We start from the raw sequence: 129,704 nt of genomic DNA, 5'->3' as shown, positions 1-129,704 counted from the left end.
GAGGCGAGGGAGAAGCAGGCTCCATGCAGGGAGCCCAACATGGGACTCAATCCTGGGTCTCCAGGATCACACCCCGGGCTGCAGGCAGAGCCAAACCGCTGCACCACCAGGGCTGCCCCCCAAATCCACTCCTAATGGGATTCTGGGCACTACTTTTTAGTGCCCAGTACTTTTTTTAGAACTTGGATTGTAGGATTTGGACACCAGCCTGACAGAGAAAACAAATTTGGTTCCTTTAAACACCAAGCTCCGAAGCAAGTAGGCAGCTGTTACCAGGTTGTCTACAGTATTCGCACCTGGAAGATGTCCTTGATGCCCAAGGTAGGGTGACCAACTGTGACAGTTTTCCAGGGCTTAGTGTACTGTTAGCACTGAAAGCCCTTTTGCCCAAGAGAGCCCCCGTGCCTAGGCAAACCTGGACTCTCCTACCTCATCCTACCTAAAGCGAAGAATGTGAAATAGAAGCCAGCATGTATTGGCTCTGAGTTCCTCTCTGTTGAGAAATTCAGATATGAATAGTGATCAAGTCGCCCCCACACCTCAGGGGCCTTAGAGGGAGAGACTGAATTATTCTGTAATTAACACAATTCTGAAACTGGGGGCGAGCCCTCTGCTGCAGCTTTACAAAGGGGAATAGAGCATTTCTTTAAGCCTCGGGTTTTATAAGCTAAAATAAAATTTTTAAATGAGAAATTTCAGGAATTCAAGTTGCTGAACTATGCTGCCCACCTCTTTCTTCCTGTTTGATCTTTGGAGATTAGCATTCGGTATTTTTCATGACATTTATATTGAGGAAGGAATATAAGATTATTAAAAGCAGAGAAACTCAATATTGGGAACGCACATCAAAAGGTCTTCAAGACAAAGAAGGGATCATATGATTTGAAACCAGAGTTACTAGAAGCATGTGTGCTGCACTTCATTTTCTAGTTAACAGCGTAACATACGTCAAAATATGATTTAAAACACTTCTCACAGCTGAGCTGACATTTGGCGATCCTCAGCCTTTTTTTGTTCTTGAGGATGGGGGTTCAAATCCAAACGAGGTTAACACTTTGTACTGGTACATATTCCTGGTGGATGAGGAAAACAGTTTTTTAGCTTAAGTAAAATGAAAACATCTGTCCAAGTCCTGAGGGAAAGAATTGTTTTTAAAAAGAGGGGGAAGGGATGCTTGGCTGTTAAAGCCGGAGATGGCCTCAGTCACTTTGCAAATGTTAAATAATTATACTGCTGGTTGCTTGGCTCACCTAGGATGATGAAAGTTTGTATCTGAGCCTTAGTTCAGTCTTCATTTTTCAGATATCACACCCATTTTATCCTCTAAACCTGTCTAAAGCCATATGTTAATGTGTACCAACTGGTGGCAGGTTCTTTTCATACTGTTTCAGGGTAAACCCAGCTCAGTATGTGACTGACCTTTTGCCAAGTAACTTGTCTTGGTCAGTAGCTGTACACTCTGGGTAAGTTGTATTTTTTTTTTTTTTTGGTAAGTTGTATTTGTTAGCCACTAGCGCACAACCAAATACCACAACGTTAAGGTTTTATTTATTTATTTTTTTAAAGGTTTTATTTATTTATTCATGAGAAACAGAGAGAGAGAGAGAGAGAGAGAGAGAGAGAGGCAGAGACACAGGCAGAGGGAGAAGCAGGTTCCATGCAGGGAGCCCAATATGGGACTTGATCCTGGGTCTCCAGGATCATGCCCTGGGCCGAAGGCAGGCACTAAACCTCTGAGCCATCCGGGGATCTCCCTCTCACACTTTGAATTACTAACTTCTGGAAGAGCACAATCCTTTTTTATTTTTTTTATTTTTATTTTTTTTAAATTTTTATTTATTTATGATAGTCACACACAGAGAGAGAGAGAGAGAGAGAGAGAGGCAGAGACACAGGCAGAGGGAGAAGCAGGCTCCATGCACTGGGAGCCCGACGTGGGATTCGATCCTGGGTCTCCAGGATCATGCCCTGGGCCAAAGGCAGGCGCCAAACCACTGTGCCACCCAGGGATCCCCACAATCCTTTTTTAAAATTATTATTTTATTTGTGAGAGAGAGAGAGAGAACACATGTGCACAAGCAGGGGGGAGGGGCAGAGGGAAAAGCAGACTCCCTGTTGAACAGGGAGCTTGACACAGGAGCTCAATCTCAGGACCCTGAGATCATGACCTGAGCTCAAAGCAGATGCTTAACTAACTGAGCCAGTCAGGGGCCCAAGCCCAGTCCTTCTTAAGGGCTCACCTGATTAGGCCAGGCTCACCAGGGATGACCTCCCTTTCTTAAAGTCGACTATGCCATCTAACTTAATCGTAAGAATAAAATGCATCATATTCACGGTCCTGCGGATTATGCAGGGAGTGGAGATCTTGAAAGTCATCTTAGAATTCTGCCTACCATAAGAAATACAATGCAACATTTCTCTTTTCAATCCTCTAGGCCTACTTTTAGGGGGAAAGACTGAGAGAGAAAGCCCAAAAAAGCATATAGTAGAACTTAGTAAAATATACTCTCCACTTGAGGGTACAAAAGTAATAAAAATTAATGTAAAAATGATTATTTTGTAGTTGGTTTTCTTTGAGCAGCAGACAGGGTACTGCGTATTTTTCTACAAGTTACAGAAGTCAGACTGAGGTGTTGATGAATTTATAATCTAAAAGAGAAGACAGAAATCACATTCAATGAATAGATTCCCACTGGGGCTTTATCACATGCCAGGCACTGTATTATTGCAGAGCAGTGGCCTGGCTTTCTTGGGTTTACATTTTAGCAGAGGAAAACTCGGAAAGCAGACAAGTAGAAATACAGCTGGAAATGAATACACCAAAAATAGCAAAAACAAAAATAACAGATACACACACACACAAACTATTGAGAGTAGCAGTAGTTTTTTTTTTTTTTTTAAAGAAAACCAGAGAGCTCACTTGGTAGAACAGGAGACATTTGATTTTTTTTTAAGATTTTATTTATTTATTCATGAGAGACAGAGAGAGAGAGAGGCAGAAGGAGATGCAGGGTCCACGCAGGGAGCCTGACGTGGGACTCAGTCCCAGGTCTCCAGGATCAGGCCCTGGGTCGAAGGCAGGTGCTAAACCACTGAGCCACCCGGGCTGCCTGACCGTGAGACATTTGTGAGGCTGGCTAGCCAAATGGTTAAAAGCATGGAATCTGGAGTTGGAGACTGGTGGGGCCGCCTCCTGGCTCTGCTGCATTCCAGCTATGTGACTATGCACTTACCTCTTCTGCAAAAATTGGAATCATACTAGTACCTACCTCATAGAGCTGTTTCTGAGGATGAAATGAATTCCCCAAGAGCACTTAGAACCTTGTGGCTGGCACATGGTAAGCACGGGTGTTGCCTATCAATCTGCGCCAGCTGATGACTGGGGGCTTGGCAGCGATTGCTGCTTTCAGCTTCCTGGTCATTCTGAGAAGTAGGTATCATTACTGGCTGCACCCTCCACTACAAGTGAGAACGTGCTGGTACAGGGAGCCTAAGTAACTTCTTCAAGGCCATGCTGGCTATTATTAAAACATAGGTATCTTGGGAGACAATCCAGGTCTGTCCTGAGAGCACACATTAGTTACCCAGACTAACTACTAAACTAAGACAATGGAAGGACTACAGATGGGATTTATTTTCCTGTTTTCCCAATTATGTTGCTTTATCTAAAACACCCACAATCAACAAATCTGATGAACAAGGCAGAGAAGGACATAGCTTAGGAATAATAAGTGGCGAGGACACAACTTCAATGCTGTCATGTACATGGAAATATTATTAAAATATGTACTATAATTGGAAGGTGAGTCCATGTGGAGAAAATATTTTCAGATAGGCTTCTACTTAGAAGTTTGCAATTTCAAGTAACTCAGATGTCGGAACAGCAGATGCTACTGGTCTCCAGCTCTGTTGCTATTCATGCAAGAAGCGTACCTAGCCAGTTGCTACCCACATGCTCGATGGGTGCACACACATCTCACTCCCACCATTCACTGAGGCCCCAGTTCCACTTATCAGCACAGGAGCCTGTGACCAAAGCCCATCTCCCATCTTCGCAGGAGCTAAGCTAATTGTAAAAACACGGGATGTTGGCCAGCCATCGAATACAACTTTGATCCAATTTATTTAGTACCTCCAAATACAACAGAGCCAAGCCCCCAGAGGCAGATTGGCAGGAAGCTGTCTTTCCCAGCAATTTCATTCCCAAACCCGTTCCAGGAGCTCTAACCTGTTTGTCCCTTGAGACCCAATGGTTGCAGACCTTTCTAAGTGTCTGCACCTTCTTTTCGGTGCCCTGGGGTTGAACTTACAATCTCCACCCTGCCTGCACCTCTCCAGCCCCTCTGCTTGGTGGGCTCCTACTGACAGTGATTCTTCTGCTCCGTATCTACTTTGTCACTAGCCTCCCAACTTGAACATGCTATGTGCCCATTGGGCCGAACAAACTCCTCTAAATCACCCACCACCCCACATCTCTGCAAACCCCTTCCTCGGCTTATGTCTCGTTCTGTCATGGAAGGGTCACTCTCCTGGCCCCCCAATTTTTTATCTGCTCAGTTTAATTCAATCAGCATAGAGTGATGTCCCTTTGAGTCAGGTGCTTGGTGCTGGGAATGCAGTGATGAATAAACGGGTCTCCAAGCCCTTAGGAATTTACATTCTAGTGAGGAAGAAAACCACACAAAGAGATCATTTCACAATAATGTAGTAATGACCCACAAAGATGTGCCCAGGTTAAATGAGAACACAACCCACTGTGGTGCTGCAGGAAGATTCTGAGAAGGAATTTATGTCTTTTTACATGTGGAAGAGCTGGTTAGCCAGATAAAGAAGAAGAGGAAGAAAATTCAGGTAGAGAGCTTAGGCAAGATGGTAGCTACAGGGAAAAGACAAGCAGTTCAGTGATGCTGCTGCTTCAAATGTGAAGCAGAGTGGGCATCACTAAAGGAAGGATTGATAGGAATAATATCATGAGAGGTTTTGCAGAGCCATGTTAAGAAGCTTGGATTTAACTCTGTAGTTCATGGTTTCTTAAGCTTTTTGCATCACTAGTATTTTTTTTATTTTCTTGATTTTTTTTCTTTAAGATTTTATTTATTTATTCATGAGACACACACACACACACACACACACACACACACAGAGGCAGAGACACAGGCAGAGGGAGAAGCAGGCTCCATGCAGGGAGCCCGACTTGGGACTCCATCCCAGGTCCCCAGGATCAGGCCCTGGGCTGAAGGCGGTGCTAAACCACTGAGCCACCCAGGCTGACCCTTACATCACTAGTATTAAAATTAATGAATTCCATGACCCCATTCTACCAAAAAAAAAAAAAAAAGGCTATGTGCACACACGTACCCATAATAGATATACAGACAGACACATACAAGGTTGCCCACAATATAACCCCCGACCCACACCCCCAGAGGTCAATCCACATTTAAAACCCTGTAGATGGAGGTAAGGTAAGCTGGGGTGGTGAGGGGGATCTCTTGCACTATTTTCAGCAGAGAATTACATAATGACATGTTAATTTCTATACATTACTATAAGGTATCATCACACACAAGTCTGGAGGCAGAGTATAGTATGAAGATGTTCTGTGTTCTAGCAAGAAATAACAAGGCTGTGAGTTTGGGCACCGGGGAACAGGCTTGAGAAGAAGCTAGAAAAGCAGCAGGTCTTGAGGGTGAGTTATGAGGAAGAGGAGTCAGGGGGGCCTTCAGATTTCCAGCTTAAGAAACTGCATGAACAAAACGAAACAGAAGGCTAGTGGAGAGGAGGAAAGATAATGAGTTCATTTTGGACATTTTGAATTTGAATGGTCTTTGAAAGAGCTGGCTGAGAACCAGGCAATTGAGTATACTGGGCTGAAGTCCCGAGGAAAGGTCCAGGAGGAGTCAAATGAGAATTCACTATCTTGATTTTCATTGCATTAAATTCATTTCATTGCTAGAAATACCAATTACTTAAACTTCAGAACAAATAATGTTTTAATTTACCTTTTTTAAAAAAAAGATTTTATTTATTTATTCATGAGAGACAGAGAGAGAGAGAGGCAGAGACACAGGCAGAGGGAGAAGCAGGCTCCATGCAGGGAGCCCAACGTGGGACTCGATCCCAGGTCTTCAGGATCACACCCCAGGCCGAAGGCAGCACTAAACCTCAAAGCCACCAGGGCTACCCTTTAATTTACCTTTTTATTTTACCTTAACATAATTTCCCCTAGAACAAAAAAAAAAAAAAAAAAAAACTTCTTTTTTTTTTTTTTTTTTTTTTTTGAGAGAGGATCAGAGGAGGGAGAGGGATGGGAGAAGAGAGAGGACCTCAAGCAGACTCTCACCCCTGAGATCAGGACCTGAGCTGAAATCAAGAGCCCATGCTCAACTGACTGAGCCACCCAGGGGCTCCTAGAACAGAATTCTAAAGACATAACAAAGGATCCTGCATTTACTATCACAGTATTCCCCTACTGGAGTTGAAGGAGTCACAGGACCACCATGATAGCATCAAAAAATCTAGCTAAAACTCCCAAATTGGGTACATTCCCTACTCACTGAAGTGCTGTGTCTTCACTTTCAACCTTACATTCACAGTCCTGCATAAATCCAAGTTAAAATCCAATGGATTTAAAAGGCAGCCCCTAAAAAATCAATCTTAGATCCTAGTTGATGTTTTAAACGGAAAAGTTCCTTTATATTCAGTTTTACAAAATACAGAATAAAATCATTTTATTATGTCAAAATGTTAGTAAGATTAATATATTGTTGGGAATTTGTAAGCTATCATACCTGGACATGATGAAATTGAACAGGGAGTCTGCTAAAAGATCCATTCCCCACAAAGCAGCCAAAGTCATGTTGTAAATGTAAATCAGAGCATGATGCTCTCAGACTTAAAACCATCCAATGGGTTCCCGTGGCTATTCAAATAAAACCCAAACCTCCCATCCTATAGGGCCCCACCCTAATTACATCTCACTCATACCCTCACTCAAGCCTTTCCTGGTTCCTTTTTTAAGCCTAGTTTTTCCTGACTTGAACTATTGTGTTTTCATCTTCCTGGAAGTATCTGCCCTCAATTTCATAAAGCTGACTCCTTTTCAGACAGAGGCCTTCCCTGACCATCTTGTACAACCCTTGACTACTTGTTACACTCTTATTAGTTTTTTTTTTTAAGATTTATTTATGTATTCAAGAGAGACAGAGAGAGAGAGAGAGAGGCAGAGACACAGGTAGAGGGAGAAGCAGGCTCCGTGCAGGGAGCCCGACGCGGGACTCGATCCCAGGACTCCAGGACCACGCTCTGGGCCCAAGACCGCGCTAAACCACTGAGCCACCTGGACTGTCCGCAATGTGATAAATGTTAATGAGGAGATAAATACAGGGTCCTCTAGGATCACAAAAGAGAGGAATCTAGTCTTGTTTTAGGGGCTCCCATAAGGAATCGTGGGCAAATTTAAATCCGAAAGATGAGAAAAGGAAAAATGGTGGGAGAGAGGGTGGAAGGGTTGTGGTAAACGTCTAGATAGGAGGAACAGCAGGAGTGAAACCCCGTGGCAAAAGATGGGAGCCTGAGACATTTTAAGTACGTCCCTGTTCCTGGAACATCCCCCCAAGGTACGATGACATAACAATGTACGCGAACGTATTACGAATACGTTGCTATATAAGTTACGATTAATAAACTCAGACTTGTGCCTAGTGATCACTCATGACCTGATAGTTTCTAATGTTCAAAGAAAAAGGAAAACATTTCAGAGGACTTCGAGTGAAGGCTTCTGAAAGATCCCAGGGCTTTATCCCCACCGCCTTACACTAGCTGGGTACACTCCACGTTGTTGGACTGAGTTGGCGTGGTGAGGGGGCGGGCGCGTGTTGCCTTGACAACGGATCTCACGGCCTGTCAAAGGGAAACGGTTAGACGATTGGCTGCGAGGGTTTCCAGAGGCCCGCCCCCCGTCGCTGATTGGATGGGGCGGCCAAGCGCCACAACTTTCCCGCAGGGTCTTGTTGCTTAGCAACCGATTTGCGACCTCCCGGGAAGCGGGCGCCCGGCGACACCTGTGAGGCGTAGCCTAACCGCGCTCCCTAACATCAGCCGTGCGGCCCTGCGCTGCGCCTGCCGCCCCCGCGTCACGCACGAACCTCACGGGTTGGCCCAGGTGCTCCCCCACGTCTGCCTTGAGGCTGGGCTGTGGGCTGGCGCCGCGTGACACGCCGCCGTTGGGGAAGTTTGGTGGAGTCAGAGGAGAAAAGGAAAGTCACTGTTGTAAGTCCAGCTTAGAGCCGCTTCTCTCGGAAGGACAGCGTTCTGGGGCTCTAGAAAACAAGTCCTTGTGAGCTGGCCAGGTGTGCCGGAGCGACCCAAAGTCTCAGGCATCTGTCTCCGAGTGAAGCCTAGGAGTGTGGGGACGGGTGCCAGAGCCTTATCATGCACTGCAGAGCTTACTTCTTGCTGGAGAGAGACATCCAAGAGTTGAAGGAGAACAATTTTAAGGTGAGTGTGGGAACCTGGAGAGGTGTATTTTGTTGGGAGTACGAGGTTTTTTTTTTTTTTAAGATTTTATTTATTTGTTCACGAGAGACACAGAGGCAGAGACACAGGCAGAGGGAGAAGCAGGCTTCATGCAGGGAGCCCGACGCGGGACTCGATCCCAGACCCCAGGGTGACCACCTGAGGCAAAGGAAGAGCAGCTCAACCTCTGAGCCACCCAGGTGCCTCTGGGGTACAGGTTTTTAAAAGCATTTTTGATCCGTGTTTATTCTGTAAGGCATAATTTAGTTAGACCTAATTTGCCAGGCAGTATTAATGAATCGATTGCACTTTTTATAATAATAATAATTATTATTATTTCAAAGAATTTACTTATTTACTCATGAGAGACACAGAGAGAGAGAGGCAGGGACACAGGCAGAGGGAGAAGCAGGGTCCATGCAGGGAGCCCCATGTGGGACTCAATCCCAGGACTCCAGGATCACGCCCTGGGCTGAAGGCGGCGCTAAACCGCTGGGCCACTGGGGCTGCCCAGATCTACTTTTTAATAATAAGAATTATTACTTCATAATCATAATAGTTAAAAATATGGAGCACATTGTGATAATTTGTGTGTATTTAAACCTCGAATATCAGGTAGTGATCAGTAGAGACAGGGTGTGCTCATGAATTACATTATTAAATAAGTAGTGTTTGGTTTTATCTACCAGAAGCCTAAGTCCCAGAAAGAAAGGCTCAGTAAAAATTTGGCCCCAGGATCCCATCGCAGGGTTTTCTGATCCCAAAGCCCTTGCTCTTAAGTTCTGCTACTCGCTGTCTAAGGCACTTTTTTTCCACCCAAGGCTATCAGATATAATGCCTAGATGCATTTCCTTTATAATTACAACACAGAGGAAGGCTTTGCCGGGAATGCCACCACAGTGAGGTCCATAGGTGCAACAGGCTATGTGTGTTGCTTATGGTGTGGAGAATAAAAAAGGGAAGGCGGGGAGGGAGTGCTTAAGAGAACAGAAAGAAAGTCACCTTGGAGGGAGGGCTTCGAGGGCTACCAACACTTGCTTCAGGTGTAGGTAGTTCATGGGCACTGTTCTATTTCCATCCCTGCTATAGAAGTGTTGTCTTCACTGGAGATGTTAGGAACAACTCTTGAGTCCAACAACAAACATCCAAGATGTTCAAACCTAATACTTAATGTTGTTTCTGCTCTACCTGAACTCTGTGGTTCTCTGGTAAAAGAGAATTTGCTGAAGAGAGAACGTGATATGTAACTATAAAAAATGTAGATAATAGAGATAAAATGTTTATCCAGACTAGCATTTAATATACTTTTAAAATTATTATTTATTCATGAGAGACACAGAGAGGCAGAGACACAGGCAGAGAGAGAAGCAGGCTCCATGCAGGAAGCCCGACGTGGAACTCGATCCCAGGACCTCAGGTTCACACCCTGAGCCAAAGGCAGACACTCAACCACTGATGATCCACCCAGACGTCCCCAGCATATAACATACTTAATAACTATGTTGGTTGCTCAGAAATATTTGCTGACTGTATCTAACTGTATCCCTCAGCATAAATGATAAACTTTTCCATGAAATAGATTGTCATCCCTCCATTGGGACATTAACTCAAGTGAAGGAAAATTTTATTTTTATACACAAGAGTAATTTTGGAGTTGTATTTTTCTTAACGAAACTTTTCTTCATGCCCTCCATAGAGCATCCATATAGTTTTTTGAAGCTTTGAAGATGCATCTTTCCAACTATTTCCTTCTTTTCTGTTTAGAATCTTCAGTTGGCTATTGATTTATATAAGCCACATCTCAATCTTGGCTTTGTAGTCTCAGTTGTGATTTTCATGCTTATGATTTATTATGAATTTATTGTTGTATGCATTTCTTGGAATCTACCTTAACTTCTGCATAATCAGACAATATAAAATATATAACATCTTCCCAAATCAACAAATAAATTTATCAGGAAAAGAAAATGTGGAGTTTCTGGAATTCATTATAACTTGACATCTGATTTTCAAAGCTGCAAAATTTAACGTTTACTTCTACTTTGATTTTTTTTTTTTAACTAAAGGGTATTACTGCCTTTCCTGTAAGTGAAGATCTGATGGAATGGGGAGCCGATATTGAAGGTCTACAGAATACATTTTGGCATGGTCTGTATTTTCAAAACCAATTTACTTTTTAAAAGTCTTTTTTTTTTAAAGATTTTATTTATTTATGATAGATGGGGGCGGGGGGCAGAGACACAGGCAGAGAGAGAAGCAGGTTCCCTGCCGGGAGCTCGACATGGGACTCGATCCCGGGACTCCAGGATCACACCCTGGACTGAAGGCAGGCGCTAAACCGCTGAGCCACCCAGGGATCCCCTTAAAAGTCTTTATACCATTATTAGCCTATCTTCTTTACATGTATAATAAGATTACGGTATATAAATTCTCTAGATTTCCAGAGGAATTCACGTTATTTTTTCATCATGTGGCTTAATTTCTTGCCACTTGTCAATGTAGATGGGAATTTTAGGTTTGAATTTTCCCTTATGCCAAATTTTAATGTCATTACACTTTTTAAGAAGCAGATGCAATAAAGCATATCATTTGGGAATATAATGTAAGTCTTCCATGAAATCAAAGAATAGGTATAAAAATTTCTACTTGCATAAAAATCCCACCGTTATCTCTCATTTTTGTCCTTTATGATTTTTCCCAAAATTTTCATAAATCAAATTCTCAAGAAGACTGGGCCACTATAAACTTTAATGGCCATGCACTCTTTCTTTGTGGATTGACAAAATAGAGTTGTTGAGTGAAGTAGGGGAGAAAAATGTCAGTGGCTAATTACAGTACATCTAATATGTGCAATTAATGGGTCTTGAATGCTGAGAAGAAAGTGGATTAGTTAATTTTGCCTTGGAAAGTCAGGAACCGGCTGGCTTCTCAAGGCAGTAACATTTGAGTTGAGTCCTGAAGAACAGGTAAGAGTTTGTCAGATTTAGAAGGGAAAGGAAATTCAGTCTGAGTAAACAGCATGGCAAAAGCTTATAAACAAGAGACGGTTCTGGAAGAGTGAGTTCAGCAAATAAGAGCAATACAGTGAAAGGGGCGGGTGTTCAGGGATGGAGTTAGTGGATGAAAAGGCCTGGTGGGAAACAGGCTGAAAATACAGATTAGACTGTGAGGAGTCTATGAAATTATCTAGAGGACTCTATGTACCCTGTGATCCAATTTACTTATTAATAAAACTCTCGGGACCTCAGAGGCTAAACTATAGAGAATCTTCAGGTTTCAGTTAATCGGTACAACATGATGCTTTATGAAAATGTTTGTTTCTTTATTATAGGATTATTCTTCCAACTGACAATAAAATTTACATCACAGTACAATTTTGTCCCTCCAGTTGTGAAATTCATAACAATTCCTTTTCATCCAAATGGTAAGGACCAAATGAGATTTTTATCATTGGGGTTCTGTCCCTATTATCCTTGTTCCTTATAAGTGTTTAATAATGTTTCTTTTTGGGGCACCTGGATGGCTGAGTTGGTTAAGCATCTGCCTTGGGCTCAGGTCATGATCCCAGGGTTCTGGGATTGAGCCCTACTTGGGGCTCCCTGCTCAGTGGGAAGCCTGCTTCTCCCTCTCTCTCTCCCTCTGTTCCTCCCCACTCCATCTCTCAAATCAATAAATAAAATCTTTAAGAAATGTTTCTTTTTAACAACCTTGTTATGGTTATATTAGTAAGCATGGTTATTGGGGAAAATATAAAAAGACAGAAAAAAATTATCACCTTGAATCCAAATTCAGAGAGCTGTTCCTCTTAACTTTTAAACAATTTTTTTTTTTTACTATGTATGTATTTCTTTTGGATAGTTTAAGTACTACATGTGAAGTTTATAAAGTGACATGTTTATTTCTACATTACTAAACATTCTTCTATCAAAAGGTTATTTTTAATGACTAAATGATAAACTTAACTATTTTTGTATTCAGTATTCTCATTGGCTCTGATTTATCCAATGATAAAAAAAATGCACTGACAAATTAACATTAGAAAGAAATTAGTTAGGTTGCTATTGAAGTTATACACAAAATGAATTCCTGATGTATCAAAAAGTCTAAAAGTTTTAGATACTAAAAAAGAAAATTGAATAAAATTTTTAATCAACTTGGTGAGGAAGGCTTTTCTAAATATGATAAAACCTAGAAACTATGAAAAAAAGCATGACAACTACTAAACTTTTAAAAAGTTCTACAGCCAACAATATTATAAACAGACAAAATACATCGACTTTTTCAAACCAAGGGACAATACTTGCAACGTGTAAAATAGAATACTTACAACATGTAAGGAATGCTTAAGAATCAATAAGAAAAAAATAAAGCGATAAAAAAGCAGGCAAAGGTTATAAACAAACATTTGATAGAAGAAACATAACAAAAATAAACATAAAGATATTCAGCCTTGGGATCCCTGGGTGGCGCAGCGGTTTGGCGCCTGCCTTTGGCCCAGGGCGCGATCCTGGAGACCCAGGATCGAATCCCACGTCGAGCTCCCGGTGCATGGAGCCTGCTTCTCCCTCTGCCTGTGTCTCTGCCTCTCTCTCTCTCTCTCTCTTTCTCTGACTATCATAAATAAATAATAAGAAAAAAAATTAAAAAAAAAAAAAGATATTCAGCCTCACTAGTAAGAAAATGAATGCATATTAAAACAATTATGATTCATCGTTTATGTTTGCAAAATGTTAAAAACTCTGACATAATGATAACCTTAGTGTGACCTTTTTGGGAAGCAGTTTGGCAGCTTCTAATCAGCTGTAAAATGCAAATAGCCCTAAATCCCTGTAATCCTGTGTTTATAAATTATTCCATAGATAAACTAGCACAGTGTGGAAGAGTATGTTTCATATTTAAAGATGCTTGTTCCCAGTAAAAATTTTGAAAATAGGGAAAAGGGAAATAATCTCAGTGTCCATTAATATAGGAATTTTTAAGTAAAATATCTTAACAGCTATATACATAACAAGGTGGATATATAAAGCTAGACTTTTTGGTCACTGCTGTATTCCTAGTATATTCACTACCTGGCATAGAGCTGGTGCTCCAGTATTTTTTCATAAATATGTCTATAAAAATGCTGATGTTTATTGTTAGATGAAAAAAACTTCAGAGAATATGTAAGATATAATTCCATTTAATAAAAAATGAAAACAATACAGTTATACACGTCTATATGTATATTTGTATAGACCAACTGGTAAATTTATTTTTTTACAGATTTTATTTATTTATTTTGGAGAGAGAGAGTGCATGAATAGGGGGTAGGGGCAGAGGGGGAGTCTGATGCAAGGCTTGATCCCAAGGACCTGGGATCATGACCTGAGCTGAAACCAAGACTCAGATGCTTAACCGACGGAGCCACCTAGGCACCTCCAGGCCAACTGATAATAACTCACTCTAAAGAGTGGCATAATAGGCAAGGGAGGTTTCATATTTTACTTTATGTATATTTATATAATTTTTTTCCAAGTACATTATTAGTTTGTAACTAAAACTTATTTTGGGCGCACCTGGGTGGCTTAGTGGTTGAGCATCTGCCTTCTGCTCAGGGCATGATCCTGGGGTCCTGGGATCGAGTGCTGCATCAGGCTCCCCGCAGGGAGCCTACTTCTCCCTCTGCCTGTGTCTCTGCCTCTCTCTCTCTGTGTGTCTTTCATGAATAAGTAAATAAAAATCTTAAAAAAAAAACACTTATTTTTAAGGGATAAAATTAAATTAATGGTACACAATTTACTGTGTACATTTGCTATTACTTGCTTACCATAAACACCTGTGGAGTTACCAGTTAAATGTAGTGAGAGGTCAGTGCTCTCATCCCTGAGTCCTTATACCTTCCATTTCCACAGAGTACAGAGAACCTCTGTCTCTAGAAGGGAAAGTACAGAAAACCTGTGATTTTTCTTCTTTCCCTCCCTCAGTCCTTGAGTGACTTACTTGTTGGGGAAATAGGAGAAAAAAGTGAACATTTGTGGCTCAGCACTTTCTTTCCTACCAGTCTTCCCTTAGAATGGGTGCCCTCTCTCTTTCTCCAGGCAGGACACAGGTAGGCCATCAGGTTGGGTGTTTAGTTCAAAGCGGCGGGGGGGGGGGGGGGGGGGGGGGGGGAGCTTTTGTGGAGCTCAATGAAGGCCACAGATCACATGCATTTTCCAATTCAGTCTTACCTACAGTAAAGCTGATATTTTTTCACTTCCATCTTTCAACACTTAGGTCTGTCTCCTTATCCATAAGCTTGAGAGGAGGGGAGTATTATTTATTAGCCCCCAAACTGCAAAGGATGGCTCTATATAGTTCTCTTTAGAGGCCTAAAGCCAAGTTCCCTTTCGGGATGTTTTTTACACTTCTACCAGTCACTGTGTCTAAAGTCCTCATTTTAGCACTCCAAATTTGAGCATTGAAACTTCAAAGACATTTTTTTTGCCAATTTGATAAGAATCTCAGTGTTAATTTTAACAAGCTCATCTTTGAATACTTGTGAGTTAAACATTTTTTCATGTCGCAGGGAGCCCGACGTGGGACTCAGTCCCAGGCCTCCAGGATCAGGCCCTGGGCCGAAGGCGGTGCTAAACCCCTGAGCCACCCAGGCTGCCCTTGCAGTTACCTTTAAACTTAGATGATTGTTTCCCCCAAACACAATCAAATCATCATTTTAATATTCTTTTAGTTATTATATAGTCTTATTTTCCCATTTAACTCCATTTAAAAAAAAATACTGATTTAATTAATTGTGTTAGGGCATAGGCCAAGCTTCTATGTATCTTTCTGCTCTGTGTATAATAGAACAAAGCTGGCAGGGAGGTTTCACCATCCTCAATGTGCAGGTATCATTTTTGGATGTAATACTTTTACTCTGTGGCCATTTCCAGCCAGTGGGAAGAGGAAAAGACAAGGCAAAATAGCTTCCTTCAGGAAGTATGATCTAGAAATTGCACACTTTCCTTCCACTGAAATCCCACGATTACAACATAGTTACATAGCCACATCTTGCTGGAGGAAAGGCTGGGGAAAATGTGGGCAACCACGTATTTATCTAAAACCACAGGGATTGAGACTGGGGGTGAGGGTGGGGGCAGGCATAGTGCTCCTTATTCCAGAAGAGATGGAAGAAAGGAAGCCTAACCTGAGGACAATGAGTAGTTTGCACAACACTTGTTGTTTTTAAAGATTATATTTTTCCATTCATGAGAGACAGAGAGAGAGAGAGAGGCAGAGACATAGGCAGAGGGAGAAGCAGGCTCCCTGTGGGGAGCCCGATGAAGGACTTGATCCCAGGACCCTGGGGTCACACCCTGAGCCAAAGGCAGATGCTCTACCACTTACTTAACCACCCAGGTGCCCTCACAGCACTTGTTAATGCCATTTGTTGATACTCTTCTTTTGCTGCTGAGTCATCATTGCACTTTTAACATACAACAATTTTATTTTATTTTTTAACATACAACAATTTTAATACATGCCAGGATTTTTTTTTCTTTTTCTTTTTTTTTGGCCAGGATTTGTTTCTAAAGGCTCTTACCACATTGCTTAATCTCATGTCCCACGCTGCAGTTATCATTATTGTAGTTTTACAGTACAGTGTCAAATCCAACACCTCTCTTTTCACCTTCTCAAAATTTTCTTTTTAGTTCTTAACTTTTTATTGCAAGATTTTCCTATTAGAGTAGAAATGTGGGATGCCTGAGTGGCTCAGCGATTGAGCACCTACCTTTGGCTCAGGACGTGATCCTGGAGTTCCGGGATCAAGTCACACATCAGACTCCTGCATGGAGCCTGCTTCTCCTCCCTCTGCGTGTGTCTGTGCGCTCTCATGAATAAATAAAAAAAAACTTTAAAAATATAGCAGAAATGTTTCCCTTATTCATTTGTTGAAGTTTTTTTATATATCAATAAGACAGTTATTAAAATGATACCTATCACTTGGGGGGAAGTTGCTACACATCAGGTACTCTATTAAATATTTTTAAGTTCTTTTCAGTGACGGAAGGTACTTTCATCATATCCCCATCTCACATATAAGGAAAGTTAGACCTAGAGAAGTGAAGTTAAATTGCTCAACATTGCAGAGCTGACAAGTCAGGGAGTCAACATTCGGATCTCTGTGTATCTTATACTGAAACCCATGCCTTTAATAGCTACACTATATCAGCTATCCGTCATCTTCACTGAAAATACTTTTCTGCTTTGTCTTTTGCTTTCTGATTTTGCCTATGATATTTTGATGTTCATAAATCTTAAATAATTTTATGACACGTGTCAATATTCATGTGTTATTTTAATGCAGTAGATCAAAATACTGGTCGAGTCTGTATAGATTTTTTGGATGACCCTGAAAAGTGGAATACAAACTATACATTGAGCAGCATCTTACTTACTCTCCAGGTAAGAAGAGATTAATATAACACTCTTTAATTCTGTCAATTATCTCAGTTACTCAAAATATAAGGAATAAGATGTGCAATGAATATTTAAATGTTTGAAGGATTTGTTTTTTTGTTTGTTTGTTTGAAGGATTTGAATAAGCTTTTTTAAATCAATAGAATTTTTATACCAAGGCTATAGAGTGGAACTTAGAAAGATTATTATTTTAAAGTGAAATTGATAGTTAAGGCCCTTTACAATGAAAGAATACATATTTTATTTAAAAAAAAGAACTGGATAGGGGCAGCCCAGGTGGCTCAGTGGTTTAGTGCCACCTTCAGCTCAGGGCATGATCCTGGAGACAGACAGGAGACTCAGGATGGAGTCCCACGTCAGGCTCCCTGCATGGAGCCTGCTTCTCCCTCTGCCTGTGTCTCTGTCTCTGTCTCTCTCTCTCTATCTCTCTCTCATAAATAAATAAAATCTTTGGGGAAAAAAAAAGAACTGGATGGTTTCAATTTTAGAAATATAGTCTTAAGTTTTCTTTTGGCTTCTAACTTCATAATATTGGAAGTGGATCTTTCCTCATTCATGAGTGTTGCCTTCCTCAGAAAGGTGAATCAGATAGCTACAATTTAAAGTGTTCAGCTTTATCCTTTGCTACTTGCTCTTTTGTAAACTTTCATATCAAACCCAGTGAACAATTAAAGCAGGGATTGTGTCTTCCTCTCAGATTGATACTGTCTCTGGAATGCTCCTTTGCCCCCTGGATTCACACATTGTCCTTAGAAGCATGCCTCAGTGTTGTGTTATTTCTGACCCTCAATGAACCTCCTTTCTCATCTGGTCCTAAAATAAATTATTTTAATAGCACTTGCTTTGACCACCTATAATCCAGCTCAGTAATGTTTCCATGTACCTACTCATTAATATTATCTGAAGATAATCTATTAAATTTTGATTATCTAGAATACTTACATATTCTGGCTTAACTGAATTCTCTCAAACACATAAAATTATAATACAAATCCCACTTTTTTATTTCTGAAAAAAAATTTCTGTCTAGTCATCTTAGTGCACCGAGGAAAGCAGTCTTTTTTAAAGATTAAGTGTTCAAATGTATTCACTCATTCACTCTGCAAATATGTGCTGAGCACCTACATGTGCTAGGCCATGTTAGGAAAGAGACATTTGAGCAAAATCTAAAGTAAGTGAACATAATTTGCAAATATCTGGGGTTGATCTTTTGGATTCCTTCAACTTGAGTCCTATTTCTGTCTATTCCACCTAAATTAGAATCTGCCTTAAGAATAGTAAAACTGAAGGTTCCTGGTAGCTTAGTCAATTAAGTATCTGGCTCTATTCCAGCTCAGGCCATGATCTCAGGGTTGTGAGATCAAGCCTCAAGTCAGGCTCTGCACTGGGCATGGAGCCTGCTTGAGATTCTCTCTCTCCCTTTGCCCCTCCTTCCCTCTCTAAAATGCATAAATAAATCTCTTTTTTTTTTAACTTTTTTTTTTTTTAAGATTTTACCTGTTTATTCATGAAAGAGACAGAGACACAGGCAGAGGGAGAAGCAGGCCCCATGCAGGAAGCCCGACATGCGACCCAATCCCAGGACTCCAGGATCACGCCCTGAGCCAAAGGCAGACGCTTAACCGCTGAGCCACCCAGGCGTCCCACATAAATAAATCTTAAAAAAAAAAAATAATAGTAAAACGTTGTTTCACAGCTCTGTGCTCAGCAGGGAGCCTGCTTAGACTTTTCTCTCTTCTTCCTTCTCGCTTTCCCCTCCCCACCCTCGTGCACTGGTTCATTCTCTCTCTCTCTCTCTCTCTCTCTCTCTAATTAAAAAAAAAAATAGAAAGGAAAAGAAAATCACTGAAAGTTATAAAGAAAAACCCCATCCCTAATGTGATTAGCATTTCCCGCTAATATTTTCTCCCATATTTTTGTGTAATCTTTCAGTTGCCCATTCACTGCAAGGTTAATGTCAGTTCTATTTCCTGACACCTGGGCTTCAGACTCGCCCTAACAGCACAGTGCAGCCCCATTCCTATTATATCTTCATGCTTTTCTTTACTCACAGTGCTTGGTTCAATCCAGGTTAAAAACAGTATTTATAGAGTTCTCAATTCTAAAGTTACAAACCCAAGTGAGTCTTGCACCTTAAAAAGTGCTCAGTCCAGTTTCTGACTGGCAACTCATTTTCTCCTTCCCTTTTGCTCAATCTGTCCGGGAAGCAGCTGACTACATTGGAAGAGTCAGGGCCAATGAGTCCTCCACTGGGATGCCTTTCCGGACTTTCTTCAGAGGTAGAATTGATGGCTTTGGTATTTGAGGGATTTCTTTTGTCTCCCACCCATTGCGTGGTACTCGAAGGAAATTTCTATCAGAGGGATATAATACTGTAGCGCACATACTGTTTTCTTACCTGTCTTCCCCTATTGGATTACAAGCTTCCCTTACTGGACTACAAACTCCTTGAGGTCAGGAAGCAGGTCCAGTTCATCTCCAATACCCAGGACAATGCTGACAGTAAATGCTAAATAACATTAATGAAAAAATGAACCTGAATTTTTTTTACTTTGTTCCAATTATGGTTTATATGTATAAGTTATTTAACCTATTTTTCACTGACCATTTTATGCCAAGTAATTTTCCTATTGTTGAATCTAATATTTTAATGGCTATCTAATAGCCCTCTCAAGGCCAGTGCTTCCCAGTAGAACTTTCTGTGCTGACAGAAATATCCAATATCTATGCTGTCCAATACAGTAGGCACTAGTCACTTGATTATTGCGCCCTTGAAATGTTGCTAGTGTAACTGAGGAGAACTGTTTTTTTCATTTATTTTGTTTAATTTCAATTTTAATAGCCACATATGGCTGGTGCCCACTGTAATGGACAGTACACGAATAAACCATAATTTCTGAGTACTTTGCTTTGAATAATAGATGAGACATAGGGATGCCTGGGTGGCTCAGCGGTTGAGCATCTGCCTTTGGCTCAGGGCATGATCCTGGTCTCAGGATCAACTCCGACATCGGGCTCCCTGCGAGGAGCCTGCTTCTCCCTCTACCTGTGTCTCTGCCTCTCTCTGTATCTCTTTCATGAATAAACAAACAAAATCTTAAAAAAGAAAATAGATGAGATTATGTATAATGATCACATTTTTTTTCAGGGGAGTGGCTTTTTGAAATGGTGTGTAAAAAATTTAAAGTCTAAATATACTAATCATCTCCTAAAACTTTTATAATCTTACAGAAGATTATAAGAACACTTGTACTTAATGCAAAGATAAATAGCAACACCATCCATAAAAGGAATTCCAAATTCACAGGCCTTAACTAATTGGAAATTATAAATAGTACCTATTGTTGCCATTGTTTACTAATGCTCCAGTTTTTTTGTACTTTTCCTCTGGAAAGCTGCTTTGTTGTTCCACACTATCACATGACATGGCTCATTTAAAAGTTGGACCTGGGACACCTGAGTGGCTCAGTGGTTTAGCGCCACCTGCAGCCCAGGGCGTGATCCTGGAGTCCCTGGATTGAGTCTTGCATTGGGCTCTCTGCATGGAGCCTGCTTCTCCCTCAGCCTGTGTCTCTGCCTCTCTCTCTCTCTGTGTCTCTCATGAATAAATAAGTAAAATATTAAAAAAATAAAAGTTAGACCTTTTCTTTTTACTATTTTAGCAGGGTTTCTGACTCATACATTTTAATATATTCCAGTTATTAAAAATCATTAAGTATACTTAGTAGCTTGTGTACACATAATATCAAAAGGTCTTAGGCACAGTGTCAATGTGAAGACTATTGAATAAACTTTACCAGATGTGCCTCTCTGAGTAGGATTATCACTCCAGCTAAAGACCAAAAACTTGTTCTTGAAGATAGATTTCATCTGCTTCCTACCCACTTTGAAAAGTTTGGTGTAATCCACACTGAATCCTTATTTAAGCAACTTAGAATACTCTTGGAGATATAGCTCAAATGTGTTTTCCAAACAGAAAGCTCAAATAACAGCAGTAAATTCTTACTGCCTTTGAAATATCAGACAACAGATTATTGCTTTCATTAGTGATGAGTGTCATCATTTCCATGACACTTAAGTCACAGTTATCCATTTTGACCTTCATCTATGCTTAGGTGTTCTTGTAGTTATTATCTTGGCTGCATCTTATCTAATTTGCATGTTATATTCAGAATACTGAAATTATTGAATACATATTTGCAATTTGGGCAAATAATAATTTTGAGGTGTTAGATAAACAAGATCATGGTCTGGCCGAAAAGTTTTGGTTACTCCAGGACCCCTATTTAGTCTAGATGCACATGTACTATAGCAGGCAGAATTTTAAAGATATTGCTCCAAGACTTCCATCCTCTGGTTATTCAATCTAATCTACTTACTGCTGTTAAAGGGTTTTGCAGATGGAATTGCAGTTACTAATCAGCTGACCTTAAAATAGGAAGGTTATCCTGAATTATAGAGGCGGACCCAAAGTAATTATGTGACCCCCTTAACAATAGGAGAGGAAAGCAGAAGAGTCAGTCAGAGAAATAGAGTGGGAGGAGAATGTATGTGGCAGGAGGAAACATCAGAGAGATTCCAAGCATAAGAAGGATTTTTCATACCTTAATTGCTGTGAGATGTTGGGGTCCAAATGTAACCTGCGAGAGACCTCTTGGAGCTAAGAATGGCCCCAAGCTAATAGCCAGCAAGGAAACAGTGATCTCAGTCCTACAAAGATAAGGGACTGAATTCAGCTAAAAACAACTTGAGCTTGGAAACGTTCTTTCAGAACCTCTGATGAGAGTGTAACCAGCTGACACTTTGATTTTAGTCTTGTTAAATCTGGAAAAGAGAAACCAGACTAACCACCTTAGACTTCCTGCCTACCAAAATGTGAAATAATAAATTTGTATTGTGTTAAGCTGCTAAATTTGCACTAATTAGTTACAGCAGCAATAGAAAACTATAGATGCCAAATTAATCATTCAATAATCTGGAGGGATGTTGAAGTATACATAGCCTTACTACATATATTTGTTTATCCATGACCTAAATAATATGTTAAAAATTACACTTATTTTTTTAACGGAAATGTTTCAGTGTTGCCTAATGTCTAGTTTCCTTTATATGTAAATCAAATTTAAATTCATGTGATAAAAAAGAATAGGCTAGAGGAAGGAACTTGTAGCTTGCTTTGATCCTAATGTTTGGCTCTTGAATATACAACAGTATAAAGCCAAGATAGAAAACAAATTAAAAAATAAAAAATAAATAAAAAATAAAACCAAGATAGACCAAGAGTTCCCTGAGAGTAAGGGCCATGTCTCATTTGTCTTTGTATCTGTCTCCAGATGGATACAGAGTAGGCATGTAATAAACGCTTGTTACTGTTGGATGTGTTGGCTTGTCTTTTTGCTCTAGCAAAAGAGTTTAAGAATGTTTATATTTTTTCTTATAGGTTATGCTTTCTAATCCAGTTCTAGAAAATCCAGTGAATTTGGAAGCAGCCCGAATGCTGATTAAAGATGAATCTCTGTACAAACAAATAGTTCTAAGACTTTTCAGCCAACCAATACAATGTAAGAACTGCCTACTTATTGTTTTTGCCATTATTAATTATGCATTTATAGCAAATAAATGATCTAGCAAATAACTGTTATATAAAGTATTTTCTGTATCCATTTTCAGTAATGAAATCATCCTAAGATTTCTCCTACTGTACCTGTTTGTCAAGCCAATCAGTTATCAAAAAAAAAAACAAAACAAAACAATTAAAAAGTGGTTCTTTAGAGATTATCAGCAATCATAAGCTTAGTAGTTTTAAATGTTCTAGTCATATGGATAGATGGTACTGACTAAAACTTATTTACCCATCATAAAGATATGACATCTGATTTTAACTCTTTGTTCTATGATGGATATTTCCCAGATTTCACCTGCAGTACCCCAGATCTTACTGAACTGGGACTCCTTTCCTCTTGATTAGCAAAGTGTTCAGCTTTTTGTTTGGAAGAGATCATCCCTGAAGGTATTCCTTCTAAGAGTCCATGTGGAAATGATACCTGAGGCTCTTCAATCTTTCTGCTTTCTTGACTGGTGGTGGTGGAGTAGTTTTTTGATACCCTAGTTTTACCTCTTCATGATTTAACCCAGCATTTCTACTGCTTCTGTGTTCTCTTTGTAGTTAGCAGAATAATACTGTTGGCTCCTTATGCCAGAGGAGTTCATCACAAATGAGGATTGGGCCCCCAGTGACATAGTTCTTTCCTCTATATCCTGCCCAGCTGTGCACAGCAGCCAGGCATAGCGGCTGCTGTCATTATCTCCCTAATAGCAAGCCTTGCTGTTCAGACTCATTCTGCCAAAGGGATCTCTCACATGCTTTTTCTTTCAGATGTCCCGTTTCTTTTTCCAGTCCCCTTCCAGGGTCTGCCAGTCCATTAGCTGGGTCTGTACAATTGTGAGGAAGTTCAAGTGCTCCTCCACAGCACTTTGAGTCTGGTGCAAATCAAGCAATGTCGATTAGGCATCCATTTTGGTGCCTTCAAACATTTCATGATTGTTGTGGAGTCCCTCAAACATTCCTTGAGTTTTGAAGCTGGTTAGTACACGGAGGAATCCTATTGCATCACTCTGACCACATTTCTGACCTACCAGAATACTGTAGCATCTACTACTGTATCTTTTCTGCTCAGTTACTATTTGTGCAATGAATGAATGAACAATTTATATTACTTAACCTTCCATTGAGCTCTGTGGTACTACCATTTTAAAGAAATATTCTGTAATAAAAGTATATCCAAAAAAAAACTATATCCATAGCCTGGTAAATGGAAATTTAAAAACTGGTTTTAAAGGCTTTTCTATGGCAAATGATTCTGTGCAACAAATTTTGGGTTTGCCTTGCCAAAAAGAATGATGAGAAAGAAACTGGAGAGAAGTCAGCCCTTCCTTTTGTCCACCTGCCCACTAGATGCCATCCTTCACTCTTTTGCTTCTCCAGCTGTACCATCAATCCAGGCAGAAAAGCTGCCCCAGTTGCCAAATCACCCTGCTGATGAGCAACAGCAAATAGTACTTTGGCAGGTTTTCACTATATTCTTTAGTTATGTTGGTGAAATATGTGGAAATCCAAGACAGTAAATAGTTATAAGTTTGCTTGTCATCTCAGCCAGACTAGGAGTGGTAGCCTTGGGTACCATGAAGAGAGTGACTTCCTGCAGCTTCCAAGGGAAAGAGTGTCCATGATATAGCAGAGACATCTGCTAAGGGGCAAGGAGTGGGAAAGAAGTTGCATAAAACTCATTCACCCTAAATTATATGGTAGTCTAGAACTATGTGGATGTCTGTGAAAAACTGCATCCAGTGAGAATTACTTGTAACTACTTGAAAAGTGTCACTAGAATGCTGCAAGAATCATCTTTCATCGATTTCAAATGTTAATAAAGAGGTCTAGAAAAAGCATAAAGGGAATTGCCACATTTCTAAGTAACACAAAACTGGAACAGATAGTTTATTGTATAAGTGAGAAACTCAAGGGCCAGCGAATGGTGTCATCTCTGTAGGTGTTGATTATAGGCCAGAACTATATCCTCAGTATCCAGTGTAGGCTCTGGTTGTAGGTATTGAATAAAAATTTGTAGAATGAACAAATGAAAAAATATGTGTAAACTTAGATCTTGATTTTACTTCATAGTTTACAGAATGCTTTTACATATGTTTATTCATCTGATCCTCAGACTCTTCCTCAGTAGGAGCTGAGGATCATTGATGAAGTGGTTGGCTAAGGCCGCAGAGAGCAAGCTGCAGAGCCAGAGCTTCAAACTAGGCATTCCCCTTCCCTTGTGCCTACAAATTTAATGGAATGAGCATAAAGTCATTCACTTGGATCAAAGGATTAAAATTTCCAAGTAAAGAATGGGAGAGGCCTGACTTGATAGCAGAACTCTATAAAAAAATTCTTGGGGAGCTATTTGATCATAAACTTAATGTGAACCACTAATAGAAAGTGCCCTTCCACTAGGCATGTGTTGTATGATAACTCCACTCCACTCTGATGTGGTGGGCCCTTGTCTGGAATACCAGCATGCTCAATTTGGAGCAGCACATTTACTGAGCTGAAGAAACTGTATATATTTAGCTGATGGAAGAAATGACAAAAGGCAGTTGTAAAAGCTGTTTTCAAATATTTGAAAGACTTTCATATAGAAAACGGCAGTTTCTTCTTTGTTGTTTCAAAAAACTAAAGTAGCTACACTCAGCTCTACCTTCCCCAGGCCTACTAGATTGTAGCTGCTATAGTTCAGAATCTGCCGGGTTGGCCCTGCCTTGTACCAGAACATACCTTGACTATATTGGGGACTTTCCCCTCATAATCAGTGGTCTGGAATTAATTTTTTATCCTAAGCCTAAGCCTGGTATTTGGCATGCAGACATGCAAATGCCTCTCATTCCCCAAACCTTACATAACGTGTTGCTTGCCTAGCCTGAGCAGCTAGGTCTTGAACTTGGTGTAATTGACAAGAACATGTTAAGCTCTGAGCCCAGCCCCAGCTCAAGGTAGGGGTCTCAAAGACATTCCCCAATCCTGCCCTCCTCTTTTGGACCTGGGCCCTCTCTCCCTTACTGATAGTGAGTCCCAGACTGCCCAGGACAGTCCTGGTATAATTATTTCTAGCATCCCCTTTGACTTTGTGCTCCGGTTTGCACAACAAATTACATAGTCACTTGGATGCCTGACTGATCTCTCTTACCAGCAAATGCCATGGAAGTTGTAAGCATCCCTGGTGGTAACGCCCATCCAGATCCTGGCTGGCAGGAGGGAGAACTTTCTAAAAATTCACGTTGCTTAAGAATGGAAAAGGCTGCCATCACTAATAGCCTGCTTTGAGAACTAGTGTTCAGGTAGTAAAGTTTAAGAGCTCTTTTTTGTGGATGCTGTGAGAGAGCTTCTTACTCAGTGTTGAGAGTTGGACTAACAAAGGGATTTTTCAAGTACTTTCCAACTTAGGCCTCAACTTGTTTATGAAAACTTGGAAGAGGGAGGAGAAGAGGTCTGGAAGGAGATAACGCATAACAGCTATCTTGCTTCCCAGCTTTTGTATTGCTACTTATTTACTAAAGTGTCACAAAGAGATATTATATAAGCCTGTATGTACTTTTTTCCCAAGCTGAGTGAATTTTTATTTCTATGTGGTTATATAGTCAAATAATATTTATCTTCTGTTTATCATGGTTTTTAAATTTTTTTTATTTTTTTTTTAATTTTTTATTTATTTTATGATAGTCACAGAGAGAGAGAGAGAGAGGCAGAAACATAGGCAGAGGGAGAAGCAGGTTCCATGCACCGGGAGCCCGTTGTGGGATTCGATCCCGGATCTCCAGGATCGCGCCCTGGGCCAAAGGCAGGTGCCAAACCGCTGCGCCACCCAGGGATCCCTATCATGGTTTTTTTTTTTAAGCATCAAGTTTATATAATCTTTAAAAATCTTTGGTTGAAAGAAAATAGAAGAGTATAAAAATAGTAAAACTCACTATCAGTGGTCACACCTGACATAATTTTTCTTTTCGCCAGGCATATTCCTGTAACTTTTGCTAAGTAAAGGAGAGTCATACTAATAAGTTTCAGATATTTATCTGAATAAACTAATATAATAACTGCCAGATATTATGACAGTGATCATTAGAATAGAGAGGAATTATAGAAATATTAGGGAGATTATAATACTAATTTATATCCTACAGCTTTAAAAAAAACCTGGTCATTCTGCAAATCCATCCCATTCTTCTTGTGGTTAGGAAGATACTGTGATAGGCATTTGATCCTTCTTCAGTTCATGCTCTGAATTAGTTCATTGACAGCTTTTTTTGTTTGTTTCATCCTCCTAACAGTAGAACAATTTTAAAGAAAATGGGTTCTGTGCTTAAAGTAGGTGATGTCTCATAGGACTTCTGGTTTGGTTTTTCTCTTTAGAGGGACTGTTTTTTACTGTTAGTTGCAGGAATACGCCTTCCTGGATGTCAGCAAAAAAGAAATTTAGTCCAATAGCATAGCTTGCTCACTAAAGAACATGAGCTTGGGGATCCCTGGGTGGCTCAGTGGTTTAGCGCCTGCCTTCGGCCCAGGGCCTGATTCTGGAGTCCCAGGATCAATTCCCACATCAGGCTCCCTGCATGGAGCCTGCTTCTTGATCTGCCTGTGTCTCTGCCTCTCTCTCTCTCTCTCTCTCTCTCTCTGTCTCTCATGAATAAATAAATAAAATCTTAAAAAAAAAAAAAAGGAACATGAGCTTTAGCACCATTGTACAGACCTAGTGTGGTTGTTGATGATGACGTTGTTGTTATAGATAGCCTGTTATTCATAGATGTCAGGAGATACAGCGACCAAGTTTAACAGGATGGTGTGTGTGGATCTCCTTGGCAAAATTAGAAACTTCTTTTTTTCTTGTTTGTATTTCATTGTACCAGGTAGTCCAGTAACTTTCAGCAAAGTATCTAGTTGCTAGTTTTAACTAAAAATATTATTTATTTTCTATCAAAGAAATATGTTTATAGCTTCAAAGAACAAATTATATGAATCATTTTTTCCCCAAATGAATGGGGAATCAGCCCAGGGCCTGATCCTGGAGACCCGGGATCGAGTCCCACATCGGGCTCCCTGTGTTCAAGTTTTCTATTTCTTCCTGCTACAGTTTTGGGAGGTAGAAATTTATCTATTTCTTCTAGGTTTTTGGCATATGAATTTTTATAATATTCTCCTATAAACCTTTGTATTTCTATGATGTCACTTGTTATTTTTCCTCTTTCATTTCTGGTTTTTGAGTTCTCTCTCTCTCCCTTTTTTCTTTTTATGAGTCTGGCTAAAGTTTTATCAGTTTTGTTGATATTTTTAAAGAACCATCTCCTGATTTCATTGATTTGTTCTATTTTTTATTTTCTATTTTGTTTATTTATGCTCTAACCTTGATTATTTCCTTCCTTTTACTGGTTTTAAGTTTTGTTTGTTCTTCTTTTTCTAGCTCCTTTAGGTGTAAGGTTAGATTGAGATTTTTCTTGCTTCTTGAGGCCTGTATTCCTTTAAACTTCTTTCATTTTTTTTAAAAGATTTTATTTATTTATTTGAGAGAGTGACAGAGCAAGCATGAACAAGGTGGTGGGCAGAGGGAGAGGGAGAAGCAGACTCCCCTCTGAGGAGGGAGCTGATGCGGGGCTTGATCCCAGGACCCTGGGATCATGACCTGAGCCAAAGGCAGATGCTTAACCACCTGAGCCACCCAGGTGCCCCTAAACTTCTTTCAAAGAACAACTTTTGCTGCAACCCAAAGATTTTAGACCACTGTATTTTTGTTTTCATCTGTCTCCCTGTATTTTTTTATATGCTTTTTGATTTCCTGGTTGACCCATTCATTGTTAGTAGCATGTATTTGTGTTCTTTCCAGAGTTTTTCTTGCAGGTGATCTATAGTTTCATAGTGTTGTGGTTGGAAAAGATGTGTAGTGTGATTTCAGTCTTTCCGAATTGGTTCAGACTTGTTTTGTGGCCTAACGTGATCTAAAGAATGTTCTGTGTGATCTTGAAAAGAATGTGTATTATGCTGTTTCAGGATAGAAAGCTGTGAATGTCTGTTAGACCATCTGATCCAATGTATCCTTCAAAGCCACTGTTTCCTTATTGATTATCTGTTTGGATAATCTATCCAATGACATGAGTGGGGTGTTAAAGTCCCCTGCTATTTCTGTATTTCTGTCAATTTCTTCTTTTATGCTTATTATTAACTGCTTTATGAATTTGGGTGCATAAATATTTACAATTGTTATATTTTCTTGTTGGATTTTTCCCTTTATGATTGTATAGTGTCCCTTTTTCTCTTTGTTACAGTCTTGGTTTAAAATCTATTTTGTCCAATATTTGTATTGCTACGCCAGCTTTCTTTTTACTTCCGTTTGCATGATAAATGCTTTCCCATCCCTTCACTTTCAATATGCATGTATCTTTAGGTCTGAAATGAGTCTTTTTGAGGCAGCATATAGATGGGTCTTACTCCTTTATCCATTCTGTTATCTTGTGTCTTCTGATTGGAGTGTTTAGTCCATTTACATTCAAATTAACTATTGATAGGTTAGTACTTTGCATATGCGTTACTGGTTTTTGACTTGTGGTTACCATTAGGTTTATATATAGCATCATATGCATGTAACAGTTTATATGAAGTTGATGGTCACTTAGGTTTGAACCCATTGATTACTCCTCTCCCCCTGTTTTAGGTATATTGTGTTATACTGTACATACTTTTAATTTATGAATCTGTTGACTGATTTTTATAGATATATTTAATTGTACTGCTTTTGTGCTTCCTACTTTTCTTACTCATGTTTATAGTCTTTCTATTCCACTGAAAGACACTTTTAACACTTCTTGTAGGGCTGGTTTAGTGGTGATGAATTCCTTTAACTTTTGTTCGTCTGGAAAACTCTCTCTCTCCTTCTTTTCAGAATGATAGCCTTGCTGGATAGAATATTCTTGAGTGCAGGGTTTTTTTCTTTCAGCATTTTGAATATATCATGCCACTCTCTGGTCTGCAAAGTTTTCGCTGAAAAATCAGCTGGTAGCCTTACAAGGTTTCTCTTGTATGTAACTGTTTTCTTTTCTCTTGTTGCTTTAAAAATAATCTTTTTCACTACTTTTTACCATTTTAATTATAGTGTATCTCTATGTGGACCTCCTTGGGTTGATTTTCTTGGGGGCTCTCTGTGCCTCCTGAATTTGGATTTCTGTTTCCTTCCCCGGATTTGGGAAGTTTTCAGTTATTATTTCTTCAAATACATTTTCTACCCTCCTCCTCTCTCTCTTCTCCTGGGATCCCTATTATGCAAATGTTATTATGCTTGATAGTGTTACTGAGTTCCCTTAGTTTATTTTCATTTTTATTTTTTCTCTCTCCTATTCAGCTTGATTCCTTTCTATTACTCTGTTTTCCACAGCACGGATCCGTTTTTTTGCTTCCTCTAGGCTGCTCTTTATTCCATTTAGTGTAGTTTTAATTTTAGTTATTGAGTTCTTCATTTCTGATTGGTTCTTTTTTATGTTTTTCCATATCTTTTTTGAGGGTCTCTTTGAGGTCCTCCATTCTTTTATAAAATACAGTGAATATCTTTGTGACCATTACTTTAAATTCTCTATCAGACATATTACTTATTTCCATTTTGTTTAGCTCTCTTGCTATGATTTTGCCCTGTTCTTTCATTTGAGGCATATTCCTCTGTCTCCTCATTTTGTCTAACTCTGTGTCTGTGTCTTTGTGTTAGGAAGGTCAGTAATGTCTCCTTCTATTGGAAGTAGTGACATATGAAGAAGAGTCCTGTAGTGCCCTACTGCACATGTCTCCTGTTCACCAGAACCTTGTTATTCAGGGTTGCCTCCTGAGTGTGTTGTACATGCACCGCTATTGTAGATGACCTGTTTTTGCCTTCAGTCATCTTAGTGGCTCTCTTTTCCTGTCAGAAACAGGCTTTTGTCCCTGTGTTGTTAGTGGATTGGTCTAGGGCCACTTCAGGCTTGAGTTGAGTCAGACCAGGTGTTTGCCAGAGATGCAGTAGAATCAAACTGTAGGGCACTTTCCAAGTGTTGTTTCCTACATTGTTTCTTAAGTTCTGAAGTGTAAATCTGCGTGCTTTTTATTGGTGTCCCTCATCATGTCATTAGGTTTCAAATTTCTGGCTAAGACAATTACCACTTGACATCTTTTATCTTGAAAGAAATTGTTTTAAAAGATTTATTTATTTTAGAGAGAAAGAGAGAGGATGTGTGAACAGAGGAAGGGGCAGAGGAAGAGGGAGAGGGAAAGAAGCAGACTTCCTGCTGAGTGTGGAGCCCAACACAGGGCTCCACACAGAACTAGATGGAGAGCTCATCACTGGGCTTGATCTCATGACCTGAGATCATGATCTGAGTTGAAATCACAAGTTGGATGCTTAACTGACTGAGCCATTCAGGCACCTCTCACTGTGAAACTTTTTCTTACCTATTTTTCTTTTCCTCTTCTTGAGGTTTTATACTTTATTTTTATTCTTTTATTACCATTTTATTGAGACTTTGGAAAGAGTTTACATAAAGCTATGTATTCATTCTTCCAAGTCAACCAGAATCCTTTCATATTTTTCTTTACAGTGAGAGAGAACAGCCTTGAGTTTCCTAAAGATCCAGATAAACTTACCAGGTAAGTTTATACAGTTCCATGTCAATTTCTTTCTTTCTCTCTCTTGCTCTTTCTTTCTGTCTTTTTTCTTTCTTTCTCTTTCATCTCTACACCCAGCATGGGGCTCAAACTTACGAGTCTACTGATTAAACCCCTACAACTCTCTGGAGAGTTGTGTTTAGTTGTGTAATATCATGATTAAGAGTACAGGCTCTGGAATCATCTGGCCTGTGTTAAAATTCTCAGGTTCTGGGCAGCCTGGGTGGCTCAGCGGTTTAGCGCCACCTTCAGCCCAGGGCGTGATCCTAGAGACCCAGGATGGAGTCCCACATCGGGCTCCCTGCATGGAGCCTGCTTCTCCCTCTCCCTGTGTCTCTGCCTCTCTCTTCCTCTCTGTGTCTCTCATGAATAAATAAATAAAATCTTAAAAAAATAAAATAAAATTCTCAGGTACCACTACTTATTAGCTATGTGACTCTGGGCAGCTAACTATTTCACTCCTGTTTCTAGCAATATTTTAAACTTTTCATTATGGTATTAGTTATGATGATCTGTGATCAGTGTTGCTTCCATGAACTAGCACTACCCCATCTCTCTTCTTCCCTTAATGAATGTTCTTGTTTCCTTCACTGGCTCTTCTTAACTCTTAATTGGTTTCTGATCTTTCTTTTCTAAACACTTACTTACTCTTTCTGTGTTTGTTTTCCCTAATGGCATCATCTATCAACCTTTATGTTGATTTGACCCAAATCTCTTACTTCCAGTCTCAATTTCTCAGTCACACTCCTAAAGGTCATCACCTAAAACCCATGTTTAAATTTAAACTCATATTTTACTTCAGAATCTCTAGGTGCTTTCTGTTAATAGTAAAATTAAATGGTCTTCTGGGCTTTAGAAGAATATTTGACCCGTAGATTCCTTCACCTTTCACACCCTATCAGAAAACCAGCCTAGTCATTTCATTAGCATGTCAGAGATTCATCTCCTCCCCTTCATAGTCTCTGCTCCCACCCTCTCTTAGCTCTGCATTTCTTGCCTGAATTACTGCATCTCTTTCCTAACTTGTCTCCCTGCATTTAATCTCTCATATACTCTACTCCGCATACTAATGCCAGAAAAAACTCTTACTCACACACTCGGTTCATAATTTACTTGCCTTATTCAAGAACTTCTGATTACTCTCTATCACCTAATAAATCAGATTACTGAGTCAACTCTAGCCCATTCTCTGCCTAAATCTGAAGACCTGAGTTGCCTATTTTCAGTTATTTTATCAAATTCTAATTCCTCTGAAATTGGAACTCTCCACTCTAGTCAATGATCTCGTTACTGTTGTCTCATCCCCCAACATGCTCTATCTGTGGAAGTGCACACACCATGCTCCTTCTCTTCTGAGCCATTACTAGTACTGCTCTCCTTGCCTGAAATGCCTCTCCCAACTGTTCCAGGTCCATATCCCAAGTGACTCCTTCCCTAAAGACTCCCAAGACAAAGTTACATCTCTCTCTTCCAACCTTTTTAGCTTAGTACCACTGCCAAAGAAGTATCTGTCATTGTCATTTCCAAATGTCTGTGTTAAATGATGAAACAGTTTATATGCTAATATATAAAGTTATTCTATTAGCCAATTTAGGTATATATCTTATTTTCCCAATAGGATAATAAGCTCTGATACTCAGTTTTAAATTATGTCTTCTACTTTTTCATATTCATAATGCCAATGATAATACTCAATAAACTCTTGTTAATGTTTCAAATTATAAACACATGTGTTTTTCATACTTCCCTGTAAACTTAGTAGCCTATCTGAATAATCATAACAAGTGTTCATGTTCTCTTATTTTAAGGCACTGTTTCTTTTACAGAATTGAAAATGCAATATTCTCAAATGTTTAAGACCTTCTGCTTTGTATATTCAAACTATACCAAAGTTATACCTTTTAGGGTAATATTTTTAATTATTCTGGGGAAGAAAAGAAAGCCCCTGAAGGCTAACAGTTTGAAATTGAACAGGACACTGCTGGGAAGGGAGAGGGTCAGGGGTCGTCTCGTCAAACAGACAAAAAAAACAATGGAGACGATTGTGCTTAAAGACGGTGTATTTTCTTTCACAAGACAGTGTGTTGACAGTTTCCTTCCTCTTGGGTCATTGTTGTCTGCTAAATGATCTGTGACAGCAAATTGATCACAAGCTTTTTCATGCAGGAGATATAATGCAGCCTTTCATTTTGTTACCTCTTTTGCCAAATGCTGAAACATTTCGTTGGCAAAATTAATGTTGGTTTAATATGTCATTTAGTGGTGTAAAGCTCCGCAGGTAGCTCTGGAAACAATAATGGTAGTGATTAATTTATCTTTATCCAGTTTTAGATTTCTACTAAAGTGTGATTGCAAAAACAATAATATATCTGAAAAATGTTACTCTTAAAATTAGATATCTGTAATTATCACTTAAGTAAATGATGCAGTAAAGAATTTAGATATTGTCCCATGAATTTCCAAATCAAGGCCAATATTTACTTTAAAGTACCTACAATTCACCTATAAAAAAATTAATGCTGGTGTACTTGTTCTGACCGAAAAGTTGCTTCTTCCTTCAGAGAGCTGAGGACTTCAAATTCAAAACGGACGTAAATTAGATCTTTTACATCTGATGTTTCTGCATCTATTTAAGCCAGCTAATTGGTGATTTCACATGTCTGAAGAACATCCCAAAGGAATATTTTGTTTGTAGAGTGTTGAGAATCTCTGCAAGTAAAATATTTGCGGGGAGAAAAAATTAGAAGTGAACTTACTTAAGTGTTTCACAAATCCTGTTCAATATGTTATAACAACCTTTGCTCTCCCATTAAGGCTAAAGTAATATTAGCACAGGGAAGGAAACATGCCGGCAGGACTGTTAGAAAAGTGAGTTTTTCTCCCTCTGTGAAAATGGCCAGATTCTGTATGAAAATTAACTGATCTCAATTCTGGTGTTTTATTTCTCCTCATAATAAAAAGGAAACAAAGGTAGCTTTACTAAAATTTGGCATCAATATTTAAGAAAACTTTATTGTAGAAAGAGAAAATATGCAAGTGTGATGCTTTTCTTAAAATTCTTTTTTAATGTTAGTCGTGAAAGGCAGATATCTTAAACTTGTGTTTTTCTTTTTAAAATGAATACATGGGGATGCTTGGGTAGCTCAGCAGTTGAGTGTCTGCCTTCGGCTTAGGGCATGATCCTGAGTCCTGGGATCAAGTCCCACATCGGGTTCCCTGCACAGAGCCTACTTCTCCCTCTGCCTATGTCTCTGCCTCTCTCTCTCTCTCTCTCTGTCTCTCATGAATAAATAAATAAAATCTTTAAAAAAATGTACACATGGGTGTACACTTTTTGCATTTATTTTTGAAATATGTTTTAGATAGTTTTTCCTTTTTGTGATTTGTATGTATTAGTGGGGAAATTAATATATTAGATCATTTGTTAAAAATTGCAAATCAGTGTAATGTCTTATGGCCGGGTATTGTTATCTGAAACAATCTACTCTGATAAAATAATTTTAAAAAAGAAACGTGCAAATATTCATTATGTGATTTTAATGTATATTTTCAGATCAATTAAAGCAGTCTCATTTAATGATTACTACAAGACATGGTCTGGAATAGCCACATCAAAAGCCACAGAACATTATAGAAGTTCATGTAAGGTGATCTAGCCTTATCTTCTGTCCTTTCAGTATATATTAATCTCTTAATTACTCTGAATTTGTCTTGCTTTCAAAGACTAATTGACATATATTTGTAATCTGAAGGTGATAAACTTCTCTGTTACCTTTATATACAAATCATTCAACAACTATTAATTTAGTTCCTCTTTTGTATAGAGCCCTGGGCTAAAGTCTCATTAAAAGCCAGAAGGAGGGATCCCTGGGTGGCGCAGCGGTTTGGCGCCTGCCTTTGGCCCAGGGCGCAATCCTGGAGACCCGGGATCGAATCCCACGTCGGGCTCCCGGTGCATGGAGCCTGCTTCTCCCTCCGCCTGTGTCTCTGCCTCTCTCTTTCTCTCTGTATGACTATCATAAATAAATAAAAAAATTAAAAAAAAAAAAAAAAAAAAAAAAAGCCAGAAGGAAATATAGACAATTAGAGGGATAAAAGATGAAGTTCTCAAGCTTATGAGGTTTACTTTACTCCACCCGCAAAAGTGGAATCTTCATAGCTAGAGGAGCCTTTTTTTATTCTAAAAACAATTATCTTCAAAGCCAGAGAAAGTATTAAGTAGAAAGACAGCATGAAAACATATGAACCTATGGCTTTCAATTATATCAGTCTCAGGAAAATCACCTGTTGCCATCATACATTAGGAGCTAAAAAGACAGAAGGGGAGAACTAGACAACTTTCTAGTCCCATTTAATCAAAACTTAGAGTGTGCTGTTTTGTTATTTAGATCCAAATAGGTTATCCAGCCTGCTGCTCTGCTATCCTGCTGAAATGGCACTTGCCAAAGTTACCCATGACTTCCTAATTCCCAGGCTCAGTGATAACTTTTTAGCCTTTGTCTTCCTTGTTTACTATGCCTATCTGTCAATAATCCCCAAAGCCTCATCTCTACTCAGGCTCTCCTCTGAATTCTGCATGCATATTTACTACTATGCATTGGATAACCACCAACATGGGTAATAGGCATCTCCTACTCAAGATGTCCCAAAATGAATTTGTTATCTTGACCCCAAACTATCCTCTCCCCCTTATTGCCTCCCTTAGTGGTAACTCACCACTATTACATTTACTTGCCTAAACCAAAATCAGATGTTTCCTAGAGCTCTTTACTTTCCAGATTAATCTTCGTTTACTTTATCTCCTACAACATTAGGAATGTTTCCCCTCTCCACTCCACCTAGTCTCATTGAATTTCATCTCATCATTGTGGTAATCTCATATTTGGTTTCAACAGAACAAAATATTACCAAAAAAGTTTATAATTTTACGGCACAAATTAGAGCAAAAAGTAATACTAAGTTTAACAAATATTAAAAAATAAATTGATCAGTTATTTCTAAGAAATTACATATTCTTTCAGGATGTTATTATTTTATGATCACACATTACCTTCCTCACTAATTATAGATTAGTAGTAGTTAGGAAAAATAATTATGGTGCTTAAAGGAACACAATCTTTGGCAACTCTACCAGTATAAATAATTTTATTACTTTCGATGCCAGGGTATGTGAATATTTACTTCATTTGAAAGATTTGTGGAAAAAAAAAAGAGATTTGTGGTTGGTGCTCACTAGTCAACCCAGCAAACACAACTTGAACACCTCGTATGTGGAGGCACTGAGGAACTCAGATGGGATCCAGAAGACAGGAACCCTTACCAAACAAGGTATCCAGAGACAGTTGGCATGCTTTAGGAAAAGATTCAGCATCCAGCTCTTTAACCATAAAACAAACCAACTGGCATAGAATGGTGCCTTATGGAATAACATGCAACTATATAGAAGTACTTGGAAACTCCAAACTGCTAAGAAAAAAAAAGAAAAGAAAAGCACCTGCCAGAACTTTGGGGACTATGGAAATGATTGTCTTGCTAATAAAGAACAATTAAAAATAGAAGGAAATCATGAAGTACCACTGACTATAGTTTCTTCTTCAAAAGAATTGACACCAAAATGTTTAATTTGGTTCTCATGTCCATGCCTGTAGTATGTAAATTCATCCCTTTTTGTGAAGCCAATAGTTTTAGTGGCTGCCTCTAGCCCAGAAGAATTTCTGAGACTGATTCTAGCCCTTGATGCAAGATTTCACAATCACCCTGCCTGTTCTCCCCCAAGGGACTTGTTAAAAGAATGTTTCAGGAGCTTTCCTTCAATAATAACCAGCACTTAATTTTTAAAAATTAAATTTAAACCTTACATGTGCTGCTGGCCATTTTGTCTTTGGATAATTCAGCTGGATGAGATCCAGTACTATTTTTTAACAGCCTAATTTCCTGGCAATAATAAAGATGAAGCTTTGAGATTATAGAATGATTCTTCAGCTACTGAGGAATAAAAAGGGAAACTTCTAATAACTTCAGTTTCTACAGTTACATTCTTTTTTAAAATTTTAGTTTGTTTTTTAGAGAAGGAAAAGCATGGGGAGGGAGGATCTTAAGCAGGCTCCTTGGCCAGCACAGAGCCTGACGTGGGGCTCCATTTCACAATCCTGAGATCATGACCTGATCCAAAATCAAGAGTCCAACACTTAACTGACTGAGCCACCCAGCTGCCCCTCTACAGTTATATTCTTATCGCTGCAAAGATTATGAAACTCTTGTGCATATTTTTAAAAACTTTTTTATGAATATTGATGAGTGGTTATATTTTGATTTGGGGTATTAACTCTTTTCCATATCTTTGTGCTATAAATCTACCCATAGTTACGTGTGCCATAATAATAGTAAGTTTATTCATGTACAGTATGGTTTACAGAGTATATTCTTGTGTTTCTTAATCATCCCAGTCTTTGTCAACCAATGTTTATTGAATGCCTAATATATGTCATGCATAGTAGTATATCAAGCCTCTGAACCAGGCATTATTATTATTACTCTGTTTTACAGATGAGAAAACCAAGACCAAGAGAAGCTAAGTAATGGACCTAAGGTCACACAGGTAGGAGGGAATATTATATACTGGTAAAAAGTGTAAATTGCTGAGACTTAATCCCAACTCTGCTACTTACTAGCTGTGTGACTTTAGGTGAGTTTTCTCTTCAATCTCTCTGTGTCAGTTCCGTGTCTGTAAAATGAGAATAATTACAGCACATGCCTTATAGCATTGAAGCACTTATAGTAGTGCCTAGCACATAGTGAGTGCTCAATGAAGGTGGCTGTTATTAATTAGTACAAGTAGTCTGTGGCTCTAGGACTTGACCCAGCAACTCACATCTGTTGCTCTTTTTATCATGCTATCCTGCCTCCATAACGTGATATCAAAATGCCATCTCTATATAGACTGAGATCTAAATTAAACTCTGAAGTATATGCAGTACATTTTTCAATAATTATAATTATTAGTTTATAATCATAGGCAATCATATGGGAACATGTACTGATAATCCACTGTTCTCTGTCCATCAGTATAGAATGGCAAATAAAAGTTTGGCAGAGAACAAACCAATACATATGGTTGTGGGCAACAGCACCTTAATGACAGAATATGATCCCCATAAGGAAATGTTTATGTTAAAGGAAAAGAATTCCTTCAGACCAGTGTACCCTGTAATACTGAGAGGAGGCTTTCTGGTGTTTGTTTGCTGTCATCAGACAGACTAGACACCCCAGAGCATAATGGGGATGCTTGCTTTTGCCTAAAAGACTTCCATTCTTTGAGTCTTTGAGCGGGAAATAAGGGCCAGTGTCCCTAGGATGCATTTAGATGGAAGAGGCAGCAGCATCTCATTCTAATGCAGTGGTTCTCAGTCTTGGCTGCTCATTAGAACCACAAGAGGAACTTGTAAAAATTCCCATGTAAAAGGCACACCCTCAGATTAATTACATCAGGATCTCTGGGAGCAGGACCTAGCGGTAGTAGTTTTTAAAGCTCCCCAGGTGATTACAATGTGCAGCCAAGGTTGGAAAGGCTGCAGTGAGAAGAGCATGGTATTGGAAGTTGGGGACTCCAGAGCTCTGAACTGGTTTTGCCACATACAGTTAAGTGAATTTATGTTAGTCATTTAACTCTTTGTGCCTTATTTTTCATTTCTTTTCACTGACAGAAGCACTCTATGTTAAGTTGCTCTGTGATTAGTATGAGATCATATGTGTGAAAATAAAACAACTTGCTAAGGCAAGTTGATGCTATTGTATTTCTTTGGGTGTGACAGTCCCAGGAGTGGAAAACAAAATTGAAATCAACCTATACAGATGCTGGATAAGAGATGTGTCATGGAAAAAAACAAAATAAAGGTGATGCACAGTTATCCTTAGAAGGAAGGGAAGGAAAGAAGTGGGTTACAGAACCAGTAGAAGATGATTTTCCATCACAGATACAAAACTGCCACAAAGATAAGATATGGTCATGATGGGGAATTTCAGCTTCAAAAACTTTGGACAAAATTTCACTGATCCTTTCCTCCTGCTTCCCCTCATGTGCCCGGTGCCCTGCATTATTTCCCTCCTGTCACCATCACTCATTGAGCATTTTCCATGTCTAAACAATGAGCTGTGTGTTGGAGATAACATACATATTATAATAAGTGTTTTAAGAAGTTTATGATCAAATGGCAGAATAGGTGAATGAAAAAACATAGGGATAAAATAGAAAGCATTAAAATAAAGTTTGTACAAATACTGTGGCATTTTCCAACTCTCAGCAGAGAAAGCAATGAAGAAAATGAGTCAGTGATAAAATATTAATGGAAATATTCAGGAAGGATGACCATAACATATGGGGTTTCATAATATATAAGGAAGAGACTAATATACAAATTCAAATAGAAAATGTAGGGAAGGTAATTTCAAAAACATTAAGAAAATATATGAATTATCTTTGAATACAAACCTCAAATTTAAATTCGTCTAAGTGATAATGAAGAGTCTCAATGAGAAGACATTACTCAAATTTTGTTTGTTCATCTGTGAAGTGTATATTGTAATGGTAACCACTGCTTTCTACTTTACAAATGCCCAATGTGTAGGAAGAACTCTTGTTAATATTAGTTTTATAATCATCTAAAGGAAATAATGAGACCTCACTAAGAACCCTAGGGAGCTCAGATTTGCTTCCTTAATAAGGAAAGGAGGAGTATAAGTCTAAATACCAACAAAAATATTAATAAAGGCCATAAGAATATATATATATATATATATATATATATATATATATATATATATATATATATATATAGGTGCTTGGATGGCTCATTTGATTAAGCGTCTGCTTTCAGCTCAGGTCATGATCCTGGAGTCCTAAGAGCAAGCCCCACGTCAGGCTCCCTGCTCAGCAGGGAGTCTGCTTCTCTCTCTCTGTCCCTCCCTCTGCTTGTGCTCTCTTGTGCTCAGTCTATCAAATAGAATAAAAAAAATCTTTTTTAAAAATATGTATATATGTATTTGTGTGTGTTTGAAGGAAGAAAAAAAACTAAAGACAAGAACTGATGAAAATTATGTAATATTAATAGGCAAAAATGAGAACTATTCAGTTTAAATGTTTCTATCAATGACATATTTCATCAAGCTAGCAGAGGTTAATCAATCATTGTTTAGAAGGAAGCTCCAGAAAAAGGTAGGTAAGACTGGTGGAGAGCATCTAGTTGGTTAAATAGTGCAAGACTATAAACCCAGGACAATTACAAGAAACAGGGAGATGGATGGATAGATAAAGTGTGTGTGTGTGTGTGTGTGTGTGTGTATGATCTGGCTGTCAATAAATTTTATGTTAATGTGATTGAAGGCATAAGGCATATAATTAACCACAAACATATGTGCCAGTAGTGTAATGTGATTTCCAGGAAATAATATAGCAGATCTGAGCTGAATTGATAGAAGTATAGCACACAGGTCAAGGGAGACAGTAACCCATTTACATCTTTGCTATTCAAAAGAAATCAAGATCCTGAGCCAGTTCTGTATGTAAACTTTCATAGGAACATTAACAAAGTTCACCACCGGGATGATGAGGATGGTTAGGTCTCCAGAAACCATGTCCTTGGTTGAAGCTGACAGAACTGAGGTGGCTCTGAGAGCCATCGTGAAATATTAGAAGGGCTTTCTCCCATGGGAAAAGGATGAACCTAGCTAGTATTGCTCCAGAGCTCAGAACTGAGACAAGTGGAAACTCAGCACTCAGATTGAGAAACACTGTGACCTTACTGTCCGGCAATGGCAATAGGCAATTTCCCAACAATAGAGGGGAGTTTTCTGTCGTTGGCAAGGGATTCATTTGGAGGCTGGATTGGATGATCATCTGTTGACGACTCATGCTTTGTGAAAGATCAAGACACACCGTATCATTTCCAACTCCAAGATTTTATGTCTTTACTCATAGTGCTGAACTAGAATATTGATAAACTGTGGGATCTTTAGTTTTTGTATGAGTTATTTTAACACCTTCATTACTACAAATGATATATAAACAAGTGTGATTATAATGAAAACTTTGAAGAAAAGTCTAATTGTTTCAAAGTTCAAGTCAAAGGAAGAAATTTGTTAAGTGACTGAACATTGTAGTATGACTTGAATGATATAGTGTACATCATTGCCATATATCAACTTAATGAAAAGTAAGTTATTTTAAACTTAGAACTATTATTAAAAAATGCATACACAACTCCTTTTTCAAAACTCTAATTTCAGTGCTTGAAGACCCAAATTTTATTGGAGAGTATTATAAACAGAAGAAAGTTGAATTAAAACATACTAAAGAATGGAATTTAAAGTAAGTAATTTGATTCTACTTTCTACTGTCTAACTGACTCATCAGAAGAAATCTTTGGAAATAACAATGGTTGCCCTTTTCTAAACATAAGAACAAGAATGAGAAGGTATCATTTTTTCCTTTCCTATGAACCCAGATGGGAAACATCTTTTGCTACTGTTAATCGTAGAAATGTCGGTTATTTGACCAGCAAAAAAGGGATTTATTCAGGAGTAGCAGAGAATTGCAATTTGGGATTTACAAACTAGGTCAAAACGACAGGGCAAGTCCAAGAAATGTTGGAAGAAGAATGACACTTTATAGAAAAGGAGGAAGTTGGGAAGAGTTGTTTTGAAAGGAAGTCCATTGGAGAAAAGCAAATGTTTGGAATGATGCCCATTTGTCATTGACTGAGTTACTGGAGTAGTCCATTTCTTATAGGAAATGCAATGGACATCTTTCCCATTGGTATCTGTGATTGAGAATTCTTTCCTGTTGATGATTCTTCTGTTGGAGTCGGTAATGGACAGTTCTTGGAATTGATGCTAGGTAGTAGAGCTCCTCCTTCTGGCCCCAACTCCATTTTAGGAGGGTTCCCTTTATTAATTTTCACCTGTTGACTGCCAAAAATAGAGATGATCATGAGACGCAGTGAAGGACTCTCACGGTATCCTCCACATTAATTCTTTTACTCCCATTCCCATTATCCTTATCAAAATATGACTTAGAAATAGGAAGGGGGCACCTTGATGGCTCAGTTGGTTAAGTGGCTGAGTCTTGATTTCAGCTCAGGTCATGATGTCGGGGTTGTGGGATGGAGGCCCACCTGGGGCTCCATGCTCAGTCAGCGGGGAGTTTGCTTGAGATTCTCTCTCTCCCGCTACCCCTCATACTTGCACACATGTGTGCACTCTCTCTCAAACAAATAAAATCTTTTTAAAAATAGGAAAAAACTCAAAATAGAACCCTCAAAATAGAACTATCACCAGTTAGCATTTCATCCTTTTCATAGTTCCAACTATCTTTTTCCACAGATTTTTCACTCAGGAACCAAATTATTTCATCTAACAAAAAAGTATGTAGTAAAATATAAAACTGCAATATATTCAGAAATTATTGACTATTGGGACCACATTAACGAAGGAATCTTAATCTCATCTTTGGTCACTTGAGTCCTAAAGGCAGTTTTTCTTTTTCATCATGTTAAAGCAAAGATTACATCCCAGCTCTGTGATGTTGGTGAGGCTATAGTACTTATTCCAGTGTGCTTATTTCAAGGTACTTGGTAAATGTTCTACACAATGTAAGAGGAATTAAAGATCCTTCTCTTTTTTGGCATTTACCTGAGGTCATTTATCTCAGTTTTTAGCTCTTTGGCTTGTTAGCAATGTGGTTATTTCTAGATAGAAATACAGGAGTAATAAAAATAATGAGCTGTATTTTTAAAAAGATTTTATTTATTCATGAGAGACACAGAGAGAAGCAGAGACATAGGCAGAGGTAGAAGCAGGCTCCTCAGGGAGCCCCGTGTGGGACTCCATCCTAGTACTCTGGGATCATTCCCTGAGCCAAAGGTAAATGCTCAACCACTGAGCCACCCATGTGCTGTATTTTGAATTTGTGTAGAAATTGAAGTTCTTAAAAAAAATGTACTCTCCTACTGTTAACATCATAATTCAGATTAGGTTTTTCAGTTGGATATTCTTTTTTTAGTTGACTTCTGTGACAACTTCCCTTCAAGCCAAAGTGGAGAAAAGCTTTTGCATTCAATACTTTTCTGCTTTCAGAATAAATTACAGGCAGTAGAAAAGTCTTTTAAAGCAGAATTTGAAGGAGTACAAGCATGTTTTTTTCTTAAAGCCATGTTTCAATTTTTGTTTAGAGTTAAAGAAAGCTACTTGGAATATAAGGTTAATTTTGCTTTGACATGACTTCCTTTTTTATTTCCTTTAACAGAACTGCTTTGTTTTATTTGTTTGATCATTGATTCATTATGTAATGCCAGCATCCCACAGAACCTCAAATTTAGAAATAGTAGGGCCATGTCATTTTCAACTTATCCATCCACTTCTACATATGGCTGAAATAATTGTGAGCTGTTTGAGTGCTAGAACATTTTTCCACATACATTATTTGAAGTTACAGGTCAAATTATCATGTGCATGGCTGACCCTGTCAGAATAAAACTCTCACACCTCATGCCATCTGGTGGTTGATGAGAATATATTTAGATCAAATGATACTTGCTTCTTTTAAATTTTGGAGTTGTTTAAAAACACAAGTTTTTTTTCACTAAAGTTTTTTTTAAAGATATTACATTTAGCTGAATAATTTTGTTGTGGCATAAATATGTAACAATATGTTGCAAAAATCTAAAGTATGGTGAATTAGCCTCTTTTTCAAGTAATTATTAGGAGTCTCATGTTCTGCCAAAATACAATATAATAAAGTGGTCAATTCATAGAGACTCAAGTAGAAAATGTTTGGGCATCTTTATAAGTGAGTAATTGGTCTAAACATACATGTAACATAATACCATTATGCATGTCTCTGTTTTAATATTGAAAATGCTTTTTTTTGCACTGAAATTTCCTGTTAAAAAACAAACAAACCAGAAAATGCAAATTAACAGCCTTTCATCTGCATAGTATTAAGGAAAGAGACCTATCTTTCCTGCTTCATACCCTCCTCCTAGTGTCCCCCACCCCATCTCCTCATCAATCAAGACTCCATTCTTAAGCCACACTAGGTTCTTTTTTCTCACTATTATTTCAGGACATAAGATCTCTTCACCACTTTGTGCCTTCTGCCTGGGATATCTTTCCCAGCAGGGTCTTTGCTGGTGGTCTAGCATTAGGCTTTGGTCTGAATGAAAAGGTGGAATGTGGAGTCCTTAAGCACAGGGACATGGGAGCCAGACTGTCTGAATTTCAGTCCTGGGTCTGCCAGTTACCAACTCCTTGACCAACTCAGGGCAAGTTATCAGATTTCTTTGTGCCTCAGTTTCCTTGTCTGTTAAATGGCAGTAATAACTGTACTTTCCCTCAAGGAGTTTGTGAGGATTGATACATAAATACAAGTAAAATTCTCCAAACTATCTGGTGCATAGTAAGTACTCACAAGGTCCACTGTTATTCATGCTTTTCCTACTGTGGCCCTAGTTCCATTTTCAGCTAGAACACCATTCTTTGGAGGTAGCAAAGGGGGGGGAAAGCATAGGCTTTCAGGTCAGACAGATCTTAGGAAATTCTTACCGACTCTCAGCTTGTTTTCTTATCTATTAAATAGAGATAACATCACTTACCTTGCAAAATTGTTTTACATTTGATCTCTTGAGGTCATAGATATGTAGGCAGGTAGTTTTGACTTAAAGACATTCAATAAATATTAGTTCCTGAGGAGAGGAGGCGATAAAAACCCACACCTCCCAACTTTTCAGAGAATAAAAATAGTCAGAAATGGGTTAAAATTGTAAAATTTTCTCTGGCTAGAACACAGGCAAGGCCATGTATCATGACCGCATTTATTTTAGTTCCATGATACATGTGGTTCTTTTCCCTTTTCTCCTTCCTGGAAAAATGCATCACATCAATGGATGGTGTGACGATCCAGCCCAACATACGTTTGTGAAGGTTTCCACATCTCCCCATGCTCTCCTTCTTCTTCTTCTTCTTCTTTTTTTTTTTTTTTTTACAAAGAACAAGAAATTTTATTATCTCGAATGCTGGTGCATAACCAACGAGGAAGAAGCTACTTGAGGAGAGACCCGACATTCCACGGTCTTTTGGGCTCATTCCAGATAGATAGTAACGGTGCCAAGGAAAAAAGTCTATCTTCAAAGAAAATTTTTGTTGCGCAGAGTAGAATAGGGCAGTGACTGCGCTCTTATGAAAGCATTGTTGGAGAAGAAGAAACATATCAGGACTTTGGAAATCTGTTTTCAAGAATGTTCCTGAAACACCTGCCGCTTAGACTTTGTTACTGATCCTGATTATTTTCCTTGCATTGGGGAAAATACCTTTCATATTTCACTATAAGGAATGGTTTTGCTCTCCTTCAATAGCATTCTTTTCCTGTCTCTTTCAGCACCTGTGGTATAGAAATCTGGAGAGTGACTAGGGCGAAGCCATTATTGTAGCTTTATATTCTTGGCACTTAGCACAATACCTGGCACCTAGCAGGCACTTGGTCATGTTTGTTGAATGGTGCGTACTTACCCTGTTTCTCCACTTAATAGGCGAATTAAATGTGAAGGCAGTTAGCTTTTAGAAAAATTAGAAAAACTTTTTAGAAAAATTAAATGTAGATGCTGACTTGTATTAAGGCCAATTCTAATAGAAAGATAATGATTCTATTTGGAGAATTCTAAGGGTATAGTTATAGAAGAATGATTGAAAACTGGAAATACAAATGACTTGTGAATATTTATGCAAATTCTTAAGTTGTACACATGTTTTTAGTTAGTATTAATAGGAACCCATTGTTATTATAAGCACCTCATAAATATTCATGAATTGATCATTTGGTGTGGTCATTTGATCATTTCTGAGGCCTTTTTTCCTCCTCTGTTGCCTTGCCTGTCTCTTGACTATTCATGTAAATGCCTTATTTCTACTAAGACATCGGAAAGAATATGAATCTAGAGGCTAATCAGTACTTTGTATTTATTTTCTCTGGAGAAATAGAGATACAAAATCAGAACATTGCAAGCTGTTCCTTTAAATATTCTCCCTTTTGCACAAGTAAAACTACTGATGTCATACTCTGTGGCTAATGAATGCTTATGTGGTCATGGAAGTAGCTGTGTAGGTAACCTAGGCTTTGTCAGACAGCAAGGTATCTAAATAAAAGTTATCAGTTCTGGAGTTTTACATTCTTTGCAGCTTTAGAGGAGAATATTGCTCTTGTCTACACATAAGGGGTACAGAAGGAAGAGGAACCAAATGGTGAAGCACTTCCTATGTGCCAGGCATTCTTTTATTCCTTAATGTAATACTGGCCACTTAGAGTTGGCCTCTAAGTGTAACCCCACAGTAGTACCCATCAGCCTCCTGCAAAGCTGTAGCAAATCAGCTTGCATGCCAAGTCAAACCCCTTCTTAGTTATACAGACACAGCTTCAAGAGAAAATCCGTAGCCTTCCTCTGTATCTGGATTGTCAACCCCCTAAGTTCTCCACAGAAATTCTGGAAACATAGATGTAGATAATACCTACAGTTTACTAATGAGAGAAACATGAGATTAACCAGCTTGCCTGAAGTTATTAATAGACATATTTTGTATTTGAAAACTAAAACTAAATTATTTCCTAATTGCCTGTTAACGTATTTGTATTAAAAGCTTAAATTTGGGGGCACCTGGGTGGCTCAGTCAGTTAAGCATCTGCCTTTGGCTCAGGTCACAATCCTGAGGTCCTGAGATCAAGTCTCACATCTAGCTATCTGCTCAGCAGGGAGCCTGCTACTCCCTCTCCCTTTGCCTGCCACTCCACCTGCTGCGCTCTTTCTGTCAAATAAATAAGTAAAATCTTTTTTAAAAATATGCTTAAATTTTTCAGGTAATGTTTAAATATGGTCCACCCAGTTGCAAGCACAAATCAAGTCTACCTTTTGCAGAAAAAGGGTTTTTTGGTCAATCTCAAATTCTATTATTAAACAATGTTAACTCCTTTCTCCTTCATAAAACTTTTATTTTTATAAAAAATACTATGGACATAGTTGTACTGTATTTTAAACTGAGGGGTTAATATATATTATTTCTAAGTTTCTGTATCTGATTTTGTGTTTTAACTTACATAATATGTGAGTTACTGATTTTGTGTGTTACTATTTGATTTCTTTTCTCCAGTTATATAGAAAACATTTATGATGAATACATTAATTTAATGTATGTTTGTGCTGTCTTTTCAGGGCTATTGATATTAAACATTGTTTTTATAGATTTGCATAATTATATACCTAATGCATTTCTAAGGAGGAATGCTGGCTTTAGTTTATTCCCCAAAGACTGAACCTTGAATGCCATCTTGTGGTTAAGGAGAGAATTAGCATTAGAATGAGCATTGGAAATATCCCTTTTAAAATAGAGACATGGAAAAGAAATATAGACAAAGGAAAAAAATCGCTTTAAAAAAATAATTTCTAAAAAAAAAATTTAAAAATTAAAAAATAATTTCTGCCAAGCAACTACTTAGTATCTGCCTGGATGGTCTTAGACACAGGGAGCTCAGTACTTCAAGGACCATTCAAACAGCTGGAATCTCCTGTATTTCTAACTAAAATCTAATACCTTATGATATTCAACAACTCTAGGTAACAGGTAGCAACTTACAGTGCCAATAAAATTGTTAAGAATTTAAGATAAACGGGACATCTGGGTGGCTCAGTGGTTGAGCATCTGCCTTTGACTTGGCGTGATCCCAGGGTCTGGGATCGAGTCCTACATCGGGCTCCCTGCATGGAGCCTGCTTCTCTCTCTGCCTGTGTCTCTGCCTCTCTCTCTGTCTCTCATGAACAAATAAATAAAATCTTTAAAAAAAAGAATTTAAGATGAACAAAGATTTGGGTTTCTAATTTTACTTTTTAACTTAATAATTATGACATCTTCCTTTACAGTCATTTAATTTGCATTTCTTTAATGACGCTAAACATTTTTAAAATCATATATGTTTTCAGTTATATAAAGGCAAATGGGTGAATAAAAAGGAAAATGTTAATACTTGTGTAGTTTTTTGAAGACTGAGATTTATCAGAGAGGGATGAAAGGTATAAATCAAGTTATATTTTATGGGAGGGTGGAGGGTTAGAGAGAGAGAGTGAAAGAGAGAATTTTAAGCAGGCTCCATACCTAGGACAAAGCCTGATCTCATGGCCATGAGATCATGACCTGAGCTGAAATCAAGAGTTGGATGCTTAACCAACTGAGACACCAAGGCGCCCCAGTTACATTTTTTTTTCCAAAGTTATATTTATTCTGAGTAAGATTCCAATTTTTTTTTGGTTGGTTTTGTTTTTTGTGTTTGCTTGTTTACTTGTTTTGGTGCTCACACAGAAGTTGCAGAGGGCTAAAAATTGTGTGTATTCTTGCTAGTTAGGAATGTAAGACCTCTTAATTCAAGGGGACAGTGAAGAAAGACTTCAGAAGGGTCATGCCTTAGCAATAGGGCTAGATTAGCACCCCCAGTAAAAGCTGTTCTAGACCCATAGGAAAGCTTAAATATCCTTGTATATGTCAAACTGATTTGTGAGATACTGACCTACATTTAAAACAACTATTATTCATCTTATAAAATGTACTCAAGGATCTAAAGAAAACCATGATTGTAATAAAGAGAAATTGAAGAGATGCAAAATGCCACTGGAACATCTACAGATAAAGTAAATTTAAAAATGTAAATATACACTGTTGGGAACAATAAATTACATATTATAGAAGAAATGGCCCATGAGACTAAAAATGTAGCAATATAAACTCTTGAAAATAAGCATGGAGAGAAAAGAGACTGGGAAAAAAAAGAAAACCTCAATGAGCTGTATGGCAATATCAAGTGGTAGAAGTTACATGTGATTGGGCATCCCAGAAAGGAACTGACAGGAAAAAAATACATGAAGAAATAATTATGCCTAAAAATTTCCAGATTTGATGAAAGCTATAAACTTAGAAATTAAGAAACTCAATGAATCCCAAGGGACGTAAATATAAAGAAACCATACCAAGGCACATCGTAATCAAAGCACTGAAAGTCAGTGATAAAGAGAAAAATCTTCAAAGCAGCAAAGGATAGGGACGCCTGGGTGGCTCAGTGGTTGGGCCTCTGCCTTTGGCTCAGGGCCTGGTCCCGTAGTCCCAGGATCGAGTCCCACATCGGGCTCCCTGCATGGAGCCTGCTCATCCCTCTGCCTGTGTCTCTTATGAATGAATAAATAAAATCTTAAAAACAACAACAAAACAGCAAAAGATGGATAAACACACACACGTACACACCCAGACTGCATGTAGAGTAACCAAAGATAAGAACAATCAATAACTATATGTGAGAAACTTTACAATCAAAAGATAATGACAGTTTTATAGTTCCTGAAAGAAATTACTGACCTACAATTCTATAGTCAGTGACAATCTCTCTCCAAAATGAAAGTGAAATACATTTTTCAGGCCAATAGATCCAACTACATAGATGAAGTGAACAAATTTCTTAAAAGACAATATTTACCAAGATTCTCTTAAAAAGAAATGGAAATTTTGAATAATTTTATGTCTACTAAAGAAATTGAATTGATAGTTAAAAGCCTTCATACAAAGACAAAGCTAAACCCAAATGGCTTCATTGGGAATTTTTCTAGGCATTCAAGAAAACATAATATCAATATATAGAAATTCTTCTTGAAAATAGAGCACTTCCCAATACATGTTATAAAGTCAACATTACTCCTTATTGCAATCCCTATCAAAATACCAGCAGCATTTTTCACAGAACTAGAACAAATAATCCTAAAATTTGTATGGAACCACAAATGACTCCAAAGAGCCAAAGCAGTCTTGAAAAAGAAGAACCAAACTGGAGGTATCACAGTCCCAGATTTCAAGATATATTACAAAGCTATAGTAATCAAAACAGTATGATACAGGCATAAAAACAGATGCACAGATCAATGGAACAGAATAAAGAACCCAGAAATAAACCCCCAATTATATGGCCAATTAATCTATGACAAAAGTGGCAAGAATATGCAATGAAAAAAAGGCGATCTCTCCAACAAATGATGTGGGAAAACTGGACAGCTACATGCAAAAGTATGAAACTGGATCACTTTCTTACACCATACGAAAAAATAAGCCCAAATGGATTAAGAACCTAAATGTGAGACCTGAAGCCATAAAAATTGTAGAAGAGATCACAGACAATAATTTCTCTGAATGGTCATAGCATTTTTCTAGATATGTTTCCTGGGGCAAGGGGAATAAAAGTAAAAAAATATTGGGACTACATGGAAATAAAAAGCTTCTGAAAAGGAAGGAAACAACTAACAAAACTAAAAGACAACCTACTGAATAGAAGAAGATATTTTCAAATGACAAATCCAATAAAGGGTTAGTATCCAAAATATATATAAAAAAGCTTGTACAACTCAACACCAAAAAGCCAAATAATCCAATTTAAAAAAATGGATGGGGCGCCTGGGTGGTACAATTAAGTGTCCGACTTTTGGTTTCGGCTCAGGTCATGATCTCAGGGTTATGAGATTGAACCCCACATCAGGCTTCGTGCTTAGCACAGTCTGCTTAGGAGACTTTCCCTCTGCCCCTTCCCCCTGCATGCTTTCTTTCTCTTTCACTCTCTCTCTCTTCCTCTCTCTCTCTCTCTCTCTCTCTAAAGTAAAGAAATAGTTGGGAATTTAAAAAAATTTAATAAAAAGAAACAAAATAAAATGGGCATTACTTCAATAACAAAACCAAAGACAGTACCAAAAAGAAAGAAAATAAATCCATTATAGATAAATACACCCCATATACATTGATGCAAAGATTTTAGATAATTGAATCCCATATATATAATTATAGTAAATAACATAGATGTAATAATAATATAAATTAATTATACATAACCAAGTGTGGTTTATGCCAGGAATGTAACCTTGGTTTAATATTTGAAAAATTTGGACAATGTAAAATAGAGTAAGCAAGAAGAATCATATGATCATCTCAATAGGTGAAGAAAATGTCAACACTAGTTTCTAAGTGTCTGCCTTCACTCAGGTCATGATCCCAGGGTCCTATCAGGCTCCTGGCTCAACAGGGAGCCTGCTTCTCCCTCTGTCTTTCACTCCTACTCATGCTCTCTTTCTCTCTCTCACTATCTCTCTCTCTGTTATGTAAGCTCTAGGAAACAAATGTGCCTTGCCTTACCAGTTGATGCTTTTATTACTTTTATGGTATTAATCTTACACCACATTTGTTTGCTTTTCTAATGACTACTCTGCTAGGAAACATACTGGAATAATTTCTGTTTACCATCACGCTAGTGAACACTCAGAACGTCAGCACAATCAAACCCCGTTGCTCTGCTTGACTGTCTGATTTGATATGTTTGTCTTCTCTTTCTCAAAAGTAATGTACACTTCCCAGAATTCATCTGGAAATTCAGATGACTTCTTTTTCTTATTCTAGGTATGCTGCTGCTGTGGCTGGGCTGGCTAGAGAAAGTAGAAGGCTTTCCAAAGCCAATTATCCAACTGAAAGAAATCAGCTCTGCCCAACTCCAAGTAAGTTGAGTTCAGCTTATTTGTTTTGCTTTGTTTTTAGCACTAGAATATTAGTCATAATAATAAATGTAAATCCTTTTTAAATTCAGATAAGTAGAAATCAGTGAGACCTAATCTTGTGTTCTCCTTTTAAGGTTGCTTTAACTCTTTCTAACAAAATAAATTCAGTAAATTACTTATATGGGAATTGAAGCTTTGAAAAAATTCATTTATTTACATTTTGAAGCTTACCACCCTTTAATAAGTTAATGTACAATTTGAAAATCTAAGGGTAAGTTTCAAGGTGTATAAAAGCATTCAAAACAAAAAAAACTCCAAATAAACTGATCCCTAAAGATCATTGTAGACTCAGAGATATATGCAATATGGCTGAAAAGAAAGGACTAATGTTGGTTGAGTTGTTTTTGGTGATCTTTTTTAAAATTAATGTTTTAAAAAATATTTGGAGGGCTCCTGGGTGGCTGAGCCCCTTAAGTATCTGCCTTTGTCTCAGGCCATGATCCTGGGGTCCTGGGATCGAGCCTCGCATCAGGGGGAGCCTGCTTCTCCCTCTTCCTCTGCTACTCTCTCTGCTTGTGCTCTCTTGCTCTCTCCGTCTCTCTCAAATAAATAAAAGCTTTAAAAAAAAAAAACCATTTGGGATAAGTTGAGGGGGTTTCTTGAGCAAGAAGAGAATTGGTAACCTATAATAGAAATCAACTATGGAGGGGAAAGCATTGGGTTTAGATACCAGGCCTATGCAGTTATGAGAAAGGCACCAGTTTCTGCATCCTCACCAGTACTGAGTACATAGAAAGTGCTCAGTAAATACTTGTTTCTAATATCCTGCCCTAACATGGGATTCTTGTGACTAAGTGACTCTATATATGTAAACATTCTTTGTAAACAGGAAAGTACTAGAAGTCTTAGTTTTTGCATTTCCCTGATACCTGTCCTGCAAACACAACAGCATAGGCATGCCAGGCACAGGCAACAGCCTTCTATTCAGTGGTTTTTCAAGAGCCCTGTTGCCTTATCTCTGACTTGCATTTCCCTGGCTCAGATTCTTCTTCTCTTCCTCCTTCTTGTTTTGATGTACCACTCAGATTTCCTTATCTGACCTATCAGCCTCAATCTTCTCTATTCCATTCTCCAAGAAACTTGCCTTTTCCAGCTGTACTGTGCTTCTTCCATGAACTCTCTGCCCTCTGCCATCCCTGTGCTCCTGACATGCTCACATCTGCACCAGAGGGAGAGATCTTTTGGTTCAGTTGATTATTACAATAATTCCTGTTCATGCTTTGTCAGACTTCTTTCTACAGCTCCCATCTGCTTGTGTTTTTCTGAGTCTAAAATCTTTTGTTCTCCATTTCGTTTGGGATAAAATTTATACTCTTTGACATGGCAAAGTCCTTAATGCTCTAATCTCTGTCTGCCTTTTCAGTGACATCTCTTCACACTCTCGGACTCTCACCCTAAACACAATACTGACCTAGTGGCTCATGACTATTTTCCTTCCTCATGTCAAAAAAATTTGACAAGTGTGCTGTGTTTTTTCATATTCCCACTTGAAACACCCTTTCTTCCTTTCCTTTCTTGTACCCATCCATCCTTGGAGATTCAGCTAAGGTACTTGCCTTCTCAAGGAAATTTTCCCTGTGGGCTATTAGTGCACTTTTGTCATGCCATCTCATGGCTCCCACAGAATGGGGAGCCCGATGCAGGTCTTGATCCCAGGACCCCCGGGACCCAACCAACTGGGCCACCCAGGTACCTCTAGTTTTCTATTTCTATGTAACAAATCACCACACACTTAATAGCTTAAAAAACACATATTTATTGTTTCACAGTTTCTGTGCGCCCAGAGTCCAGGTATGATGTAGCTGGATTCTCTGCTTGGCATCCCATAAGCTATGATCAAGGTGTGAGCTGGGCTGCAGTGTCATCTGGGGGCTTGCATGGGGAAGGGTTGCCTCTAAGCTCACTAAGGATGTTAATGGAATTCATTTTCTTCTGTCCTTAGGACTGAGTCCCCAGCTTCTTTCTAGCTGTATGCCAAAGAGCTCCTTTAGGTCCTAGTGGCTGCCTGAAGTTTATTGCCATGTGGGCTTTTCCAACATGGCCTCCTACCTCATCTAGCCAGCAAGGAGAGTCTTTAGGGCAAGTCTGATGGGAAAATGGAGTCTTATATAATGTAACGTAATCATGGGAGTGAGATTCCATCACCTCTGCCATATTTTATTGATTATAAATAAGTAATAGGTGCCATCCACACTTAAAATGTAGGAGTTTACATAAAGATGTGAACACTGGAATGTGGGGATCATGATGAGCCACCTTAGAGTTTGTCCTCCATACATGCTATGTTCTATAAGTCTCTTTACTGCCAATCTCCTTAGAAAATGACCTCCTGAGGAGAGAGGCCTACCTCTCAATCTGCCACCGCACAGCACTTCATCTAGTAGCCATTCAGTGTTCATGAATGAGTGAATGAATACTAGAATGAAGTAGAGTTGTTATGCTTTTATCATCTCTGATCCTGGAAGAAGATAAATAAACCCTTGATGAGTGAGCAAAGTATGAAAGGTGAGCTGGAAGAGAGACACTTTACGGAATGTCGAAAAACTGATTAGATCTCCAGGCTGAGCCTGCCATCTTTGAAAAAGAAATAAACTATATTTAGTGTCTAATCTTACTGCCAAGAGGAGAAACTATATGTAAGAGGTTGTGGTAAGTTAGATTATTGTTCAGAAATATTCACTATCTGCGAGGCCCCTGGGTGGCTCAGTCAGTTAAGCATCTGACTCTTGATTTCAGCTCAGGTCATGATCTGAGGGTTGTGAGATCGAGCCCTGTCTGCTTGAGTTTCTCTCTCTCCCTCTGCTCCTCACCCCACTGTCACCCTCTCCCCAAAATAAATAAATATTTTTAAAGGTTTTATTTATTTATTCATGAGAGACACAGAGAGGCAGAGACATAGGCAGAGGGAGAATTAGGCTCCCCACGGGGAGCCTGATGCAGACTTGATCCCAGGACCCTGGGATCACAACCTGAGCCAAAGGCAGATGGTCAACCACTGAGCCACCCATTTGTCCCAATAAATCTTTTTTTAAAAATAAATAATCATTATCCTGTTCCATTTCCTAGGCAAAATGTACTCTCTTGACCCCTGACTTTGAATTTTGCCATGTGACTTGTTTTGATCAGTAGAATATTGGTGGGTGTGGTATGCCAAGTTTGGGAAGGGTTTGTGCAATTTGGCTTGCTCTTTTTCACTTCTGCCACCGTCACAAGAACATGCCTGTGTGGTCGCAGAGAAAGATTAGAGCCATAGAGCTGACCTTCCCCAGACAACCTTCCCAGCTATTCCCAGCCCAGATAAGCCAATCTCTGGCAGATCTGCAGACATGTGATCTGAACAAACGCTTATTGTTGTATGCCACTGAGATTTTGTGGTTCTTTTTTTTTTTGTGGTTCTTTATCATGTAGCAATAGTGAACTTATACAGCATTTGAAAGGGAGGCATGACTGTTGAAAAAGGAATGAATTCTGTGCTCCTCTTTTGTAGAGGGGCTTAGCATGCCAGAGTTTGCTACTGAGAAAAATTCACCAGACATTGAGGAGGTGGGAGGAAAGAAGAGGTCTTTATTCCTGAGAAATTGATAGTTTCCTTAGACTGAAATTCCATGCAATTCCACAAACTCTTACTTTACAGATATGGTGGATTCACAGATATCTCCATCAATTCTTAATTTTTGTCGCATTTTGGGTGGCGAGATGTGTACAGCTCCTTGTACTACCCCAGGAAATCCTGGTTTTCCCACATCAGGCTAAAGTAGGTAGTGACTACTTTTCCAGTCCTCCAACTATAGCCTTCCAGACCTTCACTCTCTCACATCTACCCACACCTGTGTAATCTCTATTTTCTATATTAAACTCCTCATTCTTGTATTAGCTATAGGGCCTCTGTTTTCCTACCTGAACCCAGACACAGAAGTGAATGGAAATAAATCATTTGGCAATAATCAGAACTCATCAGTCAGAACAAATGTTAATATCTTTACCAATTAAATTATTTTCAGGTTAAAAAATATATATATATAAGCAGAGTTTCCAGGATCCATCCCCAGAAAGGCATACAAACTATATGGCAATTAGTGTTTATGCTTTTATAAGTTATTTTGTTAACATAGTAACAGAGTTCTCACCTTTGTATTGATTCCAACCAGTATATACAACGTTTCTTGGAGGGATTTATAATACTTAAAATTTTTTGGAAGAAGGAAGTTCAAAATAATATTTTTTCTGTGTCATAAGGAAACATTTTTATATTTGTTTTACATTATGCTCAGCTACTCAAACCAGAATTTCTTTTTATTGTTCTGAGGAGGGTTTTGTGTGTGTGTGTGTGTGTGTGTGTGTGTGTTAGGTTTTGTTTTTTAACAGAGCAGGAGCTAGAAGGCAAATGGTCAAAGTGATTGACTCTCAACATTTATTCCTGGCCAACAACTGGTGTCAGCCCATCACGGTAATCCCATTTCCCTTGCCAGGAACTAGCTTAGGAGCAGTATGTGACACAATTCTGCCTGAGAGGAAGTATGCTAAAGGCTTCAGGAGAAGGTTTTCCTACTCTTAAAAATGAGACTCTGAAGAGAAAAATTGCTTTTTTTCTCTCTGGATGTTGCCATGTCTGATGTGGATACTAGAACAGCTGCAGCTCTCTTGCTGTGACTCCCAAGGTTGAGAACACCACCAAAGATGGGAAAGCAGAGCAGTGGAAAGAACTGGTCCTTCATGATATTGTTGAGTCACTGGATCATTCAATCCTGCCCTACCTCTGACTTTCCTCTTCTGTAAGATAAGACATTTGCCTATTGTTTAGACTGGTGTGAATTGGGCTCTGCATCTCTTGTACCCAAAAACATGTAAATTCAGAACAGCCTACACATGGTTAGAAAGAGCTGGAATTAGTTGATCAATGATGTGTTCATAGAAAATAAAGTAGATTTTCTCAAGGGAAAGACAGAATTTACATTTAAGTTAATGAAAGCTAGAAATTAATATTAAAATAGAAAACTAAAAATTCAATCATTGGAGACCTCAAGATTCTCCCAGGATAATGGCTATTGTCTAAGCTCATAGCTCTCTATAAATCTATCTATAAAACAAAGAGACCAGGAGAACAATTCACTCATCACCCTTGTCCATAGCATGACTAGAAGGCAATGAATATTATAAGGTTTATTTGATAGGTAATTAGGGAAATGAATGCATGAGACAACAGAATTTGTCCTGGATCCCTTAGTAGACAATGAATTCGGTGGTAATTGTGCAGAAGGGAGGAAAATGCAACAAGGTCATTGAGGTAGCAAAACAAATAGTGCCAATTAGGGTTAAACATTCCTAGAAAACAAGTTCCCCATGTTGAGTAGAAATATTGAGCAATATGGATATGGTATCTATATTCTCCCCTTAAAATATAATTAGTTTATTTCCCTGTTTACAAGACCTATATAAAAAAGATGAATCTTCTTTGTATGATATAGGAGGCTTCCTTAATCCTGCCTCAGTTTAACTAGCCAACCCCACCAAACTCTCCAGTTTAACAAAGGGATTTGGGATCTGATGAACCTGTGATGAATTCTTAGTAGCTAAATGTCCTTGGACAAGTTACTGTAGGTCGCTTGGTCTCAATTTCCTCATCTGTAAAATAAGGATAGCAATACCTGCCTGTCACAAGGATCATATCTAGGTTAAATAATATTATCCAAATAGACTACTTAGCACAGCAGCTGGCACAGCATAAATGCTGATGTGTCAACTCTAATTACTTCCAAATCTGTCAAGTCCTCTTCTACCTTTGTGCCTTAGTAGATGCTGTGTCCTTAGTGTAGACTGCTCATACCTTCCCTCTTTACCCTTCTCTGTTCAGCAAACTGCCCCTCCTTTGTCAAAATCTAAGCCTGTTTTCACTTAGACCCAACGATTCCACTCTTGTGCTGCTGAAGCACTCACAGACACTGTTTCCCTCATATGCTTACTGGCACTTAGTGGGGACTCAGTAAATAACGTTAAATGAATGAACTAACAAAGCATAAAAAGATAGACCATAATGGAAAGAATGATTTATGACAAATTAATTGCAAAATGTGCAATTTAGAGAGTTGTAAAGGTTGCTTGCATTCACTACACAATCTTAGGCACTAGTATAATTGCAGGAATGCATCTTTTTTTTATTGTGTTCCCTGCCATGTCTGTTAATTTCTTTTATATTTCCTCTTATAGTTGAAAATTTTGCTGATACACAAACTGAAATGGATAGTGTCATGAAGACTGGTAGAACAAATGAGAGGTGGAAGAGTGTAGCTTTACCAGATGGTGGTAATGAGAGTGAGTCATGGGAAGAAGAAGTGGAAGACCTGGTCACCTGGACCAACACTCTTAATACAAACATTTTAGAAGACTAAGACTGATGCTGCAGGATTTAAAAAATAAACAGCCTCAACCACAGCTCAACTTGTTAAAGCAACTTTGGAACTTGGATTCCATTTTTTTCAAGTTGGTCTCATGCTTTCACTTTAAGTACAAATTAGAAATATAAGTACAAATCAGTGAATGTTTCTTTGAATTTTTTGAGCTCTATTTCATTGTTTGAAGATAAGTTAACCAAATTAGGGGTATTCATTGTGGCATTTCAATCACTGGTATTACACCCACAGTTATTAGGCTATGGGATGCAAGTTTTTGCAGGAGGGGCAGGAAATGAGTCGGAAAGAGGCTAGGATAGGAGGAGAGCACTAAGGAGCTTCAGAGGCTGGACATTAACCAAGGAGAAGAAGGATCTTTACAGTTATCTACGATCTTTACAGTTATCTACATCTGCCTGGTTTAGTGTCATGTTTCCTCCATATTTAAGGGATGAGATGTCATCCATCCACCAGTGTTCCTCTTCTGTTTTCTCCCAAGAAAACACATTGTTTCCTCTCTGACCTTATCCCCTCATAATCTCGTATCTTTATTTTCTCCCTCTCTTTTTGCTGCATTGCCTCAATCTGCAACTGTCCTCAGGTCTCTCCTATTTTAAAATACGTCTCCACCTTTGACCCTATACTTCCTACTTCCCTCAGTACTATGTTATTCAGGGAAATCTGGCCGGGTTAGTTGGTGGAGTATGGGACTCTTGACCTCAGGGTTGTAAGTTTAAGCCCCAAATTGGGTGTAGAGAAAAATAAAATCTTTAAAAAACAAAAACAAATGCTATATTATTCATATTTTCTCAGTTACGTTTACTGGCAATAGTCTATCATTTGCCATCGTTTTTTTTTCCACTTGCTATTTTTAATATAAAAATTATATATACTCATTTTAAAAGTTGAGATATAAAAATATACAAAATAGTGGCTTTAAACTTTCCTCTTCAAGCAGAGGCACAAATGTCAACCTCATGAAATGTCACAATTTGTGGCTCAGCCCATGGTCATGGAGTTGGGTTCTTAGGACACTTTCGGAATTTACTCTGAAGGAAAATCCCTTAGCACACACAGGCCTTCTTTTTTGTTCACCGTCTCACAAAACACATACTCATTCACCACTTCTTTTTTTTTTTTTTTAAGATTTTATTTATTCATGTGAGAGAGAGAGAAAGGCAGGCAGAGACACAGGCAGAGGGAGAAGCAGGCTCCAGGCAGAGAGCCTGACATGGGACTCGATCCAGGGTGTCCAGGATCAGGCCCTGGGCCAAAGGTGTTGCTAAACCACTGAGCCACCCGGGCTGCCCTCATTCACCACTTCTTCGTAATCTGTGTCCGTAAAGAGCCGAGCCAGGAATTCATCAGTAAAAAAATATGATCTTATTCCATCTTGTCTAGCATAAAAGTTTTCCCCAAGTTTGCTGCCAGCTTTAAACCTAAGCATGGTGTGATCATACAGCCCATAGTCACGAAACAAGACACTTTTGCCTGGTTTCAATACCTGGTAAATATTTTGTAAGACAAGGTGCATCTTATCAGGGTGAACAGCAGAGAGTACAAATATCAACATGACAACATCCATAGATTCTGGGGGCACATGTTCCAGAAGGTCATCTTTGGTTAGATCACACTGGAACACCTTGTGTCTTTCTGAGTCATATAAAGGATTTTGCTTGACATATTCAACTGCTCTTGGAAAAAAATCACAGGCATAAGCAAAGATATTCTGATCTTCCAAAAATGGGAATAAACAGTTCCCAACACCGCAGCCAGCTTCAAGTATAGTCAATTTTTGATCTTCAAATTCTCTACATGATCTGAGATCCTCAAACTCTCGGGTGGTCCAGTGTCTATCTTTGAAGAAGTTAGTACTATTTCTTTTGTAAAAAAAGGTCCCAGTTCTTCTGAGCCTCTTTTTCCAGTTTTTGCTGCTTAAAATCGGACACCAAAGCTTGATCTCTTTTCAATTTCTCCTCTTCTTCAGAGCTGAGAATCCTTGCCTGCAGCCCTTTTCTTTGCAAAGAAGCCATCTCCTCAACTGACGGCATTACTGTTAACAGTGCTGAAGACTCTCCATCCCCCAATAACCCGAGGGATCCAAGCGGATATTGCAGACATACATAGGCAGGGTTTTTTTTTTCAGATGCAGTTTCTCAGGATTGGATTAATCCTGATTGGATTTCTCAGGCAGCATTGGGCCCTTTTGCAGGAGAAAGGAGATTCCGTTAGTGGTTTCAGAACAGTTTTTAAGACGCTGGGTTAGTGGTTCTAGAACAGTTCTTTGACCAAACAGTTCAGACGCTGACTCGACACAAAACCTGGCCCACTACACAAGAGGTCGGCCACAACGACCAAGACGCAGTCCCTACCTTCAGACGGCTGACGTTCAGTGGCCAGGACTCTCACGCACCGAACCACAAGTGAACTATTAGAAACCGCTTTGGTTTTAAAAAAGGACAGGCCCAAGCATTGACTGAGACACCTTGGGGAGAAAACGCTCATCGGTGTTCGGTGCCGCGACCAGGGGCGACTTAACCATGAGAGCTTCAGCTGTGGCGACCGCGGTCACGTGGGGTCACCGTCGCCCAAGGATCCGAGACTCGCTTTGGGGGAGGGGGGGCATTTGGAGCCAAGCCCGGCGGCCTGAGTCTCTGATCGCACTCCCGGGAAGCTGCCTCACGAACCAGTGGGGGCGTCGCTTTCCCGGGGCTGAGGCTCCGGCTCCTCCGTTAACGTGTGAGGGAGAAGAGGCCGACGACGCGCGGGGCCGGGGTCGTCCGGCTGAGGGCGCTCGGGGGAAACCAGGCCGCCGCGGCCGCCAGGGCGTGAGGAGAGCCGGCCACGCTGGCTACCGGCCCGGCCCGTGTTGCCCTAGTTCGCCGCGCTGTCGGGCTCACCGTCGTCGGTTCTTACATTCGCCTGGACGGGGACGGCCTCAGCCCTCAGCCCTCAGCCCGGCTTGGGGAGCCGCCACGCGGGGACAAACGCGCCTCAGGTACCTCTCCCGGCGGAACCCTCAGCCATGGCGCCCCCCGCCGCCGCCACCTCCCTCATTTGCCACCTTTATTTCTTTGGTTCACCTCACATTTGCATTCCAGATGATAAAATCTATCTTCTGCTTATATTACTTGTTTAAAATTCACTAGGATCACTAGAGACTTCTGTATTGTGAAAACTCAATGGCAGTCTTATCTTACAGGACCTCTAAGCTATAGTCAATATTATCGATCACTTCTGTCTCTCTCTGTTAATGTTTATTGCTTCACCTTTGAAGAGGCTCATTTTGATGCCCACAAACAGCTCTTCCCACAAACACCCTACATGTGTAGACATATAAATATGTATATCTATATAGAGACATAGATGCCTGACCCTGGATCTAGTTGTTAAATAGATCTCGCCCTCATTTCTAAGGAAATGGATTTTGCTTCCTGTGAAAAAGAAAGAAGTTGTTATATGTGTCTGGGCTACCCTGGCTAGCTAGATGTTTTCAAGTCTGCCTGGCATAGTTCAGACAATAAGGCCCTAAGTGATCGTAGTGCCTGACATTTTTATTATCCTCCCCAACCACAACCACAAAATTCTAGCAGCTATTTCAGATTTTCCCCTCCTTTTGTCAATGCCAAAATACAGTGAAGAGCTTCACGATCCCATCCAACTTGATAACAATTAGAGTTATTTTTATACCCAATAAAAAGTGCCATTGTGAATGGCCCATCCCATAACTCAGCGAAATCATAGAATGTTGTCAAAAGATGCATTTTGCTGATAGTCATACTGATGGAGGCTGGGCCTCTGACCCTTCTCTCATGGTTTTATAGGAGGACAAACATAACAATGTAGATTGTCAACAGATATATAGCAATCACCAAGAAATTAAACCCAAAAGGACCATGACAGTCAACTAAAAATATTTCCTTGAGATCAGCTGTCATATATTGTATTTTATTCTTTCCATTTAATCCTTTTCTTTCAGGACAAAGAAGTTTGTTGCTTTCTTTTCCTGCAACCAGAAGACCTGGGGGTAAAAGTGGATGAGGGGTGAAGGAGGGGTAGGGAGCAAATTTTTGAAATAGAGACATTCATCAGTAGAACAGGATAGTTTGTTTACTTAGCTTTACTATACCTCTGGCCATTCATTCTGGGTCCTCAATAGGAATTTCCCTTCCACCTCTGACCCTTGGTAAAAGGCTCTTTTGGGTTCCAGCTCAATGCCTTTCTCTACATATTTTTCTTGGAAAATGTTGCCATTGTCAGAGTTTTACCTCCCACACATATTGTCATCCTTGGACCTTTTATCTCCCTGCCTTAAAAAGCATCTTCACTTCCATGTCCCCATGCATCTGAAACTCAACATGCCTGGTTTATTTATTTTATTTATTTATTTTTTTATGAGTGGGCCGCAGCTGCCCTGGGACCATGGACCAGCTGCCGCCCAGGGCACACGGTCCGCCCAACACGCCTGGTTTATTTATTGATTTATTTATTTATTTATTTATTTATTTTTAATAAATTTTTATTTATTTATGATAGTCACAGAGAGAGAGAGAGTGAGGCAGAGACACAGACAGAGGGAGAAGCAGGCTCCACGCACCGGGAGTCCGACGTGGGACTCGATCCCGGGTCCTCAGGATTGCGCCCTGGGCCAAAGGCAGGCGCCAAACCGCTGCACCACCCAGGGATCCCCAACATGCCTGGTTTAAACTCATTTCTCTGTTTCCACCCTCTGCCTCTGTGTTTCTTTTTCAGTTAATGAAATGATCACAAGATAAAAACTTGGGGATTGCTATAGACTTCTCTCCTTCACTTATGACCAGTTGATCACCAGAAGGTCTTATGGTCTTATGACCAGAAGACTTGCAATATTACCTTTTAGATGTCTCAAATCCATCTTCTCATTCCTGTTCTTACCATTACTTTGTATTATGAAGCCCTTTTAATCAACAGATGGGATTATACTTTTCTTTAATGACATCATTCACTTTCCTAAGATTCTTCAGAGAATCTCTGCCTAATAGATAATGTCCAGGTCATCGTGCCCTTCATGTCAGCCCTCACTCACACTCTCCAACCGCATCCACCACAACTTCCCACATTGTGTCTAATGTTACCAAACTCCGTTTACCTCTCCACATGTTACCTTGGCTTTTGCCACTTTCTCTGTCTAGAATGCCTTTTCCCTTCCTCGCTTGGCAAACTCCTATTCATCTCCTAAAACTCTATTCATGATTTCCACAAAACCTTCTCTATGTGCCACAGACTCACCCCAGGGTGAGCTAAGTCTCAGCCTCTCTCTCTCTCTCTCTCTCTCTCTCTCTCTCTCTCTTCCTCTCTCTTCATATGTGTATATGTATATGCAGTTATATTATATTGAAATTTTCTGTTTGCCCATCTGACTCTTCCACAAAACCTTGAAGGTATAATCCAATCAGACTACATCTTAGAGATATTTCATAATGTAGGACTCACATTCCAACAGTTGCCACAATTTCTCCACCTTATACAAATGCTCCTGTAATACATAGTCGTAGAAGATATGTGGAAGGAGAACTTTCAAAAGCCAGGAAATGTGAAGAATTCACTTGGAAATAAGTAGAATGCTCCATGCTCTGCCCATTTTAATCAGTTATAGGTAAACATTGGAAAATCCATGCATTTTCTACAGAAAAATGGCAGAGAAGTCAGTACTGAATGTAGTAAATTGGCTTTCTTCTTCAGGAAAAACTATACCAGGCTTCTTTGTTATCTTGGGTGATACCATACTACCAGTGGACTAATCGGAAATCCTTTCACCTAGAGATAATGTCCAGCATTAGAACTCCTGGTTCTCATGTTGCTATTTATGTACATAATTAAAATTCTGAATTAAGAAAATGCTCCTGTATTACTGTCATAGAATCTGCTGTTAAAAAATAAACTTGAAAAATTTGCACATCAATGAATTCAAAATTAATAAAAAGGGAAGCTTTTATTAACAAGCAGGAATATCTTGAAAGAGTTGATTCTGGAAGAAGATGCTAGCTTTTTAAAAACAGGTTTAGTGAGGTATGATTGACATACAGTAAATTGAAATATTTAAAGGGTACAATTTGGTAAGTTCTGACACTCATGTAATTATCACTAATATTAAGAATGTGAACCAATCTACCACTCCTCAAAGTTTTCTCATACCTCTTTGTGGCACTTCCTGCCTTCACTTCTCATTCCCAGGCAATCACTGATATGCTCTCTGTCATTATAGATTATTGTGAATTTTTTACATTTTTATGTAAATGGCATCATACTGTAAATACTTGGTTTTGCCCAGTTTCTTTCACTCAGCATTATTTTGAAATTGATTCGTGTTTTGTATATATCATTCATTTATCTTTATTGCCGTGTATTCCACTGTACAAATATACCACAGTTTGCTTATCAATTCACCTGTTGATGAGCATTTGAGTTATTTCCAACTTGAGATATTACAAATATAAAAGCTGGTGTGGCAGATCCACCTGCAGATGACTAACAGTGAATCATGCCCTTGTATGATCCCCTCCCCATGATTTCTTTTTAGCCAATGGAATATGACAAAGGTGATTTGATAGTCACTCCTGTCATTATGTTACATTATCTAAGATTCCATCTTAGCAGACAGAGATTCTTCTGATGGCTGTGAGGACATAAGCTGTCATATTCTAAAAAAGGCTGCATGGCCAGGAACTGCCTGCAACCTCTAGGAGCTGAGAGTGACCTGCGTGACCGCCAGCCCCTACGTGACCACCAGCAAAAAAAAAAGGGGGGGGGACCTTGCAGTTGTAGGCAACTGCAAGAAACTGAATCTTTTGAACACCAATAAAAAATGAATTTATAAAAAAAAAAAAAAACAAAAGAAAGAAATTGAATCTTCAGGAACTGTGTGAGTTTGGAAAAGACCTGACTCCCAGAAAGGAGTGCAGCATGGCCAATGCCTTGACTTAAGCTTTGTGAGATCCTGAGTACCTAGCTAGGCCATGCCTGGACTACAAGATAATAAATGTGGTTTTTTTTTTTAATGTGTGTTGTTTTTAAGTTGTTAAATTTGTGGCAATTTATTATGCAACAATGGAAGATTAATATAGATGATATGAGCATTCATGTATACATCTTTGTATGGACATGTGCTTTATTTCCTCTTGGGCAAATACCTAGAATTGAAATGACTGGATCATATGGTGCATAAATTTTTTTTTAAGATTTTATTTATTTATTCATGGGAGACACAGAGAGAGAGAGGCAGAGACACAGGCAGAGAGTGAAGCAGGGTCCATGCAGGGAGCCCAACGTGGGACTCGATCCGATCTGGGGTCTACAGGATCAGTCTCTGGGCTGAAGATGGTGCTAAACTACTGAGCCACCAGGGCTGCGCCAGGTGCATAAGTTTTTAAGAGGTTGCCAGACTGTTTTCCAAAGGAATTTTATAATTTTACATTCCCACCAGTGGTGTATGAGAATTCCAGTTCCTTTACATTCTGGCCAACACTTGGTATGATCAGTCTTTAAAGTGTTGGTCATTCTAAAGGATGTGTAGTGGTATCTCACTTTAATTTTCAATTCCCTGAAGCCTATGATGATGAGCATATTATCATGTGCTTATTTGTCATCCTTCTGTCTTTTCTGATGAAATATCTGTTCAAATCTTTTGTCCATTTGTTATTGGGCTGGTTGTTTTTGTATTATTAGGTTTTGAGATTTTTTTTTCTGTACTCTGGATATAAATCCTTTATCAGATAAATGACCTACAGATACAAAATTTGCAAACTAGCAACTAGTCTGCCACTTTTCATTGTCTTAACAGTGTTTGCAAAAAATAGAAGTTTTTAATTTTGATAAAATCCAACTTATCAATTTTTTTCTTGTATAGTTTGTGGTTTTGGTGCTATATCTGAGAAATTCTTGCCTAATCCAAAATTAAAAATTTTTCTTTTATTGTTTCTTGTAGAAATTTTACAATTTTATATTATCTATGTCTATGATACATTTTGAGTTAATGTTTGTATATGGTAAAATGTAAAAGGAACGGATCAAAGTTTGTGTGTGTTTCTCTTTCAGCATCCCTCCTTCCTTCCTTCTTTCCTTTCTCTGTTCCTTCCTCCATTCTTCCTTTCTTTTTCGTCCATCCATTCCTCCCTTTCTTGCTCCCTCCCCTTCTTCCTTCCTCCCTCCCCTTCTTCCTTCCTCCCTCCCCTTCCTGCCTTCATGTCTTTCCATATGGATAATTAATTGTTCCAGCAGCATTTGTTGAAAACACTATCCTTCCTCCAGTGAATAATCTTACTACCTTTGTCAAAAATCAGTGATCATATATGTATGGACCTATTTCTTGGCTCTCTGTTTTGCTGATCTGTGTATCTTTACACCAATATCATATTGTCTTGACTACTAGAGCTTTATTATATCTTAAGATAATGTTAGCTTTCTAGTTTTGTTATTCTTTTTCAATTGTTTTTACTCTTCTAGGTCCCTTACATTTTAATATGAATTTTGGAATCAGCCCATCAATTTCTACAAAAAAATTGTGTGGGGATTTTGATTGGGATTGCATTGAATCTATGGTTCACTTTGAAGAGAAGTAATGTCTTAACTATATTAAGTCTTCCCACACATGAATTCCTTATTTATTTGGGCCTTCTTTAATATCTTTTAGCAATACTTCATAATTTTGAATATCGTGTGTTGAATATCTTTTGCCAGGTTTTTCTTTAAGTATTTAATAATTTTAGTGCTATTGTATATAGCATTACTTTTTAAAAAGATTTTATTTTATTTTATTCATGAGACAGAGAGAGGCAGAGGGAGAAGCAGGTTCCTCACAGGGAGCCCGATGTGAGACCCCATCCCTGGACTGGGATCATGCCCTGAGCCGAAGGCAGACAGACGCTCAACCACTGAGTCACCAAGGCGTCCCAATAGCATTATTTTTTAACGTTCAATTGTTCTTTGCTGGAATATTGAAATGCAACTGATTTCTGCACATCAATCATATATCTTGATACATAGTTAATCTCATTTATTACTTCTAGGAGCTATTTTGTAGATTCCCTCAGATTTTCTGCATAGAAATCTGCTATTTTCAAATGAAAACAGTTTTGCTTCCTCCTTTTTAATCTAGATGTTACTTCTTTTTCTTGCTTAGTGTGCTGGTTCAGAACTCCCATTACAATACTGAAAAGAAGTGGTATAAGTGGACACCCGTTTTTTCTTATTCCTAAACATAGGAGGAAAGCAATCAGTCTTGTCAGTGAGTATAATGTTAGCTAATATTTTTCAAAGATACCCCTTACCTGACTAAATTCCTGCCATTCCCAATTTGCTATGAGTTTTTCATCAGAAATAGAAGTTAGATTTTATCAGATGCTTTTTCTGTGTCTATTGAAATAAGCATATGATTTTTCTGCCTTTATTTGTTAATATGGTAAATTATTTTTTATCATATTACATTGACTTATTTACTTTTAATATTAAATCAACTTTGCATTCCTAGGACAAAACCAACTTGTTCATGGTATATTATCCTTTTATATGCTGTTAATTAGATTCATTAATATTTTGTTTAGAATTTTGACATCCATGTTCATGAAGGAAATCAGCTATAGTTTTCTTCTAGTGTCTTTATCTAGATTTGGTATCAGAATAATGGTAGCCTTATAGAATGAATTGGGAAAAATCTCCTCTTTATAATTTTCTGGAAGAATTTTTGTAGAATTGGTATTATTACCTCTTTACATGTTTGATAGAATTTACCAGTGTAACCATTTGGGCCTAGAGTTTCCTTTGCAGGATGGCATTAAATTACACTTTTCCATATTTTAAATGCCGTTATGGTTTTTAGCTTATCTATTTCTTCTTTAGTGATCTGTGGCAATTTACATCTCTAAAAAAAAGATTTTATTTATTTATTTATTTGAGAGACAGAGTGAGAAAGAGATAGAGCACATGAGCAGGGGCAGAGGGAGAAGAAGAAGGCGGCTCTCTGCTGAGCAGGGAGCCCCATGCAGGGCTTGATCCCAGGACCCTGGGATCATGACCTGAGGTGAAGGAAAATGCTTAACTGACTGAGCCACCCAGATGCCCCTAGTTTACATCTTTCAAGTAATTTGTTCACTTTGTTTAAGTGGTCTAATTTTTTGGCATAAAGTAATTAATAATTTCTTTATTATCCTTTTAATACCTATAAATTCTGTAGTTATACCACCTATATATTCTCTTGCTTTTCCTGATGAGTCTGGCTAGACGTTTATCAATTTTATTGGTTTCAAAGAATGGGCTTTTAGGTTGATTTATGTTCTTTGTTGTTTTTTGTTTCCTATTTTACTGATTTCTACCATAATATTTATCGGTTCGTGTCTTTTGCCTACTTTGGGTTTAATTTACCTTCTTTCTCCCTTAATTTGTTAAAATGCAAGCTAAAGTCACAGCTTTGAGACTTTTCTTCTTTTCTAATAAAAGAATTTAGTAGGAATGCCTGGATGGTTCAGTGGTTTAGCACTTGCCTTCAGCTCAGGGCGTGATCCTGGAGTCTGGGGAAACAGTCCCACATGGAGCTACCCACAGGGAGCCTGCTTCTCCCTCTGCCTGTGTCTCTGCCTCTCTGTGTCATAACTAACTAACTTAAAAAAAAAAAAAAGAATTTAGTACTGCCAGTTTCCTTCAAAATACCACTCAGGCAGATTGCCACTAATTACAATGTGTTATGTTTTAATTTTTATTCAACTCAAAATGCTTCTAATTTCCTTTTTGATTCTTCTTTGATTCACATGTTATCTAATTTCCTTTGATTTTATATATTTTCACAGTAGTTATCTTTTTTTTTTAAAGCTATTCCAGAGCTTTTCATTTTTTTTTCTAAAGATTTTATTTATTCACGAGAGACACAGAGAGAGAGAGAGAGAGGCAGAGACAGGCAGAGGGAGTAGCAGGCTCCATGCAGGGAGCCCGATGTGGGACTCGATCCTGGGTCTCCAGGATCAAGCCTTGGGCTGAAGGCGGTGCTAAACCACTGAGCCACCCAGACTGCCCAGTAGTTATCTTTCTATTGTTGATTTCTACTATAGTTCCATGTGGAAAGAGAATATGCTATGTATGATTTTAATTCTTTTAAACTTATTGATACATGTTTAATGGTTCATAGTATAATCTAGCCAAGCAAATATTCCATATACATTTGAAAAACATGTATATTCTGCTACTGTTGAATGGGTAGTTCTATTAATGTCAATTAGGTCAAGCTGGTTGATTGTATTATTCAAGTTTTCTGTATCTTCACTGGTTTTCTGTCTGCTTGTTCTATCAATTATTGAGAGAGATGTGTTGACCTCTTTGAAACTGTAGGTTAACCTATTTCTCCCATCAATTCAGTCAGTTTTTGCTTCATGTATTTTGAATCTTTGTTGTTAGGTTTGAAAACATTTAAAGTTATTGAATCTTCTTGATGAATGGGCGTATTTATCATTATAAAATGACCTTCTTTACTTTGAAATCTACTTTGTCTGATTATCATATAGACAAGCTAGTTTTCTTTTGATTAATATTAACATGGCATATCTTTTTCTGTTCTTTTGCTTTTTAAAAAAAATATTTTATTTGTTTGACAGAGAGAGTGAGAGAGCACAAAAAGGGGGAGCTGCAAAAGGAGAGGGAGAAGCAGGCTCCCTGCTCAGCAGGGAGCCCAAAGTGGGGCTCTATCCCAGGACCCTGGGATCATGACCTGAGCCAAAGGCAGCCACTTAACTGAGGCATCCAGGTACCCTTATTATTTTGTTTTTAACCTATTTTTTTTACAGTTTTAAGAGCATATAGTAAATATTTAGTATCTCTTAATTACTGTGACTTTTTTGCTCTTTCTCTTTATTCAAAGCAATGAGGACATTTCCTAATATATCAGACCACATTCATTACCCAACTATAGTTATATTCATATTTTCTATTTTTGGATGTAAACAGGAAAAATATACTAAAAATACATAAAAGCCAAAATGGAAGTGTTTTCTTTATTTTTTTAAAGATCCTATTTATTTATTCATGAGAGACAGTGGCAGAGACACAGGCAGAGAGAGAAGCAGGCCCCATGCAGAGAGCCCAATGTGGGACTCGATCCTGGGTCTCTAGGATCATGCCCTGGGCAGAAGGCTGCGCTAAACTGCTGAGCCACCCAGGCTGCCCAGAAGTGTTTTCTATAAACAAACAAAGAAAAAAGCCTGAATCAGTCATATGCTTACTAGCCTTGTAACTTTGGGCCAATTACTTAACCTTCCTGCATCTTGGTTTCCTAATCAGTCAAGGATGGATAATAATGACACCTAGGTTCCTAGAGTTGTTGAGAAGACCTAATACATCAGTACATTAATATTTGTTAAGTGCTTAGAACAGTGCCTAACCCATAATGGTGCCATATATATGTTGGATAAAATAAAAAACACGTTTTACTTCCTCCCAGTAATAATTCTAATGAAGTGTGAAAGAAATTCATTTTCAGAAAGCCTAATACATCTGCAGTTTTATGAAATGCCCAGGTGATTTTGGTGGAAATTATCAGTGGTTCTTTACACCAGTGAGAATAGCTACAATTAACAAGACAGAAAACAACAAATGTTTGTAAGGATGCAGAGAAAGGGGAACCCTCTTGCACTGTTGGTGGGAATGCAAGCAGGTGCAGCCAATCTGGAAAACAGTGTGGAGGTTCCTCAAGAAGTTAAAAATAGAGCTACCCTGCGACCCAACAATTGCACTACTGGGTATTTACCCCAAAGATACTGATGTAGTGAAACACTGGGACATCTGTACCCCAATGTTCATAGCAACAATGTTCATAACAGCCAAACTCTGGAAGGAGCTGAAATATCCTTTGACAGATGAATGGATAAAGAAGATGTGGAGTATTACTCAGCCATCAGAAAGGATGAATACCTACCATTTACTTCAATGTGGTTGGAACTGGAAGGTATTTTTTTTTTTGATCAGATCTTTATTTAAAATTAGCTGTCCAAAGTGATTGACTTTTATAGAATAAACAAATATAAGTTTTTAGGCAGCAGGCTTCTTCTCTTCCATGGTAGGTTTCTTTTCGGCAGGTTTCTTGTCAGCTGCTGGTTTGTTGGTAGCTGCAGCCTTTTTTCCTACCAAAGGTTTCTTTGGCTTTTTCACACCAACAGCCTTCTTTCCTTTCTTCCCTTCCATGGACTTCTTGCCTGGAACCCCCTTCTCATCTGATTTGGCTTCTAAGGCTGCTGCCATCTTATCCATCCAGAGTTTGTGATTCTTGGCCTGGCGAAGAATGGTGTTCCGGTGCATGGTCTTTGCATACGGGTTTAGCTTCAACATGATTCTTAGGTTCTTCAGTGGATTCTTCTTCAGGACTCTATGATGAATCTTCTTGCATGGTGCTCGGAGGGCCCTTTGGATCTCTGGGCTTTTCAAGATTCTGCTAAGGTCTATATTAAGCATCTTATGCACGGGAAGGTTGTAGTTACTCTTGAGGGAGGCAGCCTTACGCCAAGTGCCATACAGATCGTCTAACTTGCGGAAGGCACTTTCAGTCCAAATGCAGAAACGTCCCACATGCCCACCAGGAGCAAGTTTCAGAATGTTCGGTTTGCTTACATTAAGTAAAGTAATTCCAGGGATGTTTCTGAAGGCCTTGATGATACCATTGTCTTCATTGTAGATGATGCAGGGTCCCCTGCTCTAGATACAATGACGGTTTCTCATTTTGCCTTTGCCAGCTCTCATTCGCTGAGAGGCATAGACCTTTTTGATATCATTCCAGGCTTTAAGTTTCTTAAGAAGCAAAACTGCCTCCTTGGTCTTCTTGTAGCCTTCAACTTTATCTTCAACCACCAAAGGAAGTTCAGGAACTTCCTTAATACAATGACTTTTAGACATGACCAGTGCTGGTAAGACTGAGGCAGCCAGGGCAGAGCAGATGGCATATCGTTTTTGTGTTGTGTTCACTCTACGGTGCCACCGGTTGCCAGGTTTTGGTTGGTGCAAACATGCGGCCTCCATGACACATATTTCCAAAAGCACCCTGGCCAGAATGGTGAGTCCCACCACCTCGAACTCTGGGAATTCGAGCCACGGCTCTGCCAGTACCCAAGACTCAGCACTGGTTTGATGACCTGCTAATTCACTGACAGCATATGGCTGTCTGTTGTTTTTGCGCAAGTTGGTGTGAACAAAATTCACGATATCAGGTTGAATGGGAGCTTTAAACACAGCAGGCAAGGTAACATCTTTGCCAGATGATTCCCCCTTTTCGGAGTACACAGATATCAACGGACGAGCACACGCCATCAGGGGGAGAGGAGAGGGCAGGAACTGGAAGGTATTATGCTGAGTGAAATAAGTCAGTTGGAGAAAGATAATTATCATATGGTCTCACTCATATGTGGAATATAAGAAATAGTGCAAGGGACCATAAGGGAAGGAGGGAAACTGAGTGATGAAAAATTAGAGAGGAAGACAAACCAGAGAGATTCCTAACTCAGAGGACCAAAGAGTTGCATAAGGGGAGGTGGGGGGATGGGGTAACTGAGTGACAGGCATTAAGGAAGCACATGATGAGATGAGTACTGGGTGTTTATACTATATATTGGCAAATTGAATTTAAATATTTTTAAAAAGAAATTATCAGTGGCTGACACTTTGTGACACAATATAATCCCAATATTTATTTCAAATATGATTAACATGGCACAGGTGGTGCCAATTGGTGGTGAGAGTGACACTTTACAATAAAGTCCCATGACTGAGTGCATAGCCTAAATGGGAGAGAGATGTCAAGTTTAAATTGAGGTCCTGTGTGAACATGAGTCCCAGCCTCCTTATGATAAGCCCAGGTGCTTTCAGAGAAGGCAGGAGAAAAGGAGCAGGAAATTCCATTTTTTAGGAAAATGTCCTATAATGTTTAGATTTATGTCTCTAGAACCTTATAGTTAGGTTTTCAAATTGTGCTTTTTGGTTCAGATGCCTCTTTCCCTCCAGATGGCGCCAGTTAGCTGCCATATTCTATACTCTAGTCCAGGTGCACTGACGTCCACTGGAACCCAGGCACTCTTATGCTTTTAAAGACTTGCGTGGCACATGAACATTTTATAAGAGAAGGAATATTTTGCTTTCCTTTCCCAGGAAGATGTTTGCTCTGGAAAAGGTTTGTCCTGGGAAAGGTTTACTTAGAGGAAAATAACCTAGAGCTTACACATTATGCACATTGATGAAATCATAGAACCAACCTCCTAGAGAAATTTGTCAGTCCTCACCACTGCCTTTGGGCAGGACCACACAGACTTCATCCTCTTGTAGATGAGAATGAGTACAAAGAGAGAACAGTAAAGCTCGGGTTTTTGTTTAATGAATTCCAGACATCGTCATCCACTGGGAGCTGCTTTGCCTCCTACCTGAGGTAAGGAGGAAGGTCTCTAGGGGCTGGCAGAAAGCCAAAAGGCTCCAGGCCTGTCCTCTACCTACGGAGACTTTGGCCTTCTGGCTTCTCGCCTACGGCCATGGTTGTCCCTAAAGAGTAAATGACAAGCATTGTTGGGTGGGGTGGGGGACCACAGGAGACCCCATCCTGTGCATATCTGTTTATTTGTTTATTAACAAAGGATATAAGGAGACTCAGAATTTAATTATCTTTTTTTGTTTTGTTTTGTTTCTGGAGTCCCAGAATTAAATTTAAGCCACTGCCTCCAGAGAGTGAGATCTAAATCTTACCCAAATATTCAATCCCAGAAGGAATATTCAATATTCACCTTCCAAGAGGGAGTTCTTTTTAGCTAATCTGATTCCCAGATGCAAAAGCATAAGCCCACTTGATTTGAGGTTTTCATCATAAAAGATGGAGAACAGCTGGCTTTCATTTTCTCAACAGTATCCTTTAATAGATCTGAAGGCTAGTTTTAAGTGTTCCATACTCTCCTATCAGTACTAACCAACCCCAGCCTTTTTTGCTTTTTGTCATGCATGGCCTGATTGTCCAAACCCTCTTTCTGACTCTTCATCTCACTTTTAAGTCCTAGAGACCAGACTAGACTTGAAATGAAAAATAATCATTCTAACAACCAAGGATAATTATATTTGCAAGTTGAATTCTGTTTCAGCAATATAATTGCGATATCCAGTCTGATCTCCGGAGGCTTTTTATGTGTCTCAACGACTAGCTCATGTTAACGATGCTCTACTGATAGAGATGAATGTTTTCTCTAGAGAAAAGGTCATACATAGCGGATGTGTCCACAAGCTGCTATCCATTTTGAAGTCAAACTACATAATTAAGTTATTGTCCTAGCTAAGTGTATATATAATAGTTTATAATAAGTCTAAAATAAACTTCAGTCTATGTCACCAATAAAGGCTATTAATGTATTACTTTAACATTCAAAATGTTCAGGAATAACTTTGAGTTCTAATATCATGTGACCACTAGAAGTAAACTTTTTTCCACATTCACCTATGACGCACAGAAGACCTAATAGAGGATTAAAGAAATAGAGGTTTATTTTTCTCACAAAACAAGGAGCCCTGAGGTGGGAAGTTACTGGCACTGATCCAGCTAGTTATGTAATGATGCCATCAAAGACCAAGCCTTTTTTGTATTTCCACTCTGACATTTTTAGACTGTTGGCTTTTACCCTCAGATCTTTTGCTTCATAAGTACAACATAGCTGCTAACGCTCCAGACTTCGCCCTTGTGTTTCACCTTTATGTGGAAGAAGGAGAGAACAGGAAAGGGGAGTGATGCTGGCTGCCATTCCTTTGTCCCAGAGCAAATGCCTACCTCAAAGAGATTCAGTGTCTTCAGTGTTAGAAACCAAAACTGATAGCAAATTTAAAGTCAGTCTTGTTAATAATTTATCCATACATTCATTGTTTTTATTCATTACTGATTAAATAGGTAATTTTCAATATCTTTTTTTAAAAACATTTTATTTATTTAATTATGAGAGACACACAGAGAGAGAGGCAGAGACACAGGCAGAGGGAGAAGCAGGCTTCATGCAGGGAGCCCGACGCAGGACTCGATCCCAGGTCTCTAGGATCAATGCCCTGGGCCAAAGGCAGGCACCCAACTGCTGAGCCACCCAGGCATCCCTTCAATATCTTTTTGCTACATTTTAAAATGCATTTAATAACTAATAAGGGGGAAGCCTGGGTGGCTCAACGGTTGAGCATCTGCCTTTGGCTCAGGGTGTGATCCCGGGGTCCTAGGATCAAGTCCCACATTGGGTTCCTTGCGGGGAGCCTGCTTCTCCCTCTGCCTATGTCCCTGCCTCTCTTTCTGTGTTTCTCATGAATAAATAAATAAAATCTTTAAAAAAATAACTGATAAGGGAGAAAATGGGTAATTTTATATATGTGATAATTATATATATATATATATATATATATATATATATATATATATATATATCAATTTGTACTTTGTATTTTTATATTTTTGTACTTGCAAAAATGTCCAGGTCTCTTTGATACAGATGGGAGACAGGGAATTGAGACTATAGGAAGTCTAGCAATTTACATCTTGGTTGGGTTACCAAATATCCTGGCTGGCTTAGGGCACAAGCTTTTAACATCTCCCATGAGACTGGTAGATGTAAAAAGAGTCATGATATGGAGCCCTCTGTGAAGTAATTTCTTTTGAATCATAAAATAACTTAGAATGAATCAATAATGGGATGATTAGGCCCATTCTTATCTCAGGATTTGTAGACTTCAATGATGTAGACAGTCTGTTGACATGTCATAAACTAAGGTGTGCTTAGACCACAGCACACTAGCACACAGTAGCATCAAGGCTGGTGAGGCCCAGGGTGGCCCCAGAAAGTGAAGACTTGATGTCAGCATCCAGTACAAGTTGCAGGTCTAGATCCAAGAGATTTTGATGGGAGAACGAGGTACTCCAAGATCCAGAGAAATTTAGATCATTATCTAAGAGTAGTAAAGTGCCGTGTCCTAGAGCTAGGGAGTTGGTGGGGAGGACTTCCATTCAAGACCAACCCTGGCAGAAAAACTCTGAGTTGCAAAACTGCTTTCACTCTTAAATAAGAACATTTTGATGCTTTCATCTAAGTTTCCCAGACTTGGGCCCTCTGTTGATTGCCTTAGTGATAAAATAAGTCCAGTGCCATAGTCCCCATATTAAGGAGTCTGATCTGTACAAAGAGAGAAACAGAGAATCTTAATAATTCTTTTTTACCTTTAATTATTTGAATTTTGCCCAAAAAAAGCAGAATCTTTTCAAAGAATAAAGAATGTTCAGACTCTCAAGATAGCTACATGCAAGTGAACATTTACTTACAAAGAAGTAAACCTCCAGAACATGCTATCTTGTTTTGGTCAGAGCAACTAAAAGGTATCCTATCTCACTTTGCCAAAAATAATAAACACACAAGTACTACTAAAGTAAAAGATTTAGAAATGGGGGAAAAAAAGTCTGAGTTTCATCAAGAAGCTTGGGAAGTTTAGATCCAAATAGATACAATGTTCCAAACTCATTTTACCTTCCAATTTAAAAAGAGATATGTAAACTAAGAAAAATATGACTTTCTGCACTTTAAAACACCAGCTCATGATTTTACCAAAATCTATTAGTCCAGTTTGTTCTAAAGTCAAATCATAGGTACAATCTTTCTATGAACTAGTTATCTATCTTCGTGTATTTATGGTATCCCTGTTGTGTGTATCTTAGCATACATTAAGATGTGGTAATTGATTTGTTGCTCACAAAAGGAAGGGATCAAATAGTGTATCAGTTAGCTTTTGCTGTGTAACAAACTACCTTAAAACATTGTGTCTCAGGGGTTGTAAGTGGCTCAGTCAGTTAAGCATCTGCCTTTGGCTCACAATCTCAGGGTCCTGGGATTGAACCTTGCAGTGGGCTCCCTGCTCAGTGGGGAGTCTGCTTCTCCATCTCCCTCTGCCCTTCCCTCCCACTCATGCTCTCTCTCTCTCAAATAAATAAAATATTTTTTAAAAAATGTTAAAATAAAGGTGGATGGCCCAATAGCTGGTCCAAGTAAGTGTTCAGTAAATGTTAGCCATTGTTACAGGGTTGGAGGAGAAGCTGGAGAGTCAGGCCAGTGCTGCCTCAGGCCTGTGAGCCCTGCATTGAAGCATTGTCCAAACATGGTGGGTAATTAGAAAGGTCCAGTCATCCTGTGTACCCTGTTCTGGGGTTGGAGGAGGTAACAAAAGCAGTCCTTATCAGTTACTGGGCATTATTTCATTTAAGTTCACAATTCACAGAGTAGGTATTTTTCTCATTTAGGGATTAGGTCACTGAGGCTCAGAAGTTAAGGAACTCTGTTGAGATTAGAACCCAAGATTCTATAAAGGTCCTAACATTTTATTCTGTTGGGGAAAAGCTATAAGTAGATCAGATTTCAGTTGAAATGTAGTTGGGAGCCCAAAAACGTCCAGAATCCACAAATGGTACCCCCTAGACAACCTGGGAATTAAAGCAAGGAGAAGACCAAAACTCTAGTGTTGTAGGTGAAATCACATGGAAGCTCTTTTGTATGCCTGGCTGTTGCATCCCCAGCCCCCTGCAGTGCCCCCAGCCTGGCTTGAGTCTGGCCTGGAAGATCACATCACAGGTCTCCTTTCCACCAACACAGCTGATTTGGCAGGCTGCCAGCCTAACAGCCAGGGCATTTGCAGAGGTCTGATTTTCATAAATTTCTATTTCCTGTAGAAAACCGGTTTTCTCAGTGGCTTTGTAACTCAGCCATTCTTGATCACATCAGGACTAAACCTGGCAGCCGGCTTGGTACCTTGTGTGCAAATTGTACACAATGGCAGATTGTTTGGCTTTTATTTTAACCCAAAGCAACTTAAGGAAAAGGGAGGGAAGGATAAGAAAGAAAAGAAAGAAATCCAAACCTCATGCATAATTACATGATACAGTGAAGTCCCAATTCTCTTTAAGGACAATACAGAATTAATGAGTCAGTTTCTCTCTCTCTCTCTCTATCACTCTCTCTCTCTCTCTCTCTCTCACACACACACACACACACAACTACAAAACAAATACATTCTTTGTTGAAGTCTTTCCCCCTCTTTTTTTTTTTAAATGTCTTTCTCTCTTCTCTCTCTCCCCCCCTTTTTTTTAGAGAGAGAGCACACATGCACAAGAGAGAGAGCAGGGAAGGGGCAGAGGGAGAGGGGGAGAGGATCCCAAGCAGACTCCACACTCAATGCAGAACCTGATCCCATGACCCTGAGCTCGTGATCTGAGCCAAAGTCAAGAGTCTGTTGCTTTACTGTCTGAGCCCCACAGGTGCCCCCGGTTTTCCACTTCTTTACCAACACCCCTTACATTTGAGGAGAACTGAAGAATAAAAACCAAGGCCTGAGGGAAAATAGCGTGTTAGAGGATCTTAGAGACAGGAAGTGAAACAAGAATGAGACAGAGGGCAAATGAGAGAATGAGAACACCAAATAAGTAATGAGTATCAGCCTACTAATATCATGTTGAGGGAGGATTATGAGGTTAGAAATTACATGAACTGAGAGATCACAGTATCCTATTTCATTCCTATGTTTTCAAAGTGTTACACGATGAGTTTCCATCTTCATCAAGCATCTTTGCCCTTGTAAATATCTGTCTTGCATCACAAATACATGAATCTCATAGAGCCTTAGTAGAGTCCCTTAGCCCTGAATCCTAGACAGACTAGCCCTTCTCCTCTCCCGTCTATCAAAGCTGACTCCACCCATGCTCTACTCTAACAGTCTTTTTCTGAGCTAACTAAACAAACTATTGAGTGTTTATGGGTGTTAATATGCCTTCTTATTATGTTTGCATTGTTCCAATGGTCAGAAATTATATAGTGACATGATTAAATTATTTTATTTATTTATTTATTTTTAAGTATTTTATTTATTTATTTGAGAGAGAGTGAGAAAGAGAGGACAAGCAAGGGGAGGGGCCCCACTGAACAGGGAGCCCAACATGGGACTCAATCCCAGGATCATAAGATCATGGCCTAAGCCAAAGGCAGACGCTCAACCCACTGAAACACTCAGGATAGATTTGAAGTAGCTTAAATGGATTCCAACATAAGAAGATACCTAAATTGGTAAATGAAAAGACACAACAAATTCAATCAAAAGTAGGTTTGGAGGGACGCCTGGGTGGCCCAGCAGTTGAACGTCTACCTTCGGCTCAGGGTGTGATCCCAGAGTACTGGGATCGAGCTCCGCATTGGGTTCCCTGCATGGAGCCTGCTTCTCCCTCTGCCTATTCTTTGCCTCTCTGTGTGTGTCTCTCATGAATAAATAAATAAAATCTTTAAAAAAGTAGGTTGGACACATGGTAGAGTCTAAAGAAAGTTAGGTGGGAGACAGGCTTTGGGTAGAGAATGGGATAGAACTTTTAATTCAAATGAATAATTTTTCGTTGAAGACCATTATGTCCTTGGCATTGTGGTGGATTCAAAGTTATAGGACATGATGCTTACCACCAATATTTTAGTCTCTTTTGTGGTTGGGGTGGGGATTGCAGATCACACTGCACAGGAAGCAAAAAAAAAAAAAAAGGGTTCTTAACTGAAGCGGAGATGATAAAGGAAAACATAACAATCACCTAAGAAGCTTTTCTAAAAATATTCTAGATCTCATGAATCAGACTCTCTGAGACAGGTTAAGGTGAAAATAGCTTTGCTTCCTTTGAAAGCTTCCTAGGAGATTTCAGGTGTATACCTTGCTTACCAACCATTGAATTAGACCAGTATTTCCCAGCCTTACCTGACCCTAACAACCACCTGGGGGAGCTTGTTAAACTATATAATTTCCTGGCTCCACCCACCACCAGAGTTACCAATTTAGCAGGTCCAGCATAGGGCACAGAAATGTATTTTTTTTTAAATTTTTTTTATTTATTTATGATAGTCACACAGAGAGAGAGAGAGGCAGAGACACAGGCAGAGGGAGAAGCAGGCTCCATGCACCGGGAGCCCGACGTGGGATTCGATCCCGGGTCTCCAGGATCGCGCCCTGGGCCAAAGGCAGGCGCCAAACCGCTGCGCCACCCAGGGATCCCCAGAAATGTATTTTTAACAATTGCTCCAAGTGATTCATATAAATAGGTTTGAAGAATAGTAAAGTAGGTAATACTTATTCAAGAAGTATTCACTGAGCAACATCTATTGTGCTGAATGCTGAAAAACATAGGAATTAGATCCTTGTAGCCTGCAGAAGCCCACAGAGGACACAAATACATAGTAGGTGCAATCCAGGGCTAGGTGAGATTTGCTGATGAGAAATGGATAGAGGTTTTAATGGGTTCTGCAGGCAAGGGAGATTTGCTGCAAGGGGTGGGAGTTGAACTGTGCAGGGAAGGATTTGGCTCTGTGTAAGGGAAAAAAGGAGAGATTGTATGGCAGGAGTACGTATAAGTGTGGCATGTTCTGAAACACCAAGAAGGGGAACTGGCATGGAAGCCCGAATGGATGCCCTTTTGTTAGGATCAGCCTATCATCCTGTCTGACAGTAGGGCTGCACAGTGGGGGAAAGCATGAGCTGTAGGGCCATACAGCCTGTGTTGGACTCTCAGCTCTGCTAGGGGCTCCTGTGTGACTAGGATGTGTTGGTTAACCCATGGGTAAAGTGGAAACTATCATAGGCTTTCTAGGTGCTGTGAGACCTGATTAGTACACTGCCTAGCATTTCACACAACTTTTCAATCAATGTGCTCTTACTCAGTTTTATAATGTTTATTGCTTACAAAGTGTTTTCACAAGCATTCATTCATTTGATCCCTGCAACAATTTTGGGAGGTATGTATTATTATTAGTTCCATTCTACAAATGAGAAAATTGAAGCTAACAGAGGTCAAGGAATCCAAACGAGCTAGTCAGTTTGAAGTCCAACCCAAGTCTCTTAAAACCACATAATCTATTCTTTCTCTTACGGCAAAAGGAGAGAATCAGATTACTGAGGAGTCCTTGAATACCAATTTAAGAAGGGCTTGATACTACACATAGTAGGAAGCATTTAAGCAGAGGATGGACATGTCAAAAATAGTGCTACGGAAAGCTGAATGTTTTGGTTGAGACAGAAAATGGACACAAGTGAGGGCGGGAAGAGAGAGAGAGTGGTGACTACAGTATGGTGTGGGCCAACAGAGCATCAGCTCAGTGAGGTGGGGGTGTGAAGGAGGACCAAGGGTACAGACACTGAGAAGAAAAGGAAAGGTGCCCTAACAAGTAATGACAATTGACAGAGAAAATGCTTAGAAGGGGACAGTCCAACATTCAAAATTGTAGCTGCTGTTTTTACTTCTAATTGCTAGGATCAAAAGCTGGGAGCATTAACATTCTGTTTCACTTGTTCATTCCACATCCTTGAACATTCTTTCTATGACTTTGCACAGAGCCTTAGATTTCCCAAGAGCTGCAGTCATTATTATTTATCGTTTCTCACATCAAGGGTCCAAGGTCTCAGCACTTAACTCTAGAAAGTGTATTAGAATGCCCTATGGACCTGACTGTGGGGAAAGCTTTTCAGCATCCTAAACATAAATATCTTCCAAGTAAAAGCATTGATTGGGAAGCCTAGGTGGATAAAATTAACTCCCACAATCTTAAAGACGTCTGGTTCACATCCCGGGTAAAAAGGGGAAAAAGCTTTATGGAGCCCATTAATGTCAATATTAAATGACATGAAGCAGCATTATGCTAACCTCTTCCCCAAATCCCATCTATTCCGTTATCTACTGCTCCTTAGTGTAGTTCTGTGTCCGAGAAGTTCTCCATCATACAGCCAGGTGGGAGTCATATATGCTGCCTGCTTTGACAAATAATGGGTTTGATTTCTAAAAAGATTAAAGTGATCGCTGAAGGTCACATAGCTAGTAAATTGCAGAGCCAATATTCAAACAAGTCTTCATATCTATCTTCATTGCTCTTTTAGGCTTTCTGAGAAATGTGGCTTTTAAAATAATTTTTTAAAGTAGCACAGAAATATGTAAAAATAAGCAAAGTCACCTTACCACTCCCCCTCAGAGATAATCACAGCTCTTGTTTGATGACATCCTGCTGGGTACCCACTAATGCACATATACATGTATACATGTAAATCTGTATCATGCCTTCTTTAAGAAAGTAAGCTGGCTCACTCTATTCATACACTCTGTAACCTACCTTTTCCCTCCACCCCTCATTGGTACCTCCCAGGCACCTTTAACATTTGGGTCTTCCTTGTTTGTTTTCAAAGCTATTTTCCAAGGCACCAAAACCTATTTAACAAATTCCCCACTGATGGTCATGAAGGTTGTTTTTATTTTATTAAAAAAAATACTTCTTAAGCTATTTTTGGCATGTATCTTTGTGAACTAGTACTGTCATGGGAGAAGTTCCTAGAAATTGAGTTGCTGGAGCAAAAGAAGTATTTATTTTTTATTTTGATTCAAATAGGCATTTGAAAATGATTGTCTCAATTTATTCCCCCCCCACCCCGCAAACAGAATAGGATGCTCTTGCTCCATATCTTCTTCACCACCACTAAGTATTACTAATCTTTTCAGTTTTTCCAGTGTGATTCATTCATCTGCTCGTACATTCAATCAATGCATATGTACTGAGTGCCCACCATGTGTTAGGTGCCATTCTAGTTCTTGGAAATACTTCAGTATAAGACATGAAGTTTATGTCCATACAACAATTAACTTTGTTTTAGAGGTAAAAGAGGTAAAAATGGAATAAGTTTGTTAACTTGTGCTATGTATACAATAGGCCAGGTGATAATAAGTATGGAGAAAAATACAGCTGGGTGAGGGTGTTAGTGTAGGAGAGAGGGTTAGAATTTAGTATGGTATACACATGAAAGGCCTCTCTTATCAGAGGTGCTTTAGCAGAAACCTGAATGAAATAAGAGATTAAGCCAAGCATTTGTCTAAGGGAAGAGTCTCTCTGGCTCAGAGCGGAGAAAATGCTACCAAGGGCCTTAGGGCAAGAGCATACTTAGTGTGTTTCAGAAAAGAGAGCAGGGGCAGCCCCCATGGCCCAGTGATTTAACCCCACCTTCAGCCTGGGGTATGATCCTGAAGACCCGGGATCGAGTCCTACTTCGGGCTCCCTGCATGGAGCCTGCTTCTCCCTCTGCCTGTGTCTCTGCCTCTCTCTCACTCTCTGTGTGTCTGTCATGAATGAATAAATAAAATCTTAAAAAAAAAATAAAGAAAAGAGAGCAGGCCCATGTGCTGGAAGCAGAGCAAGTGCTGTGGGGCCAGTCATGTAAAAGCCCCGTTATGTCTTTGGTTTTAATTCTGAGTGAAATGAAACCCCTTGGGTTGTTTTGAGCCTATGTGGGGGTGTTTTAAAGGATCCCCCCACCAGCTGCTGGGTGGTGACTAAACTATAAAGGCAAAGAGGTAGCTGTGAGATGAGTTTAGGAGACTAGTACAGAGCTCTAAGGGGAGGATGGGGTGGCAGAGAGCAGGGCGGGTAACAGGGAAGGAGGGGCCAACTGACCCATAATTTTGGATATAGAGTTTATAGGATTTGCTGATGGTTTAGATGTAGGATGTGAGAAAACAAGGCAAGTCAAGAAGGCACACAAGTTTTTCAGCCTGAACAACTTAAAAAAAACAAAACTGCCATTTACTGAATTAGAGGTGATTGTGAAGAGACAAGATGATCCACTAGGTGACCTCAGGGGTTCTCTTTGAGGTGCCTGGAGATGAGCTAGCTGGAATGGGCAGCTCTCCATCCCCCTATCAGGTGGGTCAGGGTTCCAGGTGCTAGTAAAACACTCCTTTTCTCATTGAAGCAGGAAACAATAAAAGGAAAAGAAAGTGTTGATCAGCCATCTAGAAGAGTGGAAGAGTAGCTGGAGTGAGAGATGTGGTAGTAGGATAGCGCGGTCTTACCTTTATTTGCATTAGTAGTGAAGTTCGGTTTTGTGTACGTGTAATGATTCCACATTAGTGCAGGCCTAGACAATCCTCTGGGTTCCATCTACCTCTAATGATCTGCCTGTAGGAATAAAGCATCTTTGAGTCAAACTTTACATTATTATTGCTCTCTTTTAATAAAAGTATAATTCACTTATTTGAACATTTTAAGCTATCTTAGTTGTATCCTCTTAATTAAAAAGTTTTATTGTATTTTACCCTTAGTATAGCCTCTAGACTAGGCTAAGAAGCACTGTGAACAGGCCAGTGCTGACCAGGGACCAACTTATCTACTCACCTACCAGGGGCATCCTAGAGAATGTGAGAGAAAGCACCTCCCGTAGACCTTGATGGTTTGTGCTGAGCCACATTGCAGGGACAATTATGTATTAAATAAATTCAGTCACTCGCAGACCTCATTTATTAAGCACTTTCTATGTATTAGGCACCAGAGAAGAATAATATCTAGTTCCCGTACTCACTGGGCTCACACTTCAATTGAGGAGAAAGGCTCATGAACATAACAATAATAAAATGAGGAAAATGCAACTAAGGATACTGTAGGAACACAGAGAATGAAAACCGAACTGATTTTGATGGAGTTTGCAGAACTTCCAATGAGAAGTAGAATAGCCAAGTCGTAAAGGTGATAGGAGGCTGTTGGGTTAAATGGGGAGAAAGTCTATTCCAGGTAGAGGAGACCACTTGGGCAGAGATGAGAAACCACATGAGTGCATGGGGAACTAACTACAGGTGCTACTGTGTTGGGAGTTCAAGGCCAAAAACTGCAAGCAATGAGGCTGAAGGCTCCAGCAAAAGCCATGGGCAATGAAGGGTCTCCTATACCAGGTCCAGGAGCTTGGACTTCATATACCAGGTTCAGGGCTTGGGAAGCCAGTGAAGGATTTGGATATGACATGAGCAGGTCAGCCTTTCCTGAAAATTATTGGACTTAACATTATTTAAAGAGAACATGCTAATGGCTCATCTGTTCATATTATATATGAAAAGCAGAATAATAATGCCAATCAAGCAAAGAACTTAGAGCCTGACACCTTTTCCTATTTGCCATATGACCTTGGGCTATTCAACAACTCTGAGCCACAATTTCTTCATCTTTAAAACTGGGATAATAATCTTCATATACTTTTATGGAATTTTTGTGGGATCCAAATGAATAATAATGTACACAGAAGCCTTTTGTAAACCACAAAAGTACAATTCAAATGAAAGTTATTATATTTCCTCAATACACAGTACTCTATAATAGCAGCTTTCATACAATTCCATATATCAATGTGTATATGCCTTTGTATTCTCTGTTATGTTATGAGATCCCAGGAGCATTTATTCATCTTTATGTCCTCATAATGTGTTGCCTTTTGTTTGTATTAAGCACCTGTGGAGGTGCTTAAATAATGTTTATTGAATTGAATTTATATTAGTGGTCACTTATCTTCCTTGTGGATAAATGTTATAATATCCTTCCATACACCTACTATATGGAAGGATAAATCTAAGTAGTAGTATATGAGACAGTTCTCAGACATTTTCAGGGGAAATGAGTACTATGCATTTGTTTGTTTGGTTTTCTGTTTAGAAGTAACTCCCTCCCTCCTTTCAAAAAACACATGAGGTGTCTTCCAGAATTAAGCAAAATGTTAAAGGACAAAGAACATCGAAACAAAATTAATCCCATTAAAATGAACAAAGGAATTTAGAAAGCAGAGGAGTATTACAAGCACCTGGAATGAGTTAGTTACTGCGTTTAAGACAATTAGTGCTGAAAGCTTCAATGTCTCTTTGTTTCATTTCTTCCTTGGTGGACAGTAATTTTCAGGGAGTGGGAGAACATTATTTCATTTCACAAGCCAGAATCTCAGAGTTTTGTGCTAAGCACTCATCATTCAATCTTCGTCTTCCACAACAACTGTGTGGAGAGTATTTTGGGGACCTGCCCATCACTGGCCCTGAAAGTGTCATCTCCTTGTATTGAGCTGCATCCATTCTTTTTTTTTTTAAGATTTTATTTATTTATTCATGAGAGACACACACACACACACACAGAGAGAGAGAGAGAGAGAGAGAGAGAGAGAGAGAGGCAGAGACACAGGCAGAGGGAGAAGCAGGCTCCATGCAGGGAGCCTGACATGGGACTTGATCCCGGGTCTCCAGGATCACGCCCTGGGCTGTAGGCGGCACTAAACTGCTGAACCACCCAGGGATCCCCAAGCTGCATCCATTTTTGAGGCAACTATGCCCTAAAATCATGGTACACTAATTGTTTCAGCAGAATTCCCTCAGAAAAGCATATTACAGCCTCATTAAAACCACATCAGTTTATCATGATTTACAGTGAGAGGTCTAGGAAATGAATTATTGAGGAACTTCTTATTAACATGAAGTCTGTCACACTAAATCACATACTATAGTTTAAGGCATCAATTACTGACTTCAGAAGTAGAGTAGACAAAGATGCTCTTCAAGCCACATACCCCCCACCACCCAAGAATGGTCATTGGCTTCCTGCACAAAGATGTGCTTCTTCGTCAGGCTCCTCACAAATAATTGATACATATATGGGACTTAACTACACAAAGTTGGTGCAAGAAATAATGTGTGTAGGGCCTGGTACATTGCTATGAAAGGGAAACAATTAGGTTCCAGTCTGCCTAATATTTCCAAGTATCAAGTTCCTATTGACATAACTGGAAACCCCATGAAAAGTAGAAGTCAACAGCTACAAAATACCTACTAGCTGTCGGCACAGCATACACATCTAATTTACTCTTCACAACTACTTGCTCAGCAAACCCATTTTTACAGATGAAGAAACTGAGGCTCAGTAGGATTAAAGAATTTGTCTGAGTCGTTTAGGGAAAGTTGAGATTAAATCTGATCTGATTCTAAAGCACATACTTTTTCCACTTCACCATATAGCTTTTGTACTGCAATACCTCATTCATCAAGCATGTTTGGGAATAGAGGTACACAAGATAACTAGAGTTTTCACTTCAGGCATAGAGAATTTAAAATGGAAATACAAAAAACAAAAAACAAAAAAAAAAAAAAATGGAAATACATTTCTAAAATATGTTGCTTTGCTACCTTAAAAAAAACCTAAGATATTCTGATATAGCTTAAATTGAGGAAATTGAGGACTATTATATAATAATTCACTTATTTTGCTATAGATATAGCTTGACTGGAATTTACATGATGCCTTCCCAGTGGCTGTAATACAGTCCTAATGGTGAGCCATAGTGTAGTATGCGGACAGGATCAACATCTAGGGAAAGTCAAATGATGAGATGGGAGGCTCCTGGGCTCCTGAAGCCCTCACAGAGCAGAGCCATCATAACTGCTCATATATTTACATGAAAGAGAAATTGTGATAGCAGGGATTGGCAAGCTGTTTTTTTTTTCCCCTGTAAACAATCAGATATTTAGGGGCACTTGACTGGCTCAGTCAGAAAAGCATGTGACTCTTGATCTCTGGGTCATGATTTTGAGCCCCATGTTCGGTGTTGAGGTTACTTAAATAAAAAGCATTTTTTAAATTAAAAATAAAAAGGATCAGATGGTAAATATTTTAGACCTCACAGGCTATGTGATCCATACCACAACTACTAACTCTGTTTTGTAGCTTGAAAGCAGCTACGGACAATTCATAAATGAATGGATATGTCCATGTTCCAATAAAACTTTATTTACAAAAAATGGGCAATGGGGCTGATTTTACCCCAAGGCCATAGTTTGAGGACTCCTGATCTATATAATTAAAAACATGTTATTTTAAGTCTGTCAGAACAGCTGAACGTACATTCTAAGTTATTTAAGTGCTAACCTGAAATTTGTTAAACCCTATTTCCTTACCATCTGGTTGCTATCTTTCTGTTTTTCTTTTTTCTCGTGGAAGTAAAGAGAAAATATTTCAGTTGCGTGACCTCTTGAGTAGAGTAATATGACCATCTTTCTATAAAATTATTCACTGCATGAAAGATCAAAGTAGCAGTCTCTTCACTCAAAAGAACCATCATCTTCACAGTCTTTATCAATTTCTTGTTTTATTTTGGTAGAACTCAAGCATGATGTTTTTTCAGTAAAAGAATCCCCTTTACAACCTTGTCAGCTTCTTTTATTTATTTTATAAATATTCTCATATTTATAACGTATGCCTCAGACACATATGTCTCAGGCACAGAGCCAATTTTCTTATTGCTTTGTAAAGTGGGAAGTTTAATTTACATGGGTAAAAATTTACCTCTTAGGGACTTTTTAAAAGACTTATGATAAAGCCATAGAACCATTTTTGGAACTATGTCACTCATAGATTTCCCATTATGGTTTCCATTTATAAGCCTAATTTCTTCAAGCCTCTATGGTTACATCCAAGTTCATTGTAGTAACCTTAGAGTCTATGAGTTTTATATGTATAATAGATTTTATTACAAAACACAACTGATAATGGACCTTATGAGAAAATGTATGAGTTCTATACACGAGATCATGTTATATTTAAAAGTAAATAATTAACGGTGGTTATGCTGGAGTAACTTGCAGCAGAACAATGAGGTAAGTAGAAAAGCTAGATAAAACACAACAATGAAGCAGGCAACAAAAATCTGCAGGAAGCCACAAGGATACAGAGGCAGCCAGGATGTGAGGGATCAAGATTTTAGAAGGAAGGAAATGTTACTGATTTGAGCCTGACAAATGGATCATGACTTTCTCCTCTGGAGCATTTATTAAATATTAAAAAGTGAGAGGAGAGGCTGAGAAGATGGGTGGAAGACAGCTGATGGTAGAAAGAAGACAACAGAGCTTTCGGGAAATTAATGAGACTGAGAAGGCAAAAGTTGGGTTTGGATGTGTTATGGCTGCCATGAATCAAGGGGTCAAACTCCAGAAAGAAAAGATGCAAAGAACTAAAACTAACACTTTATTTGAGTTTTACTTCAAGAAATTTGTTGTTTCATAGATCAGATGAAATGAGAGACTAAAAAAGTGAGAAGAATATGGCTGGAAATCTAAGAACAATTTGGGAAGTTCTGTGATGCTGAGGAGGTAGAATTTAGAATTAGCCAAGGGCAGGCACCCTGGTAGGTACTCCAGTCTCTTGGTTGAGACTCCACATTAGAGCTTGGGACAAATCAAAGGGGGAGCAAATCACTAAAACTCTGCAACTGAGCCTTACAAAGGATGTACTTCAAGTGAGCTCAATCACTGATTAGATTAAAACAGTTTGCCTCCATCCTAGCTGCCTGCCAGAGGATAGGATAAATTTTCTCTGGAGAAATATAACCTCATCCAGAGCCTCATAGTTTTTCTGATAGCTCCCAGCATTCAAAATTAACAGGCACATCAAGAAATAAAGAGAAAAAGAGGATCAAAACAGACTCATAGGCAATATAAACATTAGTATTATTAAGCACAGAGATTTAAATTGCTAATAATTATGGTCCAAGAAATTGATGACAATATGGAGAATTTTATTTTTAAAATGTTCCATTTAAAAATGCATGCAGATGTAAACTGAAAGCAAGCTGCTTTAATCATAGTAATATCAGGAGACATACAGACTTTTAGTTGAGAAGACTTACCACAGAAGAGGAAGATATTTCATAAGGATAAAGTCAATCATTCAGGATGATATAATAATTCTAAATTTGTACGCATTATTAACATAGTTTCAAAACTAAAGAAGCAAAAATTGGCAGGTCTACAAGAAATAGGCAAACCCATAATCATAGGATGGATGGGTATGTATTTGTGTGAGAGTGTGGCTTTAAAATACCACTCTGGGGGGCGGGGCAGGATGGCGGAGGAATAGGGTCCCCAACTCACCCCGCCCCCCCAACTTACCTAGATAACTTTCAAATCATCCTGAGCACCTGAATTCGGCCTGAGATTTAGAGAACAGCTGGAACGCTACAGAGAGAAAGGTTTTCGCTTCTAACAAGGTAGGAAGATGGAAAAAACATAAATAAATAAAAAAGAACCAAGTGGGGGAGGGGCCTTGCGAGGAGCCGGGCTAAGGGGGGCGGCGAGAGCCCCCAGGACAGGAAAGCCCAGGCCCGGAGATGCGGGAACTTTAAAAATCTGCACCGGATTCTTCCCAGACGGAAAGGCTCTCGCAGGGAACTCGGGCAGGGTCACAGGAGGGGCATTGGAGCCTCCAGATTCCCGGGGTCACTAGGAGAGGAGGTGCGCCCCGGGGAGAGCGCCCCACACCCCGCGGGCGGAGCTCGGTAAAGGGCTGCAGCGCGCACCCCGCGGGGCCTCGGGAGCAGCTTAGGCGGCGGCTCCGCGTGGAGGGGGCTGCGCGGACCGGGGAGCGCGATTCCAGCGGCGCAAGACCCGGAGCCCAGGGCGCTGGCGGACACAGCCCAGGATCCTATGCTCCCCCCACCCACACCCCACAGGCAGAGGCCGGGAAGACACAGGACAGCGAGGATGCTCCTGGCCCCGGCACCCCTGAGCTGTGCAGGTCAGCGCCTCCCGTCCCAGGAGCATCCAGGCCAGTGCGGACTGGGAGCTGCTGCAGTTCCTGCGGGAGCAGCCTCCAGAGCTGGGGACCTGGCCGCTGCCAGTGGTGCTGCTCCTCCTGGTGTCACTTTGTACCAGGAACAGATTGGGACCACCAGGGAGCAGAGGCCTCACAGGATAAACAGCTCCCACTGAGCCGTGCACCTGGTAGGAGGCGGGGCAGCTCCCCCAGGTGCAGACACCTGAGAATCAGCACAGCAGGCCCCTCCCCCAGAAGACCAGCTGGAAGGACAGGGGAAGAGCAAGTTCTTGACCAAGCAGCTGCTGGAAAGCTCCAGGGGAAGTCGAGGGATTTACAGTATTTAGAACCAGAGGATACCCCTCCTTGTTTTTTCTGTTGTTGCTGTTTTTTCTTTTTTTTTTTTTTCTTTTTTTCCAGTACAACTCGTTTTTAGCCACTCTGCACTGAGCAAAATGACTAGAAGGACGAACTCACCACAAAAGAAAGAATCAGAAACAGTTACTCTCTGCCACAGAGTTTCAGAATTTGAATTACAATTCGATATCAGAAAGCCAATTCAGAAGCACAATTATAAAGCTACTGGTGGCTCTGGAAAAAAAGCATAAAGGATTCAAGAGACTTCATGACTGCAGAATTTAGATCTAATCAGGCCGAAATTAAAAATCAATGAAATGAGATACAATCCAAACTGGATGTCCTAACGACAAGAGTTAATGAGGTAGAAGAACAAGTGAGTGACATAGAAGACAAGTTGATGGCAAGGAAGGAAGCTGAGGGAAAAAGAGAAAAATAAAAGACCATGAGGAAAGGTTAAGGGAAATAAATGACAGCCTCAGAAGGAAAAATCTACGTTTAATTGGGGTTCCAGAGGGCGCCGAGAGGGACAGAGGACCAGAAAGCATATTTCAACAAATCATAGCTGAGAACTTCCCTAACTTGGGGAGGGAAACAGGCATTCAGATCCAGGAGATAGATCCCCACACACACACCTAAAATCAATAAAAACCGTTCGACACCTTGACATTTAATAATGAAACTTGCAAATTCCAAAGATAAAGAGAAAATCCTTAAAGAAGCAAGAGACAAGAGATCCCTAACTTATATCGGGAGAAATATTAGATTAACAGCAGACCTCTCCACAGAGACCTGGCCGGCCAGAAAGGGCTGGCAGGATATATTCAGGGTCCTAAATGAGAAGAACATGCAGCCAAGAATACTTTATCCAGCAAGACTGTCATTAAGAATAGAAGAAGAGATAAAGAGCTTCCAAGATAGGCAGAAACTGAAAGAATATGTGACCACCAAACCAGCTCTGCAAGAAATATGAAGGGGGACTCTGTAAAAGAAAGAGAAAGCCCAAAGAAGTAAGCCACAAAAACAGAGACTGAATAGGTATTATGATGACATTAAATTCATATTTTTCAATAGTAACTCTGAATGTGAATGGGCTTAATGATCCCATCAAAAGACGCAGGGCTTCAGACTGGATAAAAAAGGGAAGACCCATCTATTTTCTGTCTACAAGGGACTCATTTTAGACCTAAGGACACCTACAGCCTGAAAATGAAAGGTTGAAGAACTGTTTACCATTCAAATGGTCCTCGAAAGAAAGCAGGGGTAGCAATCCTCATATCAGATAAATTAAATTTTATCCCAGAGACTGTAGTAAGAGATGAAGAGGGACACTATATCATATTTAAAGGATCTATCCAACAAGAGGACCTAACAATCATGAATATTTATGCCCCTAATGTGGGAGCTGCCAGGTATATCAATCAATTAATAACCAAAGTAAAGACATACTTAGATAATAATACACTTATACTGGGAGACTTCAACACGGCGCTTTCTGCAAATGACAGATTTTCTAAGCACAACATCTCCAAAGAAACAAGAGCTTTAAATGATACACTGGACCAGATTTCACAGATACTTACAAAACTTTACATCCAAACGCAACTGAATACACATTCTTCTCAAGTGCACATGGAACTTTCTCCAAAATAGACCACATACTGGGTGACAAATCAGGTCTTAACCAATACCAAAAGATTGGGATTGTCCTCTGCATATTTTCAAACCATAATGCTTTGAAACTTGAACTCAATCACAAGAAGAAATTTGGAAGAAATTCAAACATGTGGAGGTTAAAGACCATCCTACTAAAAGATGAAAGGGTCAACCAGGACATTGGAGAAGAATTAAAAAGATTCATGGAAGCTAATGAGAATGAAGATACAACTGTTCAAAATCTTTGGGATACAGCAAAAACAGTCTTGAGAGGGAAATATATCACAATACAAGCATCCCTCAAAAAATTGGAAAGAACTCAAATACACAAGCTAACCTTGCACCTAAAGGAACTGGAGAAAGAACAGCGAATAAAACCTACACCCAGCAGAAGAGAGTTAATAAAGATTCGAGCAGAACTCAATGAAATAGAGACCAGAAGAACTGTAGAACAGATCAACAAAACCAGGAGCTGGTTCTTTGAAAGAATTAATAAGATAGATAAAGCATTAGCCAGCCTTATTAAAAACAAAAGAGAAAATACCTAAGTAATAAAATCACAAATGAAAAAGGAGAGATCACAACCAATACCAAGGAAATACAAGCTATTTTAAAAACATATTATGAGCAGCTATACGCCAATAAATTAGGCAATCTAGAAGAAATGGACACATTTCTGGAAAGCCACAAACTACCAAAACTGGAAAAGGAAGAAATAGAAAACCTGAACAGGCCAATAACCAGGGAGGAAATTGAAGCAGTCATCAAAAACCTCCCAAGACACAAAAGTCCAGGGCCAGATGGCTTCCCAGGGGAATTCTATCAAATGTTCAAAGAAGAAACAATACCTATTCTACTAAAGCTGTTCCGAAAGATAGAAAGGGATGTAAGGCTTCCAAACTCGTTCTATGAGGCCAGCATCACCTTAATTCCAAAACCAGATAAAGACCCCACCAAAAAGGAGAATTATAGGCCAATATCCCTGATAAACACAGATGCAAAAATTCTCAACAAGATACTAGCCAATAGGATCCAACAGTACATTAAGAAGATTATTCACCATGACCAAGTGGGATTTATCCCTGGGATGCAAGGATTTATCCCTGGGATGCAGGGGTACTCATAAAGCAATCAACATGATAGATCATATCAACAAGAGAAAAAACAAGAACCATATGATCCTCTCAATAGATGCAGAGAAAGCATTTGACAAAATACAACATCCATTCCTGATCAAAACTCTTCAGACTGTAGGGATAGAGGGAACATTCCTCAGCATCTTCAAAGCCATCTACAAAAAGCCCACAGCAAATATCATTCTCAATGGGGAAACACTGGGAGCCTTTCCCCTAAGATCAGGAACATGACAGGGATGTCCACTCTCACCACTGCTATTCAACATAGTACTAGAAGTCCTAACCTCAGCAATCAGGCAACAAAAAGAAATAAAAGGCATTCAAATTGGCAAAGAATTCAAACTCTCCCTCCTTGCAGATGACATGATACTGTACATAGAAAACCCAAAAGACTCCACCCCAAGATTGCTAGAACTCATAAAGCAATTTGGTGGTGTGGTAGGATACAAAACCAATGCCCAGAAATCAGTGGCATTTCTATACACTAACAATGAGACTGAAGAAAGAGAAGTTAAGGAGTCAATCCCATTTACAATTGGGATTGTACCCAATTGCTACCCAAAAGCATCAGATACCTAGGAATAAACCTAACAAAGAGGTAAAGGATCTATACCCTAAACACTATGGAACACTTCTGAAAGAAATTGAGGAAGACACAAAGAGATGGAAAAATATTCCATGCTCATGGATTTGAAGAATTAATATTGTGAAAATGTCAATGCTACCCAGGGCAATTTACACATTTAATGCAATCCCTATCAAAAGACCATGGACTTTCTTCAGAGAGTTGGAACAAATAATCTTAAGATTTGTGTGGAATCAGAAAAGACCCTGAATGGCGAGGAAAATATTGAAGAAAAAAAACAGAGCTGGGGGCATCATAATGCCAGATTTCAGGTTGTACTACAAAGCTGTGATCATCAAGACAGTGTGATACTGGCACAAAAACAGAAACAGAGATCAATGGAACAGAATAGAGAATCCAGAAATGGGCCCTCAACTCTCTGGTCAACTAATATTCGACAAAGCAGGAAAGACTATCCACTGGAAAAAGGACAGTCTCTTCAATAAATGGTACTGGGAAAATTGGACAGCCATGTGCAGAAGAATAATACTAGACCATTCTCTTACACCATACACAAAGATAAACTCAAAATGGGTGAAAGATCTAAATGTGAGACAAGATTCCATCAAAATCCTAGAGGAGAACACAGGCAACACCCTTTTTGAACTTGGCCACAGCAACTTCTTGCAAGATACATCTATGAAGGCAAGGGAAACAAAAGCAAAAATGAATTATTGAGACTTAATCAAGATAAAAAGCTTCTGCACACCAAAGGAAACCATCAACAAAACTAAAAGATAACCTACAGAATGCGAGAAGATATTTGCAAATGACGTATCAGATAAAGGGCTAGTATTTAAGATCTATAAAGAACTTATGAAACTCAACAGCAAAGAGACAAACAATCCAGTCATGAAATGGGCAAAAGACACGAACAGAAATCTCACAGAGGAAGACATAGACATGGCCAACACGCACATGAGAAAATGCTCCGCATCACTTGCCATCAGGGAAATACAAATCAAAACCACAATGAGATACCACCTCACACCAGTGAGAATGGGGAAAATTAACAAGGCAGGAAACCACAAATGTTGGAGAGGATGTGGAGAAAGGGGAACCCTCCTGCACTGTTGGTGGGAATGTGAACTGGTGCAGCCACTCTGGAAAACTGTGGAGGTTCCTCAAAGAGTTAAAAATAGACCTGCCCTACGACCCAGCAATTGCACTGCTGGGGATTTACCCCCAAAATATAGATGCAGTGAAATGCTGGTACACCTGCACCCCAATGTTTCTAGCAGCAATGTCCACAATAGCCAAACTGTGGAAGGAGCCTCAGTGTCCATTGAAAGATGAGTGGATAAATAAGATGTGGTCTATGTATACAATGGAATATTACTCAGCCATTAGAAACGACGAATACCCACCATTTGCTTCAACGTGGATGGAACTGGAGGGTATTATGCTAAGTGAAGTAAGTCAATCGGAGAAGGACAAACATTATATGATTTCATTCATTTGGGAAATATGAAAAATAGTGAAAGGGAATAAAGGGGAAAGGAGAAAAAATGAGTGGGAAATATCAGAGAGGGTGACAGATCATGAGACTCCTAACTCTGGGAAACAAGGGGTAGTGGAAGGGGAGATGGGCAGGGGGTTGGGGTAACTGGATGACAGGCACTGAGGCACTTGACGGGATGAGCACTGGGTGTTATACTATATGTTGGCAAATTGAACTCCAATTTAAAAATATACAACAAATAAAAAATTTAAAAAAAAATACCACTCTCAGGATGTTTGGGTGGCTCAGTCGGTTAAACATCTACCTTTGGCTTGGGTCATGATCCCAGGGTCCTGAGATAGAGAGCCCTGAATTGGGCTCTTGGGAGGGAGCTTGGCAGGGAGCCTGCTTCTTGTTTTCCCACTGCCTGCTCCCCCTGCTTGTACTCACTTGCTCTGTCAAAAAAATAAGTCTTCAAAAAAAAAAAAAAAAAGACTTGAAAAACTAAAATAAAATAAAATACCACTCTCAGGAACTGACAAAATAACATACAAAAACCAAAATCAATAAAGCCACAGAAAATCTGACCAACACAGTAAAATAATTTGACCTAACTGACATATATGAAACACTGCAGCAAGGACAATATAAACATTATTTTCAGATGCACATGAAACCTTACCAAAATTGACCATATGTAGGGCCATAAAACAAATTACAGTGAATTCCAAAGAATGTGATTTATTCATTATATGTCTTTTGACCACAGTAGAATTAACCTAAAAAACACTCTAATCACAGCAGAGTTAAACTAGAAAACAGTTGAATTATCCAAATGTTGGGAAATTAAGCAATATATTTCTAAATAAAGAGTCAAAGAATAAACTCAAATAAAATGAGAATATATTTTAAACTAAGTGATAATGAAAGTGTGATCTATTAAAACTTGTTGGATGCAGCTGTAGTTGAGATATTAGAGCCTTAAGTGCATATTTAGAAATAAAGAAAATCAATTATCTTAAGTGTCACTTTCAAGAATATAAAAAGACAACAAAATGAACCTAAGGAAAATAGAACAATAATGTCATAAGAGAGAAAAAAAAATAATGTCATAAGAGAATAAACAAAATAGAAAATAAATGCAAAATAGAGAAAATCAAGAGTTGGCTCTTTGAAAACCTTTAGCAATAAAATTAAGGGGAAAAAATGCCAAAATCCAAAATGAAAATGGGATCATTACAGATCCAAAAGACATTAAAAAGATAATAAGAGGGATCCCTGGGTGGCGCAGCGGTTTAGCGCCTGCCTTTGGCCCAGGGCGCAATCCTGAAGACCCGGAATCGAGTCCCATGTCGGGCTCCCGGTGCATGGAGCCTGCTTCTCCCTCTGCCTGTGTCTCTGCCTCTCTCTCTCTCTCTCTCTCTCTCTGTGACTATCATAAATAAATAAAAATTTTTTAAAAAGATAATAAGATATTGTAAGTAAATTGATGCCAACAAATTTGAAACTTCAAATTAAATGGCCAGTCTTTGGGAAACCTAACTTAGCAAACTGACACAAGAGAAAATAAAAAATCTGAATTGTTCTCTTTCTAAGAAAAAAAAAAATTTTCTAACAGGAAACAACTATTGTATTTCAACTAATAGAAAAATAATTTTTAAAAGAATTAATTTTCTAGTTAGAAATCTTCCCATAATGAAATCTCCAGCCCAGGTGATTTCACTGGAGAATTCTCCAGTCTAAAGGAAGGAATTATACCTATCTTGCACAAACTCTCCTATATATATGTATTTTTAAAATGGATGGTAGCATAGTCTTGAGGTTAAAAACTGACAAGAAGATTATAAGACAAAATTCAGGCCTATCATTCTCATGAACTTAATGTAAAATATCCTACAGTATTAGCAAATCAAATCTAGCAATATATTAAAAGGATATTATTCCCGAATTGGATTTGTTCCAGGATGGTAAAGGTGGTTTAATATTGAAAATCAATGAGTAAAATTACTACATTAGCAAAATGAAGGAGGGAAATCATGTTCATAAAAGAAAGAAAGAAGCATTTGACAATTCTACATCCCTTCACAATTAAATATATATTGATGAATATAAAGGAATTTCCTTAATCTCATATAGTTTTACAAAAAAAAAAAAAATAGAAACAAGACTCCCCAAAACCATCTCCTGCAATATTTAAATTTTACTCTGAGGTTTTACCATGAGACAAGGATGTCTGCTTTTCCTACTTCTAGTCAATATTCCCATGTCAGAAGCAAAGGGCTAGAAGAAAAAGAAAGTAACAAAATCTCTAGAATCATGAGTGACATAATCATTTTCTATCCCTACTTTATGCCCCCCAGTGTTATCTCATACGTCTACCACAGCACCTGAAACATGTAATTATGCTAGTATTTATTTGCAAGTCAGCTTCTATTAAGTTATCTATAAATTCTTTGAGAATAGGGATCTCTTTGACTCTTTGCTATAATCTCTAGAACCTTGTACAGTTCGTCACACATAGAAGACCATAGCTGGTTATTTTATTAAATTGTAACGTTTCCCCAAAGCTCCTTGTCCAAGTTACTATTGGTGTGGAACAATGTACTTCAAAACTTAGATGATGAAAACGCTAACCATTTTATTATATGTCATGAATTCTGTGGGCAAAGAATTTCAGTATGGTTTAGTCAGGTGATTGTTATGTTCTTTAACTGTGGTACTCAGCTGGCAAATGGGCTAGTATGGAGAGTCTGAAACTGTTTCATCAACATATCTGTGTCTTAGTGGAGATGGCTGGAAGATTTGGTACGTCTATGACTATCAACCGAATGTCCCCATGTGGCATCCCAACATAGAGATTCTAGGTGATTGAGCTCTTGTCTAGGTGGCTGGCTCAACCTCTCATTCTCCCTAGAAAGAGAGACCCAAGAAAGCCAGCTGGAAGATATAGCACATTTTCTAACTTAGCCTCAGAAATTATACAGTAGCACTTCTGCTTCATTCTTTGGTTATCAGTGACTCCTAGGACAGTTTCAGATTCAAAGTGAGAGAAATTACCCTCTACCTCTTGATGGGGGGCATGGCAAGGTCACTTTGTAAAATAGCATGTGGGATGGGAGATATTGTTAGGGCTATCTTCAGAAATCTGCTATCCCCATCTTGTCTCAAGTGGTTTCCCCAACAACTGACCAAGGTTTATGACATCCCATCATTAAAATAAATTTAAATAGGGGCACCTGGGTGGCTCAGTGGGTTAAGCATCTGTCTTTGGCTCAGGTCATGATCTCAGGGTCCTGGAATCAGCCCCACATTGGGCTCTCCACTCAGTGAGAGTCTGCTTCTTCCTCTTCTTCTCCCTCTGTGCTCTTGAAAGAAAGAAAGAAAGAAAGAAAGAAAGAAAGAAAGAAAGAAAGAAAGAATTAGAAGTTCTGTGAAAGCCTAATTCCTTTCTTTGCTTTTTTCATATCAGTCTCCTGTTGTACCTGATGTCCAGCTGGGAACCTGGAAATTTTGGTTTTGACTCAACACAGTAGAGACTGAACTCCTACGGATTTCCCCAACTGTAAAAAAGTTGTTCAATCTGATTGGACAATCAAAATTATGAGTGAGGATGTTCATTGCATAGAATTAGGATCTTAACCATTTTTCTGCCACATATTTTGAAAATACTTTCCTAGTTTGCCTTTTCCCTTTTCCCTTTATATCGCATTCATTTGTTAGTTTGGTTTTTTTTACCTGAAGAAATTTATATCTTTCTCTAGTCCTATTTACTTACTATTTCTTTGTGGTTTCTGACTGAGGAAATTTAGATTCTGTTTGAATTCCTTTAAAATATTTTTTTAAATTTTTATTTATTTATGATAGGAACACAGTGAGAGAGAGAGAGGCAGAGACACAGGCAGAGGGAGAAGCAGGCTCCATGCACCGGGAGCCCGATGTGGGATTCGATCCCGGGTCTCCAGGATCGCGCCCTGGGCCAAAGGCAGGCGCCAAACCGCTGCGCCACCCAGGGATCCCTTCTGTTTGAATTCCTAAGTGGTCTATCTACAGAGAGAAAGCACCTCATCATGCTCATGGGAGTATTCTGACCCATATTCCCCAGTGTTTTCCTTCCAGTGGTTAGCACCATACTGATATGCCGTTGCTGTTGCTCAGTGTGTGGACACAAATCACGAACTTAAAATCTTTGTTTCAGTTTTCGTTAAAATTAAATGGAAGCATAGACCATAGGTACAGGGGTATTTAATTGGAAGACCTGAGAAGAAATAATCTCATTGACATAAGTACTTTGACAACTCAGAGCATGAGGCTAGTCATTTCTTTCCTCATAAGGTAAGAAAAGGAAGCTGGGAAACCGTTACATATCTGTGTTCTTGTATTGATATTCAAGTTTTTTAAAAAAATTCTTCCAGAACTATTCAATTCAGACTTCCTGTTTAATCTCATGGGAATGTAACCTTCAGCTGTAAAACAAGGGATGACCACAAAAGCTTATAAATACCTTATTGTTCATTTAACCTCTAGCGTATTTGTTATAGGAAAGAGAAAATATTCTCTTAAATTGCAAATCAACAATCTAGTCTTATGTTAAACTCACCCATCCCTATATAAATTAGGTAAACCATCCTGCTCATCAGAAGAAATGTAAGACTCTTGGGCTAAATTTTCTCCTTTTTTTTTTTTTTTAAGATTTTATTTATTTGACAGAGAGACCACAAGCAAGGGCGATGGCAGGCAGAGGGAGAGGCAGAAGCAGACTCCCCACTGAGTAAGGAGCCCAATGCAGGGCTCGGTCTTGGGACCCTGGGACTATAACTTGAGCCAAAGGCAGACACCCAACAGACTGAGCCACCCAAGTGCCCTCTCCTATTTTTTTGGGAAACAACTGAGGCAGTTATATATATCTCATTCAAAAACCTGATTCTTGGATTTGTATTTCAGCCTTCCTTGAGTTTGGCTATCCCAAATAAATTCCTAAAATATATACATATATAATATATATATATATATATATATATATATATATATATATATATATTTATATAAATTCCTGAGACACTGAAAATGTCATCCTGGTATTTGGCAGCTGGACAATCAGGGCCTTCTTGTGTCAAAAATTTTGTCAAAAAGTTTATATGTAAGTAAACTATTCCTTCACTTATATAAAAATTTAGACATCTACAGATGGGCTAACAAGGGCTAAGAGAAATATGATAATGATCTTAATAGCTATCATTAATTGACAACATACTCTGTGCCAAGCATCACACAAAGACCTTTTTTTTTTTTTGAAAGATTTTATTTATTTATTTATTTGAGAAAGAGAGAGGGAATGAGAGAGAGACCATAAGGGGTTGAGGGAGAAGGAGAAGCAGGAAGCCCAATGTGAGGCTTGATCTCAGGACCCTGGGATCATGACCTGAGCCAAAGACAGATGCTTAACCCACTGAGCCACCCAGGTGCCCCCACAAGGACCTTTAAACATATTTTCTCATTTCTAAACAAAATTAAGCAGGAATTGTCACTTTTTAGGTAAGGAAAAGGAGGTTTGGAAAGGTTGTAGAATTGGCCCCTGGTCAGAGAGCTAGCAGGTGGCAGAGCTGGGATTCAAACCTGTGCCTGTCCAAAAACTATAATCTCAACCAATAACTACTTCTAATAGCAAATAACAGGTTAGAAGAAAGGATTTGTAGGACACTTTTTGCTCTTTAGAAAGACCTTGAAGTTTTTGGGGTGGAGAGGAGCAGAAGCAGAAGGAGAGAGAGAGAATCTTAAGCAGGTTCCCAGTACTGGGCTCAACCTCACAATGCTGAGATCTTGATCTCAGCCAAAATCAATAGTTGGATGCTTAACCATTTGAGCCACCCAGGTGCCCCTGCAAATTTTTTTTAAGATTTTATTTATTTATTCATGAGAGACAGAGAGAGAGACAGAGAGAGAGAGAGAGGCAGAGACACAGGCAGAGGGAGAAGCAGGCTCCATGCAGGGAGCCTGATGTGGGACAGGATCCCAGGTCTCCAGGATCACGCCCTGGGCCGAAGGTAGACACTCAACTGCTGAGCCACCCAGACTGCCCCCTGCAAATGTTTTAAGCATATTTTCAAGTTTGAAATTCAAAAGGAAAGAAATATATTCTGCTAGGCTCCTGGTAGAACTGTAAATGCAGGAACTGTAATAGATGATTACACCCAGCTCTTCTGGTAACTGTCGCCATCAGAAACCAGGGTGGGGCCTCTAAGGGTCTGAAAGCCCCATGAGATCTCCACTGAAATGAGAGGTGAAGAAAGAGGCCCAGAGCATGGGACCATGCTGGAATGGCTGCATCTAGAGGACTTCTGCACCCATGGGGGACAGATGAGGAAGGAGAAATTAGGTAACACAGCAATCAAATTGCAGCCTTCAGGAGTGTGACTCAGTGAGCGCTGCTTCTCTCCAGGCCACCCCCATTCCCCAGGGCATAACATGCTGCCGAGCAAGGGTGGCCACAGCCCAGCAGCATCAGGCCAGCCAAAAAGAAGCAGCTTTGAGGTCTGTCCATACTTGCAGCTGGGGTCTCTGGACTCAGGGTATTTTTTCTTTCATTCTTCCAGGGATTAAGTATTTTTTTAAAAAGATTTTATTTATTCATTCATGAGAGACACAGAAAGAGAGAGGCAGAGACACAGGCAGAGGGAGAAGCAGGCTCCATCCAGGGAGCCCGACGTGGGACTCTATCCCGGAACTCCGGGATCACGCCCTGAGCCAAAGGCAGACGCTCAACCGCTGAGCCACCCAGGCGTCCCTAAATATTTTATATTATGAGAAATTTCAAAACATACAGCAAAGTGACATAATGCTATATAGTGAACACCCGCATCCCCCTGCCACCTACATTCTGTCCTATACATGTTGCTCTACTCGCTTATTACCTATATATTCATCCTTCTATTCATCCCTGATTGACCCTTGGTTCTGGAAGTTGAGGATGGAGCAGAAGAGGAGCATTCTCAGGGATGAAGCAGCCTCCAGGAGGACCATTTTGCGGTGTAATCTGCCAGATTACTTGCTTGTCTTGGGGTTTATATCCCCTTCCTAGGTCTCTAGCTTTAGCTACTCTGTCTTCCTTCTCTCACCATCAGCAGAAGTTCCAGCATCCTCATAAGATGTTGGCTCCACAAAATCTTAAGTAGGGAAAGGGATTTTAAAAGTGAATGAGGTCGAACTACTACAGAGTAAGTAAACCTCCCCCTAGGGCATTTACATCCTCAGAGGGATACTTTCTGTATAATAATAACGGCTTTCATTTGCATGGTGGCTTGGGGGTTAGAAAAAGGCTTTCTTGTACAACCTGGTCATGGAGCAAAGAGATATCTATGAAGTACATGGGGTAAACCAAGAAGTCCACAAGTTTAGGCACCCTAAATCCTGCTTGCTGTCCTTGGTTTGAGGGAGCTGGTACCTCAGCATACCACAATCTGTTCCAGGCATTGTTGGAAAGTTCCCATGCCCTGGGAATTAATGACACAAACCACTTCCTAATCAAGGAAGTTGCTCAACATGCCTCCAGCACAATTTTCAGCCCAGAAAAAAATGAGTTTATTGCTATAACCTACCTTATTTTATTTTATTTTAAAGATTTTATTCATTCATTTGATAGAGCAAGAGGGCACAAGCAAGGGGAGCCACAGAGAAAGGGAAAAGCAGGCTCTCTGCTGAGCAAGCACCCTGATGCGGGGCTTGATCCCAGGACCCTGGAGTCATGACTTGAGCTAAAGGCAGATGCTTAACTGACTGAGTTACCCAGGCACCCCCATCTACCTCATTTTTAAAAAAGATTTATCCATTAATTTTATAGAAAGAGAGTGCACATACTCAGGAGTCAGGCTGAGGTAGAGACAAAGAGAGATAGACTCCCTGCTAAGTAAAAGCCCAAGGCCAGGCTTGATCCCTTGACCCTGAGATCATGACCTCAGTCCAAATCAAGAGTTGGACACTCAACCAATGGAGCCCCCCAGGTACCTCAATGTTCTCTACCTCAAAGAATTATTGTGAAAAACAAATTCAGATAATTCATTGAGCACTTTGCCATCTGATTTATTTCTCTTGTATTATTTAATCCTCTCACTAACCTGCTTGTGGTGGGTACTGTTAACTTCCCATTGTAAAGATAAGAAAACTGAGGACCAAAAATATTAAAAATAACTTTCCTAAGGTGACACAGTAGAGTCCGTGCCAGAAATGTGGTTTAGAGTGGTTTTGGGGTTGGTGTCTGGAGCCAATGCCAGAAAGAATTCTTGAGATATCTTTGATGCAAAATGGTGGTTTTATTTAAGCACAGGGACAGGACCTATGGGCAGAAGGGGCTGCTGCCTTGGGATTGTGAGGGGCAACTGATTATATACTTTGGAGTTGAGGGAAGTAAAAATAAGGGAGATTCCCAAAGGATTTTCATATGCTAGAGAAGACTCACAGGATACTGGAGGCCTTGCTATTGTCAGGCTAAAATTGCTTTTCCCTCTAGCAGAGCATTAATATCAAGACAGTTGGGAGTTTGCTGGAAGAAATTTATACTGAACTATTTGTCAATGGGCTGTGGGTTATAAGGACATTTTATCTACATTTCCTTCTGCCTTTGTTTCCTACATCATGAGGACTTCAATCAGGTTGGTCTGGCTACAATGCTTACCTTTTTAATCTCTATGTCAGTGGTTCTCATTCAGGGATGATTTGGCCCTCCTCCCCAGGAATATCTGGCAGTATCTAGAGATATCTCTGGTTGTTACAACTGAGGGGGATGCTACTGGCTTCTAGTGGGTAGAGACCAGCGATGCTTCTAAATATTCCATAATGCAGGGACGTGGTCGGCTCAGTCAGTTGAGCATCTGACTCTTGGTTTCAGCTCAGGCTGTGATCTCATGGCTCATGGGATGAAGCCCCTCGTGGGGCTCCCCACTCTTCAGGGAATCTGATTGAAGATTCTCTCCCTCTGTCCCCACCTCCCCCTGCCGTGCTTATATGCTGTCTCTTATAAACAAACAAATCTTTAAATAAATATTCTACAATTGTACATGATAGCCCTTTAAGACAAAGTATTATCCAGCCTAAATGTCACTAGTGCCCAAGTTGAGAAAACATGTTCTACATTTAATGCCTCCAACTAGAGGAAAAACAAGTCTAAAGATGAAGCATAGGTTTGTAAGCATTGATTGTTGTTTTAGGATAAACCACTGAGGAGCGGTGGGGCAGGTTCCCATCAGGATGAACATTCCAGTGGGGACGCTAGTGGCAGGCCCACCCATTGGACATCATCCCTGTGAATCAGGCACCATCCCTGTTGTCTGAGAAGCCACAAGTTTCATTTGGCAAGAGTCTAATGGATCCACAGCCACATTCAACTTTTCTATAGTGTCTGTGCCAAAAATCCTAAAGCTCCCTTGACAAATTATTTGAAGCATGGCATCCTCTCAGTCACAGCCTTGCTCAGAAGAAGCTCTAGGTGCTAGATAATTAAAGACAAAACCAACAATTCTGTAGAGGACGAATGAGAGGAGCCAGTCAAAGAGCCAAAAGAATTCTCTGTCGCCCCTTTCTTTCAGCATGATTTCCTCAGCAGCTGCTCTTTCCAAAGCCTCAGCGGGAAGGTTGCGCCTGAGCAGAGTGGCCTCCGGGCCGGGGCGGCAGCCGCCATGCTCGGCCTTCAGTCAGCCGAGGCCTTTGTTCAATTATTGATGTCCGGGGAGGGAAGCCGGCCCCAGGCCCGGCTCGCTGGGCTGAGATGGCTGCCGAAATCCAGATGAAGCAGAGAAAGCTCCAGGAAGGGAGGAGAGGGGGCCGCGTAAGGTTGGTCCATGTTTATCGTCATGAAAACATGTCCGGGAGAGGTGATTTTATGAAAAGCAGTTTACAGCGAGGCTCAGAGGATGAGAGCATTAGATTATAGCATGCGTGGAGGAGATTCGCTAGATGTTCACCAAAAAAGTGAGTGATGATTACTTCTGAGAGCTAGGATTTTGAATAATTCCTATTTTCTTTAGGCTTTCCGGATTTCCTTACTAATAAGTAATTATTGGTGGTGTTTAGAACCCGAAACACCAGTTGTGTCTGTGGTGGGGAGGGACCAAAGGAGGCATCGCAAGGGTGTGCAGAGCAGCAGGAGTCAGTCATCAGGCTTTCAGACACTGCCTGAGTTTTAATTGCAGTTCAGGGGCTCTGTGCCTGGGGCCTTCACCAGAGAGAGGCTCATTAAAGAGCGGAGGAGCTGGCTGGCCCATCGGGGCAGGTGAGGGGAAGAAACATTGTTTATGGAGACAAGAAAGGCCCTGGCTCCTGCCTCACCCTTCAGGGCGTAGGGGCTTAGGACGGCAGCTGTCTCATCCCAGCAGCTCTCCTGCTGAAGCAAATGTTCCCTGAGGTGGCTGGTACAACTGCGTTCTAAACCCAGAATGCCTCCTCACAGAAACCAAGTCCTGACAGAAACACATCTAGGCCCCAATCCAGAGTCACAGAATCACAAATTACAGAGTGGAAGGGACCCCAGAAATCATCGCCCCTTCCAAGTCCTGTCCCTCCCGATGTTCGCATTCCCTCTGTCATGTGGTGGATTATTCTGGCCTTGGGCCACCCAAATGCCGACCCCACTTCAGGGTTCACACTGCTTTGTTTTCAGACCATGTTAATGTTAGGAAGTCCTTCATTCTCCTGAGCTCAAATCGATCTCCCTTGAACCTCTGCACCTTGGTACAGACAGACCAATTCTACTCCCACTTCCTCTTCTCTGTTCTTAAGTTGTTCTGAGCTTTTCCATCACCTTCAAATAAGTTCAAACTTTTTTTTCTTGGTTGTACGAAATCCCTCAGACCTCGGGTTTTAAGTACCATGGGTTGATGGGCTCTGGCAGAAGCAGGAAATGGTGGATGTGGGGGAACCTGTCAGACCAAAAGAGCAGGATGGGTGCAAAACGTTCCTGGGACAGAGGCCAGAGATTCAGCTCGAGGACCAGCCAGCCATCTTCTCTGCTCATGCTTGCATCTAGAATTCCTCTTCCTCAGTCTTTCAAGGACACATGGTCGGCAGAACTTGCCTTCACCCCCACTGCGAGCTCCTGAGTTTGCTGCTTCCAGGTACAACATTGAAGTCCAGATCAACCCGGCATCTCTCAGGCCCATTTTCAAACTCTTGCAAAATTATTTTTGGCCCAGACTGGATCCAGTTCAACCAACTAGAGTCAGGAGAATGGGGTAAAATGCATTCATACCTAGCTCCTGACAGTGTCTGGTTTGGAAGAAGCGCTTGAGAAGGTTATGTGACCTGTACAGATACCCCTACTTTGTTACATAAGATTTGTTATGATCTGGGCCCTGCAGACCTCTCTTACATCATCCCTTAGCTCCTTTCCTCTTGTGGCCTCTACTCCATCTCTTGTTCCTTGCTCTACCACATCCTTTTCTTAGAAAGTTAGTGAAGTATAATAGTTAGTGATATAGGAAAAGACATTAGAGTTTGAAGCCAAGGGCCAAGCAAGAATTCTTGAGGCATCTTTGGTGCAAAGTATGGGTATAGGATCCATGGGCAGAAAGAGCTTCACCAGGGTCATGAAGATTTGCTCATTGTAGACTTTAAAGTTGGGAGGGCATTAAGGAGAGTGTAATTCTCTGAGGAATTTTGGAAGCAAAGTTTCCAGGACCTTGAAGGGACTAGCTATTGTTGGGAAAAGGTCATTTATTACCATCTAATAAAACCTTAGTCATGAGACCCTTCAGATGTATATCAGTGGGCCATATGTTTGGGGGATGATAGCCAACATGTATCTTGGGGGAGTTAGAGATAAAGGAAAGTTCTAAAGGAATTTTTATATGTTAAAGTAGATTTACAGGATCCTGGGGGTCAGGCTCAGATTGCCTTTTACCCTTAGCAAAGTATTAACATCGAGGCAGTTGAGTCCCTGAGGAATGTCATTCTGCCTGTTTCAAGGACTTGTCAATGGGTTGTAGGTAGTAAGGAAATGTAATAATTTCTTTCTGCCTTTGTTTCCCACATCAGTTAGGTTACAAGTTCTACAGCCAGACTGCCTGGTTGCAAACCCAGTCCTGTCATTGGTGGCTGTGTGTCCTTGGGCAAGTTACTTACTTTCTCCATATCTCCTATTTACCTTTTATAAATGAGTACAATAAAAATGTCTATTTCATAGGATTGCTATGATAATTAAATGAATTAATAAAAATAAAGCACTTCGAACATTACCTGGAGTATAACAGTCACTTGATCAGTGTTACATATGATGTATGATGATGATTCCCCATACCCATCCCACAACTCCAGGAATACTGGTTATATTTAGTCAGTATTCTCCAGAGAAACAAGAACCAATAAGAGACATGGAGATACAGATAGATGTTTGAAAATTTATATTTATAAAGAGATTTCTTGTTAGGAATTGGCACACACAATTATGAAAGCTGAGAAGTACAAAGTCTACAGTTGGCATGCTTGAGACCCAGGGGAGCTGGTAGTGAGGTTCTAGTCCCACTCCAAAGACCCAAGAACTAGTGAACTGAGGGAAGGGGAAGACCAATGTCCGAGCTCCAGTGATCAGATAGAACCCCTCTTACCCAATTTTTTTTTCCATACAGGTCTTCAATAGATTGGATGAAGCCCACCCATATACGGGAGGCAACCAACTTTACTCAGTTTACCAATTATATCAAATTAAATGTTACTTTCATCAGATATACCATTACAGACACATTACAGACATCATACATCATACATACAGGTGTATGATGTATGATGAACATCTGTATGATGTTCAACAGAATATATGGGCATTCTTTGGGTTAGTCAAGTTGACACATTAAATTGTCCATCACACTGGGACGGTAAGCAGTCCCCTAAGCATGCATGAAATGCTTCCATAAAACAATGCTTACTTCATATTATTGACTTTCAGAATGGCCACATGTTTTTCAGTTCCTATTAATGTAGTTTTGAATATATGTAAGATTCTGTGGGGTCCAGAGCTGATGGCCAAGAAAGAATTCTTGAGTTGTAGGTCTTAGGTACAAAATGGCAGATTTATTAAAGCATGGCCCAGGTGTCCTGTTCCAGCTCATCATCGGATATGTGGCTGGGCCATCAGTGCTCCTCCAGGGCTAGTCCAGCCAGCCCAGATCAGAAAACCCATCTAGCCAAACCACAGAAACGTAAAGAATAAAAAAGGAAAAGATAAAAAAGCTTTTTTTTTTTTAAGCTAGTAAGTTTTCTGGGTGGTTTGTTGCACAACATTAGTTAACTGGCGCATAAATTGGAACCAGAAGTGGGGTAGTTGTAACCATAACTTAGGAGAACAAAGTTAGGTCTTGGTGGTAGGAGTGGCTGAGAAGGTACTGGAAAAGTGGTGAGGAAACTGTTAGCAAAGACCAGGGAAATGATAAATATGTCCGTAGTGGAGACTAGGCTGGTGAGCTGCAAGAATGATGACCCATGTTATCAGTAGCAAAACAACTAACAAAGCATTGTCTATAGTAACTGAAAAGATGGCAAATAGCTAGCAAACTTCTGAACCTGGCTAAGATTTCCCAACATGTGTTGGAAAAGTTCATTGGGTGCTTTCAGCAGCCACAGTGAGTAAGATGAGCCAAAGAAAGAACAGTGGTGCTTGCAAGCACAATTTAGAAGAAATTTAGAGGATCAGGGACTTGCTAGATTGGAAAATAACACTGTTTCACATCTTAGTCTCTTCAAAGGGCCAAAGGGTCTTAAGAAATAGCTCAAATCAAAGATCTGTCTGTAAGACCCTTTGTTAAGACTTTCAAAACGGGGAGGCCTGGGTGGCAGTTGAGCATCTGCCTTCTACTCAGGGCATGATCCGGGGGTCTGGGATCAATTCCTATATTCAGGTCCTTATGGGGAGCCTGCTTCTCCCTCAGCCTATGTCTCTGCCTCTTTCTGTGTATCTCTCATGAATAAGTTTTTTTTAATCTAAAAAAAAAGGCTTTCAAAACGTTTAAGATGATACTAGTGTGAAATAATAGAGAACATACATATATTGGCATCTACCCCTCATTCTTGGCACAGAGCTCCTAAAACCCTTGTGATTTCCTAAGTGGTAAGAGCACTAGAAGCATCTTTTGTTCTAATATTTGGTCTCTGATCCCAGTTCCTGACGAAGAATTCCTAACTCCCTTGGAATTTTCTGGGTGACAGTAGGGTCTTTTGTTCTAATGAGGTGATTTTGGTGGGCTCCTAGATGTGGGCTGGTCACCAAAAAGACCAAGCCAGGATTAGAAGCTTAGAAGTGTCAGCCCTACCTCTTAACCTCCAGAGAGGAAAGATGGGCTGGAAATGAAAGTAATGTTCCATCATGCCTACATAATGAAGTCTCCATAAAAATCCCTGAAGTGTGGGGTTCAGAGAGCTTCTGGGTGGTGAGCATATCCACATACTGAGAGGTCTAAGTACCTCAATTCCACAGAGACTGTGCACAGCTGAGCAGCTGTGCTCAGGTCCTGTGCTCAGGGCCCTTCCATACCTTATCCTATGGATCATCTGGCTGTTCATCTGTATCCTTTATCACATCCTTTAATAAACCAGTAATTGTAAGGAGGTGTTCCCCTGAGGTCTGTAAGCAAATACTTGGATCCAAGGGGAGGAGGTCATGAGAACCTCCAATTTGTGCCCAGTCAGATGGAACTTGTGGGTACCCTTGTGATTGGCATCTGAAGTATGTTGTGTTGGAGGGTTGAGGGGATAGTCTTGTGGGACTGAGCCCTTAACCTGTGGGATATGATGCTGTCTCCAGAAAAATAGTGCTAGAAGTGACTTAAATTGTAGGACACCCAGCTGGTGTCACAGAATTGCTTGATGTGGGAAACCCCCACAGTTCTGGTGTTGGAAGTGCTGGCATGTGATGGTCGTGTGAGATTGAGGCAGGGGGAAGATTGAGGTTTTTCTTTAAACCTCATAAACCAGCCCAGCTAGACAAAAGAACTTTATGGATCTGTAGGTTGCCATCCCACAGAAAGCCAAACCTGTGAATGAGTCAGGAAGGAAAGGCCTATCTGGAAAAGAAGGATGGGTGTAGCTTTTGTCTGGTGGAGCAGACTGTAATCCAGTACAAAGACTTTCAGGGGGATGGATGAGCTAAAACAGATTGAGATAATTCAAAATGAAAAGAAGTCTCTTTGCCTTTGAGTGTTTGGGAGTGGGAAGCAGGATGAGAAAGCCACTCAGCCAAAAACATGGCTATTTCCTCAAAGGAAAGAACATCTCAGAGGGTTCTGTTATAAACACAGGGTCAGCATCTGAGGTGAGAGCTTTCTTAAATCAAGCTTCCTTGCCCTAGTCCTGGCCTTGTGTTCTAGTACCACCTCTGCCACTCACTACAGCATGTCCCCAGGTAGGTGGCTGAGTACCTGGGTCTCTGCTTCATCCATGGTAAAATGAGGAACTTGGCCTAAATTTCTGAGAAACATTTTTTTTTTTTTTTTTTTTTTTTTTTAAATTTTATTTTTTATTTATTTATGATAGGCACACAGTGAGAGAGAGAGAGAGGCAGAGACACAGCCAGAGGGAGAAGCAGGCTCCATGGACCGGGAGCCCGACGTGGGATTCGATCCCGAGTCTCCAGGATCGTGCCCTGGGCCAAGGCAGGCGCCAAACCGCTGCGCCACCCAGGGATCCCTCTGAGAAACATTTTAAATGACAGGGTCCTCTTTGCCACAGGCTGACTCAAGAGCTCCGATGGTGGAAAATTAGACGTACACTAAGGAGAATAAAGCATGTGGCCACAAAGCAGGAGGAAATGGCTTAACAGTCTTTTCTAAGCAAGAGTGGAGAGAGGCCCTCTGCAATACTTGATGCCAGCTGTGAGTAGAAAACAAATAATTTCTCTGATAACAGAGTTGGGATTATGTCAAGCAAAATGCCCCCAGTCTTGATGTACAGGTATATGAAGTCATGGACCAAGCATCAGAATTTTATGATGTGAGTCTCCTCTGGAAGCAAGGCCTGGTACAGACAGGGGTCTGAAGGATGAAAATGAAGGACCAGTCTTGGATGTGGTGCCCGTCACTTCTGCTGCCTCGTGTTGGTCAGAACTCAGTCAAAGGGTTACTCAGAAGTGCAAGGAGGACTCAGAAAGGTGATTTAGCTGAATGTCAAGGAGGAAGGGGAAATCGGAGGAAGGGTGGTAGAAAAAGACAATTGGAGGAAGTTTTGAATGGCAGTGGAGTTCAGTGTTTTTCAAATTATTGTGCCTTTAGTGTTAGAGGGTTTTATTTCCAAAATAATATATTGCTTAGAACCCAAATATATACAGCATATAAAAGCAGAGTGCTCTCTTTGAAGTGCAGGCTTTGGAACAAGGCAAAATCGGATTCATGTCCAGTATCTGCCACGTGGTGTCTAATCCAGGCTTAGGAGACCCCAAGATGATTAAGAACTTGCACTCTGCAGCCAACCAGATCTGGGTTGTATGTCAGTTCTGTTCTTTGTTAGCTATGGGATGTTACTACTTTTCTGAGCCTCCATAGTACCAGCTCTAAAAAGGAAAGATTATATTACCTATCTCATAGGATTTGGAGAATTAGATGACTAGTATTATGTATGTTTACTTTCTGCCTGACCCATTGTAGGGTAATCAATCAATGATAGTGTGTTTATCATTACTCGTCTCCAGGGAACTCTCCCCAGGGATGAAAGCAGAAAGCCTAGGTCAGGTTTTACACAAACACTAACACTAGCAAGTCAACCAAGAGCATGGCCTAGGCCAGTAAAAGAAATAAAAGGCATTCCTGCCAGTTCAACTGCAGAGGGCCACTCATTTGGGTGCCCAAGGCAGCCAGTGACTAGAGTTCTCTGGGAAACTCCAGCCAGAGCCCCAGACTCCTCCCAGGTGGCCTCAAGAGCAGAGCCTGGTGCTTCTCATTAAAGACACAGCCAGGAGGCACTTTGTGAGCCTTCTTCTTTTTGTTGAGGACTTCCTTGTTCCTCTACTCTCCCTGCTTCCATGTGAAATGCATTTTTGACAGAGAAGATGAGATCCAGTGTGTTGTGGTTTTTTTAAAGTGCAGCATCTTATTTGCCATATCACAATTCAAAGCTAAAATTGGGAAGGAGATGGAAATAATTAGCAAGAAGCCCTGGGATGTGGGAGTTTTTGAAAACACAATGATATCAATATTCTTGGACTGGTTGATATTAGGAGCAGAAGGATCCTTAGCAACCTTCTGGTTGGGTGCTGGTATTTTCAAACCAGAATAATTAAGTATGAATTCTGACTCCACTACTTAATAGCTATGTGACCTTGGGCTAGCCTCATTTTCCTCAATTATAAGATGGAGGGAATAATAATACAGCTCAGAGTTGTTGTGAGGGTCAAATGAGATCACATGTGGGAAAACTATGATGTAAGGTGTAAAGATCTACGTGGACATTAGATGTTGGTTTTATTATATGTCACCTCACTTCCACAAACCCTGTGAATCCTTGAGATCCTCTGTTGGCCAAGGGAATGCAAAGAAGTATGAGGAACTCATGGTCTGGTATGGGAGAGATGTAACTCTTTGACCCAATGCCAGGAAAGGATGAGTATGGCTTTCCCATCCTGCCCTTACCATGCCCCTGCCTGAGGAGCGGAACTGGCTTCCACTGTAGGATCATTACTCATAGCTGGTAAGGTCAAGGAACATTCCCTGACCACAGCTGGACCAGTCAGATTTCCTTCCTTGGAATTAGGCACAAATTTAGTTACTGGGCTGTAGGGCCTATGCCTGTGAGGTCCTGGAAACTCAGGAGCCAAAGTAGGCATTTTGGTGGGGGGTGTACATTTTGGGGTTTTGTGTGCTAAAGAGCAAGTAGAGAACTTGTTGGCAAAGATAAATAAGAGAAGGGAGCAGATGTGTAGCACGAAAAGGACAAACAAGCGAGAGAGAGAGAGAGAGAATTCCCCTTTGGTATTTACTGTCACGAAGCCTGAATGCCTTCCTACTCTTGGGTCAAAGTGAGGCATTCCTAGAGTCTTATATTCCTCTCCTACCTTTCTATCTCCCCTCTAAATGATTGGGTTTCTCTTAAAATCTACAATCCAAAATGAAACAAGATAACTGTACAAAATGTCCTGGGCTCATGAGAACAGAGCACTGCATTCTTCCAGGACAAGTAGATGTAGAGAGGAGCTTTATGGAGCCTAATTCCCTTGTTTCAGAGAACTGGAGACCAAAATCCAAATTGACATGAAGAATGTCCCCAAGCTTACACAACTACTAAGTATAGAGCCAGGACTTCAACCTAAGTCTGACCTCCTAATTCCAGAGAAAAATCTGATGGTAAACCATGAGGATAAATGCAAACAAGAAGTCCCCCTTCTCCTATCAGCTTATCAAGTCTCAATTTAAGCCTAGTTGAAGCCTCCCCTCATCCCTTCTTTTCTTCTGATTTGGCTACTTAGTGCATACTTCCTTTCATTGCTCTTTTATATTTCACTCATTTCCCTGACCTGCCTGTCTGCCTAGTCTGAAGCTTTTATGCAGCTGAGAAGCAGAGTTCTAGAGTGAAAAGGGCAGAGGACTGTTGAGTCTTACCTGGGGTCAAATCTTGACTCTGCCTTCTATGAATTTGACCTTGGGACTAATGCTAGTTAATGACGATGACAATTATGTATTGAGTTCTCACTATGTGCCCAATACAGCTCTGTGTGTCTTACGGTACATATTTAATTGTCTCAACAATGCCAGGAATAGGGGTGGTTAATCTGTGTTTACAGAAGAAACTGCGGTTGACATAAGTGACAACGATAACCGAAGTGCATGGTTAATAAGAGGCAGAGCTATAGTTAACAGCACCAGTGCCACAGTTTCTATTCAGGATGAGGATTTGCAGTGTGGCTGCACAGAGGTACTTGCAGACTTGATCTAAATCAAACTTTGCAGAGCAGTACTTTAGAATGTGTTAGATATTAATAGAAATAGCAAAAAAAATTCTAAAAATGCTTTGACTTATCTTTATAGATTGAGAAAAGAGCAGATGTCCATATGAAAAACTAAAGGCCCCTGAAATGTTAGCTTTGCGGGGGACTAATGACCAAGGAACATCTTTCTTGAGAATGTAGCCATGAATTCCTGCTCTCCTCATGGTAGCACAGTACCTCTCCAAAACTGACTGAGCTGTGCGGCATGGAGCTGCTGTCCCCAAAGGAAAGGATAGGAACAGAGATGTCTATGAAGGTCTGAGCATGCCTCCTGCAGTATCAGTAAAGGGAAAAATCATAAAATCAGTTGAATAGTTCATCTGTGATTAATTTCTGCGTAAAAAAAAATCCCCAAATAATTAGACTAAGTTAATGGGTACAGCAAAGCCCACAGCCTCTGCTCTTCATCTGTTTGTTATAAATGGAACCACAGAACCCTCAGAGGCTGGTATGAGGCCTAATTTACATTTTCTGTTTTAATATTTGGCAAAAAAAAAAAAGGCATCTCGATCCATGGTCATCATTTATAGGCTTTATAGATCCTTAGTACTTACTACTTTCCTATCCCCCAGTTTAAACAGAACTATTAGAAAAAGACTATTGACAAGATGGTGGGTATGCCAACTCCAAACCCAGCATTCCTTCCAACTGGAGCCACCCCTCCAGCTACTCCCCGTCCCCTCCTGACCCTGGTCTCCCTCATCTGCATCCAGGGCTTTCCTGTTGCCTTCTGGACCCTCTCCTGAATTAACATCTCCCACTCTTTCCTCTCTCCCTCATCCTGTGTCCCTTTTTAACTGGGTTTGGCCTATGAGGTCACATGTGTTGAGGTATTTTGTAAATAGTAGTATATTATATTAGATCTGAATAGCTCCCAGTTTGTAAGTATCTACTGGGTTCCCAGCCTTGTGCTGAGTACTTTGTATGTTTAGCTTCATTTAATCTTTACAACAAGCCTATGAGGGAGAGTCTATTATCCCCATCCTACAGATGAGAAACTGAGAAGTTGAAAGGTTCAATGATGTCCTCAAGGTCACAGATTAGATACTGACACAGGGTCTTAGAATTCTGAAACCCATACCCATAATGATTCTGCTGTTATAGCCATTATGGACAATAATTACTGCTCCTAGTTAATGCCATTGAAGTTAAGACTAGTATTTCTTTTTCAGACTTCAGCTGTCTATCTCTTGAGTCATCATCCTTCCAAAGAACACTGCATAATAGTAAGCAGATGCCATTGCCCCTGAAGATGGGCCATAACCATCTGAAAGCAATGACGCCTACACCAGATAATGTCTTTTGATGCCCAGTACATGCCCCACCCTTTCTAACTCCCCTTTGTACCACAGAGGTTGAAAACCTAGAAATTACATTTCCCAGAGCCCCTTGTCAGCAAGGGTTTGGCTAGACTCTGTCAGTGAGAGATCTGGAAGATGGATGACAAGGAGAGACATTGTTTTCTGAAGTAGCTGTGGAGTTGCCAGGGCCCTCTGATGCCACCAGCATTGGGATCCTGGTGGTAGCTTTACTGGGATCCCTACACATACAGATTCCTTGACAATGAGCAGCCACCTTCCCTATCCTTGCCCCTAGCCCTTCCAATGGTTTTGTAGGCCTCTATCTCCCTTTATCAAGTTTAATTCCAACCTGAAATACCTAGAGTAGCTTGTTTTCTTGACAGAACCCTGGCTGGTACATTACCCTGACTGGTAATGAAACTTTAATAATAAAATTAAAACTACAGATACACTAATATATATTATATACATTCAAGACATTGTATATCCATGTATACACACACATACACACACATACATTCAAGACTGTTTTTGAAGTTGGAATAACACATAAATAAGAAATAATCCTTTCCCTTGAAGAATGTATGCTGTTATATTTTGTAAACATTCATTAAAAAATGAATACAAATAATAAGAAAAAGAGAGAAATTTAGGAACAATAGATAGAACAGTAGAATGAGTTTGAATTAGAGAGCAAGATGTACCTGGCTGGGCTCTACAATCCCCTTACTGCTCAACCAAGGACAGTCACTGCAAAGCCTCCTTTTAATTTTGTTTTTAAGATTTTATGTATGTATGTATGTATGTACATATTTGAGAGAGCACGCATGCACACAAGTGGGTGAGGGGAGAAGCAGAGGGAGAGAACTTGAAGCAGATTTCACTCTGAGTATGGAGCCCAGTGTGGGGCTCAATCTCATGACTGTAAGATTGTGACCTAAACTGAAATCAAGAGTCAGAAGCCCCTTTGCAGAACCCCAACACATCTTCCGAACTTGAGTTTTGGATTTGGGTAGGCCAAGATGACTATTGACCTAGGGTAATACTTTGCATTGTAAAATGGGGTTTTTAAGTACCAAAATTAGCACATACAGCCAGGACTCAAAACTGTTCAGTTACTGCCTGAGACACAACACATTTAATGAATATGGCCCAGAGTGGAATTTTTCATCTTTTCTTCATGTCTTCCTCAAACATAAAAGGATGTCTGCAGTATCAGGGTCTCCAAGATGGCCTCCAGTGATTTTCCAGTTTTCATGCCATTGGGGAGGCCCTTCCTACTCCAAATAGGGAGGGCCTACCTGTGTAACTAACGAGATACTGCTGAAATGACTGTGTGGGGGACACATTGCAAAGTCCATTCTTTCCTTGTTGGATCACTCATCTTGGGGGAAGCCAGTTACCATGTCATGAGGACACATAGTGGAGAGGTCCATGTAGTGAGGAACCTCCTGCCCACAGCTTTGTGCATGCGCCAATGCAAAAGTGGCTCTTCTAGGCCTTGTCATGGCTTTAGCTGACACTTTGACTGACACTTCATGATGGACCGTGAGCCAGAACCATCCTACTAAGCCACTCCCAAATTCCTGACCCACTGAAATTGTGTGAGATCAGTGTTTATTTTTGTTTTAGGTCACTAAGGTTTGAGCTAGTTTATTGAGTTACACAGCAGTAATTAATATAGAGCACTAAAATTCAAGATTCAAAAATTCAAGATTCATTGAAATGCATCAAATCTCTTGCCCTCTCCTCTCTTCTAATAATCCAGCCTTCTGGGACTCTCTTCCCTTTCTACTTTAATGGAAACCTCTTGCCAGCCTTCCCTGTTCCATCAGGTTACACCCCCATCCCCTTTCTCCTTACCATGACCCCCAACCCCCCATGACATGTTCTTGACATGTCATGTCTTTGCATAGAGAGCAGGGATTCTACTTCTTCGGTTCTCATTATCCACCATTTTTTGAAATCTTTTCTATCTTCAGAGATGAGGGGAAGAGGAAGTGGAGGGATGCTAAGTGGAAAAAGAGAAAGGATGGTGGACTGTAAGTAAGTTTATCTCATCATAGAACATACAGGGTTAATGTTAGAATTAATTAAGGTGATGGATGTGCAATGCCCAGTTTAGTGGATGATAGAATAGATAAACAGTCTTAGTCTCCTCCTTTCTCTTCCATGCCCCACTCTGCCACTCTTCCAACCTTGCAGAGCTCCTTGAGGTTCACCTCAGCCCTTCACATCTATTTGCATTCACATTTTCTCTTCTGTTGGATAGGAATACCATGTGTCTTCTTGACTCTTTGGTAACCTTTTATTCAATCCACTAAGTCAGCTTATGTTTTAACAGTTCTGGAAAACTTTCTATGTCATCCTCAGGTCAATAGCACCATCCATGTTCTTCCTCTATGTTCCCATCTCTATATTACTAGCATTTGTCCACTGCTATAATTATTGCTCTCATTTATCACTCCCTGACCTGTCTTCAAGGGCCTCAAGAGCAGGAAGTATGTTCTCATGTTTTTGCCCCTGCCCTGGTACAGAATTTGCCATAGAGGAGAGAAGAAAAGAAGGTGAGAATGGAAAGGAAAGAAGGGAAGGAGTCATAAACATTGACTGGAACATCCATTTGTCATTCTTCTGACTTCCTGTGAGGGAACCACCCCTCTCAGTGCTCAGTCTTGGTATTGGGGTATGATTGACTCCACCCTGAATAGTGGGCTTGATTGATCCATAGAAATCACAGAATTCCAATTCCCTGACTACAGATTGGTTCAGAGAGTGTATAACCCAATCAGAGACATTCCCTGCATCTTCAGAGGAGGACAAGCCTCCTTCCTCTATAAGAGATATCAAAGATCCTCTTCTCTTCCTGATTGACACAAGGAAGTGTGCAGCCTTGGGATCTCCTGGCACCCTCTTGTACTTCACAAGGAAAATCTGTCTGAGAATGAAGCAAACATTTAGAGAGAGGCCAGAAATGGGGAGAGGAAAACAAAAACAAACAAACAAAGAAAACTACATCCTGATTGCATTGTCTGAGCCCTGGATCAAGCCACAGCTGAAAGTGTGAAACCCTGGTTTTCAGATCAGAAAATTCTATTATCAAAGTCAATTTCAATTCTTCCACTGGCAATATGAAGAGTAATAACTACTAGGAGAAGAAAGGAAAGGAAGAAGTTAAATTTTCTCATCTAAATTGTCTAAGATAAATACAATTTGATATTCAAAGGAATGTGTTTCATTTATCTAGAAAATGCATCTAGAATTTTTTTACTCCCCATTGATGTCAGGTGAGAAAGACATTGCTGTGCCTATCTGCCCAACTAGATGACAGGCTCATTAAAGGCAGAAACTATTTTTTCATTTGTTTAGTCATTCATTTGACAAAATTGAGCATCTTCCAAGTCAGGCACTGTGCTAACACAGGGAGAAGATAAGGTCCTTATCAAGTGGAGGAGACAGACACATCTGTTTATCCTCTACAGTATCTAGCACAGAGCCCTGAATATCAAGGGTGGGCAATAAAAATCAATGAATTATTTCATGACTTCTCGAGTGCAGCTGCACAGCAGCTGAGAGCTGGTTACCAGGGATAAGAAAAGAATAGGAAATTGGAGCCTGGAAAGAATGCTAATTTGGTCCAAGTTGAAGGAACTGGAAAGGGAGTTATAAAAGAGAATGCCATTTGAGAGACTAGGTCAATCAGAAAAGATTTGAGTTCAGGGACTAGCTGAAGACAAGCTGACCAGTTTCAGACTTGCTGGCAACCGGGAGGAGCCCGGGAGAAAGCATGTGAGTTCCCTGGGGCCAGATGAGGTACAACGGGAGCCAACCTAGGGAGGAGAGAGCCAGGAGTATACAACCCCGACCATCCTGATAAGCCAAGTCCAGTGAAGTAGTGTATCTGCACTCCCTCCCCACCTCTCCTCAAAGTGCCCTCCTGGCCCCTGGCTGCCAGCAAGCTCTTCTGCAGAGCCCTCCCTGAAAGCTTCCTGTGCTTGCTCCTGCCTACAGAATAAAGTCTTCGATCTAGCAGAAGTGCTTCCCCACACCAGTCTGCAACCAATTTCTAGACTTGTGTTGTACCTTTAATCCATGTGGAACTTGGACACTTACATTATTATACCTTGTTTACATTTTTCCCTTATCCCTGTCTTCTGGGCAGACTATATTGTATTCATCCCTGCAGCCCCAGCACCTGGCTCAGGTCCTGGCTTCTAAGGTCTCGCGAAGTGATGGGTGAGGCACTGTGGTCAAATGATCAAGCAGTTAAGCAAGGCTCACTGTTAGGTACCCGGTTTCCACACTTAACTCAGGAATCTGGGGCAAGTTATCTGACTTCTCTGCACTCTGAATTTCTCATCCCAACACAGCAATTGTAGTTACAGGTACTTTGGGTCATTAAGAGGTTTATGTGAACTAACACATGAAAAGTAGAGAGACCAGTACCTCGCACAAAGGGCTAAATTTAAAGCTAGGTATTATCACTGCCCAAACTTGGGAAATTCAAGGTTAAACCTGACATCTTCTAAAATCACAGCCCAACTTTAAAAGTCAGATTCTAAGAAATCAATCATCATAGGAGCTAATGATATGCATTTGTATGTAGAGCACTTTGTGGTTAACAAGGCATGCTTTCTCCTTTCTTAACATCCTTAGCCCAGCACCAGCAAGCAGGAAGTACGCTTAATAAATGCCCACACAACAGGATGCAGGAAGCTACTGGCCTGCTCTCAGTGTAGGTGCTCACCAGGTGTTAGCTTCCTAGGGCTGTTGGAACAAATTACTGCCAACGAGGTGGCGTAAAATAGCAGAAATTTTTCCCTCATGATTCTGGGGACCAGACATTGTAAATCAAGCTGTTAACAGGTCCACCACTTCTCCTAAGGCTCTGAAAGAAATCCCCCATGCCTCTTCCACCTTCTGGTTGCTCCAGGTATTTCAAACTGGTGGTGGCATAACTTTTATCTCTTCTTCTGAACTCCCATGGCCGCCTCCTCTCTGTGTCTGTGTCTTCCTCTCTTCTGTCTCTTATAGAACATTTAGGGTCCATTCAGGTAATCAGGATGATTTCATCTTAAAATCCTCAAATTAATTACTGTTACAAAGACCTTTATTCAGATAAGATCTCAGATGGACATATATGTGGGGTGTGCCACCCTCCACCCACTCCCCCAGGCATGACTTCAGAGTAGACCACACCTGCTCTGTCAAGAGCCAATGGGTCTTCTCAGATACATACACAAGAGGGGCAGGCACAACTTGCCCCAGGGAAATATGTACCCAGGCCATCCCTCCCTGACAGATTTTGCCTGCTGGGTTGAGGAGTAAGAAAACTGCTGTAAACCCAAACCTATATCCCTGAGAGTCAAAGTTAGAGCTCTGACCAAGGCCAGAAGGCAGGAGAGCACAGCAAGGGTTCTCTTCAGGAGCACAGAGGGTATCTGGGTTCAACACAAAGGCTCTGGTTTTCTTGGGGCTGGGCTGGCCCCTGCACAGCCTGGATTTGAGGCTGGAAGACTGTAGACCCTGCCTTCCAGCACGGGGTTCCGATTTGAGAAGCTTTGTGAGTGTGAACTGAGAGAGTTCAGCTCTAGAGCCAAGCCAAGGGACACTGCTGGAGGACTGACAAGGGCATTACTGGAGTGGCCTTTGAGTGACGGTACCAGGCCAGGCACCATCTGCTGAGAGTGGGAAGTAAAAGCAACTAAAGCCTAGTCAGCTTCTCTTATTTGTTCTGGTGTTGGGCATCTGGAAGCAGGCTGGCCTGAGGAAATTCTGAGCTTGTTGGCCAACTTGACCAAGAGTCAGTTGGGATAGCATGAGTTAGGTGGGGCCCATGAGGTAGAAAACAGACTCTTGCAAATGAGAGCACATAAGAATTTAAGGTGGAAAAAACTTACCCTCTAAGCTAATTATCATAAGAGCTGGCATTTAATTGAGCACATAGTATTAGACTCTGTTCTAAACCTACCGATGGATTAATTCTTTAAATCTTCGGTCTTAATCTTATGCAGTAATATCATCCCCGTTTTATAGATGAGGAAAGAGAGGTCAGAGAGACTAAGTTAGGCCCAAGGTGATGCAGCTAGTAGGTAAGCATTTGAGCTATATTTGAACCCAGGCAGTCTGACTTCAGAGTGCTGGCCTGGCTCTCCCCCACACTGACTGCCAATCATGCTGGTTATGTTGGAGAGAATGAAGGGACCTCGTTTAATCTCGAGACCATCCCTGCAAAGTAGGCAAGGCAGGGGTTCTGGTTTATTTTGCTGATTAGAAAACTGTTCTTCAGAGAGAGTGAGTGGCTTGGTTAATTTCAACCAGCTAGACCTTGGCAGAGCCACTTTGTAATCTAGATCCTCTGACCCAGTCCACTGCCATTTCTACTTCTCCCTGCTGACTTCAGCAGAAGGGCTTCTGCATCCTTGGTGACCACATGAGCAAATATTCCTGAGATATGAGGCATGCCCAGGAAAAAGAGAGTAGCCGGGGTTTAAAGTATTGCTATATTTAGTGCTGAAACCCTGACATCTTCTTAGGGACATCCAAAGTCATTGGATTTATCCAACATTTATCCAGCACTTACTGAGCTCCTGCTCTACACCAGGAATGTGAAGCTTCATCTTTTGGGGTGTCCTGGTCACTAGACCTCCTTCCCAGCCCCCTCTCAAAAGCCTGCAAATGTTCAGTCCTGGCTATGGCCTTACCACCAATGAAGAATAACACCTGGATGAATAAGAAAGTCCAGGGACACTGGATTCCAGCTGCAGCCCTGACCTTATAAGCGGTGTAATCTTTCTGGGCCTCAATTTCCTTCCTTGTAAAAAGAGAAAATTGGGCTGAACATTTCTTAGATCTCACCATACACTAACTTTCTAGGAGCCTGTGATTTCCTAAAGTTGCATCCATGCCTTCATCTGTGATGGGAATTGATCTGTTCTGATAATCACACCTGCATGACTGTGATGCAAGTCTTATTCATGCATTCTCACCATCATGCCCTGAGATAGGAATGACTCTCCCCATTTTGCAGGGGAGGGAATCGAGGTGTGGAGGGTTAAGTTCTGGCTCTAGAACCCAACAGCTAGCAAGATTTGAACTCAGGTCTCATGGGCACCACAGGCCTTGCCCTGGCTCAGAACAATCCCATTCTGTCCATCCACCTCTGAGGACCCACAGCAGCCTTGCTGGGCTCAGACTGCCTCCTCACTGAGCTAGGAAAACAAGACAGCTCTGTGGTCACTTGTCAGGACTGTGGCAGCTCAGATTGCTGAGAGAGAGAGCTCACTACATTATAAAAGTAAGAGCTTCCGTTCCTAACTTTTGCTGGGCTAGAGCCCCACTCCTAATGGGGTCTGGCCTAATGGCTGTCTGGCTGTCAGGTCCTTGGCAGCTGCTGGCTCCAGGGGGCAACCCACCACCAGGTTTTTGAGGTTTGCTCAGCTTTCAAGTCTAGCCGCATTGAAACATTTGCTAGGCCTAGGTGGAAATGCCTCTGGCAGTTGTAGCTGCATTCAAACAAAAATAACTCCACGATGACCAGCAAAGGCCTGTTCTACATGGTGAGGCTCTAGAGGTACAGAGGGATCTAGACCCCTTAGAAGCCCTACAGCCCAAGGTGCAGCTCATCAGTGAGATCGCTGACAGGCAGGCTCACACCAGTCTAAAAAAGACTCAGATCCAGCTGGAATCATGCACACACATGGAACTGGAACCACATACTGTCCTGTGACCCCCTCCTTCACCGTTTACCACGAGGTCCAGCCAGTTTACTTGTCCTTCATCCCCAGCTCTCCAATGTGCTGTGTGTGTCCACCTGGGGAAGGAAGCCACATGCTCGAGTAGTGAGCTCCCCATGGCACCACCACTGATTGCCTGCAAGTTACCATTCATTCTATTTATTCATGCCTGTTCTGCTATCTACTAGTTGTATGATCTTCAGGAACTCATTTGACCTCTCTGTGCCTCATTTTCTTATCTATAAAATGAAGGTATATTTGTGCCTCACAAGGTTGTTATGGGATGAAATGAGGGGCACCTGGGTGGCTCAGTCAGTTAAGCAGCTGCCTTTGGCTCTGGTCATGATCCTGGGGTCCTGGGATGGAGCCCTTAGTTGGGCTCTCTGCTCAGTATTCTCCCTCTCCCTCTGCTGCCCCTGCTGCTTGTGTTCTCTCCCTGTCAAATAAATAAAAAATCTTTAAAAAAAAAAGGATTAAATGAGCAAATGTATATAAAGTGCTTGATACAGTGCCTGACACAGAAGCAGAGAGCCTATGCTGTAATCCATGGAGAGCTATGAGTAATCCATGGAGAAAAAGTCAATCATTCGATAACTAAGCACAATCATTCTCTATATGAAAATGTTGACAAGCCTACTATGAGTCAGACTCTGTGCTAGGTGCTGGGAGTGAAGCATGACTGTCACTTCTGTAGCATTTGCCGGTTCCCATGGTGTAAATACTCCCACCGTGGCAAATTCCAAATTACAATGTCATGTCACTGAACACAGAGTTGGGAAGACACACAACAGCTCGCGTGACCCAGTGCCAGGTCATGCTAGCACACCACTGCTTCTGGTGAACATTTCCTCTGGGCCTCCTGGAAGCTAGAACTAGAAGAGGAGAAATCAGGAACTGAGGTGTCTTCTTCCACCTCCGGGAAGCTGCTTATTCCGGTTGCTTCTACTTTTCTCTACATTTGTTATCTAGAGAGAGTTCTTCTTACGTATGCCACATCTGACCCAATCCGGGGACTTCATGCCTTAAGGCTCTGAGAATTTCACAGCTTACTAACTCAGTTTTCTAGTGCACAATTCCAGAAATCTGCTTACCCATCTTTTCTTCCCATGTCAGGCTAACAAGGCACTGTCTAGTCTCATGCCTCGCTTTATACTCTTCGTGATACTTAACATCTATTTCTTATCTGTTTGCCCTTTTGAATGTGTGAGGTACAAAAGGGCAGGGACACTATCTACCTGGTGCCTAGGTACAGTGCCTCTCTTGATAAGTATTTGTTGAATTGATAGATCAATGCACGAATGAATTCACAGACCACTGACAAGGGAACATGTTGCCCAGCCTCAGGTCAGCTTGTCAGCCCTGGTCCACTCAGCTATGGTAAGAAAAGGTCATATGGCTCACAGGGCAGGCTTCCTCAGATATATCTGGTTAATTCACCAGTTAGATTAGACTAACACTGTCTATGGAAATAACATGCACTCCTAGAATCTTGCACCCCTGGAATTGAGATTTATCTATAGGACACCCCATGAATATTCTGATGGGACATCTCACCTCTAAAGTGTAGCCATTTCCTAGCTTGAGAAATTTCCATTTGAATGTGACCAACCTAGCATACTATTGTGGGATTTACACTTTGGATAGAAGACATTTATTGCTTTATCTATCTGGCACCCTCCTTTTCATTCTAGGAACAGAATTCCCTTTTTGGTGTGTAGGAAATCTTCCGATTTCAACTCTATCCACTTATTTCAAGTAGGTGTCACCGTGTTCTTTCAAACCCCTTTCCAAGTCACAGTTGATTGGACCAAGGGTAAACAAATCCCTCAAGCTGAGTCTCCCATTTTATTCTTGACACCAACAAGAGAGGGTGGTTCAGTCTTTCTCTGGTTGTGGAAAGAAGCCAGAAGCTATGAAATTTAAAAACTGTTTGTAGGCAGGATCTCCAGACACTGATCTGTAGGGAAAGATTATGATTCAGTATGCAGAACACTGGAGAGGGAATGTGGAAGGCAAGAGTCCTGACAGCATTTGTTTGAGATCCACTGAATGTCTGTTCTTTTTGTCCTTTGTTCAGTTTATCCACCCTTCATTTGCTATAGACCTTCCCCAGCCCTATCATGATTCCTTTTTCGGTTTAAAGGAGTTCTAAACTTGATTTTCTGCCACTTTTGCTGGGTTTTTGCAGACGGATTTTTTTTCATCACACCTTCCTCTCCTTCCCATGTATATAGTTGAACACTCCTGAGAGCAACCAGAAAGGTCTCTCCCAGTCAGCCAGCCATGATTTTGAAATCCTGAAATTATAGAGCTAGATGCAGCCTTATAGCCAGTATCTAAGGTGGGGATTGAGGCAGGGAGAAGTATTCTGGGGGACAGAATATAAATGGAAAGAGAAAGGAAACTACTCACAGAATACTTATTCTGTGCACTACATGTTCATTTGCTATGTAATCTTCACAATACCCAGAAGAGGGACCCCATTTTATAAAAGATAAAACTGAAGTTTGAATAGATTAATTTGCTTAAGGTCAATTCATAGTTGAGGTGGAGCTAGGATTTCAACTCAGTTCACTCCACTCTACCCACCCCTGGAGTTGATTCAACAGTGACAAACCGAAAATCTCTGGTCAGAAATTCCTCTCCCTTGCGCCTTTCAGCACCATTATTTCCCCTGATGGTCAATTCTGCCCAACAAAGGAAGAGGCTGTGTCCTGACTTTCTTTGCCTTTGCCCTTCTAGTCCATGTGTTTCCCTGTCTCCCCAGTATTTTTTAATCTCTATCTTTTTATTGGGAGAATACTGAACATCAAGACAAGGTATTCTGATATATATATATATTTTTTGCAAGTCAAGTCTTTATTTAGCACCCATGGGGTACACAGCACCATTCAAGAAGAGGTTTTCAGTGCATGTAACAAATACACATGTAGAGAACACAAATGTGTAAAATTAAATTACAGATTAAAAAAGTTGTTTCGGAAAAAAGCTTGTAATGGTGGCTTGCTCAGGAATTAAAGAAAGACTTCTGGAGGTCGTGCATTTTGAGGTTTTATTATATTTTTGCATTTTTGAGGTTTTAAAGAGAAGAGAGGCAAATTGGGGAAAGCAGAAAGTCTTCCAGCTTAAGTCTGGAAAATAATATATCTGCCTAACATCATGACTACTCTGGAATTCTCACTGAAAACTTTCTAAACATAGTATTCCAAGGATATACTCTGTTTCCTCTTACTAGGTAATTTTTCCCCCAGTTCTGTTGGAAAGTAATTAACATGCAGCCTATTGAAGTTTAAGGCATACAGCATGATGGCTCGATTTACATAAGTTGTGAAATGATTACCACAATAGGTTCAGCTAATATCCACCTTCTCATAGGGATACAATAAAAAGAAAAAAAAAAGTTTTTGTCTCTGTGTTGAGAACTCTTGGGATTTATTCTTTTAACAACTTTCCAGTACAAGTGTCCCCCATTTTCCAAATGTTCTCATTAAGTCACTTCATTTTTATGAAAGACCTACATTAGTACCTGTTTTCACTAACCAAAAGAAATTTGAGGAGGATTTTCACTTATATGAAAAAATGCCATTAGGGTACTAATGTAGGTCTTTCCAAAAGATGAAATGGCATAACATGAACTTTCACAAAACAGAGGATATTTTCATTCTAAGCCACTTTGGCTTATGAGAGTTTTCATAGGAACACTCTGCTTTCAGATAGCGAGCGAAATCTGTCTATTGTACAGCAGTGGTAACGATAGCCGTCATGTTGCACATAACATCCCTAGTGATCATTTATCTTATATCTGGAAGTTCGTACCTTTTGGCCACCTTCCTCCCCCCACCTCTGGTAACCACAAATCTGACATCTTTTTCTATGAGTTCATTTGTTTAGATTCCACACACAGAAAAGCGATCCCACAGTATTTGTCGATGTTGCTGACTGCTTGATGGTTCAGCTCAAATGTAGGCCCAGGCAAGAGTTATCCCATAGGTTCAGGGATGGGGCAGGCCTAAACAATTTTGAGCAAATGAGACAGGAGGGAGGTTTTGGGGAAAAAACTTTGTTTCAGTCTGAAGAGATAAATCGTAGGAAACCAGCTTATCTCTACTGGGTGAGAAGAAGGAAGCATGTTCTCTTGATTGCTACTGACAACTATTCTACAGGGATGTAAGAAAGCAGCTTTGGCATGAAGCTTACACTGTGGACCTCAGAGCACACACACTGGGTCCTTGCCATGGCCACTGAACCTCTTGTCTACCCAACCTGAGGGCCTCCTGGCCTCAGGGCTCCTCCTCTGTCAGCTAATGCAGCCTAACCCTTTTTGAGTTGGATTTTCTGTGGCCCAAAGATATAAACAACTTTAACGATACAGATACTGATACCAACATTGTTGTGCATTGTTACTTGACACTTAGACTGTATCTATGCTGAGTTTGAGTCCTTTCTCTTCTACTTAATAGCTGAGAAAGTTTGCTTGGGCAATTTACTTTGTTTTATTTCTGTTTTCTCATCTGTAAAATAAACACAGGGATACTGTTGCCCTTGAAGGATTGTTGTAAGGATTGACTTAAAGCACATGAAGCACTTAATGCAGGCTGGCACAATGTATATACTAGAAATTACAGGGCTATATTGAGGTTGACCCATTCTGTTTCCATTTTTTCTCTATCACCCAGCATGCTTTTCAGCACAAGCCAAGTGGTTAACAGCTAACATGACCATACTGTTTGTCACCCAGATCAGGATGTTTCTATCTGTGATAAATGTTAAACTAGAAGAGAGGGACAATCAGTCCTGTGAAATCTGGATCTGTGGTCACTTTAGTAATATCAAGAAAGCATCCTAGACAACAACATTTTCCAGGGCAGGTCCTCAAACTAAGATAGGTTATCAAGGTCAGTAGTAAATGTTCAGAGGATCCAGAGGTATAAAATTATGGTCAATGATGAACAAGAGTTCTTCACAAGGACACCATTCCTAGAGCTGGACTGTGACACAGAGCTAATGTCTAGCATATTTCCTTTCTGAGTTTATAACAATGAAAACTTTTTACAACCTCTTTGTAGACAGTACTCAGCTTTTCCCTAAGACCATATCTGTACTGTGTTTCAACGAGATGGTAGGAAGACAGCATTTAAAGTACCATCTCAATGTAACTATATGAAATGGATTATTACCCCAAGTTGAAAAGATGACTCTTTTTCTTCATTCTCTGCCAGAGCAAATTTCAGGAAATGAGTCCAAACTGAATCTTCCCTGCTGCCACCTCAGCATTGGGGGCAACAGTCTCAGGATCCAAGAGCACATGCCCGGTGGTCAGCAGTGCCAGGCTAGCACTGACCCTAAGAAATCCTTTAGACTTCAGTGAGGCCCTTCATTTTTTTTTTTTAGTTTATTTATTTATTTATTTATTTTTTAGTATTCTCTACATCCAACTTGAGGCTCGAACTCGTGATCCCAAGATCAGGAATCTCATGGTCATCAGACTAAGCCAGTCATGTGCCCTAGCCCCTTCATTTCTAAGATGCTTGCAGCCAGCTTCCTTTCAGGAAGGAAATCAGCTTGAGGATGAAACTGCCTCACCGAGGAGACCAGAGTTGAGGAATGAAACCAAACTCCTAAACAAACCTAGTCCCTATACCATAGGTATTTCAATGTCATGTGCCTATAAGTATGATTAACTTATGGTTAACTTGGTTTGAATTAGATTTTCTCTTACTTGCCACTGAAGGCCTTTTGGGTTGAAAATTTCTTTGCAGGCATTTATGTAGGCAGAAAGCCCATTCTGGCTCCCAATTCTGGCCATTAAGGAAAGTCACAGCACTGTTCTAATCACCCTTCCTCTGCAGCAACATGACTATTACAGAAC

The 129,704-nt window shown here is 40.1% G+C and overlaps 1 protein-coding gene and 2 pseudogenes across 4 annotated transcripts; 1 reads left to right on the top strand and 2 right to left on the bottom strand.

Moving 5' to 3' along the window:
• The first annotated feature begins 8,040 nt into the window (after positions 1 to 8,040).
• UBE2U (ubiquitin conjugating enzyme E2 U) lies at positions 8,041 to 58,364 on the top strand. Of its 4 annotated transcripts, XM_025983237.2 has the most exons (10): positions 8,041 to 8,499; positions 10,584 to 10,665; positions 11,849 to 11,941; positions 16,844 to 16,941; positions 22,397 to 22,517; positions 31,105 to 31,153; positions 34,725 to 34,813; positions 41,453 to 41,534; positions 51,680 to 51,774; positions 58,039 to 58,364. In XM_025983237.2, the coding sequence occupies exons 1-10, from the start codon at positions 8,434 to 8,436 to the stop codon at positions 58,218 to 58,220; spliced, it is 957 nt and encodes a 318-aa protein (XP_025839022.2). In that variant the 5' UTR covers positions 8,041 to 8,433; the 3' UTR covers positions 58,221 to 58,364. The 4 variants fall into 4 exon arrangements, with proteins under 4 accessions (XP_025839022.2, XP_025839023.2, XP_072586821.1 ...); XM_025983238.2 differs by lacking the exon at positions 11,849 to 11,941; XM_072730720.1 differs by lacking the exons at positions 31,105 to 31,153; positions 34,725 to 34,813.
• Positions 58,365 to 59,172: 808 nt separating this feature from the next.
• LOC112907898 (tRNA N(3)-cytidine methyltransferase METTL6-like) lies at positions 59,173 to 60,260 on the bottom strand (annotated as a pseudogene).
• An 11,004-nt stretch (positions 60,261 to 71,264) lies between these two features.
• On the bottom strand, positions 71,265 to 72,546 carry LOC112907892 (large ribosomal subunit protein uL4 pseudogene; annotated as a pseudogene).
• Between the last annotated feature and the right edge of the window lie 57,158 nt (positions 72,547 to 129,704).

The sequence above is a fragment of the Vulpes vulpes genome, chromosome 12 (assembly GCF_048418805.1).
Source record: "Vulpes vulpes isolate BD-2025 chromosome 12, VulVul3, whole genome shotgun sequence".
In the NCBI taxonomy this organism is placed as follows: domain Eukaryota; kingdom Metazoa; phylum Chordata; class Mammalia; order Carnivora; family Canidae; genus Vulpes; species Vulpes vulpes.
Note: the sequence above shows the minus strand (reverse complement) of the source record. Positions and strands in the feature narration are given on the sequence as shown.

Excerpts from the sequence above, each read along its gene's own strand:
- UBE2U (XM_025983237.2), top strand. The coding sequence starts at position 8,434 with ATGCACTGCAGAGCTTACTTCTTGCTGGAGAGAGACATCCAAGAGTTG. Across the intron at positions 11,942-16,843 it reads AATTCCTTTTCATCCAAATG|TAGATCAAAATACTGGTCGA; the intron begins GTAAGGACCAAA and ends ATTTTAATGCAG. Across the intron at positions 31,154-34,724 it reads GATCCAGATAAACTTACCAG|ATCAATTAAAGCAGTCTCAT; the intron begins GTAAGTTTATAC and ends GTATATTTTCAG.